General features: G+C 52.9%; 1 protein-coding gene across 1 annotated transcript; it reads left to right on the top strand.

Moving 5' to 3' along the window:
- Positions 1-54,706: 54,706 nt before the first annotated feature.
- On the top strand, positions 54,707-127,180 carry NECTIN1 (nectin cell adhesion molecule 1). Its single transcript, XM_061440597.1, has 6 exons — positions 54,707-55,576; positions 108,857-109,207; positions 109,722-110,024; positions 110,499-110,616; positions 112,195-112,346; positions 122,911-127,180. Exons 1-6 carry the CDS (start codon positions 55,498-55,500, stop codon positions 123,453-123,455), a joined length of 1,548 nt encoding a protein of 515 aa, XP_061296581.1. The 5' UTR covers positions 54,707-55,497; the 3' UTR covers positions 123,456-127,180.
- The last annotated feature ends 15,142 nt before the right edge of the window (positions 127,181-142,322 follow it).

Below are 142,322 nucleotides of genomic sequence, written 5' to 3'. Positions count from 1 at the left end.
GAATTGCCGCAGTGTGCACTCTTCTGTCCCGGCTTCCTTGACCCCGGGTAACGGCGGTGTTGGATCCACCTCCATTGCTCCATGTGTCAATCACTAATACATTCTTTTCCTCGTTCTGTAGTAGTCCATTGTATGGATACACCATTTGTTTATCTGTCCACCAGTTAACGGGTGTCTGAGTTGTTTCAGTTTAGAGGCTATTTATGAATAAAGCTTCTATGAGTATTGCCTACAGGTCTTTTCGTGTATATGTATTTTTATTTCTTTTGGGTAAACACAGAAATTGAAATAGAAACACTAGATACGGTAAGTATGCCTTTAATGCTACAAGAAACCGCCACTAGCCCTTAGGACAAATTCTGAGATTCTTTAGCCTGAACAAGGCCCTACATGCCCTGGTCCTCCTTTCTTTTCAGTCCCATCTCTCCTCCCTCCTTCGCTTGTTTATTGCATATCAACCACTCTCTTTCTTGCTGTTCTATCAAAACACCAGGCTTCTTTTGACCACAGGATCTTTGTATGTGCTGGTTCTGCTCCCTGAGATGCTTTTTCCACTCTTCTGTTCTTCAGGTCTCATCTTAATATCCATTTCTCACGGGGAGAGGGGGGCCTTCCTAACCACTCCTTACTTCAGCTTCCTGTGGTGATCCTCATGCCTGCTCAAAGCTTCCTGTGCTTTTTCCCTTATAACACACATCATCGTGTTTATTACATATGATTATGTGTAGGATGTGTAATTTCATGTTTAAAGTTCCTCCCTTCCAGTCACCTCTAGGTCCTGTGAGTGCAGAAATCATGCACATTCCCTGTGGGTCTAGCACAGGACCTGACATATACGAGTGACTCAAAAGATATTCCAGGGAATTCAGTTAAGAAGCCTGAATCCCACAGGCCTAGGATGGAGCTTCCCTGCCCTACTGAGGAGACTGGAAGCCCACCCCTTACAGAGAGGCCCAGGCAGCCAGGCTGGGCAGTCATATCACCCCGGATCCAATGATCCAATGACTGGTGGGGAAAGGAGGGAGGGAGCAGAGGAGAGCAGGAGGGGGAAAGAGAATGACTCATCTACAGAGACACATGGCATGGGGAGAGGAAAGTGCAATTCAGCAGCTTCTTGACCTTCCCTTTGTGAGGGACAAATGCTCCAGCCCCAGTGAGAGGGGGATGGCAATCGGGTACTCCCAGGGCTGGGAGAACATTTGCCTTGGCCCACGAGCTGTAACAAGAGAGATTTCTCAGGCTCTGAGAGAAGTCTCCCCATCCTCAGGTTCTGCCGCTGCGTCCTTGTCTCCAAGCTCCCCAAAGGTGGCTGTCCCCACCTCACCCCAGAGGCTGTGTGTGGCTCTGAGACCGGGAAAGAGAGAATGGCTTCCTCCCAGGACCACTTAAATGCAAAGAAACCTTTTTTCCCAAAAGGCAAAAGGGATATGAATGGCTGGCCCCAGCACAAGGCACCAGGATGAGGTTGCAGGCAAGAATACCTTGGACGTGAGCAAGGCAGGCCTGGGGGAAAGTCTCAGAAATCATCTGCTGTACATGGAGAAGTCAGGCCCACAAAGGGGAGAGAGGGTGGACGCAGGAGCAGGTATAGAGGCAGCGCCTCTCCGTAAGGCAGAAGGCCTCTTGGCTCCGATTGTGTGGCCTGACTCACTGAAGCAATTCCCCTGTCCCTAAACAAGAAATCTAGATGGGAAGGGCAGGCTCTCACCCAGTGGGGAAATGGTCTGCAGGCTTTGCAGGGCCACAAGTGCTAATGGACGAGGACCTCCCTATGGGGTCATCACCCAGAGCTCAACAGAAGCAAATCAGGCTTTTAGCTTCTCACCGACCAGATCTCCCTCGGCAGTTCTCTAACCTTTTCTCCTTCATGTAGGGCTTGGTTTATCATTCCTGAGGTGGTCAGAGTGAGTCACCCCCATCCCCCAGCCCAGACCCCTTGCTCCCATTCCTTCCTAGGACATACTCAAGATAAAGCCTGTTAGCCTGGCTTATGCCGCAAAGGAAGCAGTCAGGATCTTGACTGTTGGAGCTGCTGGAGCCTTGGAAGGGTTGTTAGCAGATGAATGGGGCAGCAAGAGAAACTCAGCGAGAGCCTGGGGCTATTCATGAAGGTCAGAAATTCTCTGGATTCTTGGGGTATAAGTGGGGACAGCGTGAATGTGAGAGCATGGACTTCTGGGTGAACCTTCATTCCCTAATCCCAAAATGGGGACAGAAGCACGAACCTAACTAACACTTGTCAGGATTAAAGAAAGTAAATACTCCAAAGAATGATAGTTCATATGATGAATGTACATTAAATTCTATCACAGTCCATGTTTAATCTTGACATTTTAATCCTCATATGTACAAAGAGTTTCATTATTTATGAAACACTTTCACATTTATGATCTCATTTCATCCTTGTAACAATCCCAGAAGCACATGGGACAAACACTCTTAGCCCCATTCTATAGACAAGACAACAGTGACCTAAAAGCATAAACAAATTGGGCAAATTCCACAGGAACTCGTGAGTATACAAAACCAGAATGAAAACCTCCTGACTTCTGGTCTCGATTTTCTTCCCCAGGAGACTTCCACTTTGCCATGCACATCCCTAGCAGAAATTTGAAAGAGAATTAAAATCCTTTCCCACAAAATGTCAAATGCTTGAGGAAGACAATAGATACAGGAGCATATTCATTAACATTCCTTAACTATTGCGGTGTAACAAATAATCCCAAAACTTAAACAAAAAAAATATTTATCATCTCATAGTTTGTGGGGGTCAGAAATTTGAGAGAAGCTTGGTGGGCTGGTTCCAGCTCAAGCTCTCTCATGAGTTTACAGTCAAGATGCTAGCTGGTGCTTGAGTATCTGAAAGCTTTACTGGGGCTGAAGACTCACTTCCGAGGTAGCTCATTCAGATGGGTGTGGGCAGGTGGCCTCAGCTCATCCCTGCATCAGCTCCCTAAAGGGCTGCTTGAGTGCCGTGACATGGTAGCTGCTTCCCCAGAGTCAGAAGAGCCACAGTACTTTTTATGACCTAGTCACAGGAGTCACATACCATCACTTCTGCCTTATGCTATTTGTTAGAAGCAAATCTCAAAGTGCAGCCCACACTCAGGAGAGGAGAATTGGGCTCCCCCCTTTAAAGGGAGCATCTGAAAATGTGTGGACATATTTTAAACCACCATAAAGGATTAACCACTCTCAGATAGGCAGAGTGTGCTCGGAGCAGGTGCAGGAGACAACCTGCAGGTTGGGACCAATAGGCTGGAGGCCCTCCCAGCAGCACCAGGAGGACCCCCCCACCCAGCCAGAGCACCCGACTCCTGTCCTCATTGCCACACAACTTGGGCTACCCTGGATCAAGGGGACCAGGAGCCCCAGGGCAGTTGCTGAGATGGAGGAGGACAGAGTTTCCAGGATCTGGTGGAGGCCACCTCCACTCAAGCCTGAGCACGTAAGGGGAGGAGAGACTGGGTACTTCACGATCCTGGCCCCAGGCTACCCTGCCTGAAGCTGAGACGGGGGAGGGCTCCATCTCTACTCTGCCTGGGTAACAGGAACATTTCTAAGGACACCCTTGACAATGCTCACCAGTATGGAAAGGAATCTGCCTTCCACTGGATCCTGGCTGGCTTAGAGGAAAAACTTAGGGTCCCCAACTCCCCCTTCTAACAAACCTGCCCACTTAAAATCCTGAGAAGCCAGCATCTTATACCACCTACCCACTGCCTGCTGGCCTCATACTATTGGATGAAAAGTAGACACCTGACCCAGCAAGAGACAAGTCATTGGCTGACCAGCAGCCAATCAGATAACCTCTCTTATGATATTTGGCACTACGGGCCCAGAGTCTAGGAGCTAGTCTGGGGCAAGGCCTGGAGCTGGAGGTCAGGCAATTAGGGCAGGCTGTGGGGGGAGGCTGGAGCAGCTATTTTAGGAACATGTGTTGATGAGCAAGCGAAGAAAGCTGATCTGCAAAGTAAGGCAGGAAAACGGAGCACGGAGAGCATCAGGGCTGATTCACTGTTTGGCATCAGAGGGGAGAGCAGGCAGGAAGGGCAGTTCACTCGGTGCCCAGGTGCTTCTCAGCTCTCCTGAGACCTGGGTGTTCTGGCTGTGGGTCCCATGAGGCACACTTGCATCCTTGTGCTAAATCCCTTGCTACTGAAGCAAGCTTGAGTGGTTTCTTTTTAGGCAAACAATCCTGTCTAAGACCTGAAGGAGGGGGAAGAAATAGAAGGACTGTGGCCTGGTTGCAACACCACCACGAAGGACTTTTGGGTAAGAGTGTAACATTCATACACACACACACACTCTTGAAGCCCAGGGAATCCAGAGAAACAAAGCATGGCACCTCTCAGCTCTCACGCTGATGTTTTTTTCCAATACCACCACCTCTCTGTGTTCCTCCTTACTCTTCCCATGGCTGGTTCCCAGCAGCAATGAGAAATAAAATCTGACAGATGATTCCCCTCCAAGTTCCTTCTGGGCTGAGGTGAACAGAAAAGACAATATGGTCCTAAGCAGCAGGTGTTGGAAAGACAGTATGGCCCTTGTTACAGACAAGGTGGCCCTACGTAGATGGTGTTGGTGTTGTCCTGGGCAGTGATGCCAACAGCCAGTGGGAAGGAGAGCGGAAACAGAGGGACCGGTAGAGTGCCTTAGAAAGCTACTTCCTTCATTATTCATGTTTCCTCTTTCCCTGAGATTGCATCATTCAGCCTTCAGTTCAGTTCAGTTGAGTTCAGTTGCTCAGTGGTGTCCGACTCTTTGAGACCCCATGAATTGCAGCACGCCAGGCCCCCTGTCCATCACCAACTCCTGGAGTTCACTCAAACTCATGTCCATCGAGTCAGTGATGCCATCCAGCCATCTCATCCTCTGTCGTCCCCTTCTCCTGCCCCCAATCCCTCCCAGCATCAGAGTCTTTTCCAATGAGTCAGCTCTTCGCATGAGGTGGCCAAAGTACTGGAGTTTCAGCTTTAGCATCATTCCTTCCACAGAAATCCCAGGGCTGATCTCCTTCAGAATGGACTGGTTGGATCTCCTTGCAGTCCAAGGGACTCTCAAGAGTCTTCTCCAATACCACAGTTCAAAAGCATCAATTCTTCGGCACTCAGCTTTCTTCACAGTCCAACTCTCACATCCATACATGACTACTGGAAAAACCATAGCCTTGACTAGACGGACCTTTGTTGGCAAAGTAATGTCTCTGCTTTTGAATATGCTATCTAGGTTGGTCATAACTTTTCTTCCAAGAAGTAAGCGTCTTAATTTCATGGCTGCAATCACCATCTGCAGTGATTTTGGAGCCCCCAAAATAAAGTCTGACACTGTTTCCACTGTTTCCCATTTATTTCCCATGAAGTGATGGGACCAGATGCCATGATCTTTGTTTTCTGAATGTTGAGCTTTAGGCCAACTTTTTCACTCTCCTCTTTCACTTTCATCAAGAGGCTCTTTAGTTCCTCCTCACTTTCTACCATAAGGATGGTGTCATCTGCGTATCTGAGGTTATTGATATTTCTCCCAGCAATCTTGATACCAGCTTGTGCTTCTTCCAGCCCAAGAAGCTTCTTCCATTTCTCATGATGTACTCTGCATATAAGTTAAATAAGCAGGGTGACAATACACAGCCTTAAAGCAACGTGAATTTCTGCAACAATAACCACACCCATCTTCAAATGAGAGTTAAGTGGAAGACACTTTTGAATTATTCATCGCCTCATTCAGCAAACACTTATTGAGCCCTTTCTATTTGTCAGGCCCTGAACTAGGTACTGAAATCTTGGGCTGCAAAATCACTGCAGATGGTGATCAGCCATGAAATTAAAAGATGCTTGTTCCATGGAAGGAAAGCTATGACAAACCTAGACAGCATAATTTAAAAACAGAGACATCACTTTGCTGACAAAGGTCTGTCTAGTCAAAGCTATGGTTTTTCCAGTAGTCATGTATGGATGTGAGAGTTGGACTATAAAGAAAGCTGAGTGCCAAAGAATTGATGCTTTTGAACTGTGGTGTTAGAGAAGACTCTTGAGAGTCTCTTGGACTGTAAGAAGATCCAACCAGTCCATCCTAAAGGAAATCAGTCCTGAATATTCATTGGAAGGACTGATCTTGAAGCTGAAGCTCCAATACTTTGGCCACCTGATGAGAAGAACTGACTCACTGGAAAGGACCCTGATGCTGGAAAAGATTGAAGCAGGAGGAGAAGGGGATGACAGAGGATGAGATGCTTGGATGGCAGCACCAACTCGATGGACATGAGTTTCAGCAAGCTCCAGGAGTTGGTGATGGACAGGGAGGCCTGGCGTGCTGCAGTCCATGGGGTTGCAAAGAGTCAGACACAACTGAGCGACCAAACTGAGCTGAACTAGGTGCAAACTCTTTTTTGTCTGTGCTGCTGGGTCTTCCTTGTGGCACACAGGCTCAGTTGTTGCAGAGCACATGTTACTTTATTTGTGGCACATGGGCTTAGTTGCCCTGAGGCATGCAAGATCTTAGTTCCCCAACCAGGGATCAAACCCATGTCTCTTGCATTGGAAGTGGATTAATCACTAAAGCACCAGGGAAGTCCCTGAACCAGATACAAACTTGAAACCAAGCCAATCCCTGACCTCAGGGAGCTCACAGCCCAGGAGGAGTGATGAGAGGTAGAGAGCACTCATAACTGACACTCATGACAGAGCTTTCAGAGCTCGTGGGAAAGGGTCAGGCCGTGAAGAATGGGCAGGATCTGTCATGGGAAAGACATCATCATGAATGAGGCACTGGAGGGGCGAGCAGGATGCAGTGAGGAGAAATCTGTGGCAAGGATGCAGGGGGCCTGGGGTGTAGTTCTGATTCTGTCATTAACCGAGAAAACCCCTTCCCCTCTCTGGGCCTCAGTTTCCCATCTGTCGACAAGGGAGCTTGACTTAGCAGCGCTGGCATTGGAGAGTCTACGGTGGCAGATGCTGGGGGGTGAGGGGAAGTTGGGAGGAAAGTTTCTACAGTTTGATTTTGTTCAGTGGTTTTCTAGGCAGCTTGCCTGAGCCAGATGGGCAACTGCCCCTAGTCCAGGCCAGGGGAGCCCCATCTGGTAAGACTCCGCCTCATCCTTCTTTCTGTGAACACATTGTTAATTCAACAGGGGGTGGATTCTGGGTGCTAGCCCCTCCTGTGAGGGTCCAGGAGTGAAGTGCTCTGTGGCCAAGAACCTCTGATAGCTTGGCAAGGTTCAGTTGCCCTCAGGGAGGACATCCTTGTGTTCACCCTGTGTGGTAAGGTCATTCACATGGGTTTGAGAGCAAAAAAGACACCAGTAGGTTGCTCAACCACATTCTCACTGGATGACCAGGCTCCCAGAACATCTATAACTGCTCTGTTCCAAAGCCCACTCCTCAGCAAAGGGGACAATACACTTTGTGATTATGTTAATCTGCAATTTCCCTGAAATGGTTGGAGAAATGGTGGTGCCCTGACCACCTTAGGGGAACACGGGCAGCATGACCCTGGGACTTATACCAGGAACACAGAATAGCCCAGCGTGACTGCTGCTGATGGTGCCTTGGAGGGAAGTTAGACCAGAGCAATCGATCAAGGTCAAATCATGGAAGGTCTTACATGCTGGGTTGAGGAGTTGGGTTTCAGAGTGTGGGGGTGGCTGATGGGAGATGAGCTTAGGAAAATATGCTGACAGCAGTGAGTGACACAGACTCAGAGGCCCCAGTGTCAGAGGGCAAGAGGGGGCCCCAGCAGCTGGGAGAGGGTCTTCCCCAGGCAGAGGGAGAGGGGATGGAAAGGGGCAGGAGTGGGCAGATGGGTGAGATTCTACAGGAGGAGGAACCCACAGGACTTAGCCACTGTCTAGAAGGGGGAAGCCATGGACAGGGAGAAAAGGGAGGTAGCCTGGGAAAGTTCCAGCTTTCCTCCCAGCGTGGATCCAGCAAATCATACCTCTCAAATCACAGAACAGCATAAGGCTGTCTACATAGCACAAAATACGGACGACTCAAAACAGTCAGAAAGCCCCTGGCTGCTATCTGGTCCCCAAATATCCGGAAAGCCATTCTGCTTTTCATCTAAATGCTTGCAAAGGGCAGGGGAGTAATTTGGCTTCTCTGCCTTTAGCCCCCACGGTCCCCCACAAAGCATTCTGCAGGAAGGCAGCAGAGAGCCAAGGTGCTGGGCAAAGGGGGAGCCAAGCCCCTGCTCTCATCAGAAACCACGCCGGTATTTTTAGCACTGCAATCAACAACAGGGCCCGCCTCTGGATCGGCTCAGGCAGCCTGGGCCGAGCACGGCTGTTAAAAATGGAACGGCACACGCTGCAATCAGTTGCGGCGGGCGAGGGGCACCCGGCAGGGCAGCAGCTGTGACATCTGAAGCTATTGGCCCTCGAGCTGGCGAGGGGGAATAGGGGAACAGCCTCCCAGATCAGGCTGGGGTTCTGAGGTCACACGTCCCATACCTTCATGTCCCAGACCCACCTGTGATGCTCCTGAAGCATCCAGGAGTTAGACCTCTGCCCCAAAGCACTGCTTTCACTCCGGCTGTTTATTGTGCCAGAAACCCCACGGTTAGCATCAGTACCTGCCCTCTCCCAGCAGGCTTGTCTGTCACGCCAAGGGCAGGTGCCTGGGGAGCCGAGGGTGAAAGGGGGAGGGGATACAGACCAGGGATGCTCAGGCCTGAGGATGGAGGAACCCCGAGGAAGCTGGACAGCGCAGGACACAGGGGGTCTATCGTGTCCACTAAAACAGGGGGGACCAACTCTTGCTGCCTCTGCTGCCACTCACTTCTCTGTTCTGATAGGAAAGGGAACTGCACAGGGAGCCCCAGCCAAGACAGTGTCCCTTCCAGGGCGGGGTGTTGTAGTAAGCAGCTGGGAGAGTGTGTTCATCACACTGAGACCCAGGAGGCCTGGGTTTGGAGCCACTTCTCTCTGTCTGTGACAGCTTTCGGGACTCAAGCAAGAGCCTCCTCTCTCTGGCCACCATGGCTTTATCTGTAAAATGACTAAGTGGGAGTAAGACATAGACACCCCATATTCTGAGTTGGCAACAGGCTGGGTGCAGAGCGATGGATTCTTCAGGGGTTCTGATCACACCTCCTCCCCCATCTCAGAGCAGAGGACTCCTGGCCAGGATAGAGATGGGCCCCACAAGACACCGGGACTCTCGGTGCCTCCTCCCAGAGCCCAAGGGACCAGTCATACTGGGATACTTTTGGCATCATGATCTTGCCCCAGTGGGAGCTGAGAGGGCTCTGTGGGGGTGCAGAGAGAACAGGAAACGAAGCGGGAACCCAGAGTTATCAGAGCAGAAGGGACTCCAAAGGTCAGGCAGCCCCGTACCCTCGTTGTGCAAACCCTGGAGCTGAAGTGAGCTGACAGACAAAGGGCACCAGTGACCCAGGCAGACATGTGCCTGCATGAAGGCGGGCATGGGACAGCTGGAGCCAGGTCAGCCCTCTCTATCCTTCCCCTGGACACTGGGTCCTTCAAGTGCTCCTTCCCTTGGGGTATTTAGAACCCCCATTTGCCCCCAACTGAGCCCTCAGCCTCACAGACAGGCTGTGGGGGCTTTGCAGTCATCTGCCAGCCAGCGTGTGGGTGGGCGGGTGGGATGGTGGTATTTATTGAATCCATGGAGGAGCATAAATCTGCATCAACCTGCCTCAGAAGTGTTCAGCTGGCAGGCATGCTGTCTCGGAAGACACTTCACTGCCTGTCCTAGAACCCTTTACCCCTCGCCCCCCCCCCGCCCGCCCCCCCCACCCCGTGCTTCCTTCAGTGGGACGGATTCAGGCCTGACAAGCCAGGCACCTCACATGAAGAGGCACCTTGACAGGTCACTCCTTCCATCCCCCTGCCTCACTCCCCTGGTGGCAGCCATGCCCCGTCAGCATCTTCTTCGCGGAATGCCCTAGACAAATGTGCTCCAGGGCTGATGGGCCCTGCAGATGTTCGGCAGCTGGATGAGCCCCCCTTCAGGCACAGGAAGCCCCCCGGCTGCCTTCTCTGCAGGGACCTGTGCTCCCGGAGTCAGTGGCAGGAGGAAACACCCCAGTGCTCCCCACCTGTCTCTGACTGCCCTACAGGCATCATGTCCTCCCACCTGGAAGGTGGATACCCAACCCCCCCGGGCATGCAGACTCAAGCACCCAAGGCTGGCATATGGCAGAGCCATGTACGTCACTATGGAGTGGGTTGATGGTGCATCTCGTGTTTCCTCAACACCTCAGAAGGCGGGATGAGAATCTGCTGTCTGACAGCCTCAGGCCCCACAGCCTGCAGAAGGTTCAGTCACATACCTACCGCTGCAGATGGCTGGGCGAAGTCGGGGGAGGGGGCGACTGGCTCTCTTGCTGCCACTGCTGTTCAGCCTGGGAGATGGGTGATGCCCGCCCACCCAGCAGCAAGGGAAGAGCCGAGTGCCGCTCCGCCATCCTGGGGCTGTCCTGCTGGGCAGCAGCAGGCTTGGCCACTGCCCTCTCTGAGTCTTGGGAGGTTCTCTGCTGATGGCTCGAAGTCCCCCCAAAGCAGCTGGCTACGTGGGACCAAGAGAGGGGCCAGCCGAGATGCAGCAGAGGGTGAAAAGAAAGAAACTGCATGAAGAAGATTGGCATCTCTCCAAAAACAGCCAAGGGAACAGCGACTTCTCCCAAGAAGAAAGAGGAGCATCCACCCTCGAAACCATGTAACAGTCAGAGCTGAGAGATAGGAGGTCTCAGGAGGGGCAGTGCAACAGAAAGGGATGAGAAGGAGAGAGTGGGAGATGGGGGTGGGAATGCCTCAGTGTCTTCACCTGCACAAGGTCCCTGAGGTCTCTCCTGGCTCTGACTCCATGATTCTAGAAAGGCAGAGACACTGATCAGCGACTCCATTCTCAACCTCTCCCTCCATCCCTCTCTACTCTTGGTCCATCCTTCGAGCAGCTCTCAGGGTCTGCCTGGGAGACCCTGCATGCCTCTCAGTCTTTCCCATGTCTCCTTGTTTGCATCTGCCTCTCTCTAGTGGCATCACCCCAACTGAAGGTCCTGTGCAGGGACATGCTTCATGGACTTGAGGAAGCAAGCACCCACAGTTCAGAAACACTGGTTTATAACTAAGAATCAGCTCTGTAGAGAGGATAAAGCTGGTCACCAGTGCTGTGCAGAAACAGTAGTGGAGAGAAATGAGAAGGGAACCCACCTGCTGTCCTCTTTAGCACACAGGAGATTCTAGAGCAGCAGGCAGAGGGCTGCCTATCCTGTAGGCACTGGTGGAATCAGTGCCGGGTGATCCAAGGCAGCAGCCCGGAGCATCAGGAAATGTCACGGAGACAGAACACAACTCTGTAGGAGAAAGCTTGGATTCTCCTCACTCACCTCCACTCTGTGCTGTGTCCAGGGCACTCTTGCTCTCTAAACTGTCTGAATCCCTAGAGGACTTATGCCAGCTCCTAAGTTTTCTAGAAATTTCCTATGTATCTGTTTTGTCTCCCCAGCTGAACTGTATATAGTCTTTGAGGCCAGAGACTGTATTTTATGTTTCTTCAGACACCCTACTATCTATTTCCACTCCGAGTACTTGACGGAATCATGGCATCTCAAAGTGGAAAGTGACTCCCTGAAGTTCTCCTGCTCAACTTCTCATCCATGCAGCATTCCCTTTTGCATCAGCCCAGCTGCAAGAATATATTCCCTTGGTCACCTCCAGTAAGGGAGAGCTCAGTACCGCTTAAGTCACCTATTCCAGCATCGGATGGGCAATTCCATTAGAATAAGAGCTTTTCAATATTCTAGAACAGCTTGGGGGTGGGGGTGTGAGAGGAGGGAAAGGTGATGCAAAATAGAATGTAGGGTCATATAGGCTGAAATCTTTTATGCAAAAAGAAATATAGCACCTTCTATTTGTGGGAAACCTGAGAAAGCAAGGTTAGAGCCTTCTGGTGCTATAGAGAGGAAGCAGAAATGATCCCCCACTTTTGCAGGAGCAGGCGACAGAAGCACAGAGGACCAGTCCCCGCTGGTTACAGAGTGAAGAACAGGAGCAATGGAGCCTAAACCCAAGCTTTGGGCTCCCATGGGCTTTCTAGACCCTTGCCACCCAGCAATGAGGCCTGGGGTGGCGTGTATGCCACGTGCACTCAGATGGCCTGTTCTCAGCACTTAGAGCTGTTGAAACGTGCTGCCCACCCCACCTGGGACTACTGAGCACTGGAAATGTAACCAGTGTGAAATGAGATGTGCTCAAGGTATAAAATCTGCCACAGATTTTGAAAAGAAGAGTGTAGAATATCTAATTAATATTTTTAAATATTGAAATGATACTGTTGGGTTACATATATTATTTTAAAAAAAAGAAGAAGAACTGCTTAAGTTGTGGCATGCCAAAATGGAACTAAGACACACACATAGAATATGAACTCCTTGTTAGTGTTAAGGGGTCCAGAGAATCAGTGGCCCAGGAATTTAGGAAAGAGAAAGCTCACTGCAGTGTGAGGAAGGGGTTAGGGAGGGGTGATGAGGTGGCCATGGAAGAATCAGAGGTGGACAGATGTTAAGAGAAAGAGACCCACATGGTGGGGAAGTGGGGTGCACTGGCAGACCAGCATGGTTGGGGAGAGAGGTTCCTTGTGAAGACAGTAGAAAATTCACCAGGGCAAGAATGATAGCTCCCAACAGAAGCCCATCCAAGGTCCTGTCTTTGTGTCAGGATCCCAATCCAAACTTCACTCTCTGTGGCCTCTTTTCTCAAAACTGGGTCAATAAATTAATCACTGAAAAGTATTACCACCTGCCAGGCACTCTGTTGTGTGTTAGGGGCACAGCAGTGAACAAGATCTTCTTCTCCATTCCTGTCTTCAAGGAGTTTACAGTTGGGACATCAAACAGGCAGAGCGTGACCTCTGCAAACCCAGTTCCAGCACCTGTAGTCCTGGAAACATGTCCATGAGTCCCCCCACTGAAGGATCAGCCCAACCCCAGCACTCCATTGCATTTGCTGACCAGTCCTAGGCAGTCAAGCTTTCTGAGAGTCCAATCATGAAAAACCAGTTCACCCAGTATCTTCAGGCCCCAGTTCTGGATCTTCTGGGAGCTCTGAGCATTGGCACCCATAAGCACTCAACTCACAGGCCTGGTGGGGGCACCAAAGGGCATGAAGGGCCGTACTGCCTTCGCAGCCCTGCCATGAGCCCTGTCCAAGGTGCTGAATTTACTGAGCTTCTCCAAAGGGGGAAAACACTGCTTTGACTCTACTATCCAATCAGACATTCCTCAAGAAAATGGGGCATGGACTTTAGCTTATGTTCTCAGATCTGCCAGACTTGAATTCTCAGTCCTGTCTCTCCATCTCTCAGCCAAGTTCACTGAAAGACAAAGTTGCAGAAGGTAGGAAGATCAGGCCCAGGCCCAGCCCTCTCCCAAACCTTCCAGCCTGACCCAGAGGAAGCCAACAGATGCAGGAACAAAGCATTCCTTGGCTTTCCTGAGTTGGATTCTGTCACCCATTAACATGACTCATTGACTCTCCCCTAAACAAGAGGAAGTGAATATCCTAGTGTCATCCCACAGATAAGAAATTGGGCTTAGAGTTCTGCACATATACTGATACAATATGTGCACAATTAGTGTATATTCAATGGCCCTTCCTGACTCCACTCCCCTCCCCCCCCACACACACACATACATGGACACAAAGAAAAGAACTAAGAAAACAGTCCACTGGATGGAGACTGCCTCAGTGTAAAAGGCTCTGTCACATTGCTGGCCCTGTCAGTAGGCTTTTTGGCAGCCCATTCCAGTCATTATGACAAGGGCCATCACTCAAGGAAGGAGCTAGATGAAGCTGCTCAGAGGTGGAAATAGGGAGGAGCCATCCTCATGCCTTAAATCTCCTTCACCAAAGTCCTTGATCCCTCTTTACCCTTTGCCCTGCAGTTCTGAACATCTAGTGACTGTCCCTGCTTCCAGAGAATAAAAGTACAGCAGGAAAAATAGAAGCTAGATAGGAAAGCAGACAGTAGAGCAGGATCCAAGGAAGGTTAGCTTTGTATGACCTTGAATAAGTCATTTTTCCTCTGGGCCTGCATCTCACCCTTTCTAGGAAAGTGAATGATTGCAGAGGTCCCTGACAGCCTCGACATTGAAGGCTCCAGGGTTACATGGGTTTGTCCTCTGGAGCCTGGCATGCTGACAACATGCACATCAGAGCCAACATGAACAACATATGTGCCAAAGGATGGCAATTGTGTCTGTGGGAAATCAGCCTGGCACTGCCCTCTATGGGGACATGGAAAGAACACAGCCCTCCCCTGCATCCCAGGACAGCCCACAGGATCTCTCTATGTACATTGTTAAGTAACAAATGCAAGAGCCTGGCACAGTGCCTGACCCATTGCAGCTACTGCAGAAGGGCCCAATTCCCCTTCCTTCCCCTCTCATGCCTGGAATGTTTATCTATTTTCTTAGAGGATGGTGACGACAGGGGGAAATTGGAAAAAGGAGGGGGGTGAACAAGGTCAGGGAGGCTGGGAGAGTGAGGGGGACAGCAGCTGCCATCATTAATCACCTTTCTTGGCAACCTGCATCTTGTGAATCAGCATCTGTGATACTGATAAAGGCTTCTGGAGGGATGGTGGTGACATAGTCACAGACAGGATGTGATTGCCTGGGGGAGGAGGAGGTAGGAGTGAGTCTTGCTTTCAGGGTTTAATCTCAGTTGGATACACACACACACATTGCCATTCTGCAGGCTGCAGAGCCCCCTCCTCCTGCTGCCACCCCATCTGTGCTCAGGCTGCAGCCCCTCTGTCTACTCCCCTTGGCCAAGCAGGACAAGGAAGGCAACTGCTACTTAGTATTTTACATGTAAGAATTCCAGGAAGCCAGTCCCATCAGAGGGGCAAGGACTGTGCAATGAGGCAACCTGGCATAGTGGAAAGTGCAAGAGATGGCCTAGGACACATGCGTCCCCTCCCAATCCTCACATGGAGCCTGCTGGCTGAATGAGAGGCCTTTGGTTGATTCCCAGTAAACCTTGCCACCAACTAGCTGTGTGACCTCACACAACTCACGTCTCCTCTCTGGGCCTTGGTTCCATCATCTGTGCGATGTTTGGGTTGGATTACAAGATCCCCAATGCCCCCGCTGGCTCCAGCAGCCTGTAATCCTCTGATTCTATAAGCTATGTGTGTGTCCCAGCAGATGGCCAAAGGCAATAGTCATTGGTTGAGCCGGTTCCCACCAATTCCCTGTAAGAAATGAGCACATAGAGCAAATGCTCTTTTTGGTTCCTATCCATGTGGCAGTCACTGTTTATAATTAAAATTTTGAATTATCAACTGTTTTCATTATAAGCAAGAAAGGGGAGCGCAGAGCAGAACAGAATTGCAGGTGGGGTCTGTGCAACCCTTTTGTTCTATACCTACCACTTTTTCCTATCTTTAAATATCCAATTTCTCTCTCTCAGTAAAATATTGTGATAGGCACAATTCTAAGGTAGCCCCAAGATTCCTTCCTCCTCTTGCACACACCCTATGTAATTCTCTTCCCTGCAGTGTGGGTGGGATTCATGAAGATGATGGAGTGAAGTAATTAAGGTCTCAAATCACTTCATTTTGAGTTAATTAAGTGGAAGGTTATCCTGAATGGGCCTGACTTAACCAGTGAAAGCCCTTAAACAGGGACTGGCCCTTCCTGAGCAAGGACAGTCTCCTGGTGACCTTAAAGAATGTAGCTGCCATGTGGTAAGCGAGCCTATGAGACCACTACAGGGCAGCAAACTGGGTGCTTCTAGGCGTCAAGAGAGGTCCCTGGATCGCAGCCAGCAAGAGAATGGGACTCCAGTTCTACAGCTGCAAGGCACTGAATTCTGCCAACAACCACGTGAACTTAGAAGAAGATCTCACTCCACAAAGAGATCCAGGTGAGCCGACACCTAAATTTCATCTTTGTGAGACCCTGAGCGGGGAACTAGTTAAGTTGGCCCCGGACTCCTGACTCACAGAATCTGGGACATGATAAAATGCATGTTGTTTTAAGCTGGTAGTTTAGTGATGATTTGTTACCCAGCAATTGAAAATGAATACAAATATCTAATAAATAAAACTCCACTCACTAACACTACTTAATAGGATTTTGCCTGTATCTGACTCTAATGCCAAGCAAGTGTGGCTCACCTTCTCTGCTATTTGAGAATTGATTAAGACCTTCCCTCTGACCCCAGTCACTGAGACTAGGCTGCAAAGATGGCTGTGCTACCCAGGGAGATGCTGCCTTCTCCCAGATGAAGGCTATGACATCTGTCCAGTGCAGAGCCAGCACAGGATGGCAGAGACCACCCCAGGGGACAAGTGCCCTTCTATTTCTCCCAGCCAATCTGGTGATAGCATGCAAATGACTCTGTTAGCTCCCAGGGCAATTGATTGGCCATGCCATGTGTTATGTAAATTGCCTCTAGGAGGATGTCCACTTCCACCTCCCATAACATAGCACCTTGGCACCTGGTCCTGATGCCTGCCCTCTGTACTTCCTCCTCCTGTGTGCTCCCTCCTGCCCCGTGGGATACCAGTGCTCACTGCCTTTGCCTGGCACTTCTGCCTTACTGCAGCAGATGCCTTATCCAAAGTGACACCAGAGGGCAGAAGGACAGGGAACCCAGCAGAGGGTTTGGAATGTGCCATACCAAGACTCAGGGGATGAGAGTAGAGCAGAGGTTCCACCCCCCTTATCCAAGTGCCCCTCCCACCCTCCTCTTACCCCCACTACAGATGCCTTACTCCTTCCCTGATCTGCACAGGTTGAGGTTGAGCCAGGAGAACTTCTGGAAATGAGTAAGTCCTGTGGTGCAGTCCCAGGGCCCAGAGTCTCTTGATTTTCCCCATGTTTTTGCCTCAACATGCCAAAATGGCAGCTTCCCCCAAGTCACTGAATAGAAGTCCCTGTTGATTAATTCTTTCCCTGAAAAGTGCCCCCCTGAACTTCTCTGTTTCCCTATCTTCCTTCCTTCATGCCCCTGTCCCTACTTCCCCTTGGAGCAGGCAGGAAGTGAGAAATGGGGCCATGGTAGAGTTTCTAAGACTCCTCCCAGAAGAGCTTGAAAGACCCCTACAGTTTGTCATTTTATTAAAAGCAAAGAAATAGTCCCTGTCTATAGAAACTTGAGAAACATAGGAATAGAGAGAAAAGAAACTGGCTCATCAAGAAGCCATTGGCTCTGAAAAAGGACTTGGTGTGTTTGATTTAGTCCTTGGGGCTTGTTGGTACATATCTACAAAGGCCCATCCTCCAAGGCTGAGTTCCTGAACACTCAAAATTCACAACCATTCACTCTAGTGCTTCTGGGTCCATGCTGCTGCTGCTGCTAAGTCGCTTCAGTTGTGTCCAACTCTGTGTAACCCCATAGACGGCAGCCCACCATGCTCCCCCATCCCTGGGATTCTCCAGGCAAGAACACTGGAGTGGGTTGCCATTTCCTTCTCCATTGCATGAAAGTGAAGTCGCTCAGTCGCGTCCGACTCGTAGCGACCCCATGGACTGCAGCCTACCAGGCTCCTCCATCCATGGGATTTTCTAGGCAAGAGTACTGGAGTGGCTTGCCATTAGACCGAGTAACCCCTCCTCTGAACAGAGCAGACCTTTTGCCTCTCCTACCTCTGTATAGGCTGGGTCGGAGCCTCTCCAAGTATGGGGCTTGTCCGAGCTGCAGGTTCTTGGCCTTCAGCTGCATGCCCACTGAAGTTTGAGACCCACTGTCTAGTCTCTTTGCCAGCATTACTCATATCCTGGTACCAGGTGGATACCCAGGGAGAAAACTGTGTAGGAACAAGATTATATCCTGGTTCATTTATTGGATTATGTGGTACGTACTGGGCACTTTGCTTAATCTCTCCAAGACTCAGTTTATGCAGCTATAAAATGGGAACACCCATGTTGCAGTATTCTTACAAAGATTAAAATGACATTTACTTATTCCACCATTACGAATTAAGCCCATATTCTGTACCAAGTACAAAAATAAAATGAGAGTCTCTGTCTTTCTAGAATTTAATCTTGTAGGCAGAGACGGCTTAGATATAATACCAAAATGCATGATCCATAACAAAGGATATTAAAAAATTAGGCTTTAGCAAAATTAATAACTTTTATTCTTTGGAAGACACTAAGAGAATGAAAAGACAAACCAGAGACTGGAAGAAAACATTTGTAAATCACATATATGATAAAGCACTTGTATCTAGAGTTTAAAAAGTACATTGCACTATTCAATAATAAACAACCAATTTGGAAACAACAACCCAATTTTGGAAAATGGATGTAAAATATTTAAACAGACAGTTTACCACAGAAGATCTACAAATGTCAAAGAAGAACAAGAATAATTCCTTAATATTAATTCATCATTGAAAGTGAAAGTGAAGTCGCTCAGTCGTGTCCAGCTCTTTGCGGCCCCATGAACTGCAGCCCACCAGGCTCCTCCGCCCATGGGATTTTCCAGGCAATAGTACTGGAGTGGATTGCCATTAGGGAAATGCAAATTAAAACCACCATGGACAACTACTACATAGCTGTTAAAGTAGCTACAAATAAAAAGATTGACCACACCAATTTTTGTCAAGAATGTAGAAGAACTTAACTGTCATTCACTGTTGGGGATGTGAAATGGTACAACCATTTTGGAAAAGAGCTTGTATAACTTTTTTAAAAGTTAAATATGATCCAGCCCTTTTGTTCTTGGGTATTTACAAAAGAGAAACAACTAGCACATAAATGTTCATGCAGCTGAATTTATAACAGCCAATCCCTGAAAACAACTCAAAAGTCCATCAACAGGTGAACAGATGAACTAATGGTGGCTGCCCTGTACAATGGTGTGTTACTCAGCAGTACAAAGGGATAAACCATTGATTCATGCAACATGGATAATTCTCTAAATCATCATGCTTTGTGAAAAAAGCCAGACTTTCCCCCCAAAAGAGTACATCCTATATGATTCCGTTTATATGAGATTCTTAAAAATGAAAACTAATCCACAGTGACAAAAGGCAGATCAGTGGTTGTCACCGGGTAGGAGAGAAAAGGTTGGGAAGGAGAGGAGGAAGGAATTTCAAAGATACAAGAAACTCTGGGGATGATGGATACATTGACTATCTTGACAATAGTTATGGCTTCACCCATGTTACATATGTCAAAATGTATCCACTGAACATTATATCTCAGTAAAGCTGCTTTTTTAAAAATATAGTGGTAGGATGGAATATCTCATGGCTGCTAGGGACTAGCAATCACAGAAGGCTTCTCTGAGGAGGTGGTATTAAGCTGAAATCGAGTGATGAGAAGCAGCAGCAGAGCAGAGAGGTCTGGGGAAGAGCATTGTAGGCAGATGGACCAGAGCGCACAGAAGCCTTGGGAGGCAGGAAGACTGGCTTGTTTGAGGAGGAGACTGGTCCACTGTTGGGGAGGGGGCAAGTGATGCAAAGTGGGATCAGACAGGCAGGTAGGTCCCAAGTTAGGGAGAGATTCATAGGTCAGGTAGAGAACTGCGGATTTGTATATGAGAAGTCAGATCACAAACAAAAGAGTGACATGACTCCCATTTTTAAAGCTAATCTATTTTGTACTAAGGGCATGTATTACCTAGTAAAGCTAAAATATATACTTAGAACAAAATCATTTTTGCTGTTACCTGGAAGCTGGATTGCAAAAGGGGCCCCATTAAAAGGCAGCTGCAGCTGCCAAATGAGAGGAAGCTTGGACTAGTGTGGTGGCCATGTACATGGGGAGGATGCCTTTGGTCTCTACCCTGGAGCTCTGGTCTAGACCTTATCTGTGGGGGCAGGCGGTGGGTAGATATCAAAGGGAGTCGGTGTGAGCTGTTGGCCCTCGGGGCCCATTAGCTCTCTGATTTCCACAGACCTCCCCCATCGTCTTCTGCCCCCGGGCAGCCCCACAGCATCTGGTACAAACCTTGGTATTGCTCTGGCATGTCTTACAATGGTTGGTATGTGTCTGGCCCAGGAACTCTTCTTCCAACCTCTGCACCCAGTACAGTGCCTGGCACAAGGCGACCACACAGCAAACACTTGTGGAATAAATAAACGAAAGAACAAATGTCTAATCAGCAAATTCGCTCATGAGAGTGGAGCAAGGAAAACACTGCAACCTGCCCTGGCCTTGGTGTCAGACCTTGTCCCCCACCCCCTGCCCCACCCATCCCAGCTTCTACCCCCACCTTCTCCAGCTGCTTCCCCGCTCTCACTCCCCAGGAGCAGCAATCACGTGGCCAGGCCACTGGGCAGTCAGTGCTGGCCAACTCCTGCCAGCCAGCAGCAGGGCCTGACCTAGTTTGGAGCCGGCTGAGGTAGATGAGCCAGCGTGAAGAAGCTCCTCAGGGCTTAGCATGCTGAGCTCAGAGGCTGGAGTCAGCTTTGAATGTCAGATATTTGGACACAGCAGTGTCCAGGGGGCTATCTGAGAATGAGGTGGGGGACCCGTCCAGAGGAGCCTCTTTGGAGATGCTAGTCTTTTCCTGGGACCCCAGTCTTGGGTTTTCAACCCCTTTTAGGGGGTCCAGATTGTGGGCTCCGAGACTTGACTCTCCTTGTCCCATGGGGAGGACTGGGGGACACTGGGAAGGAACAGGGGGTGGAGACAACTCCTTGAGCACTTCTTCCGTGGTCCTTGTCATTGATCAACTGACTAACCCAAGCATGTTCTGAACAGTTTTTAAATGTCAGCAATGTAGGCCAAGCATAGAGCTACTGTTGAGGGTCCCGAGGTGATAAAGACATTGTCCCAGCCCTCAGTCACTCACTGTCAAGAGTCAGGCAGAGACAACAACCAATCCACATGCAGACAGATGCAGTTACAATGGAGATGTGCCCAACTGGGCAGTGTTCCAGGGGGAGCAGAGGCCAGGGGAGGCCTCTCAGTGGAGGTGGGTCTTAAAAAGAGATGCGAAGGATTGGTAGACTCTTTCTAGGTGGTGAGGTCAGTCCTGGCAGGGGTCAGCCTTTGGGATGTTTGCAGCCTGATGGATGCAATGGAGGCATAAAGGTGGTAAGGCTGCAGGCAGAGCATGGGGAAGACTTAAGACGGTGGGGCGGAGTAGTGGGGAGCACATGTGTGATGAAGCTGGAAGGGAAGGCTCAGGCCAGACCTTTAGGGGACAGTCAGGAAGGTCAGGGGAGGAGGGGAGGATGCGGCCAGCCCCAGTGCTCTGGGGCCCAGCTTGTGCCTTTTATCCCCAACTCCTCACTCCTTAGGCTGGACACCTGCAAAGCCACGTGCCCCCCAAGCAGTTCCTTCCTCAGGGATGTGGACCTGTGCCCTCTCTGCTCTCCCTTCACTGCCCATGACCCCCTCCCCATCCTCAACCTACTGCTGGGTACAGAGGGAATGGTTGAGAGTGGCAGACACAAAGCTGAAGATGGGCAAGGCAGAAGGGAAGCAGCACTGGGGGCGAGGGGCTATAGGTCTCCCTGGAAGCTCATCAGGGTACTCTCTTGGGAGAGGTAAGGTCTGAGGATCTCCTGCATCACAGGTTACCGCTGCATCCAAGAGTCTGTAGGGTACCATATCTGGGCCAAGCCCACAGAGAGGGGCTGTGGGGTCCTCAAAGCCTGGATGCTGCCCATCAAACCAGGAGCTAGGAAAAGAGCCTGCCCCTGAGGAAGGTTAGATGGAACTATTGAGGGAACAAGGCTCCCTGTCCCTTGCTGAACACTCAGACCCTAAAATGTGGCATCTCCCAAAGGCTGGGCACCCAGAAGCCCCTAACTGTATCCCAAGGGGTCAGGAATGCCACCAAGCATGGCACCCAGGAGAAGGAAGGGAAAGAGGGCCAGGCAGCTGATCCCTTGGCTGGCAGGAGTAGGTCCTGAGTGCCTGCCTAATGTGGTGTGACACCCAGGACCCCATGGCAGCATAAATATCCATGTCATGGTAACTGAATCTGACATCTGCTCCTTGGCGCTCCTGGTGTGTGCCTTCCCCAGCCAACTCTACCCTCAGACACACCAGGGGCAGGGCCAGGCCAGAGAGGGCCCCAAGCCCCACTGTTATCACAACAGGCTTCCTCTGCAGGGCAAGCCTGCCCCTACACCAGCATGGAGGTGGATAGAAGGGGATGCTCCCTGGCCTGTGAGTCAGCTAGGATGAAACAACAGTTTAGGAGTGGAAGAGGGGCTGGGAGAAGACAGATGCGTTGGTACATCTGATGCAGGTGAATAAAGGCAGTTTGGTGTGACGGAAAGAGCCCTGGAAGTAAGACATCCAGGTCTCATCCTAGCTAGGACACTCACTTGGTCAAGTCTCTTAACCTCCCTGAATCTCAGCACCTTCATTGATAAAAGGGAGAGCAATATTTCTATTACAGAGGGATCTTGCAGAAAACAAAGTGGATACATATGGGGGAGCTCATTGAAAGGAAAATGCTGAGCAAAGATCAATCAAGGTTAAGGAAAGATGAAGCTAGATCCATTGGCAGTGAGTGCAGGGTGGGCCACCAGGCTAGGCAGGAAAGTCAAGTTCTCCCTCTTGGAAACAGAGGTGATCTTCTGCATGGGTCTGGCTCCACCCATTGCCCCAGGAAATCCTCAGGAATCAAGATTCTGAGGGTTCACCCTACCCAAGTCTTAATCAACTACCCCTTCCCACAGTCTGAAGATCAGACTGGGGACCCCCAAGAACACAGATAACCCCATCTGAGCTCACTCACCCTGGGCTTTCTGATGGGCAGCTTTAGAATCCACCTTGACCTTCAAAAACCCATGAGTTACATTGTATCAAGTGGGACAAAGTAAGAAGATATATCCCATAGTAACAGTAGCAATGTGCATGTGTGTGCATGTTCAGTCAGGCAGTTGTGTCCCAGTCTTTGCAACCCCAGGGGCTGTAGCCCATCAGGATGCTTCCTCTGTCCATGGGATTTCCCAGGCAAGAATACTGAAGTGGGTGGGTTTCCACTTCCTCCTCCAGGGGATTTTCCTGACCCATGGATGGAACCCACGTCTCCTGCATCTCCTGCCTTCGCAGGTGGTTTCTTTACCAATGAACCACCAGGGAAGCCCCAAGAGTAGCAATAGCTTCTAGCATTTGAACGGTATGGTGGAATTTACAAAGCAACTCCACTGTAATGACCTGCTTTTTAAACCTTACTGCCACCCTAGGAAGCAGGTGCGAAGTTATTATCCCCATTTGCAAGTGAGGATACTGAGGCTCTAACTCACACAGCTGTGTGGCGACAGAGCCAGGCTCTGAGCTGCTTCTCTCTCCTGACACCACACCACCAGCCAGGTGACATCACCTGAGTACCCACCACTGTGCAGGCGCTGTGAGGGCCACTGGTGATCTAAGTGCCACATGGGACCCTCAAAACCAGAGACAAAAACCATGGAGGACAGAATTCCATGACTTCACATCAGGAAGCTTTGTGGTATCTGACCCAAGCTCCTCACTCCATAGATGGAGAAAGGAAGACAGAAGTTTCTAGAACAAGGGATGGCAGACCTTTTCTATAAAACACAAGGGTAAATATTTTAGGCTCTGCAGCCACAGATGTCTCTGCAGCATATGATTCTTTGAGTTGTTTTTTTTTTTTTAAGCAATTCACCCCTTAAAAAATGTAGAAACTGTTTTTAGCTTGAGGGCTATACAAAATAGCCCAGCTGTAGGCAGGATTGGACCCACAGGCTATAGTTGGCCAGTCCCTGTTCTAAGAGATCCTACAACCAGTTGCTTCCTGAGCTGGGTTTCATTCAACGAAACAATTTTTTGAGCACCTGCTAAGTTCCAAGCCCTATGCCAGGAGCTGGAGGTACAGAGAATGATGTCATATAGTCTGTGCCTTCAGGTTGCCTACAGCTGGTGGGGAGGTAGACAGGTGAGGAAATAAGGTCACCTCAAGGCCTGATGGGAGGCTATACAGGATAAGATGCTCAGAGCAGACTGAAACCCACCACATCTTCCTGGAGTCACCCGGCTGCCACCCCTCACGATGGCAGACATCACAGTGTATTTTAATCTCTATTTACTTCTCTCTGCCCCTCCTCCTAGTCTGTATATTACTTGGGAACAATGACCTGTATCCATCCATGGTGTCCACCCTGCCAGCCCAGCACCCAGGACAATGCCTGGCAGTAGTAAGCACGCACTATGTGCTGAATGAATGAATGAGTAGTAGTAACTACAGAGCTACAGCTCTGGTGCTAGGGTGGGGTGGCTGGCGAGACTGAGGAGCGTTCACCCTGTCCCCCACAATTGTTGAACAAAGCAAGTTGATTGAGCCTAGAAATCCACCCCCGGGCACCAGCAGCCTTCTGTTCTGCTCTATCTGCATCCCCCTGGTCCTGTCTGCAACTCCGGCCCAATGCTGATTCACAGCAGCCGCTAATCACACCCCAGTCAAACATGCTTAATTAAGCCCCAGTTATCCACAGCCTCCTAGCAAGAGGAAAGGATGGGACTCCAGTTGCATGCCAGGCCAGAGGGGGCTGGGCTGGGCGTGGGAGCTGGCGGGGAGAGGCATGCAGGGGACAGTCAGCCGTTTTCTGCGGTTCTGCAGTAGCAATGGTCATGATACTAAAAACGGTGCAGCCCTCCAGACTGTGCTATGTCAGGCATGGCTCTCATACTTCCTGTGTGTTAACTGAAGCCTCCTCAGAGCAATCATGACATCGGTACTATTATCAGCTCCATTATACAGGTGAGCAGATTGAGGCTCAGAGAGGCTCTGTGACTTGTCCAAAGTCATACATACTAGTAAGTAACAGAGTTGCAAGGACTCTCCTTTTCCTGTTTTCCACTGCCCCGGGGTAGGTAGTCTTCAGGAAGAGGAAGGGCAGCCATGTCCAGAGCCCCCACCTCACTGCCCAGTGGCCTGGGCTCCTCTGGATAGTAAGGCTACCCTGACTCACACAAGGAGACGCAATTCCACTTTAAACTCAACCCACATATATCATATACCTACTATGTGCCGGCTCCTGGAGACAGGAGCTGGAGAGTCTGGAGTCTGGAGACAGGAGCTGGAGAGCTGGAGTCTGTCCTGGAGACAGACAGCGTCCCGCCCCCAAAAAGCTTGCAAACCCATTGGGTGGGCAATGTCCAACTGCGGGAGCCAGGCTACATGTACAACAATAAATATACATCCTCGTGCATGAAACTGGTGAAGAAAAGTAGCACCTACTGAATACCTCCTGGTATCAGACCCCAGAGATATCACATCCTTTACTTTTCTATCATAACCTATAATCATATATGTATTGGTGTGATTACTTATTAAATATTATTAGTGCTATTGGTGTGATGGATTATTCCACACTATACCATGTACTCCATGGTACTAGCCAAGTGTCCCAGCATCAGACACAGTGCCTAGTGTAAAGTTGGCACTCAATAAGCATTTTTAAATAAGTGAATGAGTGAAACATAGTTCCTGCCCTCAAGGAACTTGCATTCTAGCCAGGGAAGTGGAGCTGTGAACCCATGGTTGCAGTGCAGTGGGATGGATGCAGGATAGGAATAAGAAGACAAAGGGGTATGGGAGCAGGAAGAACAGACACACTTGGAGCAGGGGAACTAGCAAGGTATCCCACAAAGGGAGATGCGAAAGCCCTGTGTTTTTAAAAAATATTTATTACTTTTATTTTTGGCTGTGCTGGGTCTTCATCACTGCGTGCAGGCTTTCTCTAGCTGCAGCGAACAGGGGCTGCTCTCTAGTTGCAGTGTATGGGCTTCTCATTGCGGGGGCCTCTCTGGTTGTGGAGCACAGGCTCTCGGCGTGCAGACTCAGTAGTTGTGGCACAGGGCCTCAGTTGCCCCTCGGCATGTGGGATCTTCCCAGACCAGAGATCAAACCGGTGTCCCTTGCATTGCAAGGTGGATTCTTAACCACTGTACCACCAGGGAAGCCCCCTGAAGCCTGGTCTTGAAGAAAGAGCCAGAGCTTCCCAGGGAGCTGGAGGAGAGGGAGGCAAGGTGGGGAGGTCCTTAGAGCTGAGAGCACAGCCTGGGAAAGACAGAGGTATGACCCATCAGCTTTGTTAGAGAAACTCCCAGTGGCTTCGTGAGGCTGAATTATGGGTAGGGTGTGAGTGAGAGGGAGACAAGAGACACAGCTGGGGAGGGGAATGGACCAGATCTCAGATGGTTTTGCTGCTGTGCCAAGGAGGTCGGACCTTATTCCTTAAGCAGTAAGGATTCTGGCAGGATTTAAGCAGTGGAATATGTGGTTCAATTCATTTTAGAAAATGGCCCTGGCAGGGTGTGGAGGATGTTCTGGATGGTGAGCTTGGGGGCAGGCAGCCCAGTCTCAGCCCAGAGACTGGAGAAGGACTGTGAGGGTTTAAAGTGACAGAAACAGTGGGTCTGGGCAGGGAGGCGCAAGGCATAAAAGTGAGACCAAATGAACGGACTGAGTGACCATTTGAGGAAAGAGGTCACTTAAGCTCTTAGAGTCTCAGCCTCCTCCTCCATCAAATGAGGATAAGATGATCTACCCAACAGGGTCATTGTGAGCTTTCCCGGAGCAAAGACTAAAGGCTCACACGGGGTCTGGCAGGCGGTAGAAAGCTTTCTCCTCTTTGTACCTCGCTGTTCCTTTGTGCCACGTTTTAGGCTTTTGCAGCAGAGTTCGAGGGAATGCACAATCCTGGGATAGGAGGGAGGCAGCCCTGGGCTCTGGCAGCACCGGGGCACGTGCCCCGGCAGAGGGATGGGGTGGCTTGCCCAGAACAAGGCAGCCATGGCCGTAGGCCTCCAGGTCCCAGGCCAGTCAACCCAATCGGACCTGCTGCTGGTACACAGGGTTTTCTCTGCAGGGAATACTCAGCACAGTCACTCATGTACCCTGTTCAGCTCACAGAAAGCAGCAACCACACCAGGCCTTTTAAGCAGAGGCATTTAAATTAGGGATTTAGTTGTACAGCTGGAGAATAGGTCAAAGTGAAAGTGTTAGTTGCTCAGTTGTGTCCAACTCTTTGCAACCCATGGACTGTAGCCCACCAGGCTCCTCTATCCATGGGATTCTCCAGGCAAGAGTACTGGAGTGGGTTGCCATTTCCTTCTCCAGGGGATCTTCCCAACACAGATATCGAACCTGGGTCTCCTGCATTGCAGGCAGACTCTTTACTGTCTGAGTAGGACAACCCAGAGATCAGCAAGAAACCACCACCTTCCTAGCACTGGATAGAGGGGGCAGTGTTTCAGGAGCCCAGGAGCCAAGGCCTCCAAGCAGAAACTGGACCAGCTGCTGGCCTGCCAGAAGGAGCTGGGCCATGCAAGAAGGGGTTTTTCCACAGGAGCCAAAGAAGAGACACGGATGTCACAGAGATCTGGCTGGAAACAGAGTAAGGGGCAAAATATCCTGGCTTTCCCCCTCCTCCCATGCTCTACCTTACTCCAGCACTTCCGATTGGCTGAACCCATCCAGAAACCAGCAGTTAAAGGTACATGGGAAATGTAGCTCCTTATGCCACAATTTAGGGCAGAGAAAGGCTGGACATGGGTCTGGGAACAACAAGGAAATGACCAGCATGCTCATTCATTTCTTCACTCACTCCACTTCACTTCACTCACCCAGTAGACATTTATTGAGCAGTAGGTGCTGGGGATTGAGGTGCATGCATACTCAGTCGTGTCCTACTCTTTGTGACCCCAGGCACTGTAGCCCGCCAGGCTCCTCTGGCCATGGAATTTTCCAGGCAAGAATGCTAAAGTGAGTTGCCATTTCCTTCTCCAGGGGATATTTCCAACCAAGGGATCGAACCCATGTCTCCTGCATTGGCAGGCAGGTTCTTTAGCACTAGGCCACCTGGGAATCCCTAGGTGCTGGGGAGATAATGATAAACAAGAATTCTGTGTCCTGCAACACCTGGATTGCACCCTTTTACAGCCCATGCCCCACTGGCCATGGGTACCTGCTCAGCTAGGCTGCAGGATGGGGTTGGTGTGGAGTTTCTGGAACCCCTGGGAAGCTTCCAGTGTGCAGAAAAGATGGATCCAGGCTCTGCTTAGGCTCTGGATCTGGAGGAGCAAGAATCTCAGCCGACTCTGCCTCCTCCCCAGCTGAAAGCTCACAGCTCAGAATGCAATGTCTCCAAAAAGGAAAGAAAACCCTTAAATCCCACTGTTTGTCTTTGGAGCCTGGGAAGCAAGGATCTAATGAACATGAAACGTGCAGGCCGCTCAGAAGTTGCCTTTGAAACCTCCCCAGGCCGGCTTTGTCAAGGAGCGGCATTGCCTTTCAAAGCTGCCTGGCTCCAAACTCCTCTCTCCTTCCTCGGTAGCACGCAGTGGCTAATTAGCTGGAGATGTTAAATGCTCCTAAATTCACCGGAGAAGTCCCCATGCATCCGAGGAACTCGTAGCTGGGCTGGCGAGCTGAGTACTTCCACTCCCCCTACTCTCTCCCACAGGCAGTCTCCGCCCCTGCCAGCCTGGGTCCTCCAGGGTCTCCTCCATGCCTGGGCTCGCCCTCCCCACTCATTTGCATTGGCCTGTGTCAAACACGACCTCTGTTTCCTGAAGTCTTATCTTCTGGAATCTGCCTCTTCCAAGAAGCCTCCCCAGATGTACCGCACACACGATGACCAGCCACGCCCTGAGTTTTCACCCTCAGGGGGCCCTTACCTTCACCCTTCTTCATGGGGGCAGGCCAGACTGCACTCACTGCCTACCACTCAGCACAGTGCTCCTGCAGGAAAGAGCTCCAACCCACCCCAGGCAGGGGAGAGGCCACAAGGGAAGCGCATTCAGGGCTTCCCCACATACATGTCCACAGACTGGTCATCTGGCCAAGAGTCAACCTGACCTCATGGTACTTTCTGAGACTTTGAAAAGGATAGGCTCCTCTCTGGGCCTCTGTTCGTCGTCTACAACGAGGGGTTGTACTAGCCCAGTGCTTCTCAAACTGCAGCTGCCATAGAATCATTGGAGGGTTTAAGCGTAAATCGCTGGGCCCACCCCAGATCTCTGACTCAGCAGGATTGGGGTGGGGACTCCTGAGAACCTGCATTGCTAATAAGTCTCCAACTGTTGCTGCTGCTTCTGGTCCAAGGCCCATACTGGAGAAGCAGTGGGCTGGATGGATGGGTTTTAAGCTATATTTATCAAAGCTCCCTGGGGCTTCAGGAAGCTCACTCGCTCAAGAGACAGTAGGAGTGGGAATGGGGGTGGGGGACGCTGAGTAGGCTGGCCCCCAGACCCCAGCCCCAGAAGTCTGACTCTAACCAGTGGTGTTTGTTTGTATGCCCAGGTAAGGTTTAGCCAGAATCAAGTTTTCATGCTTTAAGTGAAATGTTTGGAACTTGCCGACTAGACTAGTGATCAATGTGGCCCCTTCCAGCTGCGATGTTCCAGGCCCCTGTATTCACTCCACACCTCTCCTGGGCTTCTCTCACCTCTTTTTTTCTTGTTTACAGTCAAAGGGATTGGGGAGCACAGTAGGAACGAGACTGTAGATTCAGGTCTTTACTCTTGCGGGGGATGTGGGGATGAGCGGCGAGGCTGGGATCTCGAGGTCATTGTCATGGGGGGGTGCATTTCAACACAGAGATGCACCTCAAAGTGATGTGAGTGTGTGCACATGTGTGCAAGTGTGTGCATGCATGTGCATACATTTATATGCACATTCACAAGCCCACAAGCACACACACACATGCTCCTCTACTTACAACCCCCACCCTGAAAAGGAGCCTGGGGCCAGTTCCTGGAAAACACAGTGGAGCTGCTTTCGGATGGGGTACGGTGGTGCATGCGTGTATCGGCATGTTTGCATGGATGATGCCTGTGCATACAAACGAGCTACAGAGAGAGATGGGAAATGATCAGGGTGTGGACAGATTTTAAACAAAGCAGAGGTCTCCTAGAATCTCAGCCTTCCACAACTACACTGAAGACCATCAGTTCCAAACCCCTTGCATATCCGATAAGGAAACTGAGGTTCTTCTAGAGCTAGAACCAGGGTTTCCTGGCTCCTGGGTCAGTGCTCTGCACCCCACCCCACCCCCACCTACACAGTCTGCAAGGACGTCAAGCCTCTCTCAGGCACCAGGATGATGTCAGCTGAAACCAATGAAACTTCGTGGCAAATGGACAAAAATGTTCACCAAAAGGATTCCAAGGCAAACAAATCCCTTCCCAGCCCTGCCTGCCCCCACCCACATCGCCATCCTTGGCCAGCTGCTCCCAGAGATGCCATTTCCAGGGGGCGACTGCCCAACCCTGCCGTGGGGCTGGGAGAGCCTTCGAGGAGAGCACAGAGGAGGAAAACACGGGAAGAAACCACCCAGGCCTTTGAAAGATTCATGGGGTTCTCTGGAACTCAGAGTTGTGTGTGGATTGGAGAGACATTAAAGATCAGCAGACAAGCAGCTAAGAAGCAGAGGAACAGAAAGAGGGTGTGTAAGTGTGTGTCTGTGTGCATGCGTGTAACGAAGACACACAACAGATTATCAGACTGTGCATATGTGTTTGTGCAAACCCAAGAGAAATCAACAGACAGCAGCACGTTCTGCAGGCTGAGGAGGAACACATATGCAAGCAGGCTCGCACACACACACCCACACACACACATAGACTGGATGTGTGTGGGGCTGGGAACAGGGGAGCTGGGGTGAGGCCAGGAGGTGAAGAGCTGTTGGAGCGAGCCAGCATGCAGGCCGTTTGTGTCCGCAATGAAGTGTGTGACACAGGATGTCAGGGCACGTCTGTACATGTGGACAGGGTGGAGCCCGCCCCAGGGACCCGGAGAGGGAGCGGGGAGGGCGGGCAGCCCACAGCACCCGACGCCCTGCACACACGTGCCCTCATACTTCTGGGGGCCAGGCAGCCCCCACACGGTGTCCCCTTCCCTGGGACCCTGCGACGGCCCCCCTCAGCTGTTGTGAATGTCCTCTCCACCTTCGCCTCCCTTTGCACCCCAGCCCTCGGCGGGGGAGTTCCCTCCTTCCGCCCCAGGAGTTAATGTCCCCGGAAAATGATAGTCTCCAGTCTGGGACAAGTCTCTGCTCTCTGCCAGCAACCATGAAATCCCTGCCCACACCCAACCCACCCCCCACTCCCACCCGCTTCTGTCTCCCAGCAGGGCAGCACAGACCTCCAGTTACACAACCTCGACTTCAGATCTTATCTCTGCCTCTTATACTGTGTGACCTTGAGCAATATTTAGGCCTTTCTAAGTTCTAGTTTCTTCTGTTTAGAAGAGGGGAAAAAAGAATAGTGCTCTTGTGAGGATTACATGAGATAACCCATGTGAAGCCCCTTGCCTTGTGCCAACCACAAAGTACCTTCCCTTTCTAGCTTCTTAATGTATGCTCCCAGGGGTAAGGGTTTTGTTTCAAAGCCACAGGGACTTCCCAAGCAGCCCCAATACCTTGAAACCCTAAACCTGGAAGTGACCTTAGAAGTCATGTGGTCTAAGCACCTCATCCCTTGTTGTAAGTGAAAACACGAGGCTTAAAGACATGTAACTTACATCAATAATGGAACTGAGACCAGAACACAGATCCTCTGCTTGACAACCACCAACTTTCAGCTTCCTCCCTTTAGCCAGAGCCAGAGGATATTCACAGTGATGTTCTTGGAAGGTTTACACCCCCTTGGTTTGGAGGTGAGACTGAGCCCTGAGGTGTGAGCTGGGACAGAGGATGAAGAGGGAGGGCTCTGCAGGACAGAGCCATGTCCCCCTCAAGTCCTTAGCAATTCAGCTCTGGTCCCAAACTTGCAATCCCCATTAGCAAAGCCAAAGCTCTGGAAAGAATTGGATCCCCTCAGCATTTCCCTCACTCCCACTTAGAAGAAGCTTTCATGATCTGTCTCACGTGGTCCCTTGAGGGGTTAACTGCCCCCCATCCATTGTAAGTAATCAAAGGGTTTCTTCTACCTACACCTCCTTGAAAGGTCATGGCAGGCTTCTCCACTTCTTAATATTTCTGTAGCACAGACCCACAATGCCAGGCAGCTGCCTCTCTCTCCAGACCCCTGTTAGGTAAATTAAAGTGGAGAAAGTCTTGTCGGAGAGCAGGCCTCTAACCTGATTCTGACCTGCCTGGACACTCTCTGGATTCCATGCCTGCCTGCAAGTGCAGCGAGTTAGGCAACACTTTAGATAAGAAAGGGAATGCGTGTGTTGTAAGCCACTTCAGTCGTGTCCGACTCTGCTCGACCGCATGGACTGTAGCCCGCCAGGTTCCTCTGTCCATGGGATTCTCCAGGCAAGAATACTGGAGTGAGTTGCCATGCCTTTCTCCAGGGGATCTTCCCAGCCCAGGGGTCAAACCTGTGTCTCTTATGTCTCCTGCACTGGCAGGTGGGAGTGGATCTTAGAACTCTTGAGCCACTGGGGGTCTGGCCAAGCCCATGGGGTCTAATGAAACCCTATGATTCATGAGGTGAAACACACAACATCATTGTAAGAGAAGAGAAGAGAAGTGAAGTCGCTCAGTTGTGTCTGACTTTTTGCGACCCCGTGGACTGTAGCCCACCAGGCTCCTCCATCCATGGGATTCTCCAGGCAAGAGCACTGGAGTGGGTTGCCATTTCCTTCTCCAGGGGCTCTTCCCAACCCAGGGATCAAACCCAGGTCTCCTGCACTGCAGGCAGACACTTTAACCTCTGAGCCACCAGGGAAGCCCAAGAAGCCGTTCATTGTAAGAAGGTTCAAGTAAAACCAGAGCTACATTTTTCACACAAACTGATGATGATGTCACTTTGTAGCCTGAGATTATAAGCAGGGAGCTCCCAAAACTGCAATTTGAAGTCTCACCCGTGGGGTGGACACCCCGCCTGGGACCTCTTCCCAACTGGGACTCCAGATTGCTGTTAATGAGGGGCTTCCCAGGACACTGTTTAAGTCTGGATGTTGGTTGGCCCTATTTGGTAATGTATGTGCTGTTACTTTTCACTACTGTTTCTACATTTTTCTTCTTTTAATGACTGTATGTTGAAGTTAAGTCAATTAATCCTCTATTAAATATTGAAACTGTTTATTGTGTGTGATGAGTGGTTTCTTTTGTTAAGGAATCCTTTGAACCTGAAACGAAAGTAAAACTTTCCACACAACAGCCCCACATCTGTCTCTTTATCTGGCTCTGTGTTCTTATCATTCTTCAGTCATGATAAGGACCCCCAGAGCTGAGGAAGACAGGATGATGCTGAAACACAGCCCCTCCCTGGAGGACAGGAGGCCCAGGGGAGGAGCTGAAGGCTGGTTCCCAAGAGGACAGCAGCAGTCATGCTCCTTGTGTTTGCTCATCACCCAGGACGGGAAGGTTCCTGGGAGAGGCTAGTGCATGGGCAGGAGGTGAGTGCAGCAAGCTGAGGTCTGTCCACAAGAAGAGCAAGGCATGCCGGAAACTAAGCAAGGGGGAAGGGGAATGCTGAAGGAGGTGCGGGGGGGATGGATGTGGCAGAAACCAGGGAAAGGAGTACAGCTGGGGAACCCACGTGGCAGGAACTTGGAACCAAAAAGTAGAAGCACTGCCAGATTCACCTTCCTCACCCCCTTCTGCAGTGACAAAGCAGTCCCCCACCCCTACCCTAACAGCAGGAGGGACACAGGAGCCCTGGGAGGAGGCGGAGGTCAGGACAGGAAATTCAGGTTCCTGAGCCCAGGTCTGTTCTTGCACTTCCTTAATCCTAGAGAGAGGCAGCCAGGAACCAGGGCACGTTAGAGACTCCTGAGTGCACAGTCACTGCCTACCCTTCAGCAGCTGGCTGGGGAGAGGCTGAGCAATGGAAAGGAGATTTCCTCCAAGGAGTCTTTGCAGGCCATTTGTGTCCTACTCATCAGGACCATGTAGCCTAATCTTCAGGGTCACACCACTCACTCCCTTCTCCAAAACTCATTTGTCCAAATGTAGTACACGTGACAAACATCTAACGTGTTTCATTCATTCTTTCCTTTAGAGAAGTAGGTAGTCGTCCTTGGAAGCAAGGACTCTGGAGCCAAACTGCCTGGCTTGATCAGCTGATGGCTGTGTGATCTTGGGCAAGTAACTCAACCCCTTTGTACCTTCATTTCCTCACCTGCAAAATAGGGATAATATTAATAACTACCTTATAGGAACACTGTGAGGTTTAAACAGGTCAATAAATGTCAAGAACTTAGGATAATGGCCAATACATAATAAAAGCTAAATAAGTACTAACTGTACTTATTTAGTACAAGTGTATTTAGTACAAAGTATTATTTATTCAAGCATCAAAAAGTCATTGAGCACTGACTGTGTACTAGATGTTGGTCTGAACTCTGGAATCCTATGATGAGCCATCCAGACGTGGTCCCTACCCTCAGGAGACTACATTTTAGTGGGAAAGACAAACATTCAATAATCACTAATAAAATTTACATATTTACAAATTGTGATAAGAGCTGTTAAAGACAAAGATAGAGAGCTATGAGAGCACATAGGGGACTAACAAATTTGCTATCTGGGGTCTGATGTTCCTCTCATTCTTCCCTGCTCATTCTGACCATCCTGGGTTGGGGGGTGGTGCCATCGCCATTGGCAGGCACCCATTAAGGACAAAGGTCATCTGTGCCCTTCACGGTTCTGGCCACAAGCATGCCCAGCACTCATTCTCTGCGTGAGAAGCCCAGGTAGGCTGAGAACCCATCACCCTGCCTGTCACCACCACTACCCCATTTCTGGACCTGCTTCTGAGCAGAGCCAAAGTCCTGCTCTGGGTGCTCACGGTGTCCAGTCAAGAGCAATTGCTCAGAAGGTCATGACTATCAGTCAGGGGTCCTACCCGCTAGAGAAGACTCTTGAGAGTCCCTTGGACAGCAAGGAGATCAAACCAGTCAATTCTAAAGGAAATAAACGCTGAATATTTATTGGAAGGACTGATGCTGAAGCTGAAGCTCCAGTATTTTGGTCACCTGATGTGAAGAGTCAACTCACAAAAGACCCTGATGCTGGGAAAGATTGAAGACAAAAGGAGAAGAGGGTGACAGATGAGATGGACATGAACTTGGGCAAACTCCGGGAGATAGTGAGGGACAGGAAGGCCTGGCATGCTGCAGTCCATGGGGGTCGCAAAGAGTCAAACATGACTTAGCCACTGAACAACACCTGCTCCCTTAGAAACTGTCCTAAATCTAATATCTAGTCAGGAAGATGAAGCCAAGTATTGTGCTAGGAACATTACAATTCATTTAGCAAATGTATTTCAGTTGTCTCTTTTAATTATCACAACAACTTCATGAAGTTGGTATTATTATTATTAGATCTATTTTACAGAAAAGGAAACTGAGGCTCTGAAAGGTTAAATCACTTTCCCAAGGTCACACAGCTTATTCATTGGAACAGCTAGGACCCTGACCTAAGTCTGCTTGACTCCAGATCTGAAGTCTTAAAAAAGCATAGTATGATTTTTTCAATAGCATGAGTAATAATACAATAGCTAACACTTATATAACATTTTCTATGTGATAGGTACCCTTTTATACACTGAATGTCATTACATCATTTAACCCTCACAATAACCCTATGAGGAAGATGCTATGGTTATTCTCATTTTACAGGCGAGGAAACCAAGGCCCAGAGAGCTTAAGCTGTGTGCCCAGGTCCATTTAGATGAGTCATAAAGTCAAGTCAATCATGATGAGGGTCGCAGAATGGTGGAGTGTAACGAGCTTAGCAGCCTTACGCAGAGCCTGAGGGAGGAAGGGATGAGCTCACGGCTGCGGTGGAGCTGCTGGTACCTGGGCAGAGCCTGTATCTCTGCCCCCTGCAGCCTCTCTCACCCACCTGCCTCCAAGGATGCATGTCTAGGCTTCCCTTGGGACCTGGCTGTCTCCTCCCCTCTCCTTGGTTCACCCGTGTGAGCCAGGACGTGGATACCACCCCATCCAACTCTGTCTCCCTTCTGTGCACAGGACTCACCACCTGGCCCTGGGTCCCCATCACAAGGCTCTATCAGCAACTCAGTCCGGTGAGGCTGCGAGTCCAGGGCCGCTCTGCCCATAGTGATGGAAGAAGCAGAGTAGGTCAGCTGATGGTGGGCTCAGAGGCCTCAGGGCAGGATGGCCCCTCCACACCACTCTGGTCTCTTCCTCCAGAAGGTGACCTCAACCCAGTGCAATGGGCCTATACTAAAAAAACAAACCCCAGGCAGAGCAGGGGCAAAGGGTGCCCCGTGCAATGTCACAGCTCCCAGCCTGAGGAATTTCAGACAACCAGGTTTCCTATTCCTGGGTACCCCTTCCTCCATTCCAGCTAAGTCTCTGTCCTTCTCAGGCCCTTCAGGGCCAGCCCTCCCCCCGGAGAACAGGTTCACCTCCATCCTCATCACAGGATGAGCATGGGGTGATGAACCAGGGAAAGGAGAGGGCATGGATTAAAGGTACCAAGGACCTGGGGAGCTGGAGAATTCTTTTTACTTTTGTCCTTGCATCTGTGGCACCATCCTGCCAGTACCACCAGGGCCACGGGGCCCTCCTTCTTGGCTCTGCATGGCTTCTGGGAGCTCAGCCTCCTGAAGACGGAAGGGCTTGATTGGGGTTACCCCCATGGGAAAAGGGGAGCCCTGTCAGCAGGAGGGCCAGGTGATGTGGGAGCACAGAGGGAGGGGAGCAGGGGCAGGGCGGCAAACTGCCCGCAGCCCCACAAAGCCACTTGCTGCTGTTTCTCCCTCCTCCGGCCCCCAGCTTGAGTCTCCAGAGGTCTTGTGTGGAGGACAGAGCAGAGATGAAGAGGAAGGAGCCGCTGCGTGAGGCAGAGAGGACCCCATGGACTAGCTACTGACTTGAATGGCCCCCATGGACAGGAAAGCAGGGCCTGTGTGGGTTGGGGTGGGAGCTGCAGATCCTATTGAGGACCTGCCCTCCCTCCAAGTGGCTTAGAAACATCTAGATGAAGCCTTGCGCTGAGCTGGCATGTTTCTACCTCCCAGCTGGACCACAAAATAGGAGGAAACATCCATAAAGTACCCGAGCCGCCTCTGAGGCCCCAAGCCCTGCCAAGGGGCTGCTGATTCCCCTCTAATTGATCTTAATTTCCATGATTTGCAGGTCCCAGGCTCACCAAGGGCCCATTCCCCACCGTGATGGATGGCAGGAATTGTCAGCCTGGTGAGCTGGCTCCCAGGGGCTCTGGGCCAGTAGAGCAGAGTCCTTCGGGGTGCAGGACAACCCAGGCCTTCACCTGAGCCCACTCTTGCCGGGTCACTGCCGATCTGCGTGATGCCTCTGCGCAAAGGAGAAAAGAGGTGCCTCTTTCTCCAAATAGACACAGGCCCCACCCCGGTGTATGGCCGTGAGAAGGGCACAGGCTGGATTTCAGCCCCTGTACACCTCTTAACTAAGAATCCTTGCACAGTGTACAACCTGCCCACCCGCACAGAGCTATTAGACTTCAGGGAGTACCCCCACTGAAGGAGCCTAATAGACAAGTCTTAACCTCTCATTTCACAAGTGAGGAAGTACAGACCCAGGAAGGAAGGGTCATTCAGCCAAGGTCACACACCAGGCTGGAGGCAGACCCAAGACCAAAGATCCAGGCATCCCAACTCCCAGTCTAGGGCTTCTCCCTCCCCCTACTCTATCCAGTTCTCACTCTTGAGGACAGATGGCAGAGCCGAAACAGCAGGAAAGCTCCTGAGAGCAGCGCCTGGGGAAGCCTTCTTGCACTAATTAGAGGAGAAGTGATAACCTCATCCCAAACTCTGTCTAGACATAAAATTGAACATAAAACTCTCTGAACCGTGTACCACCTAACCCTTGGCTGGTGTGCAACGTGAATATAGCTCTTCCCCAGTTATTCTCTGTCTACAACCTCATCTATCCTAGGCTACTTCACTGTCTGGATGTCCCTGAATGTCTGTTTAGGCTAGTACATCTGTCTTAGCATGGGAACTCCCAAATGAATTTCTTGCTTCTGGAGAACTCCTATACACATACAAGGTCTCAGAAGATGACTTTTTATTTAGACCAAGGTGAAGGCAGTGGTGATAGAGGAGGAAAGGAGGAAGGGGGTTGGCAGAAGAAGAGAAAGAAAAGGATGAAGAGCAGTCCCTAATGCATTAGTTCCTTGTCCTGGGATTCCAGTTGCCTGTCATATGACTGAGCTGTGCTTCAGGGAAATGGTGGTGAGGATACACACCCCTGTGTGTGCACAGTGCACTCTCTCTCTTGCTCTCTCTCATTCCCTGGGTGCTGCCTGCAGTATAACGTGGTGATTAACCTCAGCTGGAGCCAGACTTCCTGGTTCTGAATCCTGGCTTTGCCACTACCTGGCTATGAAATTTCAGGCAGAGGACTTAACTTTCCTGTGTCTCAGTTTCTTCCTCGGTAAAATGGGCTAACGACAAACATGACCTCAAAGAATTTTCTGAAGATTATAAGGGTGAATTTATGGGCAACGCTTAATGCAGTGCCTGATTGATAGCAGGTATGCAGTAAACATTGACTGTAACATATATATTGGGGTGCTGTTTCTTGACACCTTGTCTTGGCCCTGTTTTCCTACAGTGTTAGGTGGGCAGGGGTGGGAGGAGGAGATTGTCCAGGCTGCCTAGAACAATTCCCAACTCAGTATTCCAATTGTCTAAGCAGAGATGGACTTCCTTAAGAAGTAGTGAGCTCCCTGTCACCAGGAACAATCAAGTGGAATCCAGATGAACATTTGGCATGGATGTGGCAGAAGTAGGGTGGGGGTGGAGGGGTCTCTTCCAAAGTCCCTTCCAAGCTCAAAAGACTATGAATATAAGAATAAATGTGCATCTCCTGGCACCCACATGGGCACAGCCTTGCATACAAATGAGGGCATACATTCAAGGGTGCACTCTCCACACTGACTTTGGGGACCAGAAAGAAGTATCTTACACCAGGCAAGCCAGCGTCCCCAGCCAGCCCCTCCCCTAGCACCTGACCTACTCCTGTGTACACACAGCAGCCAGGTGGCAGGCAGGACCTTTCAGGGAGGCGCTGAGTGGGATTTCAACAAACCTGTTTCCTACCACTCCCAGTTGTCTTTTTACAGGCACCCACTGCCAACCTCCCCGCCCCTACAGCAGGCCAGCTCCAAGGGAGCGCGTGGGAGCAGGTGGCCAGGCGTGGGACAAGGTAACTGGGTGTTGATTTTACCTCTGATGTAGGTGGACTGATTGGGAAGCTAGGGCAGTCCTGGGAACTCTGGCCTCTAAAGCACCAGGGTGTATAGAATTTGGATGCTGCAAGAGGTAGTTCAGTTCAGCTCAGTCGCTCAGTCACGTCCAACTCTTTGGAACCCCGTGGACTGCAGCACGCCAGGCCTCCCTGTCCACCACCAACTCCCGGAGTTTACTCAAACTCATGTCCACTGAGTCGGTGATGCCGTCCAACCATCTCATCCTCTGTTGTCCCCTTCTCCTCCCACTTTCAATCTTTCTCAGCATCAGGGTCTTTTCCAATGAGTCGACTCTTTGCATGAGGTGGCCAAAGTATTGGAGTTTCTGCTTTAGCATCAGTCCTTCCAATGAACACCCAGGACTGATCTCCTTTAGGATGGACTGGTTGGATCTCCTTGCAGTCCAAGGGACTCTCAACAGTTTTCTCCAACACCACAAAATTTGGATGCTACAAGAGGTAAGGACTTCCCTATGGCAGAAGGAATGAAGAGAGAATTTGTAGGAGGGTCAGATTAGAACTGGAAAAGACCCTGATGCTAGGAAAGATTGAGGGCAGGAGGAGAAGGGGGCAACAGAGGATGAAATGGTTGGATGGCATCAGTGAGTTTGAGCAAACTCCAGGAGACAGTAAAGGAGAGGGAAGCTGGTGTGCTGCAGTCCATGGGTCGCAAAGAGTCAGACACGACTGAGTGACTAAACAACAACAGATTAGCAACCCCCCTTCCAGCCAAACCTATTCTTACCCCTGCCTTGTTCTGACTAGCACCCCACCTCACACAGTCCCCCAACACTTCCCCTGGGTGCTGTGTGCCATCCATTAGCCATTCTGTGCAGAGGGCCAAGTGCAGATAAATCAGAGCAGCAGCACATTCAAACCTTCCTATCAGCCCAGGATGCACTGCTGTATATTATTTGTCTGCAGCAGCTGCAACAGTTCTTCCTTCCTAACAATCCTGGCTTCGCCTGGTATTAAAAAGGGCCCCTAAGTGCCAGGAACAGTTTGCTAGGAGAGGAGACCACACACTGGGGGGAATGAGGAACTGGGTCAGCCTGGGATGAACCTTTTGCTCCTGCCCTGGTCCTAAGGTAGATGCAAAAATTAGGTGGGGGAAGGGAGGGAGGAGAAGGCAGAACAGGAGGGGGACAAGGAGCCTCCCAAGGATGCAGAGAGCTTTCCCTGAGGACCAGTGCACCAGTCTCCACTCTCCAGGAGGCGGAGTGGATGTGTGTTTGCACGTGTGTGTGTGTGTCTGCTGCACATCCCTTCCACCTTCCCTGCCACAACCCAGCTACTCTTCCCAATCAACGGCCTCTTTGTGGCTGAGAAGGTATGGGTAGGGTGTGGGTGGGGGGAAGCCACATTATATGCGCCTGGGAGCACACGACCCCAGCTTGCTACCCTCGGGTCCAGGGCTCCCAAGAAGGGTCTCCATACCTCTGGACTTACAAGATAAGGCAGTCAGGGGCAGTGGCTGGAGTTTCCCTGTCTTCCGGAGGCAGTCGTCTGTCCCACAGTCCCGGGAAGACGAGCTCTCCCTGGGCCCACGCCCGCTAGGTGGCGCTGGGCAGTCGTGCTCCTCCCATCCCCCCAGGCCACCCCAGCAACTTTGAAAGCCCCAGGACGCCTGGAGGTGAGCAGGGGTGGCTGGTGCATCAAGGTGGGGCAGGGAGAGAGGAGCCCCATTCCCTCTCTCATTTATTCATGTCCAAGGAATTTATAAGGCCTCAGTCCTCAGGAACTGAGGATGCCCTTCTGTCTCTTTTAAATTGAAGCATAGCTGATTTACAATATGGTGCTAGTTTCAGGTATACAAACAAGTGATTTAGTCATACACATATATATGTCGGAGAAGGCAATGGCACCCCACTCTAGTACTTTTGCCTGGAAAATCCCATGGACGGAGGAGCCTGGTAGGCTGCAGTCCATGGGGTCGCTAGAGTCAGACACGACTGAGCGACTTCACTTTCACTTTTCACTTTCATGCATTGGAGAAGGAAATGGCAACCCACTCCAGTGTTCTTGCCTGGAGAATCCCAGGGACGGGGAAGCCTGGTGGGCTGCCGTCTATGGAGTCGCACAGAGTCAGACACGACTGAAGCAACTTAGCAGCAGCAGCAGCATATATACGTCTGCCTGCTCAGTGGCTCAGTCATGTCTGACTCTCTGTGACCCCCTGGCCTGTAGCCTACCAGGCTCCTCTGTCCATGGGGTTTCCCAGGCAAGAATACTGGAGTGGGTTGCCATTTCCTACTGCAGGGGACTTTCCTGACCCAGGGATCAAACTCAAGTCTCTTGGGCCTTGGCAGGCAGGTTCTCTACCACTGCACCACCTGGGAAGATTCTTTACCACTGCACCAATCTGAATATACTTCAGATTCTTTTCGTTTATAGGTTATTACAAGGTACTGAATATAGTTCCCTGTGCTACACAGTAAGTCCTTGTTTATCTGGCTTATACACTAGTATACAATAGTATGTATCTGTTAACCCCAGCTCCAAATGTATCCCTCCCCACCCTTTCCCTTTTGGTAACTGTAAGTTTGTCCTTACCTCTGTGAGTGAGTTTCTGTTTTGTAAATAAGTTTCCATTGTGTCATTTTTTTTTTTTTTAGATTCCGCATACAAGTGATATTTGTGATATGTGATATTTGTCTTTGATTTATTTCAGACTTAGTATGATAATCTTTAGGTCCATCCATGTTACTGAAAATAATATAATTTCACCATTTTATGACTGAATAATATTCCATTGTATGTGTGCATATATACATATATATATATATATATTTCCACATCTTTGTCCATCATCTTTCGATGGTGCATGTCCTGCTCTTGAAGTTCTAAATGCCCCACTCCTCCAGAAGCCCACAACTTCAGAGAGACAACAGATCCAGGAAATGTGAATCCGAGGTAATCTGTGCCAAAGGCCAAACGGAAGTACAGCCTGTAATCTGAGTTCAGAAACAGCTGTGGGAGGAGACAGAACAGAGCTCTGGCAGGGGTTATCTTGACCATTCTGCTCTGGGCCAATCAGATGGGTGAGAGTCATCCATCCCTTCCAGGGCCAAGCACGGCACTAGACCCTGAGCATCTGACTGTGACCGGGTAACACAGTGCCTGTCCTCAGAAAGTGTGCAGATGTGTGAGGGAAAGAAACTCCAGGCAGATAAGCACACTAATAAGTAACTGCCATACATGGTCAGGTGTGTGCTCCCAGGTGGCACTAGTGGTAAAGAACTTGCCTGCCAATGCAGGAGATGTAAGAGATGCTGGTTTGATCCCTGAGTTGGAAAGATCTCCTGCAGAAGCTCAGGGCAACCCACTCCAGTACTCTTGCCTGGAGAAGCCCCATGGACAGAGGAGCCTGGCGGGCTACAGTCCACAGGATCGCACAGAGTCAGACACAACTGAAGTGACTTGGCACGCACACACCTGTACAAGTGTATAGAGACTTAGGGGGGAAGATTACACTCTTACCCTGGGATGCCTGCTCCAGTCCCAACCAGGGTTGGAAGCAGAAAGTTTACATTATAAAGAACATAAGGCCACTCCCTCTTAGCAGACAGAGGAAGCAGTTGCCTAACATCCAAAGCACAATCAAGGCTAGGGTGACGGTTTTCCTCTGGGTAAACTGGGAGAAAAACCAGTGTTTACTGAGTGCTTAGTTCCAGGTACCAGCCTGGTTGATGGCTCCTCATTTAGTCTTCACTTCACTCTGTGCAGTGGATGTTAAGCCCACTTTACAGAAAAAGAGGCTGAGGCTCAGGAAGGTTAAGGAACTGGCCCAATTTGCCAAGAGCCAGTCTGAGGAGCTAGGATTGAAATCCGTAGCTACCAGGGTCCTAATTCCAGTCTTCTGCTGTAACTCGCTGCCTCTGGGGCCATGTCTGGATGCCCAGCTGGGGGCCAACAAAAAGAGTACAGGGGAGGGGAGAGAGAGAGAAAGAAAGAAAAAGGAGCCTGGCAGGCTAGGACGTCACCAGATCAGGGCTCTTGTCACCACCTCCGGTTCACATAGCCAGCCCTTTCGCAGCATCCTGACCAAACCACCACCCGCTTAACATTCCGCTCAGTCTCCATTCCGTTCCGACTCCAAATGTTTATCAACACATGCTGTAATGTAATCAGCTCCTGGGAAAATACACACCAGGTAATGGATGCTGACAAGAGTGTCAAACAGATGTCCCCTCCCTGTCCCTCCCTCCCTCCCTCCCAGCCAGAGCCGGCACACCCAGGAGGCTGGGGAACGCCTCTTGTCACACTAACCCTCCAGCCCCGGCAAGGGAGGCCCTCCTTCCACAGTGGGGCACGGTGCCGGGGGCTCACACACCTCATCTCATCTCATCCTCATGGCAGCACCTTAAGGGTGGTCTTATGGTGCCCATTTTACAGATGCAAAAACTAAGGCAGGAACTAAGATGATGAGGCCAGAGTGAAGCAACAGCACCATCGGAAGCACAAGAAGGGAGAATCATTCTGTCTGTTCATTCACCAGGAGGCCACCTCCCCTGTGGAGCACGGGCCTTTGAAGAAAGCTGTCTCATCACTTTCAAAGTTCTTGGATCCGAGACCTCAGGGCCTGGCTTCCATGGACTTGACAGGCCAGGTGTCAGGCTGGTGGTTTGTTCTCCGTTTCTGTCCCAGCCAGGTTGGGGAGGATGCTGCACGGGTCCTAAAGGCTTAGGACAGGGCAAAAGAGACAGGCTTGGGCTGCAATGTGGCAGGAGAGAGGGGTCTGAGGGAGGCCAAGGTGGCTGCTTTGTCCTTTTCGTCTCCCTTTCTCCTAGAACCAGAGCTCAAGGACCCAAGGGCCAGCTCAGACAGAGGTGAGAGGAAGTGCGTGGAGCTGGGGACAGCCCCCCCACCCCACCCAGGACCTCTGGGCCCTCCGGGATCAGCTGTCCGTGGCTGGATAATCCTAAAGGAAATCAGCATTTGCTTTTCCCTCCAACACAGCCCTTACAGATGCTCCTTTCATCTGACAGGAGTTGTAAACGAGATTTTATGGGATTTCTAATGAAGACGGTTTCCCTTTATCAGCCTCCAATTCCCACTCCTCAGCATGGGTCATCTCCAGAAAGTGTTCCAACCAGGAATCCAGAATCTAGCACCAGGCCCCCTGCCCTGCCTCCAACCCCCCACCCTGAGTACTGCTTTCCACAGCCACAGCTAGAAGCTGTCAAACAGGCCTCAGAGGCCATGGGAAGCTCAGCTCGACGGAGAAGTCAGAGCTGGGTTCCAGGCTGCCTCCCAGATGGTGTATTTAACCTCTCTAGCTTCTGCTTCTTCAACCGTAAACCTGGGGTAATAATGCCTGTTCCACCCACATCCCTCATCAGGCCGCTGTGAGGATCATATGAGATTATAGCCCTGAAAGGCCTTTGAAAAATATAAAGCAATCACCCAGCCTGGTTTGGCTATTATTATTATTGCTGTTGTGATTGTGTGTAGGTGCAGCTGGGAAAGTCGATTATGGCAACTTGTGTGTCTCTGAGAGAGAGCTTGTTTGTGGGCACAGGGGTGTATGTACTGGGTTCGTGGAAAGATGGAGTTCTTGTGTCAGCATCTGCCTTTAAAGATGCCTACAGGCAAAGTATGTGGCTGTGAGTGTATCGATACATGGGCACTCATTCAAGTGTCTTAGTATAATATCACATCAAATGTAGCAATATAACAATCCTACGTGCCAGGCGTCTCGATGAACACTTGAGGTGGAGGTTGGGCCCATGTAGGTGTACAGGCATTGACGTGAGGCTGGGTATGCAGCAGCTGTGACATCTGCGTGTCAGTGCTGGGCGAGTGTCATGTAATGTGTACCTATTCATTTCATGCACATAGCAGGGAATCTCTCTGTGTGCTCGCCTGAGTTTCAGGGAATCTGAGTGTGTGTACACAAGTATGGGTGTGGACATACATGCTTATGGGTACACAGCCATGCTTGCACACCCAGATACACCTCCCTGTACCTGGGTCGATGGTGTTAACTGTGATTTACCACCTGGGCTGAGGGAGCCCCCCGCATGCCCTGAGCTCATTGTCATGCAGCCATCAAGCCCACACACCCATTGTGGTGACAGCAGTGTGTCTGGGAGGGGGCCACCACACTACTCTCTGGAGACCCGGTCTGTGCCAGGCAGGAGGGCCCCTGCCAGCGGAAGGTACAGATTGACTATACCATGCTTGAAGCCACAGCAGGACTCAGCAGATGGACCAGACTTGGGAGGGATGGAGGAGGAAGACAGCTGGGACTGTAGGCCCAGAAGACATGGCTGTAACAGGCCAGACCCAGTGCCTGGCCCAGAGCAACATCTTGCCATAGTAGGGGTGGGATGCTGAATGGGCTTCCCTGGTGGCTCAGACAGTAAAGACTCTGCCTGCAATGCAGTAGACCCCAGTTCGATTCCTGCGTCAGGAAGATCCCCTGGAGAAGGGATAGGCTACCCACTCCAATATTCTTGGGCTTCCCTGGTGGCTCAGAGAGTAAGAATCCTTCCGCTGCAGGAGACCTGGGTTCGATCCCTGGGTTGGGAAGATCCCCTGGAGGAGGGTATGTCAACCCACTCCAGTATTCTTGCCTGGAGAATCCCCATGGACAGAGGAGCCTAGTGGGCTACAGTCCATGGGGTTGCAAAGAGTCAGACATGGCCGTATGTCTAAGCACAGGTAAGTGGCCAGGTGTGAAACATCCTTGCTTTCTCTATTGCACCCACCATGGCTCCTCACTGACCTCAGGATTAAGTCCAAACTTCAGTGTTCAAGGCCCACACCAGCTGGGCACACACCTCCCAGCCTCACCCCGCCCCAGCCCTCCTCCCCTTGCACTGCACCCACCAGACTGAACTCTCAGTCCTTGGATGCACCCAGCCCCCTGGGCCATCTAACTGCCTTTCCTTCTGTCTGATTTCTCCAGGGTATCTCTGGCTAGCCTGTCCTCACCCCTCGGGGCTCAGCTCACCTCCACAGGAAAGCTTCCCTAACTCTTCCTGACCTCTTAGATTAGGGAAGGGTTCCCATTCACCAGACACTCCCCTGGGGGCCTAGATTTCCTTATCTTCCCACTTCCTAGTAGAGCCATTCTTTCGCATTAGACTTTGGCCCCAGCCTCAATGGGGTGTGAACATGTACGTGGCTTTATTCCAATGCCTAGCATGGTACCTGATCATAGGTGGTGCATAAATACTTAGTGAATGGATTATTGTTAAAAGCCTTTGAGAGAGAGTGCTTGCCTCAGCGCTCCATGTCTATACATCACAATGTGTATATAATGTGTGTATAAACATGCTCCTGGGCTTTCAGATCTCAAGGCCGGGGAGAATCATCCCTTCCCCTACGGCCTCCCCCATCCCACCCCACCAATCAGCATCATCACCATCATCCCCAGTTGGGTTGAAGATGGTAGAGTTTACAAAGTGCTTTTACAAAGGTCTTGGCAGTCATCAGCATCCTTTTACACACGACGAAACTGAGCACAGAGAGATTAAAGTGCCTCATTCACAGGGGACCAGCTCACTCTGGTTTGCCCAGATCTCTCCTAGTTTTAGCACTGACAGTGTCCTGGGGACCCCCTCAGTCGTACGTAGGCAGAACACAACAGCTGGTCACGCTTCTTGTCTAGGATGTAAACCTAGGGCTCCTGACTCCAAATCACATGACTGTTCCCTGACTGCCTCCTGAGGGTCCTTAGAATTCAATGGCCTGCCCTTTGGATGTCCCCTCCAAGCCACTTGGCACTGTCCTGGAGCACCTCTTCTCAGAAGCAGGTGCTCAAGGAGTGCAGGGCATTAATATTAACCTAAATCAAATACAATTGAGAGAGAGGCTTATTTCTGGAGGAAAAGCACTTTATGTAACATAGAAAAAATTAAATCTATTATTAAAATAACTTCATAATGATATTAAAGCAAATTTTTAGAATAAAAAAAACTTCACTAAAAAAGTTTTCATTTCTCCATATTGCCTTTGCATTTTTCTCTCTCTCGGTGTGGATTTTTTACAGAACTGAAAAGTGCAATCATCATGTTTGTTCCTTTCTTCACTTCACATTACAGAACTCGTGTTTAGATTTGCTTCCTTCTGAATCTTCCACGTCACTAACACCCATTAGCCTAGATCACAGGGAGTCTGGGCTCAGGGCTGCCTCCTTCCTGAAAAACCCCTTTCTCAGCAGGGCTTGCTAGCTCAGGGCCCCAGCTGGGCTTCTGCAGGTTGCCATGTAAACACCGTCTTTGTGCACGTGTGCTGTTTGCAGGGCAGAAGGACACAGCGTTCATCTGATCCTGAAAAGATCAGCACCCTTGAGAAGAACACTCAGACTCACATCCACTCCCAGGGCGAGTGTCCACCATGCACTTTCTCTGCAGGGCTTGGGCTGACCCAGGAACTCTGCTCCTCCCTCTGTTCCATTTCTTGGCTTCCATATGGCTCTCAAAAAAAAAACAAAAACAGGTTCCTCTCAATGAGTAGTCCCTCCTGATAATTATCCTGACCCCAGATCTAAAGGGGCCTAGAGAATACTATGAACAGAGGAGCCTGGCAGGCTACAGTCCATGGGGTCGCAAAAGTTGGACATGACTGAGCAACTGAGACTTTCTTTTTTCAGATCTAAAGGCACTGTCGAATGGGAAAAGACTGTGGGTGGGAGGTTGAGTGCCTTCTTCCTTTCCGTAAGTCTTTCTCCCTCTCACGTCTTTCTGTATCAGGAACGCTCCAGGCTGGAGTTCACCCATCCTCTTCCCGTCTCTTGGTCCATGCAGATCCTCACCGAAGCTCTCTTCTCAGCACCACAATTGAGTTTGAAGTATTCCCACCCCAAATCAGGAATGATCCTGCTGTCACATCCAGAATTCCTTAGGATTTTGGATGTGCTGATTCAGAGGAGCACTTGGATTTGCCTTCGGGAGTTCCATCTTTCTAGAGAATTGGGTGGTTCAAGAGGGAACTGGGGCCTTTCAGTCATCACTCAGAGCTCCAGCCCCAGAGCCACGGAGATCTTTGGGAAACCATGGCCCGAGAGGATAGCAGCCTGTTAGCCATCGAGGTACCACTTTGACACAGTAGATCATGGAATCCGGGGGCAGCTGCTTTCAGCTGATCTGTCGTCTTCTAGAGCAATGGCGGCCATGGCAATAGACAGGCTCTGCAGGGATCTCTGTAAGAATAACTATAATTAGATACTGCTAAGCACTGTGGGATACAGAGGCACCATCATAATCACCACAGCTACCAGGGTGATGATAACAGTAATTAAATGCTGTGGTTTTCCCAACCACCCCCCCCCTCCCCGGGAGCACTGCCTGGGGTGAGGCTGGCCTGTCAGGTTAGGGAAGGGGGCACCCATGCCAGAGGCTCCTCTCTGGAGCTGGCTGGGGCTTGAGCCACACACTTCCTCCATGAGATTCCTCCTCCTCCTCTGTCTCCCCCTGCCCTCAGCCTCAAATGACACCAGATTGGGGACCGCAGTCACAGGACAGGGGGACTCCCATTCAGCTTTTCACTGTAATGTAGGTTCATCTCGTCATCTCAACAGATTTCAGGGGGTTGGGGGATCTTGGGGACTTCTTAATGGGACTCCCCTCACATCAAAGTGAGCTTTATTAGCCAATTACTGAAAGATAGAGAGGGGCCTGGGAGATGGATAGGAGGGCAAGTCTTTACTGTATTGACTTTGGGCCTCTCCCAAGCCCCACAGCTGTTTCTCTGCAAGAGTCCATGGAAGCCAAGGGAGGGCGGTAGGGACAGTTTCCTGGGGAGGGCAACTTCCTCTTTTCTCTGTCTAGTCCTCACCCTCAGCCATTGAGAAGGTGGTAAAAGTGAGCCCGAGGGCCAGTTCTTTGAGGTGTTGTCATTCCAGGAGTCACTGAGTCTCAGAGTCAGGACAGAAGGTGGAATTCATCCAATCCCTCCCCACCCAGGGCAACAGTCCCATGCAGGGCACCCCTGATAAATGGACCTGGGGCTTCAGTCTGAGAAGGGATGGGGTGTTGGTTCCGTTGTTCCATTGATGGGGTTCCCTAAATAGTCTTCCTTAGACTGAGTTGAAATCTACTTCCCTGACTGCATGCGCCCACTGGCCATGATCCTTCTCAGTGAACGCACGCAGGATAGGCTGCTCCTTTCCCCTTCGGGGTTTTGGAAGCTTGCTAGTCACACCTCCCTTCCACCTCCTTCTCCTTTATGAGATCCGAGGCCACCTTCCAGCCTCTCTCTCTGGTGAACTCCAACTTCTACTTTACTGCCATGACCTTATTATTAACTTCCCTGCTTTCTACTCCCGAAACTTCCATCTTCACTGCTCTCTTAACCTTCCCTCCAGGGTCAGAGAAAGATGAGTCCTCTCCTTTGCAAGACTGACCCTCCTCCACCTTAGTCCCACCAGACATGCCTCTTGCGGGACCTGCCCACGGAAGCACACCTCCTTTTGCTTCTCACACATGTTTTGCCAATCCTCGCCATCCACTAGCTCTTTCCTCCTGCCTCAAGATGCTCAGGAACTTTTGATTTCCCATCACCAAGGAGGAAACGAGCCCCTCGGTCTCTGTAGTTCTAATCCTCTCCAAGCTTCTAATCCATTTCACTGATTCCATTCACCACCAAACTTGTCAAGAGCAGGGTGGACACAGCAGCCTCTGCTTTTTCACCTTCCACCCCCTTCTCCTCCCACTTTGATATGGGTTCTGCTCTACCCCCCACACCATTCTCCCAAAGGTCACCAGTCTTTTTGCCACTGTATCCAATGACCTCCTCTGATTCCCACCTGCTCTCTGCAGCGTCAGACGCTGTTGGCAACCTCCTCTGTTAAATTCTCTCCTCACTTGGCTTCCATGACAACCCTCTCTCCTTGCTTCCCTCCTCCCTCACTGACCAATCCTCATCTGTCTGTCCTACCCACATTATTGCCAGATTCATCTCCTGGAAGCACAGTTCCGACAGCTCTATGCAACACATAATATACAAGGTAATAATATGTCTAGGGTTCAAACTTTTAAAGCAGCAGAATCCATTAACAAGAAGCTTTCTCAGAAGCCTAATATTTAAAGAGCATGATAACAGTATGCTGGGACTTCCCTGGTGGTCCAGTGGTTAAGAATCTGCCTTCCAATGCAGGGGACATGAGTTCAATCCCTGGTCAAGGAACTAAGATCTCACGTGCTGTGTGGCAACTAAGCCTGAGTGTCACAACTAGAGAGAAGCTTGCAAGCTGCAACCAAATAAGCCTGCATGCCACAACTAAGACCCAATAATAAATAAATAAATGTCATGATGTACAGAAAGAAAGAATGAAATGAAACAGTATGCTCTTTAAACATGGTTCCTATTGAAGCAGGGAATGGAGATTCTGGGAAATTCTAGGGCTTTCAAACCACAGTTGGAAAGCCACTGAAAAAGTTAAATTCCTCAGTCTTCAGAGGAGAAAACAGGCTCAGAGAGGAGAAGTGATTGGTAGAAAGTGGCACAGGATGTTAGTCAATCAACACATTTTCACTTAGTGCCTACTGAGTGCCAGGAGCATTCTAGGTGCCAACAATAAAGCTGGGACAAGACCCAGGTAGTCCTGCCCTGGAGGGGCTGACAGCCCAGTGGGGTGTGAACCACGTATTATAAACTACTGAAGTGATCACAAGTATGCAAAGGAAACTGAGGGAGCATTTAGGAAGGGACTCGCCTGGTCTGAAGGGCAGAGTGAACCACGCTGGGGAAGGGGCACATGTAAACTGAGCCCTAAAGGACACATTAGCAGCTGGTCAAAAGAAGCGGAAGAGCCTTGGAGCAGATGGAGCAGCGCAGGTGAAGGCTGAGGAAGCTAGTCTGGTGGCCAGAATCTCAGCAAAGCCCAGCAGCTCTGACTCAACACCCTGGAGCAGCATGACAGTGTGTGAGAGTGCAGCCCCACCAGCCTCCCGGAGACTTGACACTAATCTCAGAGGCTGACTGGCCAAGGAAGTGTTTTCAGGCATTGGGGCCTAATAATCTGTATTAGAAGACAATTCGATGCTAAATGCAACATAGTATTGCACATTAGTGGAGGAACAAGACATCTGTAGTTGAGTTAATAGTATTATACCAATGCTTATGCCTTAGTTTTGACAAATGTACCACAGTTATGTAAAATGTTTATATTAGAGGAAGCTGGATGAAGGACATATGAGAGCTCTGTACCATTTTTGCAACTCTTCTGTAAATCCAAAACTATTTTAAAATAAAAAAGCCTTAAAAATATATATATCCCTCTGGCACCATGGCAGAGAGCAGCAAAACTGGATGTGGGGAGAGAGGTTATAGTAATAATGATGACTAACACTGAAACTGTCCTTCCTGTTCACTAGGCATTGTTCCAAGCACTTAATGTGTTTAACTCATTTAATCCTCCCAACTCCGTGAGGTAAGTACTTTATTTCCCTTTATTTTACACATGAGGAAGCTGAGAACAGACAGGTTAAGTCAGTGGCCCAAGGACACACGCTGCTGAGTGGCAGAGCTGGGGGTTTAAGGATTCAAATCCAGGCAGTCTAGCTCCAGAGTCCCATGTGTTTGACCATTACATTGTACCCCCTCCCCTCAGTGCGCACTGGCTATACTGCCCGGGGACACTGTAAGGATCAGGGAGAAACCATGAGCATGCAGACTAGGGTGATAACAATAGAAATGGAGCCCAGTCACTAGACTTAAGACAGATATTGGAGACACACTCAGCTTCTGCTTTTGAATTGGAATATGCTAGTTGGAGAGGGGCTTCCCACATGGCGCTAGTGGTAAAGAACCTGCCTGCCAATGTAGGAGATGTAAGAGACATGGGTTCGATCCCTGGGTCAGGAAGATCCCCTGGAAGAGGGCATGGCAACCCATTCCAGCGTTCTTGCCTGGAGAATCCCATGGACTGAGGAGCCTGGTGGGCTACAGTCCATGGGGTCGCAAAGAGCTGGACACAGAGTAAAGTGACTTAGCACGCACACACACCCACACTCACAGTTGGAGAAAAGGGAAGAAGCAAGAATGACTCCTGGGCTTCCTTCCAGCTAAACAATAAGGAACAGAAACTTGGTCCTGCGTTTCTTCCCACCACTGAGGGAAGCACTCCAGACCTTTCACAGTCTGTGTGTAGGGACAACCTACCTGTCACTTTATCTTATCATCTTCAAAATACAAAGCAAACTGGACCACCTGCTGCTCCCAAACAGGCCCCGACCTCCCCCACCTCCATGTTCTTGTACAAGCTGTTTCCTCCAGCAAAATTCTCTCCTCCATCTCCCTGGGTCCAAATCTGATCCACCCTTCAGGGCCACCTCCTCCAGGAAGCCTTCCGTGCTCTCCACAATGAGAAGCATTCAGACTCTCCTCTGGATGCTGACATTTTTTTCCTTTGGTTCTCTTTGGCAGCATGCAACCTCCATCCTATAATATAGTTATTTGGGTAGGGACTTGGCTCTTGCTCACTTTGGTATCCTCACTTCACAGTATAGTAGAAGCTCAAAAAGATATCTCTTCAGTGAATCACCTATCTGAGTAAACAAGCTCTATCTTATTTCCCTTCACCCCTTCCTGGCTCCATTTTCTATCTACTGAAACCTACCACACACACACACACACACACGCACTGCTGTTGGTGCTTTGACTATTTCATATTGGTGCTTTGACTGTTTCAGGGACTGGTTTAATCCACCTCCATCTTCTCCACCCAACCCATCCCTAGGCACCCATTCCAACATCCAGACACACTCTCTCTGGAAGCCCATTTAAGCGCAGGAGAAAAAAAAAAAAAAGCCTCACCCAAGAATGGAGAGATGGAAGAAAACAAGCAGGAAACTAGTGGGCATTGGTCCATCTGGAATTGCCCCTTTAACGTACGGGGTCCAGCTCCTATAACGTGGTCCTGTCCTGGAGGAGCTGACAGTCCAACGGTGAGTGAATCAAGTATTCAGAGGCAGAGTCTGAAAACATTGCAATGAACTCAATCCAGCCCTGTTCCTCAAAGTACTTAGGGCCAGACTGGACTACAACAAGCCAAGTTGATAAGACATTCCTCAGCTAAAACCCTCCTGGTGCCTACCCAGGGTTCACTGCAGGTCTCTCCTTTCCCCAAGTTTGGTCTCAGGCTACAGCTTAATGCCCCTCTCCTCCAGCACATGGCTCTGTCTGATAAATGACTCACTCAGTCCCTGTGTCCCTTCCACAGAGAAGCCTTCCCTGATCCCCACCCCAGGCTGAACAGGGCACTTTCTCTGAGACCCATTAAATCATGTGTGCACATCTCTGGGACACACCGCACACATTAAAAGCTTGTTTATAACATCTGCTTCTGTCTGTATCGCCTCTCTGTCCCCTAACTAGATTGAGTGCTCTTAGGGCAATGACCAAGTCTCTGTATCCCCAAGCCTAATGTGATGTTTGGTACAAGAAAGCCCAATTACATTTGTTCAGTGTAAAAGATGTATTGAGGAGTGTGAATGCTCAGAGGAGCGCTTTAGTCTGCGGACTTCAGCAAGAAACCCAGAGACAGTCCAGGGCCAGATTCCAAACAGCCGGAAAGTGGTGCCCTTATTGCCCATCCTCCTGCCCCTCCTACTCCCAGGAACTAGAATTTACATTTTATCAGGATTGGTCCACTTCCCCTCTGCTTCTGCCTGCTGGGCAAAGGGCAGCAATGGGCAAAGGGAGCATTGTCTGGTCAGGCATCTGGGAAGAAATTTCTTCTCCTTAGTGGGACACTGTCTCCTCCGGGGGTGAGGATGGGGTCCAGAGGGAAGGAGCAGAGGGCAGGCATTGGGCTGCCGAGGACGGGAGGGTTCAGCCGCCTTGGCTGGAAGCCAACCGCACCCGGATGTGGTGGGTGGCCAACGGGATCTGGCGGAGAGTCCCTGCTTCTCGTGTACACTAACTGGATGGGTCCCTTTCTCGGGTACCCTGCAAATCGGTCAAAACAGAGGTTCCCCCCCGCCCCAAGTGGGTACAGGTCGATTTCTTGCTCTATTTAGCGAGGGGAGAGGGTCTCAGTGTTTGGAAAAGGAACTGCTGAAGGGAGAGCGGGTTAGAAAAGATCAGAATCCTCAGGGGCCCCATCTCACCCCGCGAATGCGCCCACCACCGACTCCCGGAAGGTCCCCGCATAGCTGCCTCCCCGTAGAGTGTTCACATGATGCAGAGGCGTGAGAGCTCTGGTTACTGAGTTCGACTCCGAGGCCTGCCACTTTTCTGCTTGTGCCCCTAGGGAAATCGCCCTAGCCTTCCCCGGGCCTTTGTTTCCTCATCTGTAAAACGGGGCCAGGGCTGGAGGAGAGGGCCTGGAGAAGCCCTATTCAGCTCGGACACTGCGGGATCCCGGATTCTCCATACTGCACGCCAGCTCCTCCACAGCCTCCCTCCCCACCACCCCCTTCTCCGCGCACTCCGCCCACCCACCCCGTCTTAACTCCGCCCCCACCGAGCGGCTTCTCCCCCGACGTCGGCCGCTAGGGGTCACTGCCTCCCTTTGTCAGCGACTGAGAAGGGCGGCTAGCCCTCCGGCCCTCTCCCCGGCGGAAAGGCGACCGGGGGGCATCTCCCGAGCCAGTGGGCCTGAGCGCGACCCCCACGGCCCTCGCCGGGGATCCCGCCTCTGCCCTGGGCGGAGGGTGTACGGGGCGGGGCGGGGCGGAGGCCGGGGCCGGGCGCCGGCCGCGCGTGGGCAGCCAGGAGGGGGTTAATGCTAACCCCTCCCCCTCGGGCTGACATCACGGGGAGAGCGGCTGAGAGGCTGGAGCTCGGCGAGTGAGAGAAAGAGAGGGAGAGGAGCGAGCGCGGCTCGACTCGGCGCCCGGGCAGCTCCACATTGTTGCGGATCGCCGGGACGCGGCAGAGCGAGCGGCCGCGGCGCGGCGGGGGACGCGGCGCCCCCCGATCGCTCGCCTGGCGCTTAGCCGCGCCGCCCGATCGCCCCGGCTTGCCGAGTCGCGCGCCCAGCCGCCTGGGCCCCGAGCCCACCGCGCCGCCCGCCCGCCGCCCTCGCTCGTCCCGCCGCCCTCAGAGGACGGCCGGCCATGGACGCCTGCAAGTTGGAGCCGAGCGGGAGGGTGTGAGCGCGCCGGGGGCCGGGAGCCCGCGCCGGGCAGCCGGGCGCGCCGGGGGTGGGTCCCTCTCCCCTGCCCGGCTCTGCGTGGAAGAAGAGGGCGGGGACCGGCACCGGGAGAAGAGCGGAGGAGGAGAAGGGGCATGACTCGTGCAACTTGCGGCGGGCATCTGCCGAGCCTCTGAGCCGGCGGCGGCCCGGGGCCCGGATTGCGGCCGCGCCGATCCCACCCAGCCCTCCCCGCCCCGGCCGACGGCTGAGGCTGACCTGGATCCTCCGAGCGCCCGCCGGCCGGCAGAGATCGCCTTCGTCTTCCGGGCTGCTTTCTGGAGCGCGAGGAGCGCTCTCCTCGCGGCTCCTCTCGCTGGACCCCCGGCCCCCGATGGCTCGGATGGGGCTTGCGGGCGCCGCTGGACGCTGGTGGGGACTCGCTCTCGGCTTGACCGCCTTCTTCCTCCCAGGTAAGCGCGTTCCGCCCCCTGCCTCCCCACCCCCCAAGCCCCCATCCAATGTCTCCCCAGGGCTGGGAGCTGGATGGCGGGCACGTCTGGGTTGTAGGGAGTGAAAGGAGCCAGAAAAGTTGGGTCACGGCTTAGGTAAGGGGGGTGCGGGTGGTTCGGCGGAGAGAGAGGCTGAGGAGCCCAACAGCCTGCCCTGCGGGAAAGCAATCGGATGCACGTTTCTGTGTAGCAAGAAAGCACTTTCTCCGCGCAGTTTTTCACGCAAAAAATAATAATATGTAATAGCGTTCTATTTATTTAATAACCAGCTCTCAGCTCGGGAAGCAGTTTGGAAACACTGAATGTTACATAAATGCAAAATAATCACCGTAATCACCGTCTCGGGGTAGGAGACAACAGCCCCAGGGGGAGGGCGTCAGTCTCGGAGCTGGTGGGCTGTGGGCTTGGCGGATGGAAGTGGGGCTTCGGATTTTTTTCCTCCAGCCCTTTCGCCAAGAGATTTCGGGCGCTCCGGCCCCCTCCCGCCCCACGTCGCCCCCCTACCCGCGCGGGGAGCAGGCTCCTGCGGCAGAGGCGGCTTCTCGCTCACCTGCGGTTCTTTTCCGGGAGGGTGAGGCCCGGCGGCGCGCTATCGCAATCTCCCCGCCTAGCGCGGAGCTAGGCTTTGCCTTGGAACTCCGGTCCCAGTTTGGGGGGCTCTCCCGCAGGAGGCGCCGCGGGCTTCGTGCCAGCCAGGTGGCTGCGTGACCCACTTTCCCGAGGATGCTCGCGTGTCCTTCCTTGAGATGCTGGCGGCCGAGGGGTTAACCCGACGCCCGACCCCCGGGGTGGCCCCCGGTGGCCCCTCTGACGGATGGGGTAGGGGCGGAGGCTGGGACCGGTCCGGGTGTATTGTGCTGGGGAATGAACTGGAAAATGCGTTTAGGAGGCAAATCCGACCGAGTCCCCGCGGCTGGATTTAACCCTTTGTGTCCCTGGGGAAGCTGCCCGGCTCCCACAGTGGCTGGGGACACCGGCGCGGGTGGGGCGGAGATTGGGGGAGTTCCTCCAGCCTTCGTGGAAGAAACCTGAGACGACCTCCCGCCCTAGCTAGGTGGGGGTGGGGGGGAGGAGTTGGGGAGGGCGGGGTAGGGTGGGGGCTCGGTTGAAGCACGTGGCCCTGGCCTTAGGTGGTAAAAGAAGGTGTGAGAGTGCAGAGACCAGCTCTGCGTGGGGCAAGAATGTTGGGTCTGGACTCCGCTCGCTGCTAGCGGAGGAGATATGGAGGAGATATGTTCGATGCCGCAGACACAAACGGCAGTTTGTTGCCTAGACGTGGGGCTGGGGTGCGCTCCTGGAAGGCGGGAGCCTGGCCTCATTCACTTCTATACCCCGTCTGCCGCCAGCTCCCGGCCAGGGCTCAGCAAATGTCTCGGAATGGCCCATGGCTCCAAAGTGGTTTGTGAAAGGCGCACCAGGGTGCCCCAGCCCTGCAGCCTGCAGGTGCTGCCCTGCTAGGTCGGTGGGGGTAAATTCCAGGGCACACAGGTGTCACTGCCCATTTCAAAGGTGCATGATTGAGTCCCTCGCAGCAAGGGTGGTTCCGGTGAGAATGAAAGGTCTTCATCTTACACTGGACCTCCTGGGAAACCAACGGGAGATGCTGGAAGCTCGGGTTCTAACATTTGTCTGACCACCGGGGTTCTGGAACCCTTCAATTCCATATTGCCCACACTCAGAACCCAGCAAAAGGCCAACTTTCCTGGGGCCTGACTAGTCCAGCATACTAGGGGTTAATCTAATCCTGGGTCAGACAAAGAGCAGGAAGATTTGGGGAGGGGGAGTGAACTCACCCCCTTCCTTTTGTCACTCTCTCTCCCAGCTTTGTGATGCTGTCCCTGTAGTTAATTCCATCTTTGGAGGGGTGGAGGCCTGCGCTGCTCCATCCCACTTGGGGAGTGGGGGCAGGGAGGTGATCCTCTTACCTGGTTCAAGTGTAGACACCGGCACCCCCAACCAAAACTCCAGATTGAGGGAGTGGGATGCAGATAAGGAATCACAGCTCAGATGGGCACTTCATAAGCATTCCTTGGTTGATCCTAATTGTCATGGCTGGGTAGCATCAGCGGGGCAGCCAGAGTTCCCTGACCAGCCAGCCTCCTCTACCTGGTGCCCACGCCCCTGGTGCCTCTGTGAAAAGACAGGTGGATGTGGTGGTGCCCACATGACACTTGGACAGAGGCTGGGGGAAGTCACCCTCCAAAACCCATCTACCGTCACCCTCAGGCAATCTCCTTCTCCCTGGGGACCTGCCAGCCTGATTCTCTTTTCTGGGTTCCTCTGGGCTGTGGCAAGGAGTATAGAGGGATGAGGAGAGGAGCCTGATGAGATGGGAGAGGGGACCTCCCACCCCGGGGGTGTGTGTGGTGGCTCCCTGACTTCAAAACACTCCGAATCTGGCTCTTAGTGTGTAAACACAGAAGTGTGTTTTCAACAACACAGACTTTACCAGGCAGGGTGGTGAAGCCCCATCAGCCTCTGAGATGAGTCTGGGGTTTCTGCCTGATCACTCAGAGGAGAGAGCCAGTGGGACCCGGGAGCTGCATCCGAGAGGAATAGGGGGAGCCCAGGAGAGGAGGCAGAGAATCTGCCTTAGAAGCAGGTGTGCTGAGCTGGTGTCCCACCTACACCACACCCTCCCTAATTGGCTTCCCCAAACCTTTTGTCTGGGAAGAGAACACACACCCCAGGTGTCGTGCACACCCTTGGAAGACCTGTCAGGCCACAGCAGCACCCTCTTCTCTGCAGCCTATGCAGAACTCGCTGTCATGATGGTTTTCTTTGAAACCCAGGGAGTCAGAACTGTTGAGTTATCTTCCTGTCTCCCCATCACTCACAGACAGTGGTGTGTCCAGGCTTGCTGGGCAGGACATTATGGCAAAACTGATTCCGCTGGCTTGGGGTTTGCAAGTGAGTATAAGCAAGAATCCCAGTGCCCATGTCAGAGAAGTATCTCCGAATCAGATTCAAGGCCAAATAGTCAAGGCTGGAAGGGAGGAGGAGGAGATATTTCAGTGCCTGGGCCCAGCACCTGGGGCTGAGTGGTCTAGAAGGTGTTTCTGAGCCTGACTCTCTGTGTTTATGGGACAGGCAGCCCCTGGTTGCCTGATGCTGGCCGAAACTATGATGTCCATTCCCTTCTCGGCCGTTCAATTTTGCACAATGAATCCACCTCGTTGGCCTGATCCGGGACCCAGTTGTATGCTGCCAGGATGGTCTCGGGCCAGAACCCTAGTGCTGACGACTGAGCAAGTGGGCCAGGCTGGGGAGGGTGGGGGACCGGGGGGCAGCCCCAGTTGCTGTGCCTCTGGTAACTGCCATTGTTTAGCAGCTGACTAATGTTCATTGTTCAGCACAAACAGAAAATACCCAAGGGAGGTGTAAATTTACCTTCAATTTTCCTGATTGTATCTTTCCTTGTTAACCTGGTAAATCAAATGGCTCCTACCTGCTGTGGGGACAGAAAGGGTATCTATATATATTTACCTGTTTTGCTGATTTTTTTTTTTTTTTTTTAACTTTGAATGTCAGCCTGTGGGCCAGGCTAGAAGGAGTAATAGCCAGCTCTGGGACTTAGGCTATAACGTTTCTGATAATTTGCTTACGGCCTCACCATCAGTATAGAGTGGGTGCACACACATGTGTGCAAGACTGTGTGCTTGTGTTGACCATCTACAATTCACTGTGCACATACAGAGCCACGGGGAGTAGGACAAGGAAGTGTGTGCACTGGGATTGTGGGTCACCGTGGGACAGGGGCATAAATATACATCAAATGCATCATCACCTGCAATTGATTTCTTATGGCTTCTGACTGGGATTTTGTGAGAGGCCTGTGTTTATATCAGAGTGTCAGTGAGGGTAACTTTGGAGGAGACCTAGGATTTGCCCTTAGCCAGCTCCTTCTAAGACTGAGCTACCACATCCTTTGGGGGTAAGAAGCCTGGACACCCCTTTCTTTTTCTGCTCTTCCCTTGACCTCAGGCTGGGCCTCTGCATCCTCAGAGGAAGATGCTCACCTGGAGAGATTTTCCTCTGCTTCTCAGGATTCCCGGGCAGCCAGGAGGGGCCGCAGGAATTAGGTTTTCAGCTACTACTTTGGCGTCTCTGCTTTCTGCATGAATACTTGAGGAAAAGGGTCATCTGGGGAAAGGTGATGTACTCTGGGCATTTAAAAAGGAGCTCTGAGTCCTAGGCTCTGAAAAACCCTGTAGAACCATATGTGTGGCCAGTTCAGCAGCATACATGTGCCTGGAGCACCCCAGTTCACAGAGCAGAAAGCAGTAGCCCCCTTGTTGGAAAGGCAAGTGGGAATGAAGGGCAAGCATTGGGGAAGAGGGCAGTCCTGGGAGCCCAGGTCCCCATGCCCAAGTCAGGCTGGCAAGTGTTTCTGCCCTGTGGTGTCCGCCCCTCTCCATAGAGACCACGTCTGTAGAGCCAGCAGCAGATGTGCTGGCTGGGGCTGGAGGTAACTTAAGATCTGAGCAGGGATCACCTTGCACAGGGAAAGCCCTGAGCTGGAGATAACACTCCTTAGCCCAGTTAACCCTTTAAGCTCTGGATTCTCCTGTGCTGTTTGGAACTGGAAAATAGGGAGAGGGGAAAGATGGGTGAAAACACATCAGACCTAGTATCTGAACCCTGACAAGGAACGATTAACTCACTGCCACAGGAGAAACCTAAGGACACAGAGAAAGCCTTCCTGATCACAGACTGTATGTAGGCTGTTCAGGGCAATAGGTAATCCCAAGGGTTATCCTGAGGTGGGGGAGGGGCAGTAGGTATGTATTCTCAGAGGCTCATGAGATCTGTGCCTTTCACAGTCTTTTAGGGGCAGAGCAGCTGTGGTCCCAGGGCCCAGTTCAGAGGGAGCAGCAGATAGCTCAGTCCCTCTCCCCACAACCTGGAGATCACCCCATCTTGACTGCCCAGCAAAGTGAGACAGCAAAGCGAGACCAGCTGGACTGTTTTTGAATCCCAGCTCTACCAATTGCTAGCTGGGTGGGCCTGGTTAAATTGCTTTGTAGGCCTCAGTTTTCCCATCTGTAAAATGGGTTTCTGCTACTACGCTTTCAAAGGTTTGTGAAAATTAGAGCAACAGTAATGTATGAAAAGTGTTCAGTGCATTGCCCAGCTCGTGGTAAATGTGCAGTAGTGGCAGCTATTCCTGTGTTCTATGCCTTTCCTCTGAGTGGTCCTGGCTCCCTCTGTGTCTGCCAGCTGGGTACTGCCAACTGCACACTCTCCTGAGAAAGAGCCACTCATTTGCCTGCCCACTGCTGACCTCGCTTCCCCACCTGGAAATGATGGCAAGGGCTGCAGCAGCCGTGGGGGACTCAGGTGGCCTGGCTGGGTGCAGACACCTACCTGAGCCCAGCCTGGTCGTGCACTGCACGAGCAGCAGGTGCTGTGTGGCCTCTGTTCTGCAGCCTGTTGCCAAGGGCTCTCCCCAGCACCCGCCTCACTCCCTGGCTACAACCCAGCTGGGCACTGCAGCCCATCTGGAACACTGGCTGGGGTGGCAGCCTGAGGCTGGCATGGAGAACCCGGGACTCAGCCCCTGCAAACTTCTACGGGCCACAGGCCCCTCTCCCAGCAGTCCATGCACCAGCTCTTCAGGCAAGATGGTTAGCCGGAGAGGTAGAGATCCCTCCCGAGGTCATGCCCTTCTCACTGACAGAAAGTCCTTCAGTTTCTCCTGCTGCAGATTGAATGCTTTCACCAATAATAATAAAGATATTTGTGATACTCTTTTCAGCTCATAATTTCAGCTGATCCACTCAATAACCCCACGTAAAGGGTATCAGTAGTTCTCCCATTTTACAGGTGAGAAAAGTGAGGTGTAGATCTAGTACCTTGCTGCCCATCTCAGATTAGACGCCAGGTTTTCTGACTCCAAATCCAGTAGATGAGGAAAGATGAGATGGACTGGGATGGACAGATGCAGAAGAGGCTGAGCCAGATCATGATAGAATGTGTCCAGGGGGGTGGTCATTTGCTTTGCTGGCAACCACCAGCTTGTACTGTCCCCCACCTGGTGAAGCGAGGTATACATGGAGTTAGAGGTTAGAGGGCGGCCCTGCTGGAGCTTCCCACAGTTGACGTTGACACAAAGCACAAGATGCCCAATAACAGAACAGCTAGGGGAATGGGACAAAGGGAGCATATCCTTCCAAATGCTAGAGCATCACTCCCAGGATCTGACCCGAAACGTGGGCATGGCCCCAAGGTGTGAGCACAGAGCTCCAAGACACAGGCAGGCACACTGCCAGTGTGCTGGCAATGCTCAGAAAGCTTTGTGGACTTGACTGGAGCAGTGGAGGACAGGAGGGGCTGAGATTTGGTAGGCAGAGTTGAGTCCCTCTCCTGGGCTACCCCCACCCCTCTCTGGTCCATGCAGATCCCAGTTTCATTCCCAGTTTATGAGGAGTCTCATTACCTAGCCACAGACAATAAAACCCGCCCGGCCACTCTGGCCCGGATCTCATTAGAGGACATTAGTTCCGCTGGCTTGGTGGCCCCACTGGGACACAGCTGCAGGCGTGGCCCAGGCAGCAAAACAGGCCAGTGGCTGTGGGCACAGGAATGTCCCATTGGGAGTTGAGTTTGATCTATGGGCTTGAGTAGGATCCTCCCTCCCCACCGCCATCCGTGCATTCTTGGAATGCATGTTCCCCAAAGCTGGAAACATGGGGTCCCTCCTGCCCACTTGGACGCTCAGTTCTATCCCCCCTCCACTGTCCCCTCCCTTCAGGAGATAAGGACACAGCTCCTTCCAGAACGGGGCAGGGGAGTCCACCTTCTGAGAAACTCAGCAAAACACTGTCATTCCATGGAAGAGGGCCTTTGGGGACAGGGACAACAAGCCCACTCACAGCCACAGGTCTGGGGACACCCTGGAGAGACACGTCTGAATCGTAGCCCACCTTTCTGTCCGAAAAGTGGGGATAGAGACCTCGGGGCCCCATGTCAGAAGCATTTTTCATCCCCTATAGATGCAGTTTCACCATCTGGCGGCCTTGGGGTGGTGGAGGGTGGGAGGGGGAGCTTCCTGGTCCCACTCCTCTCCCCGAGGTAGATTAACTGGCCCACAATGGCTGTGATGGAGCCCTGGTTGCATCTTGGGGTTCTTCCCACCAAAGACAGGATTATTCCTTTCTTAGCAAATTCTGGTGCCTGTTGACAGCCAGCTTCTCTACCCTCCCCTCCCCTTCTGCTTTATCTCCCTTCCCACCTGCAGACCAGCCCTTCACCAAAACATCGCCAGGGCCCAGTGGATGTAGCCATGAAAAACAAGATGAGGGCAAAGAAAACCTTGCCCCGTCTTAGTGCCTCAGTCTTCTAGAGGAAAGAGAGTGCCAGGCCGGAGTAACTGGTTTTTAGTGCTCCATGCAGGGGTCACGCAGGCCAGCCCACACTTCATTCAGGTCAGGAGCCCCCGCCAAATGAGTCAGCAGAGATGGGAGCGCCGATCTGTTTGGGCAAATGTCGGCAAGTCAGCCCTGTTCTGGAGAAAAGGGGGCTGGAGACTTGTACCAGCCCCTGGTGGATGCTCCCCTGTAAGGCCCTTCAGCTTGTTTGGAATTTGAGCCCCAAGTGGGATTGGTCGGCTGCCCCCATGGGGTCCATTCTCTGGCCCCTGAGCAGCACCCCAGGTATCCCCTCCCTTAGTCCTGGTCTCTCTTGGGGAAATGCTCTCAGCTGCTGGGACAAAGCGAGTAGACAAGGTGCCTCAGAGCCAAGCCGGCCTTGCTGCAGCTTGATGAGGGTCCCACTGCAGGAGAGGCTGGAAGCAGTATCCTCACTCAGGGGACCGCTGCAGCAGCCCCTGGCTCACCTCTGTCCCCGACTCCTGACTCTCCAGCTCCAAACTGCCTGTACTGCCTCTTGGATGAATATACTTAATCCGTGCCTGAAAAGGAGGCTCACAAGCATAGAAGCATCTGATGGCTGCCCCCTCCCTGGCTCAGCTCCAGCCACCACTCCCAGCCAGCCACACAGCCTGTGCACTTTCCCACCTCAGTGCCTTTGCACGCGCCATCCCCCCACCCCTCCCCTAGTTCCCATATCCAAGAACTGAAGTTGAGAGTATTTCTATCATGAAGCCCCCCGCTGGAGATGACCTCTTTCACTCAGAGAACCACCCCCTTGTTGCAGCACCTCATCCATGCCACCCATGGCAATAGCCACTCTACATCTTGCTATTAGTTATTTGGGCCTGGGGTTTATCTTCATAAGACTGAGAGCTCCAAACGGACAGGGTCCATTGCTGAGAGGGCTTGGACTCCCCAGGGCATTGCACAGGGTGGGCCACTCTGTGGGCTGATTACACGGTAGGCGGATACTTCATTACATCGTCCAATGTTAGGTGGATACATCATTGTTTGGACAGTGATGATGGTAACAACAGCAAACTGTTATCAAGACTTTTTAGACACTCAGACACTATTACGAACATCTTACCGGTAATAACTTATTCAATCTCCATAACAATACTTACTTCTTGTGGAGGATTATTCTCCTCATTTTTAACATACGAACAAATGAGGCCCGAGCGGAGGTTAGGTAACTGGCCTCTGGTCGCAAAGCTATTTAGTGGCAGAGCCAGGATTTGGATCTGGGAAATCAGGCCCAGTGTCCATGATCCTTACTAAGCCTGGGGTAACATAGGACCTTGCTTCCAGAATGCCTATCACCCCTATGTAGCATCGTAGAGCCTACCCACCTGCTCCCTTTGATGATGCAGGAATGACCTGGGGCCTTCCTGGAGCGTTGGGGGCTTATTAATGCTCATCATCAGAAATTTTCAGCGGTTGTTACTACTTTACCTCCTGGATCCCCTGTAAGTACTAGAAGTGCAGTTGTTACACTCCTGGTGCATCCTGCCAGTCACTGTTGTGTCTTGGGAGTGCTAACGTGCCTCTGCTGGAGGGAGATGTCTTGACATTATTGCTCTTTCATCCCCTGAGCCTTTGAGCATCACTGATGCCATCTGAGGGCCTCCCACCATGTTTCCCTGTGAGACCAGAGGAAGGTATAATAGCGCCCCTTGGAGAATCTGCCTGGAATTGCCCCCAGCAGGTGTTTCCAGGCTGGTTCCACATCCTGGGTGGGTCCACGGCTCAGCAAACTGATCCCATGCCAGCGCCTATCCTAAGCTTCTGGAAGGTCCCCCTCTCTATTGCCCTCACCCAGAGATCCCAAAAGATGGCAAGGGAGGGGCCCCTACCTGGGGAGCGGGGCAGGGAGAGGATTTAGGGTGTTCACCTGTGCCAGCTGCTTTGATCTCCTGGGATGAAAGGGCCTGGTGCTTCCTATGCCCCAGGCAGGTTCAGGATGGGGAACCAGGGGACAGAGGCATTGGCCACCACCTCACAGCTGGGGTAGCGAACTTCCCAGGAAGGACGATCATGGGAGCAGAAAAATCAACACCCTTTCCCAGTGTTGTGGCCGAGGACCAAGAGTGGAGTCCAGATGGCCCACCTGTGGACTGTCCTCTCGAGGGTCACCTGGGGCCAGTGCCCTGCCCCACACCCTGACCCTGCAGGTCACCACGTGCTCTCAGGCCTCACAAACTCCCTTGCTTAATTAGGAAGGTAACTCGGCTGCAAAACAGTCATCTGATACATTTCGACGCCAAAGAGAAATTCCTCCCAGACTCTCTGCTGTTCTAGATTATCCATGCTCCGTTAGCTTGAATTACAGAGTGGCCTCTGTGGCCCAGACCCAGGCCAGAGCTGCGGGATCGGTTCCTGGGACTGGAATCTGCCCCCTACCCTCCCTGGGAAGGACTTGGAAGTGATAGGGGGATGGGGGCCTTAAGACCTGTATGACCTCCATGCAGACCTAAGGATTGACTCATCAGCATGAAGGAGCCAGCTCTGCCCTGCGCCTTCCTTCCCTGGGGCCTGCGATGCCCACGGGTGCTTTTGAGTCAAGCCACTTGGATGCTCCTCTTGTGTCCCCTCTGGGCCAGGCCTCCTTTGAGGGCTTTAAGTCAGTGGCAGAAGCTTCTGCAGTGGCTCCTGAGTGAAAAATTGGAGCAGGGGCAGGGACAGGCTTCTCCTCGAGTGTAAATGAGACCAGAGCAGAGCAGCCACACTGCACTGTAGATTATTTTATGATGATTGCCCACCTCCCCCACCCCCAAACAACCTGATCTCATTGGCCTAGATTGCTGCATCTCTCAGAATGATGGATGGGCCACCTCTCACTTCCCAGGCAGGGTGGTCAGCCCTGCTACCGAGACACCGCCTCCCCAGCCCCTTGCCAGATTTATTCCCTGTGTTTGTGGTGCCCAGAGAGTAATCAGCATCCTGGGCCGGCTGCGCACTCTGATTATCTCTGCTCGGTTGATGGATGAGCCTTTGGGGAACTTAGATGACAGCCCCCGGCCCCTGCTCCCCTGTGCCCACCCCCGCCTGGGCCTCAGCACCCTTCCCAACCCTTGTCACCTCCCAGGAGTCAGATAGTGGGCCTCCAGGTTGGATCTGAAGCGGGGGGCAGGGGGTGGGGGGTGGAGGGGGTGGAGTGGGGGTGGGTGGGTGGTGTTAGTCATGGGAGGAGGGAAGGCAACACCGTTTGGCCCCCACCTCTCAGCACTGCTGTGGGATAACTGGGAAGGGTGTTGGTGGCTCCCCTTCCCTCCTGGGAGCTTGGGACAGGGGACAGACAAGCCACCAGGGAGCTTCTCTGCAGGTCACGCCTCCACACACACATACACCCCAGCTCTGCGTAGAAACACCCTTGCTAGGAAAGAGCTCCATTATCCTCTCCTGTCTCCATCACACCATTACTCCTGCCCCCTCGGCACTTGTGTACACAGTTTGCACGTAATGATAATTTGTGCTGGTTTCTGTGTTTCTTTACAAGTGTTTTTATGTCTTCTGTGTGTGTATGAGAGGTTTATGGCTTGTGTGTGTGCGTGTGCCCGCAATGAGGTCATGTGCTTTGTGTGTGTGTGTGTGTGTGTGTGTGTGTGTGTGTCTGCTCCCGATCAGCCTCTGATAGCCATCTTCTCCCCCGTGGAGGTGGGGGGCTCTCATCTAGCTCCCTGGTGGGAGAAGGGCAGAATCTGGATCCTGAGGGTGAGGGGAAGAAGGGGGGAAGGGCAGGCAATCAAAGATGATGACTGCTGAGGCAGCGTTTTGCACTGCCCCCCAGCCGCCACTTGGAGAATGCAGAAGGTCAATCTTAGATAATTGTTTTGTCTATAGGATCACAAACAACTGGTTGGACTATTTTTTTCCCAGCAAATTGACTGAACCCACTGGTTGTTTTGGAGCCAAGTGGTCTCTGCCTTTTGTTGCTCACACGTGGCCAAGTATATATCTGTGTCTTGTCTTCGCTAAACTTGAGTTTTCTCCACTGGAAAATGGGGGTGCGATCCTGGGAGGTTTAGAAGAGCTAAACAATGCCTGTAACGTGATTAGCACAGTGCCTGGTACAGAGCAAGTCTTTACACCACTTGGCTGTTATTAGCTGCTGCCTGCCCAAGGACCCTGGGTCTGGAGGGAGGTCCCTTCCCCAGGGCTGGAAGCCAGGCCCAGGAGCCTCCCAGCAGTTCATGACCCAGCACGCTGGCAGGGGGAGGGGATCCCTTGCAGCGTTGCTATGACCTCTCTAGGGTGATCAATTCAGGAAGGGTCAAGTATTCAGGCCCCTGGGCTCCTGGAAAACCACCCACATGGTCACCTGGGAAGGTATCTGGTGACCCATGCCATCCTGTGCTCCCTTCTTAAAGGGTTGTTGTTGTTTAAGTCGCTAAGTCATGTCTGACTCTTTGTGACCCGGTGGACTGTTGCCCACCAGGCTCCTCTGTCCATGGGATTTCCCAGGCAAGAATACTGAAGCAGGTTGCCATTGCCTTCTCCAGGGGATCTTCCCAACCCAAAGATCAAACCCACTTCTGCATTGGAAGTCAGGTTCTTTACCACTGAGCCACCAGGAAAGCTCTTCTTAGAGGGTAGTTAGAAGCAACAGTTACATGCTCTCAACCAAGCTACTCCAGGTGCAGGAGTCTAGCTGCCCTGAGAGCCCAGAGCCAGCACTTATGGGGCTCCCACTGCCCTGGGTATACAATGGGAGAGGGGTGGTAGATCTGTTCCTACACCCATTCAACCTCGTGTGCACTCGTGCCTCCTGGAGCTTCTAGTCCAGCATGGGACAGCACCCACCCTCTGACCTCCCAACACAGCAGGTGACACCTCAGGGTGCCACCTCTTCATGCCCATAGGGCAGGCGCCTGACTGGGAGATGGCGGAGGAGCTGGGCCTCATGTGGTTATTACCGAAGCCTGTCCTCTCCCTAAACTCTCCCTCTTGGGACATGAAGGGACAGAGGTGACTAGGCAGGAGGTTGAGTGCTCCTTCACCCTTCAAGCCAGGTTACACATCTGAGCCCACTTGTTCCCTCCCAGCCCCAAGTCTGGAAAGAGCCTTCCAGCCGGACTCTCAGCTGAGGGTACCCACTGCCCTGCAGGGGAAGGGAAGACCAGAAGGGTAGGTCACAGAATACCCAGAGTCTCGGCATTAGAAGGGGAGTCAAATAATATAACACCCAGTCACTTCTTAAAACCCCTCAAACACATCCGACCTGTAGGTTGATCATCCAGCTTCAGCATGGATACCTGCAGTGACAGGGAGCTCACCACCCCACATGGAAGCCAATACAGCTGTGACTACCCCAAATTCTTCCTTATGCTGAGCTGAAATCTGTTTCCCTGAAGCCCCCACCAGTTACTCCTGTTTCTACCCCAGTGGAATTGTGTGGAACACATTTGATTCTGCACAGGGGGTCCTTCAGGCATTTAAAGACAGCCTCTGGCACCCAGGGTCTTCTCTCCCATGAGCTCATCCAGCCAAGTCTGACACCCCCTCCATCTCAGATGCTTTCCTGGGAAGCAAGTTGTCTAGATCCCCAGTAACAGGTGTGATGCTCCAAACACAGGCTTCCTGACCCAGGGATTTCAGCCTAGGAGTCCCCAGCCACAGCCACTGTCCCAGGGCCAAAAGGAGGCAAAGTGGATTGGCTGCCTTCACCCTTCCCCACCTCCTCCAAACGCCTTCCCCACCTCCACACCACCCCTTCCCCACCTCCGCCTCACCCGTTCCCAACCCCTGTTTTCCTTTGGATTAACGATAAATTGCAGTGAGAGATCCGTTTATCTCCTGTGGGAATTAAGGAATTAAGCTGGTGAGGGGCCTGCGAGAGGGACCATATTGCAGAGATTCAGGGAATAAGGAGGACAGTGGGGAGGGCAGGGGACCCTCTGCCTGCGGTCGCTTCACCAGGAGGCAGTGCAGGCAGCCCCCAAATTCTCCCAGCAGCCTGTGTCCTCGTGGGCATGGGTGGGGACCTCTTGGAATGGGTGTGGTCACTGGTGCACAGAAGGATGCCACCAGTGGGATGATCTCCCTGCAGCTTCTTCTGTCGCCTGGCGCTTCATGCCATGGTGCAGCCACTCTATGGCATGTCCCAGGGCTGGGAGAGCAAGCCATGGCATGTGGTAGGGTGTGGCACCTCACCATCTGACCTTGTGATGTACAGTCTGCGATACAGATTCTGCAGCCGCAAGTCCACCACCCCACCCCCAACAGGCAGTCCATCAGTTCCGACCAGGCACTGATCACCCCCTACCGCCCCACCCTACAGACCATTGTGGGTTTCTTAGTGGTGAATTCCCGGGACCAGTGTTGAAATGAGTCTTTGGCCACTGGAGAGTCTGAGCTTCCCTTTATCCTAAGGATAAACCAGAAATCTCCTTCCTGAACCCCCAGAGGAGGTTAATCAGGACCCATTCCCCCAAGACTCCACCCTATTCATCTCCAGTACCCCGTCCCTGGAACCCAGGAGGCATGGCTTGGAGACCCTTCTCCCCCTTCTCACAGGCTTACTGCTCCTTGCCAACTGCCCTACTCCCTCCTGCATGAGACCCTGGTCCCCTCACCAAACCCTGCAGCTCAGCAGGGGGAGATAAGGCGCTGAGCTACCCTTGGAGTGTGGAAGTGAGGAGGTGGGAAGTGAAGAGGGGATGGCTCCTCCCCCCGGCTGCCCCCTAGGTCACCCAGTCATGTCCCCAAATAACAGTTACAATTACTGTCATCCCTCTCTCTCCAGACACCCCACCAGAGCAGGGAGTAGGAGTTGATATTCAATGGCAGCGACCACCAGGAAGGGCAGGGAGAGATAAAAAGCAAGGCTGGGCTGGAGATAGCCTGCGGGGGTGGGGGGGTGGGGCAGCAGGCAGTGTGGAGGTGGGGAGTCCCAGAGGTGCTTGGGATGCAACCCTGGTGAAGGGGGAAAGCCAGAAATTGGGCCCTCCAGTCCAAGAGTCTAGCTGGTTAATAATTAGTAACTTGGGTTAATAAATGATTAGTGTTTTCTTCCCACTTTCAGTTCCCCCACCTCCAACCTGGAGATCCTTCTAGGCTCTTCCCTGGGCCTCTGAAAAGAAGCCCCACCTTCCACACCCCCCACCCCCCGCCCCTGCCTGGTTTCTGGTCTCTTAAGCCAGCATGGTGTTTAATCTCCAAGAGAGCTTAGGGACTGACTGCAGGCCTGCCCCACAGGCCCTTTGGATGCACCTAGATATTTCCTCCTGGGAGGGCAGGCCCTTGGACCACCCCAGAGCATCCCTGTAATCACTCTCCTTGGTGCCCGCTGACTCACTTGGTTGTCCCCGTTCCGCTGGCCAGATGGGGTCCTGGGGTGATCCTGTGGGTAGCTCTTCCCTAATCCTTTAGGTGAGGTCAGTTAGTCAACAGATGCTCTTTGAGCATCTTTTAAGTACCAGGTACCTCTTGGCAAGAAAAAGTACTTTTAGCCATTTAAATGGAGGTTAAAGACTTGATTCAAAGGCTGGTGTGTTGGGGGGTGGAATGGGATGGGGAGAAGGGAGGCGCATGTCCTTGGGGTTTGGCCTTTGGGTGGCATTTTTGATTTGTAATTGCTGGAAAACTTCCCATTGGCAGTTTGTGCAGATTTCCAAGCCTTCTCCTGGACTCTTGGTGCCAGCCCATCCTGGTGGCTCTCAGAACATTTCTTTTGTAAGCTGTGTGGCCAGGGGAGCAGGAGCCAGTGAGGACAGGGCGGGATATGAACAAGGCAATGGGCTGGCGCCAGGGACCTTGGAGCATCCCCTGCCCGTTTCAGTCCTTGGCAAGAGCTGGGGCTAAGCCAAGTCATGAGCTACTGTCTGAAAACAGGTGTTTGCCCGCTCTGAGCATTACTTAAGTAATTAAAGTCCACACAGGGTTGCGAGGAAGACACCTGGGCCCTAACCTAGGGGAGGCTTCCCTGGGGATATGACCTTGATGCTAAGACCTGGAGTCCAAGTGGCAGTGGTGAGGAAACACCAGGATAGAGTGACCAGGGCAGCCTGAGAGGCCACCCGTGACTGGAGCCTTCTGGCATGTCTTCGGGATGGGGGGCCATGGAAGGGGCTGAGAAGGCTGTGGGGAAGATTTGGGGCCTCAGAGAACAGTCTCCTCTACCTGCTGTGTCCACTTTCAGCCTGCCCTGTGCCCCGTGTCAGCTCCTTGGACTGCCGGCTGGACAGTCCCAGCCTTCTATTCCCAGGATGCAGCCCTCACTGGGCTCTCGCCATTTCTGTGCTCGGAACCCCAATTCTGCCTTCACTAGAGCTGGGCCCTTTCTCCTCCGTCCTCTGCGTCTGATTTGTTGTCAGCTCTTACTGGTCCCATTTCTACAGGACCCCCATCCCCACCCCAGTCTCAACACTGCCACCCTCTGAGACATGCGAGTGCGGGGGGCTCTCCCTATTCCCTTGTGGCCTGCACACACAGAGCAAGGAGATACTGGGGCACATCACACTCCTGCTCTGCCTGAAACCCTCGTGCCTGCCCCCTCCCCTGCCAGTGCTGCTTCTTAAGCACACACTCTGTGACCGAGGCCAGGGCTCTCACCCGCAGTTGGCACTGTTGACGTCCTGGGCCAGGTGATTCCATGCATAATAGAATGTTCAGCACCATCTCCGGCTTCCATCCAGGTAGATGCCATTGGCGTCCTCCCACCATCTCCCTCCATGGGACAGTAAAAAATGTCCTCAGATATTGCTAAATGTTCCCTGGGACAAAGATACCCCCAGTTAGGAACCACTGGCCTAGGCTTTTGCTGTAGCCAGAAGATACTTTTTCAAAGCTATCTCCCCCAGCCTGCCATGGGCACATTCAAGGTTCCATGTCTTCAATCTTCCTAACCCAGGGATCGAACCCAAGTCTCCTGCATTGCAGGCAGATGCTTTACCCTCTGAGCCACCAGGGAAGCCCATTCAAGGTTCCAGCAGGAATTAACTGCTCCCTCTCAGCTCCTCCTCCTCCTGCTCCTGCTGCTGGGTCAGTCCAAAGCCCCCCATGTGAAAATTGCTGTGAAATGCTTGGTTGCCAAAGGGCCCCATCCCCTGAGTTCTTTGCCAGCCTGGGACTGCACTGTCTGGAACTTTCTCTCTGCCCCTCACCCTAGACCCTGAGTCTTTGAAGGGGAGGACTGAACCTTACAATGTCTTCAGGCTCCAGCTCAGTGCTTTGAACACAGTAGGTGCTCCATAAATGTGCAGTACACCAATGGGAGCTGCTGGCTTGCCCTCCTTCTCAAGCCCAGTAAGCTCTGAGAATTCCTTCCTCTGTATACCTCTCTGTTTTCCTGGCCCTTCGTCTAACCCTATAACCAAGGCAGGAGAAAAGGGCAACAGAGGACGAGATGGTTAGATAGAATCACTGATTCAATGGACATGAACTTGAGCAAGCTCAGGGAGATGGTGAGAGACAGGGAGGCCTGGCATGCTGCAGTCTATGGAGTTGGAAAGAGTTGGACATGACTTGGTGACTGAACAGCAACAACATAACCAAGATGCTAAAACTTCTGATATTTCCCTCTCTCCTGACACTTCCCATACTCCCCTCGTGCTGTTTGCTGCAAACAAAAGCATCTTTTTCCCACTAAGTCAACATTTACTAAGTACCTTCCGTGCACGGAGCCCTGGGGAGCGGGGACTCTGATTTTCATGTGTGTGTGAAGGTGTTCCTGGCTATGTGGTTTCCCAGCGTGTGAGCTGGTGCATCACTAGGCATGTTTGTGTTTGAGTGCAAGTTTGTAGGGGGTCTGCTTCTCCACTAGCTGCTGCACCCTGGGCTCACCCCCTCTACTCACCATCCCTCACCTTTCATTCCTCCCGGCCTTTGATCACACTGTCTTCTCTATTTAGGGGTCCTACTTCACTGCCTGGCAAAGTCCCACTCATCCTTCAAGGCCCTTTCTTCTCTAAACACCCCTCCCCAAGTTCATCATTTCCTCCCTGTTACTGTCATGGCACTTGTAAACATTCCTGCCATGGCACCTGATCGCAATATTAGTCCATCGTCCCTTGACCCCAGGACCATATCACTCTTTTACTCGTGTGTGTGTGTGTGTGTGTGTGTGTGTGTGTGAAAGAGAGTGTGTATATAATTCCTTCTCTCAGTCACTTGATAGATTCTTAATACATGTTTATTAAGTAAATTGAAATAAATTGCTTATTTCATCTCCTAAAGCATTTTCCTTGTACAGTTCTAAGAATGTGTCTCTGATTAATGACTTTGCTTAACCTTTTTGCGTGTGCCCTATGTGTTTCTGTGCCTGCAAACATGCACAAACACACACGTCTGTATGTATACAGCAATGTTTAATTGCACGTGTGTGCTTGGTCATATACACAGGCAGGCATGTGTTTCGTTTCGGTGTTTCTGTAGCTTTAAATGTGTGTTCCCCCCAATGCAGCCACTCTTCAAGCCGCTCACATTTGGGAACTGAGAGAGTGAGGGTGCAGGAGACCGGGGATGACTCCCTCCAGGTGGGTTTCTCCGCCCCTTCTGAGAGGCTCCTTCCAGAATTCCCTTCTGACCCTGCCCCTGGTCTGCTGAAAGTGACCAGGGACTTCCTGTCCATCCTGTGGCAGCCCAGCATGGGCAGGTGGGGTTGGAGGGCAGAGCCTTCTGTGGCCCAGTCACATCACACCCCCTTTCTGATCCATCTCTGCCCTGTTTAATTGGAATTTGGCTAGTGGAGACCATCTGTTCTATTCCGTCCTGTTTCCATGACAACCAAGTGGCTTGAGACTGAGGTTTGTGGTTAGAGAAGTGGCCTGGGGGATGCTGGGAAAAATCAGCGAGGTCCTCCCCCTCAGACCGGCTCCACCTCGCCTTTTCCTCTCTGCCCTGCCCTCACCCCCAAGCCCAGAGTAAAAATAAAGTGATTGCTTGCCAGGGCATGAAGTCCCCCAGCAATGCTCTGCCTGCCCGGCCGGCCTGCTCTCTCCCAGGCTGCTCTGGGCTCCCCACACACGGCTCCCTCCTGCTTCCATTCATAAGCTCCGGCTAGAGAGATAGCCCTGCCCTTTTACCCACATGTGGGGCTGAAAGGGAAATCTAGGGGCTTGAAAGTCTGCAGCTTTTGCATGTGCTTTTCAGTCTCAGCTACCCTTGCCTCCAAACCGCTGCCTCACCCCATCCAGGCATCCTAAAATGTCCTGCAACCAGGGATCAAACACAGGCACCCCCCCTCCAAATTTACAAGCATCAGAACATTCAACCCCCTTTGATGGCCAGTACATTTCCCCTCCCTGGCCCGTGAGGGAACCTCAGTCCCCATGAACCTTCCAGATGACAGGACTTTGAGAATAGAATCCCTTACTTCCCTCCCAAGGGGATGGGTGCTCCCTCAGCCACCTTAGAAACACTCAGGGCCCCCACACAAAGGACTCTGTTAGAGCCCCTGTGCCCAGGGCTCTCCCATCCCCCCACCCCCCCAACCCTGATGAGTGGGGTGGCCCCAGCAAGTGCATGGCAGACAGAAAATCTCTAAGCCTAGTGCGGATGGGGGTTGGGGGATGGCCCCAGGGTTCCCAGGAGCTCAGACAGGCTCTGACACACGGGGATGGGGGGTGAGGCTTTTTTCTCTCCTATTTCTGGACAGATAGTTCTGTTTTCACGGTGTTATTTTCTGCCCTAATTTCCCCGTCTGCAGCAAAGCTGCTTCCGTGCCTGCTCTATTCCCAGGGGACCCGCCTGTCTTCAAAACTCAGAGGTGTGGCTTGTCAGGTGCCCTGTCTGCCACTCTGGTCCCAGGTGTAACGTGCTGGGCCAGCACAGCTCCTGGATGCGGGGCGGGCACACGGGGTGGGAGCCTGTCCAGAGGTGGAGTCCCAGGGTCTCTAGTGCCCCCCAACCCCAGCACAATCAGCCCAGGGCAGGGAAGGAAGAGACCTCAGCAAGTCGATGCTTAGAGAAGCAGGGCTGAGCCAGGGACCCCCACGTTTGGGGGATGCTGCAGTCCTGCAGAGGTCTAGTTGCCAGCCTTCCTCTATCCAAGTGAGGTCTAGCTCCCTGCCACGCATCATTCCTCATGTGCCTCATCTTTTATTATTGAGATGTAATTCACCTACCATAAAATTCACCCTCTTAAAGTGTATGATGCGGTGGGGTTAGTATATTCACAAAGTTGTGCAGCCATCACCACTCCCTAACACAGAACAATTTTGTCACCCCAAAAAGAAGCCCTGTGCCCATGTGCCATTCCCCATGATCCCAGCCACCCCCCAACCCCTTTAAATCACTGTCTACTTCTGTGTCTGGATTCACCTGTTCACCACAGTTAGTGTAAGCAGAAGCACACTCGGGGTGGCCTTTGTGGTGGCGCCCTGCACTGAGCAGCTCTCATGCCTCTTTCCATGTCACCCCCCGGCTTCAGCAGCACCAGTGGCTCTCAGTTGCGGCTGACTGGAGGGCAGACCCTTGTCTGGAACAGAGCCGTCTATAAACTGGTGTTCACTTCCCTTTCCTGTCACCTCTGCAGCACACAGCCAGCGCCCACAGCCAGGCTTTTAAAGATCCTCTTCCCTCATCCCGTTCCCTCTTCTCTCTCTGAGGGGCTCCTGCTTATCCTGTAAGACCCAGCTAAACAATCTCACTTCTTCCATGATCCTCCACCATCCTCAGAATCGCTCCTCGTATGAGCTCCTGTGGATTTTGGTTCATACTTTAAAAAACAAACAAACAAAACACAGCGCTTATCACTCAGTAATTATTTGTTTTCATGTCTGGTCTCCTGCTTGGCAGAAAGCGAAGGAGAACTAAAGAGCCACCTGATGAAAGTGGAAGAGGAGAGTGAAAAAGTTGGCTTAAAACTCAACATTCAGAAAACGAAGATCATGGCATCTGGTACCATCACTTCATAGCAAATAGATGGGGAAACAATGGAAACAGTGAGAGACTATATTTGGGGGCTCCAAAATCACTGCAGATGGCAACTGCAGCCATTAAATTAAAAGATGCTTGCTCCTTGGAAGAAATGCTATGACCAACCTAGACAGCATATTGAAAAGCAGGGACATTACTTTGCCAACAAAGGTCTGTCTAGTCAAAGCTATGGTTTTTCCAGTGGTCATGTATGGATGTGAGAGTTGGACTATAAAGAAAGCTGAGCACTGAAGAATTGATGCTTTTGAACTGTGGTGTTGGAGAAGACTCTTGAGAGTCACTTGGACTGCAAGGAGATCCAACCAGTCCATCCTAAAGGAAATCAGTCCTGAATATTCATTGGAAGGACTGATGTTGAAGCTGAAATTCCAATACTTTGGCCACCTGATGTGAAGAACTGACTCCTTGGTAAAGACCCTGATGCTGGGAAAGATTGAAGCCAAGAGGAGAATGGGCTGACAGAGGATGAGATGGTTGAATGGCATCACTGACTCGATGGACATGAGTTTGAATAAGCTCCAGGAGTTGGTGATGGACAGGAAAGCCTGGCATGCTGCAGTCCATAGGGTTGCAAAGAGCTGGACACAACTGAGTGACTGAACTGAACTGGTCCCCTGCTAGACTGAACTTGCACAGAAAAAGAAAATGTCTTATTCTCCTCTCTTATCCTTCTACCTTCCTGCCTCTTGCCACTATCACCATGGCAGTGAACTAGCACAGAGCTTGGCACACACGATGTGCTCGGTAACGCTTCACAGGCACATAAGGGCCAGTGCCTAAAATATCCTGGAGGAGAGAACCTGGTGCAGGAAGAGGGAGGGCAGCATGAGGCTTAGGCTGGTGGGGTGAGTAGGAACCCCATTGCCCAGGAATATTTGTGACAAGGTAAGGATGGTAGCCTTTACACCTGTGTCTGATGAAAACCTCCCCATCCTTCAAGGGTCCCTTCAGGATGGAGGAACTCTCCCTGACCACCTCAGACTGCAGGGGTATCAGTGGTCCTATGGTCCTGGTCAGACAGAAACTACTAGATAGAAATTCAGTTCAGTCACTCAGTTGTGTCCAACTCTTTGCAACCCCATGGATTGCAGCGTGCCAAGCTTCCCTGTCCTTCACCAACTCCTGGAGCTTACTCAAACTCATGTCCATTGAGTCGGTGATGCCATCCAGCCATCTCTTCCTCTGTTGTCCCCTTCTCCTCCTGCCCTCAATCTTTCCCAGCATCAGGGTCTTTTGAAATGAGTCAGCTCTTTGCATCAGGTGGCCAAAGTATTGGAGTTTCAGCTTCAACATCAGTCCTTCCAATGAACACCCAGGACTGATTTCCTTTAGGATGGACTGGTTGGATCTCCTTGCAGTCCAAGGGACTCAAGAGTCTTCTCCAACACTATAGTTCAAAAGCATCAATTCTTCAGTGATCAGCTTTCTTTATGGTCCAACTCTCACATCCATACATGACTACTGGAAAAACCATAGCTTTGACTATGCAGACCTTTGTCAGTTAAGGAATGTCTCTGCTTTCTAATATGCTGTCTAGGTTTGTCATAGTAGATGTAAATTACTAGAAGGCAAATGATGATTCTAAAACCTCTCGCTCCTCACCAGTGTCATGGGAAAGAATTGAAAGTCCTCTCCTTTTTTTTTTTGCCAAACCACGGGGCATGGGGAGTCTATAGCTCCCCAGCCAGGGACTGAACCTCTGCCCGATGCAGTGGAAGCACAGGGTCCTAGCCACTGGACTGCCAGGGAAGTCCCTTGAGGGTCCTCTCTGACCTTCTCTCCTCCTATAGATATTATTGGTCAAGTGAGTATAAAAGCGGGATCATAATAGTATGGAACTTCGAGAGTTTAACTGAGGATTAAATGAGAGGGGACAAACAAATGCTCTGAAAGGTCTGGGGTGGGGGAGCGCGTTTATTTATTCTCAAGGGTGCTATCAGCACAGATTAACTGAGAGAAGGAAGTGGAGGCCCAGGGTCTCTGGTTTGAAGGAATCATTAAGGCCCCTTCTCTTTGCTTGTCTTTTATGCCCTTTCCAAGAGATTAGAAACCTTGATGGAGCAGTTCCATGCTGTTTATTATTATTTGAAATAGGCTGGAAAGCAATCAGAATTGGATTTTCTTGAAGGGAGGGTGGTGAAAGAGACAAATTAAGCCTTCACCCCTACTCCGAGGGTTGGGTTTGTAGGAAAAAGAGAATGGGCTGGACTTGGGGGGGGGGTCCCTCCCAGGGGGGATCCCTCCCTCTTCTTGGACGCCAGCAACTGAGGGAAGACGGTCCTTCCTGCTGCTGAGGGAACAATGAGGGGCTGGTAGCCGAGGTGGGCTGGGACCTACCAAGACTCAAAGCCTTCTCCACAGGGAGTCACCAGAGCCGCTGGCCCTCCTCACGGTGGGATCTAGTTCCCAAGGAGGGTGCCAGGCAGACCTTCTGCCCCTGCAAAAACAAAGCTGCCTAATTGCCTTTTAATCTGGGGATGTCGGTCTGCTGGTGTCGGTACTGAATTGTAAGGGGAGATAGTATCTTTCCCTTTGAGTGAGAAGTTATTTGATCTCTGCGTCAGAGGAAGGCCTGTGCCCAGGGAAGAGGTGGGATGGAAGGGAAGGTGGAAGGAGAGAGAAGAGTGAGGGCCTGGCTCCCGGCCGACCTGAGGCTTTATTTCTCCCCATAACAATCATAAATAAAGGGAAACAAGCATCGCTCTTGTCTTGGCTGAAGGCCATTGTTTGGTGCAGGCTTCCTCCTCACCCCTGCCCCTCCTGGCCTCCGTTTCAGGCCCAGGAAGGGGAAGACAGCTTGTCTACAAGAAGAGGGAGTGGGCTGCCAGCTGTCTCACCTGGAGAGGTGGGAGGGGGGCTCCCAACACCTGAGTGCACCCCACCCCGCCCCACACTGCCTCTGGTCTCAGCTCTCCCCATCTTTGCAGAGGCCCCTAAGAGGTCTCAGGTAATTGCAGGAGGCTCCTAACCAGTGCCTCAGCCTGCGCGCCCTACTGAATCAGCAACCTTGCCCTAATTCATGTGTTCCCCCAGCCCCTCCCGCTCACACTCCCCAGCAGCTCCCATCTCGCTTGGAAGGGAGGCCTGGGCCCTCCATCATCCAGCCCCTGCACCTCTCCTCTCCAGACACGCCCGCCAAGCTTACCAGACCCATGCCCACCTCAGGGTCTTTGCAACTCTCCTCCCACCTGAAATGCTCTTCTCCCAGCTGGCCACACGGTCGGTCGGTGGGCTTGCCTCCTTGGTTCTTTCCTCAGCTGCCCCCTGTCTCAGTGAGGCCTTCACTGGCCACCGTTTATCTCAACTTAAGCAGCCGTCGCATACACCCACACAGATACACCCACACTGTCACCTTGAAAGTCCTTTCGCCACAACCTGCTCCAAGAGCTGTCCCTGACCTGTGTATCCCTGCCCCTCTGACAGTGCCCCGCTTCCTGCAGGGTTTTATAGCGTCTACAGAGTGCTTGCGCCTCATTCTCCCAGCATCCTCTGCGGGTCAAGGTGGTGTATCTTTGAGGGTTCTGAGAGGCCCAGGACTCACTGGAGAACCCCACTTGTGAGTGGCAGGCTCTCAGCCAGAGCCATGCACATTCTTCATAGAAGCTTCTGCTGGGCTGCGTGGAAGAAGATCCGAGCCCTCCCCCAGCCTCAGGCCTAACAAGTGGCCTAGGAAGCAGGCTGTCTGTCCTGGGAGCGGCTCAGCGCCTGCTGCCCCAGGACCCAGCTCATCTGGGTTCCCTCCTGCCTCCTCCCCTCACTCTCTGGTGTGCGCACAGGCCCAAATGGTCCTTCTGCCATTTTTCTGCACCTATCTGCCTGGCTGGAGAGACCTTCCTGGGAGGGGACAGCGTGGCCTGTCTCCACCCCAGGGAGGAAAGTCAGGCACCCTCTGAGCCTTCACTGTGCTTAGTACTCGAAGTTATAGATGGAGAGGTGGATGCTGGGAGGGCCCCGGGGGACCTCTTCCTAGGCTCAGGTCAGCTCTCTGCCTCCAGAAGCCCTTCTCTCTCAGCTCTGGGCTCTCTGCATCTCAAGAAACACTGGGGGAGCCCTGGGAAAGACCCAGGAGGAGGAGGGAGGGAGACAGCCAGCCCTGCACAAGCAGGGACATAGGGACACCCTCTGTGTGGCCTTGGGTAAGGCACTCCTCCCACCACAGATCCACATCCCTGGTGCTAAGGTGGGTCCTTGAGCTGGGCGCTTGACAGGCTCTTGGGAGCAGGTTCCTGACGGATCTGAGCCCAGAGGGTTGAAGAGTGGTGACTGGTCCTGGAGAAGAGGCACAGTGGAGTAGAGTGGACAGTCTGGAAGGACCGAGCACGCATTAGATTAAGCTGGCAGCAGGCTACCTTGCATCGTGTGTAATTGATCCTTTGGGAATCTTACTTGGAGCGTTAAAGGCAGGAGTTACTTTGGCAATAATGCAGGGTGACAGGAATCAAATTTGTAAGTCTCACCGGAAGTGGCTTTGTTGACGTGGGCTGTGAACTTTCAGGGAAAGAGCACCAGCCTCTGGTATAAGAGTCCTGCTCAGCCACTTGCTGGCTGAGTCACCCAGGGCACTCTCTGACCTCAGTTTCCCCACCTGTACAAGAGGGTTGAGCTTCCCTAATGGCTCAGCGGTAAAGAACCCATCTGCTAATGCAGGAAATGCAGGTCAATCCCTGGGTCCAGAAGACCCCCAGAGAAGGAAATGGTGACCCACTCCAGTATTCTTGCCTGGAGAATTTTCTGGACAGAGGAGCCTGGTAGGCTACAGTCCATGGGGTCACAAAGGGTCTGACACAACTTAAAGACTAACCCACCACCACCACAGCAAGAGGGTTAGACTAGGTGTCCCTGTGAGTCCCTGCTGGCCCATACTCGGTGGCCAGTGAACCAGTGTGTGCGACCAGTGACTGGACTTCACCACTTGGGGAAGTCCATGGCACTCAGAGACCGAGAAGGGCTTGGGAGGATGTGGTGCTGGGGATACCCAGAGGCCAGCTGGTCCCTGAGCCCTGGAGATGTCCAAATGCCTTTTCTATCAGACGTCTCTCTGTCCCTTTGGCAGCTGGCATGAAGGCCCTTCCTGACTACCGTTGGGCCTCAGAATAGAGCCAGGCAGGACCAGGCCCCCTCTGTCTCTGCCAGAATTTCTCAAACCTGCTGGGTCCCAGACTCTTTCCACTGGGGTGGGGGAAGTTCAGCGCCTTGGCTCCCTCTGTTCATGTCAGGCATCGGTCAACTCTCGATGACCAATCACTGAAGCCCACACGCAGGTCTTGGCAGGTCCAGCCTTGAGCAGTTGGGTGCCATCTGTGTTCTCATGGAGCGTATGGTCTAGTGGGAAACAGACAGTGAACAGGTCACTGTGGATGTGGAAGTGGCCAAATGGGATGGCCCAGCTGGAGCACACAGAAAGGGGGGACCTGAAGGATGAACACCAGAGAAAGGGGAAAAGAGGAGGGAAGAGCACATGTGGGGGCCCTGCATCTAGAGCAGGCGTGGTGCCCTGGGGGACCAGTCGGCATGATGGGCAGCAGCACCGCGCCAGGCTCTACTCTCAGGGCTCTGCTTATAGAAATCCATTTCATCTTCCCAACAACCTATGAGGAAGTCAGTGGCATTTGCTCCTTGTATGATCTGCTGATCATACATGAATGTCTTCTGCTTTGTTAAACACCCACACAGAGGATGACCTCCCTGAGGACACATTACCGTGTTTTTTTGTCCTCACAGTAGCCAAATCCCCTTGTCAGTTGCTGAGTTCCCCCTCCCCAGCCTTTTAACGGCAAGTGTTGTGTCTTTGGGGCTTCCCAGGTAGCTCAGTGGTAAAGAACCCACCTACCAACACAGGAGACGTGAGTTCGATCCCTGGGTGAGGAAGATCCCCTGGAGGAGGAAATGGCAATCCACTCCAGCATTCTTGACTGGAAAATCCCATGGACCAAGGAGCCTGGTGGGCTACAGTCCATCGGGTCGCAGAGAGTCAGACATGAATTAGCGACTGCTAGCAGCAGCTCCATCTTTATAGATGTATACAAGTACAATCCAGAAAGCATGTAATCACACAGCGAGCCAGAGGCAGAGCTGAGATTTGAACCCAGGATCCTGAAGCCAGAGCCTCTCTGCTGTTCAACTCGAGAGAACCTGGGGTCCCCAGCAGATGCCCCTGATGAGGTAGGACAAGAACGGGGGCTGGTGGCAGGCCCAGCCCAGCCAGAATCAAAAGGGAAGACACGTTTTCTCTCAGCACAGAGCTGGCTCTGCAGTCTACAGACAGCCTCTTTTCCCCAACCCAGGACTGGCCTGGATGAGGTCTGGCAGAGGCTGACCCTCTCCCAGGCTCTGTATCAGAAGGCATGGGGAAATGCCCTTGCTGTTTAGTGAAAGGGATCAAGAGGAAACAGCAGGAAGAATTTCCCAGCTGTCATGAGCGTACGCTATGAAAACAGGCAGCTGAGGGAGGTGGAGGCCCCTGGTGGAGAAGGTCAATGTCTTGGTCACTCAGAGCTTCGGAAGAGAGGAGTGGAGGCAGGGGAGGTATGGGATGACCCCTCCCGCTGGGTCTCGGCTCGGCTGGAAGGTGAGATGATGTCAGACAAGTTGCAGGCGCTGTCCCACAGAAAGAGGCTATCCGCCGTCACCAAGCTGGTGCCACCCCCTTTCCGGGGACCCTGTCTGCCCCAGTCCTGCCATTGGACTTCATTAAATTGCATTTTCCCAGAGCAGGGCAGGCCGGTGACAGAATGAGTCAACGCCAGCTTGCTACAACTGTCGCCCCTGGAGCCGGCGGGCACGGAGGGAGATAATTGGGAGTGGTTTGACAGCTTAATGTCTGGGGTTGGCTTCCCGGAGCATTGAAGGGGCGGGGCGGGGTGGGCGCGGGCAGCCCGCCCTGAGGAGGCGGCAGGGTGATGGAGCTGCGTCCATTCAGACTGACCCCACCAGCCAGCACCTTTCCCCTCCATTTCCCTAGCAGCAGCTTGTTGGGCAGGAAAATAAAGCACAGGGAAGGAAATTAGATCTGGAGAATAAATGAGGCTTTCTTTATTAATTTGTCAGAACTAATTAACGTCTCCCCCAGATTCATCTCCTCTCTAGCTGCCCCCCTGAGCAGGAGGGAGGGAGGAGTCTGGGAGAGGCCAGATCTGGGCTTCAGGGTCCTATTCTAGGGGCTTCAGGTTGAAAGGCACCCCATCAAGTTCTCTGGTCCACTTACTTGGGGTGCTGAGTCCTACTGTGGGTGATAAAGCTCAGGGGGTGGAGCCCCAGAAAAACCCCCTGCACCAGGTCTCAGCTACTTCCCCTCTCTGAGCTTCTACCAGTTCATCTGAGAAACTGAGTCAGCGCCTCAGGGCTGTTGGGAGGATATGAAGCAGCCAGTACCTTCCTGGTGCAAAGTCAGCTCTCCGTGTCACTCTGGGAGACGGAACTTAAGTACAGTACTGGAAGGAACTCCCGAGTTCCTTCATTTTCACAAAGTCATTTTTAGTTTGACCCTAACAGCAACCTCAAGAGGTGTTAAGAAACAGTTAATTGGTGTCCCCATGTCACAGATGTCCAAAAGGGAGCACAGAGTGGTTAAGAACTTTATGGAAACCACCCAGTGAATTGCTGCAGACACAGGACTAGAACTCAGCTGGGGACCTGCTCTGCTTGCCGACCTGTGTCATCCCCCCATTCCCACCCCTGACCTCTGCAGAGACCTGACTCACTGCCGGAGTCTCACTTACTAATAGCTGCCTCACTTCCTGGGTTTGAGCTCAAGGTCTTCAGCCCAGGAGCCCCCCACTCCTGCCAGGGAGCTCCTTCAGGCTGGCCCTCGACTTGGGTGAGAGCTGGCATTTGTCTGACAGAGTTGAGTGCCTTCCCTTGCCTCCCGTCCCCATCCCAGAACTGGGCCCAGCCCTGCCGTTTCAGAGAATAACCAGCTCTGAGAAATGCCTCTCCACAACCAGGCAGAGGAGAAGCCCTTGAGTACCAGCCACGCCTGGGTTGCAAAATCCAGTCTGTTCTCTCGCCTGCCATGCTGTGGTCGCGTCCTAGACATTCCGTTTCTGCCAATCGGCAGCTCCCTGGGGCCTGGGAACATGTGGAGTGAATGCCTCCCACCCCGTAGCATCTCCCCTGCGGCCCCGGAGCTTGCTGCCTTCTGCACATGGAACGGGGTGGGAGCTGGCTATGGAGCAGAGACTCCCTGACTGGCCGGGCCAGGGTGAGGGTCGGCGTGGGGGCGTGTCGGGCGGTGGGTACCTGAAGGAAGCATGGAATGTCCAGCTCCTGTGTTTGAACTGAGGAAACTGAGGCCTCGAAAAGAAAGTCACAAGTTTCACAGGCTCATGGCAGCACCAGGGTCCGCCCCTGGGTTTCTCCTGACCCCCAGCCCCGGCTCTTTCAGGAGCTAGGTGTTAGCACTTGGTAAATGGCATCACAAAAAGATGAATGTATTACATCAGGGACCCTCAGAGCCAAGAACAGGCTGAGGGCTGGTGGCAGTGGGACACGGCAGCATGCCTGAGGCTGGGGGGTGAGGGGACATCTGCCCTGTGGGCCAGACCACAAGGCCCAGGTCCGAGGGCAAGGTCACTACCACTACGCCCTCTGGGCCTCCTGGCAGAGCTCTCAGGAGCAGCCTCACCCCTGCAGGGCACACGGCCACGCTCCCTGCCCTTAGATCATGGCCCCACAGTAGCCAGACACCTCTGTCACAGCAGCACCGGTCTCTGCAGAGCTTGTCCATTTGCTGCCCTCAGCTGACCCACAAGTGCCGGCATTGTGGTGGTTGGAATTCCCACTGTACAGACGGGAACAGAGATTCAGAGAGGAGCTGGGTTTCCCCGTCTTCGTGAGCCTGAAAAGCAGTGTCTTCATTCTGCCTTGAGAGGAGGAGATTTCATCCACGCCCCCCTGCCCACCGACTGGTGGTCCGAGCGTCTCTGAGCCTCAGTTTCCCTGCCTATCTCCCAACACCTGCTCTGGAAGGCAGAGCCCAGGCCCCGTGAGTCCACTAATGTCTTTCCAAAGGCCTTACGCCAGGCCCCTGCCACTGTCCCTCACACATATGTGAGTGGCAAGGGAGCCCAGAGAGGTGTCAGAAAGGGCCCTAGCAGCCCTCCCCGTGACTCCAGCCCCGAGGCCCGAGGTGCCAGAGTGCAGGGGTGTGGCGGGCAGCTGGACAGGGGCCTCTGCTCTCCAGGACTTGGGCTGGGCCCTGACCGCGCTGGGTGCGGCCTGCCTGGGGTGGTGGGAGAAGGACGCGGGGAGAGGGCGGGGCTGGCGGAGTTGGCGTTGGCCGGCCGGACCTGGGAAGGAGTCCCAGAGTTCCCGTGAGGACACAGAACTTCCTTAGGCTCCCGGCATGGAGTTTGGGAAAAGCCCCTGAGCCCAAGTCGAACCTCTGGCCCCTCTGGTCCTGCTTTCTTCTGCATCTTGAGAGCCCACGGTGTGAGTACAGGTCCGTGCTGGCACCGCCCCCCCCACCCCGACCTCAGAGGCCCCTTACCCTCTGTGGGAGCATCCTCCAAGCTCTCCTGGGTCCCCAGCCCAGTCACCGTAGGACTCCAAGGCCAAGCTATGCACCAAACTGAAGATGCCAATTTGGAGTGGGGGAAATAACTGAGTCATCTGAGATCTGTCATAGAGCATTAGGACTGCCCATTCTTCTGCAGAAGGGCACGGGGCAGCTTCTAGAATCCAGACGAATGGGAGTAACCTTGGTCTTTGGGGAGGGTCTAGAGTCTACTTTGGGGTGCTAGAAAGAGCCTGCTGCAACCCCAGGGGACAATTTCAGCCTATCGGCTCTGTCTGTGACCCTAAAGTACCTACAGACCAGCGGCTGCCTCCTGAGCAATTACTCTTTGTCACACTATCCACAAACATACATTATTTTATTGAATCCTTGTAGCCCATTTTGTGATAAGATATTAATCATTTTACAGATAAGGAAACTGAGGCTCATGAGGACTCACCACCAGTGAGTGGAAGAGCTCAAGCCAGGTCTGTCTGCTTCCTGCATCCCCTCCCTACCTCTCATGTTCTCTCCTTAAGAGGAGGACCTGCCTGATCTCCAGCTCTGGTCCCAGATCCAGCAGGCCCCAGCCACCAAGGGACAGAGTATACTTCCTCCGTAGTAAGAGGGATTAAGGACAGACTTCACAAAGAACTTCCCTGTCAACAAAGTGTCGAGTACATTTTAGCAGTTTCCCAGGGAAAATGTAGGACCTCCTCGAATGAAGACCTTGAAAGAATGGGAAGAAATTTATTGGGTCACCTGGGCAGAGTTTTGGCGGGGGTCAAGGTTTGTCAGTGCAGAGGGTAGTTGACCTCTGACCTCTGGTTGGGCAGTTCAGAAGTTCAGGCTTCCGCCTCTGTCTGCTGACTGCCCTCTGCTGCTGCCACCTGGCCCAGAGGGTCAGGCATGGATGTCACCTTTCCCAGGACATGCTTTCTTGCCCAAGTCCACTTGGAGCCCTTGCCAACCGGCGCCTGAGGCGGCAGGCGGGGATGGGCAGGGTAGGGCCTGGGTAGGTGCGGCACTCAGCTATCTGTCCAGGCACCGTTTAGTTCCATGGGGAGAGCTCAGCCACTCCAAAACGCCGGTCTCTGCTCCTTTTCCCTCCCCTGCTCCCAGAACTGGGCTGGCAGGGGCCATGGACTGGGCACGTTACCAAAGGCTTCAGCCTCCGATGCCCGCCCTGTCCTTTGGGAAAGTCCATTGTATTAATTTCAGCAAATCTGCAGAAAACCTCTGCATGTCAGCCAGTGAGTTGAGCACTGCCCTCCTAGAAAGCTGAAATCTAGTCTTGGGAGAGGTTCTAATTGAACAGATAGAAAAACAGAGGGCGGTCTCATTCTGAAAGTGCACAGAAACCAGCAGACAGCAGCTCAGTTCTGGACCCGCCACTTTTTGGCAATGCAACTTGGCAAATTTCTCAACCACTGGACCTCAGTTTCCTCCTCTGTAAAATGGGTATGTCAATACTTGCTCCAAAGGACAAAAGTGAGAATGATATGAGATCCTAGGTGGAAAATACTTCCCAGTACAAAGGAGGGGTTCAGTCAGTATTGGAGGAAATAACTTGCTGCAAGAATCCTGGGAGGCAGGAAGCAAATACCAGTATTTATTTTCAGGTGTGAGGGAGTCTGCAAAGGAGGGGGACTGGGCCTCATGAAAACTTAGGGACACATGCAATCTGTCTAATCACTTGGAGAATGAAAAGTTGCTGGGAAATGCCAACCATTCTGATGGGACGAGGGCTGAAGCAAAGATGAAGAGACACAGCAAGGCAGGTCATGTAAAATAAAATGCATATTTTTAATTGCTTAAGTTCACATCTCATAAAAGAAAAAAAAAAGCACAAGCCCTGGCCATCCCCTGCTTTCTCTGCTGTGAGTCAAGAACCAGTTCCCACCAGTCTGTCCTGGGTTCAAAGCGTCTCCCCGCCCTAATTCTCACCCCAACTTCCAACCCCCTACGACTACTGTGGGTGACGAGGCCCTTCCCCTGAGCAGCGTGGGCACTGCCCCTCCCCAGGCCACCCCCTGCCCGCTGCGGACGGCAGCACCCAGTTGTCAGGCCTGATGGGAGAATGGGCGGGGGTAGGGGGCGGTAGAGATGGAAGATAGGAGATAAAGGCAGCTTCCCCCACCTCTGCCTGCTAGCCTCCTGTTGATTGTAGCTCACTGTCAAAGTGAAGTGGCACAGCTATCTCACTATCAGGCCTCACCAGATTCTTCCCCAGACAATGGCGGCTAGATGTTGCTTCCTACCTGGCCCTCCAGCCAGCAGTCCTGCTCCCCGGGCCTGTCCGAGCCTGTAACGGGGAAGCAGGCACCTTGGGCCAAACCCCACTGAGCCAGCTCTGTTTCCTTCCCACCCTAGAAACCCACCCTTCCCCTGGTTCCTGCCAGTTCCTAGTCCAGGTGTCTTCCGAGATGGGACAGACCTCCCAGCCCCCTGCCTGTCCCTCTGTTTTTCCCTTGGTTCTGCCCTCCTCCCTGTCTCCTCCCCCTTCCCCTCACCCTGACTCACTGCCTCACTTCCCACTCAAGCTGTTCTCTGGGACGTGTTGGGACAGGGCACCTGGGTTCTGGTCCTACAGGCTCCAACTCTGCCTGCTCTCAGTGGGGGTGGGGCACGTGGGGAGGATCTGCTTTGACCTGCTTCTTCAGGCTTCCTCCCCGCTCCATCCCCACCCTGAGGGGGCAGGCTGGGGGTGAACTCCAGAACACCTCCCGACTGCAGCCTTAAGGGGCCCAGCCTAGAGCCACCGAGGGGAATAGGGGGGACGCCCACCTTCACCTTGATCTGGGCCAGCCTAGGTCTCTGAAAACAGGTCATGGGATTCCAGCCTGCCCACCAATGACTCCTACCCAGACGCCTTCACTCAGCCAGGCACTGTGTCTATGCCATTTCTCTTCCTCATCCCTTTGGGACCCAGATAATAAAAGGAACATCAAGAGACTTGGATTCACTCTCTGCTCTCAGTTAATTTATTGTACGCATGCATGCATGTGCATGCTAAGTCGCTTCAGTCATGTCTGACTCTTTGCGACACTATGGACTATAGCCCACCAGGCTCCTCTGTCCATGTTATTCTCCAGGCAAGAATACTAGAGTGGGTTGCTGTGCCCTCCTCCAGGGGATCTTCCTGACCCAGGGATCGAACTCAAGTCTCTTACATCTCCTGCATTGGCAGGCAGGTTCTTTACCACTAGCACCACCTGGGAAGCCCAATTTATTGTATAGCCTCAAGGAATCACCTCACCCTTCTGGGTCTCAATTTCAACATCTACTAAATGGGCAGCACCTTCCTCTGGATCATTCCAGAATCTAGGATCATCAGGGGTCTGGAATGGGTCTGAATGGGTCTGAAAGCAAAGTGATAGGATTAGCCCTGGCAGGCTGAACTGGATTGCAAAGGAAGGGTGGGGGGCAGGGGGGCCAGTTATACAGTTTGATGTTGTTTACAGGGCCTCTGAAGAGCTCCAGTACCACAGTCCTTTATGTCTCCGCACAGAAAGAATTCGGTGAGAGGCAAAGTGATAGATAAGGAATGATTCATTAGAATAGGATACTTGTAAGGCTTATAAGCAGGCAGGCAAGATGATGCCTCACTCAAAAACTTAGTGGACTACAGCTTTATAATCAAAGGAAAAGTGGGGAGGGAGAGAAGAACTGTCATTCTTAAGTAGATGTCATGCTTCTAGCATCGGCTCCTCCAAGTTGGGCAGGGGAGTTTTCTTGTCCTTACCTGGTCAAGCTGGGTCCACAGATTGTTGTTGTTTATGTGTGCAGAGAGGATGAGGTGGTTCCATAGCATCATTAACTCAAAGGACACGAATTTGAGCAAACTCCGGGAGAGAGTGGAGGACAGGGAAGCCCGGTGTGCTGCAGACCATGGGGTCGCAAAGAACTGGACATGACTTAGCAGCTGAACAACGACAACAATGTATGCAGAGAGCATGTCCTACGGATCATTAATTTACTGAGTTCACTGGCAGCGTGTGGGTCTCGTGTCACCATTGTTTTATTGTTTGGAGGGCAGGTCTTGTGCGTCTGTTGCATGTTTTTTTCCTAAGCAAGGCTGCCTTGTTTTGCGGTTAAGCAAACCTGCTCTCTCGAGTAATCATTAACTTTCAGGGGTCTTCCACACTTTTTCTATTTACAGTCCCCTAGTGGGATGAACTATTTAATCACCTACTTTGTCCTTTAACTCTGTCCCTACCAGGGGGCCTCCCACCCTCCCACTGGGGCCTGGATTTCGGTGCATCTCTCACATACAGGGCCTCTCGGCCTTTCTCTTAAAGAGAATTCTTCCTTTTTATACATAATCATGGCATTCTCCAGGGGTTCTGCTCCTCCTTTGATCGTGAGCTCCCTAAGAATTCTTGATTAAAAGATCTTGGTGACCAGAGCAGTCAGCAGAGCACCCTGTCCCAGAGTCTGTTGTCTGAGATTTGATGCTAGCCGGGCTCACAGCTCATGAAGCAAATGCAGATGGGGGTCCTGCTTTATGCGGGTGCAGGGGCTTCAGAGTGACTCAGAGATAACCAGTACTGCCTCCCCCTCCCCAGGGAAAGCAGGTGCTATGGGCCCTGGGGCACCGGGGACCTGACTGTTGCGGAGGGTGGGGACACTGGAGAGCTGGAGAAGGAGCTGGGAATACAGGCAGGGATAGATTGTGGAGGCTGATAAGCAGCTCAGATTTGCTCTAGATTTCCCCCGAGGCAGTGGAGGATAGGGGGAGACCAGCGTGCCGAGATCTGCTTTGTGTTCAGATCCACTTGTGGATTAGACAGACCACTTCACCAGCCTGAGCCTGTTTCCCAGTGTGAATGGGAAGACTTTGGGAGGAATTTTGTGAGGATGAGATGAGATTCACCGCCTAACAATACCTCTTAGGTAGTGAGCAGTCACTAAAGGCGGGCTGTTTTTAGTGTAATCTGTGCCAGGACTCCAAATTAGAAATGCCAGAGGCCTAAATTCCCAACGGAGCTGCAATAAGCATCACAAGGGCTCCCCAAGTGGCGCTGGTGGTAAAGAACGCACCTGCCAAAGCAGGAGACATAAGAGACAGGTTTGATCCCTGAGTCAGAAAGATCCCCTGGAGGAGGGCATGGCAACCCACTCCAGTAGTCTTGCCTGGGAAATCCCATAGACAGAGGAGCCTGGTGGGCCACAGTCCATGGGGTCACACAGAGTTGGACATGACTGAGCGACTGAGCACGAGGATCAGAAGGTCAAGGGCTCTACTCTAGGAAATCAGAGGAAAGTATAATGAGGTGACTGATGTGGCGGGGGGGCCTGGGAAGGGCAGAGCAGCTGGAGAGAAGGGTTCAGCTGGCAGGTGGATGCTGGGGGCCCTCTACACAGAGGCATCACCAAGGCTACAGAGGCGCGTGGGCCCACATAGAATGGACCGAACAACCACTGCCAGGCAGCTGGCCTCTCCCCTCCCATCACCTCATGCTCCTTCCTCCAGCCTTCTCCCTCCCCAGAAACAAAACATCCAGGTCACCGTGAGGTTCCGGGGGCAAGTGTCTTATCCACCTCACCATTCTCCCAACACATCCAGATGAGGCTGGTGAGTGTGAGCCAAGTAGGAAAGACACAGGAGATGCCTTAAGAGGTGGCTGGGGAGATGCCCACCCAGCCCTTTCCATATGAACCAGAGGGGAGAGAGAACCCAGCTAGAGGAGATGCGGAGGTGGCAGCCTTCCACTGACGCCCACCACTCTTTCTACACCTGACTGCCTCCTGGCTTGATGAGCTGTTTGCTTATCTAAGGACCCAGAGGCAGGGCCCTTGTAACCACAACAAGAGAAACACCCACAGTACATCGCTATGGGCTGGTGTCTGGCTGATAACCGTCCCCAGGTGCTCTCACGGCCATTGTCACAGTATTGAGCTCAGGCTGCTAAAGTCACACCTTCCCACTGCTCTTCCAGGGCCCAGCTTTGTCAATTCCTCCTTCCCCCAGTCCCACCAACTTCTTGGCCACTTCAGATAAGTTGCTCTTCTCCATACCTCTCTTTCCTCACCTATAACTGGGGAGGTTAGGCCAGATGGTCCCCAGCGAAGGGACCCACCACAGCTGAAGGACTCTCAGACTGGTCCTTCCTCCCTGTGTCTGTCTGAATTCTCTGTCCCTTTGACTTTCTTTCTATTTATACACAAAATTCACCCACAACATTTCAGTTTTCCAATAGCATCATTAATTACCCCAGTAATTAAACTCAATTAGCTAGTGTAGGGGCCTTTCTGAGTGAGGAGCCATTAGCCAGGGTAAAAATGCATGGGAATGAGAGAGAAAGAAAATCCACCCTTTCCCAGCATTAAAAATGAAAGCCTGAGACGGCACAGCAGAGCAGAGGGCCCCAATTAAAACTGGGGCCTCACTCATTAAGCTAATTTGACCTGCCATCCCACCCAGCAGCCTCTGATGGGAAGCCCGCAGGAGGAGCTGGCTGAGAGATGTGTCCAAGCTTCTTGCTCATCTTGGGGACTGAGCTGGGCCCCCCAGTACCCCCTCCAGCTGCCTGCTTGGGAAAGGACATGAAGAGTCTGCCCATTTTTCATTAGCACCTGCTGCCCACTTCTTGGGCTTCAGGGCAGAGAATAACCCAGAGTGGGTAGGGCTCAGCTGGGGGGTGGTGCAGGACGCATGGGAGGAGCAGAGATGAAAAACGGGAAGGAAAAGAAAAACTCTGCATTTCTGGGGCCTTGGGAAAAGCACAAGTTAGCAGTCACTCTCCTCTCTGGGCCCAACGCTGGGGAGACCCCACCGCCACCCCAGGATGGCTGTGAAGACTGAGATTATATATGTCAATGCCTGACACATCACAGGTGCTTAATTAATGGTGACCAGCATTAGCTCTTTGCAGGCCTGGTCCTCCCGGCCCCACAGCTGCAGAGGCAATGGAGGAAGAGGTGGCCACCAGCCTTTCACAGGTAGGGAGTCCCAGGGACAGAAAGAGGAAGATCCACAGCCAGAGATCAGACTGGAAGTCAAGTATCTTAGCTCCTGGACTGGGAGGAAAAGAGTGCAGGGGAAGAATGTGTTTGAAGTGCCTGGAATTATCCCTTTGGCCAGAGCTGCCCTGGGCCTAGCCGGCCCTGTGGTCCGGACAGCAGTGGGATTGGGGGTTCAGCCTCACCCAGAGCCTGGAGGAGAGGAGATGGCGTCTGCCCTCCCAGCCCCATCACCGTGGCTGCCAGCAGGCAAGGGCCCCATGTGTCATGTGTGCCCTTGCCCATTATTCTGGGCCTCGGTATCTGTGTGCTGGCCGCTGGTCTCTTCATGCAGCGGGGAGGAGGAGGCCACGAGCAGCCGGTGTAGTGGCGAGGAGCCTCTGGAACCAGACTGCCACACCAAACAGGCTTCACCCACCGTATGACCTTGGGCAGGTTACTTGACCTCCCTCTTTCCTCATCTCTAAGAGATAACAATTGTATGGAGCTACCGGAGTTGTGAGGATTAAGTGAGTTAATATCTGTAAACATTCAGACCTGGGCCTGGCACAGACAGGTAATATACATGTGTTACCTGCTCTTGCTCTTGGCAGGACCCTGGCGGGGAACGTCGTGCTTTTGTCCTTTCGGTCCTCGGGAGGTGGGGAGCACACGGGACCCCAGGCTTCAGCTGCTAAGGGAGGGGCTCAGTCTTGGAGAGGCAGCAGGTCGGAGCAACACCCTTCCCAGACTTAGCAGAATGTGGGGGCCGGCCCCTTCCCCATGCGCATACCTGCTCCCTCCGGGGGCCCCTGCTGGGCTTTCAGGGGCCACGCCTGGCAGAGCTGTGGGCAGGGCAAGGAGGGCATGGGAATGGGAAGGAGAGGGAGGGAGGGGAAGGGAAGGGAGGCAGGTGGCCGCAGAGGCTGGGCTGCATCCTCGCAGCTGGGCACCGTGCCCTGCCGCCTACGTGCTCGCTTTCTCCACAAGGCAGGACGAGAAGCAGGTCCCGGCATGCCAGCCCCTACCCAGCGACTCCTGAAACCCCAACAAGTCTGAGCTGGAAGTGGGACTGGGCGAGGTTCCTGATAGATTCATGTTGGGCAGAGGGATGGCAGGGAAGACAGGTGGGGAGAATGGGAAGGAAGACCCCACACAGACACTCAAAACTCTGGCATTGCCAATAGCAGGGGAGAGTGCACAGGGCTGGGGTGGGGGGGCAATGACCAGGGCTTGGTGCTTTCTCCTCCTTCCTCTCAAGTCCCCTCGCACCCCACCTGCCTGCTAGGGTGGAGAGAGGATGGGCTATGACAGTGGCAGGGACCTGTCCTCTCAGCGTTTTGCCAAGAAGAGGGAGATGACTTCAGTGCGGCCAGGAAAAGGAGCTAAAGAGAAGGGCAAGGGAAGGCAGATGGCAGCCCAGTGCTGGGAGCACTGCAGGGCAAGCAGGAGGAATCCCAAGACCCTGGGACCACGGAGGTCATTTTACACAGAGGCCCTCACTCCATCCTTACTCCAGCCGAAGGGGTGTATGTGCTTAAGCCCATTTTACGGGTAAAAGATGCTGGGCTTCGGGAAGGTTGTAGGACACGATCGTAGGTCCCTCTGCTGGTGACCGCTGATGCTAAAATTGCAGCAGGAAAAATTGGGTAGCATGTATCACTCCTTTCAGCCTCCTGGGTGCTGGGGAAAGGACCAACCCAGGGACTGGGTGTATCCACAAGGTCCTGGGCCATGGGGTGGCGTGGGGAGAAAACAGAATGAGCCACCAGTCAGACACAGACCCACCCCACAGGGAGGCCTTCAAGCTCAGCTGGCCTCCCCCTGAAACTCAATTGTCAGTTTAGAAGACCCCCCTTTCTTTGGCCACCCCAAGGGGGAACTATTGGGTAGGAAGAAAACCATGAGCCGTGACTGCCTGCCTTCCTGGACACCACAGAACTGAGACTGAGTTCAGACCTGAGGTTAGAATCACATGTAGGATTCTGCTTCATTCTGTGGTTAAAACCAGGAAGAGGTTAGCACACGTGTTAGGGTTGTGACCCAGGTCTTGTGGTCTAGGTTGGCACCGACATGGAGACTTGGCTGGGGCTGGTATTGGGGTTCACGTTGGTGGTTGAGGAGGATGCTATTCTGGGTTAACCCTGAGGTGGGTACGATAAATTTGGGGTTTCACAGCTAAGGGGTATTATCAGAGAGGATGAGGATCCAGCACCAACGGCTTACATTTGGAGGAGAAATGGTCGCTTTCACCTGAGCCTTGGACTGGGGAGAGGAGCAGTGTTGAGGGTGGTAGCTGAACCAGATCAGGTTGAGTGTAGGGATATGAAAAAGGGAGGGTGTCTGAATGTAATGGAAGGACCATTAAAAGACTCTCCCTTCCCTTTGCCCGAAGCTCTGCTCACCTGTCCCATCCTGTGACCCAGGCCATCTCAGGTGTCATTCAGCATGCTACCCAGACCTCAGCCTGAATTCCTGCAGTATCAAGAAGTCTCTCCTCTGTGGGGATTGGGTTCTCCCATGAAACAAGGGAGCACAAGGACTGGGCTTCTCCTTCTCCTCTCTACCCCAGCAGGTCCTTAGATGCTTCCTGGCCCGCCTCGAGCCACCCTCTCTTCCGCTCCCCCGCTGGAGACCCTTTGGGGAAGCTCCTGAGACAACACTACCTGCAGGTCAATCAGAGAGAAACTGCAACCCGGGCATACGCTGGTTCCCTGCTTCCTGCCTCCCTGTCTTGTCTGCACACTAGACCCTGCCCAGTAAGGAAGTTTAAGGCTGCCCAGAGTGGGTCAGGTCAAGTCTTCTCCCTGCCCGCCTGGAGCCTGGGAGCAGATCTCATAGGCTGGCAGGAAAGTCTCTTGGGGGGATGAAGGCAATTCTGAACCAGGAGGTGTGGAAAGAGAGGCTGACCTGCTGGAGTCTGGGGCCAGGTTGCGGCAACCAGACATCCAGGAGTGATTATTCAGGGAGGGGCCCTCCTGCTGCACCCAAGACCCTTTCCCTGAACCCAAGGCCAGGTTCAGGGGAGGCCCCATCAGAACACCCTATTCCCATCCCCTGCCCCCATGATCTGCAGAAAGTGTCCCAGGAGACCCCCCTCCCAAGACCTGCTTCCGTCCTTGTACCCATGAGTACAGTGAGGGGGCCCCTCGTGCCCTACCTGGAAACGTTACATCTGAGCTAAACCTCGGACTGCAATGTGGCTATAGTATCATTCATTTGGTCTGAACCACTACTTCCTGCCCAGAGATGAAATAGCAGGTTTGGTGGTGCCTGCAGCAGCCACCCTTCCCTTCTCAGGCCCCTTTTCCTTTTAAGGCTCATCAGAAGCAGGTGGAGGGGAAGAAGTTGCCCTGGGCCCTGATTTCTGACCCTCACACCTTGTCCATGAGTCCAGGGTCGCCACTGTGTCTTGGCCACAAAGCGTCTTCCTAGGGGCTACTGCATTTCAGCGCTAGATGGTTGAGATCCAGGACTTCCTGCGGGGCAGGGTCAAGAGCCCATCTTCCCCTGCCCCCACCCCAGCATGCTTCCCAGGACCCTCACCACTGCACAGGCAGGGCGAGTCCAGAACAGTCCTGCCCCCTTGTTGGGCGTGTAGCCCTGGAATAAGTGGACATGGCCTCCTGAGTGGCAGGGCCACCGCCTCCTCACTGTCCCGTGAGCAGCAGTGCCCCAGCCCCCACCCTGCAGCCTGAATGGGTGAACCCTCTCACTCCAGCCCTAGAGTCCCTCCCGGCAGGAAGAATTCTGACCCTAAAGCCTTTCCTAAGAGGAGCCCCCGGAGACGGGGGCTGGGAGGTGGGGTAGGACTCAGAGCTGCCCGCCCACGTGGAGGAGCCTGGGGTGTGGACAGAGATGCTGGGAGCCACAAATGCCAGCCCAGGGTGGGACGGGCACAAGGGCTGGTGCTGGAGGGTCTAAATGCCACAGGGAGGGGTGGTGAGTGTGTGTGTATGTGTGTGTGTGTGTGTACGTAAGTGTGTATGTGCGTGTGTACATGTGTGTATGTGTACATAAGCGTGTGTGTGTACGTAAGTGTGTGTGCGTGTGTACATGTGTGCGTGCGTACGTAAGCGTGTGTGTGTATACGTAAGCGTGTGTGTATACGTAAGCGTGTGTGTGTACATGTGTGTGCGTGTGTACATGTGTGCATGTGTGTGTGTGTATACGTAAGTGTGTACATGAGCTCATCTCCTGAGCCCTGGAGGCTGAACAACCTGCATGGCAGCACTCAGGCTGCCTGCGTTAAAAGGAGAGACAGAGGCGAGCCAGGCCTGGGGTGAGAAGAGCAAACAGCAAAATGTAATGACTTTAATATGAAAGAATTTGCCACTAATTAAGCACAAACACTCCACTAATGCAGAGAACACATGTTGTGGATTTCACTTAAGCAGGAATCAAATGAGGTGAAAATCCTTCCGAAATGATAGCAGTTTACCCGCCGAAGGAGGATGCTGCCGACCACGTTCCTGCTCTTAGAAACACAGCCCTCTTGTCTCCGTGGCCTCTCTGCGCATGTCCCCCTGTCTGCATCTCTTTCCCCGACTCTCCCTTCTCCATGCTTTCCTGTCCTCTTAGGACCGCGTGCCGCTCTGTCACCCACGTTCTGACAGCAAACAGCAGTCGGATCCAAACTCCCTGGGCCTCTGGTTCTCTCCACCTATGCCCCCAAACATGTACCTCCTCTCCAGACTGGAGCCTAAAGTTCTCTGCCCCGGACAGATGCGGACACATCCCCTCCAGAGTGCCCCCAGCCCTGTCCCCCTGCCCCTGCTCGCCCAGCAGGCTCTGCCCTGGACATCCATCCCACACTCCAGCACCCCTGCCTGAGCTCCATGCCCCTTCCCCTAAGCGAGTGGTCTTAACTGGAGGCAGGTTTGCCCCTCAGGGAACACTTGGCAATGTCTTGGGATGTTTTTGGCTGTCACACCTGAGGGCAGCTGCTACTGCATGGAGCAGATAGAGGCTAGTGATGCTGCTAAATGCCCTAACGGTGCACAGAACAGCCAGCACCACCAGGTGTTATCAGCCCCCAAGTGTCAGCAGTGTCGACGCTGAGGGCCCAGGCTCTGGGACAATGGTCTTGCCACGACAGGGACCCACTCAGGGATGGGCTGGTAGAGCTGGGATGGAACCAGCCACCCGACTGCTCCGCAGCTCCTCTCCCCAAGACCACAATACTGACAATAATACAACCGTTTGTGTAGTCACACACTGTGCTAAGAGCTGATGTAAACTCTTTAATTTTCAAATCCACCCCAGGAGACAGTCCTATATGCTTCCCCCTCCTTTTTTTATTTTTATTTTATTTATTTATGGTTTATTTATTTTTTTGCTGCACTGGGTCTTCTTAGTTGCCCTGCGACATGTGGGATCTTAGTTCCTCAACCAGGAATCGAACCCACAGCCCCTGCAATGGAAGGCAGATTCTTAACCACTGGACCCCCAAAGAAGTCCTGAGTTTATGTGTGAGAAAACTGAAGCACAGAGTGGTTGATGCAACTTGCTCGGTCACCCAGCAAATAAGGAGCAGACAGAAGCCTGGGTCTATCTGAGTCCAAAGTCAGTGCTCATGGACGAGTGAACTACTTGTATACTCCACCCCCATATCCCCTTAACCCCTCCCCTATCAGTCTCCCTAACCCTGCCCTTTTAGAATGAACCTTCCCTGAAGCTAGCAGTATAAACCCACCTGACTGCCTTCCCTCCCCGCACAGGCCCAGCCCCCAGCCACTGGGGCAGGCAGCTGCCTAGAGCTAGACAGGGCTTGTGCAGAGCTTGGCAGAGCTGGGCCCTGGGGTGGTCCGAAAGGCCCTTCCCGGTAAGAGGCAGACCAAGAGACCTCTACTTCTATTCAGGTGGTGACCATTGGCATGGAAGCCAAGGGCTGGCCCAATGCATCTGTCACCCCTTAGCTTTTAGAAGGTTCTCCTTGGGAGGCCTGGGGATTCTCCCTGTGTTTTATCGCAGCCCCCAGCCTCTCCCACCCCCACACTAGCCTTCCAAGGAGGCTGCTGCCTACACTTCCCAAGATGTGTCATTAAAAACACACTTGCTGAGGGGAATCCAGGCTGCCATGTGTCTGCTGGGAGACGTGTCGTCTGCAGCAACTGGGGTGGAGAGGGCTGGTGTCAGCCGCAGAGAAGGGACCTGTCCGAATGCCGGCCTGAGAGCCAGGTGGTTCCAGGTCCTTGGAGCCTGAAAAAGCCTGGCCAGGTGGGGAGAAATCCAGGCTGTAGAGGAAGTGGTGTGGAGCTGGGGAGCATGCCGGCTTAGCAGGGCTGAGACCTGGGGAGCAGGCCCTTGGGGCCTCAGGGCCATAGGTCACTGGGGTGAGAAGAACATTTTTCACCTTATGGTCTGGAGTGAGGAAGGAAGTGGGACTGGGTGCTAGGAACTGGGGCTGAGGACAGAGGGAAGAATCTGGAAGTGGCAAGCAGGGAGCAAGCAGAGGACGTGGGGTTGAGGGACCTATGAGAGGTCAGACAGACCTGCACTCTTTATGGTGTGGCTTCCTGGTTGCCTCTAGAAGGAGGAGATTCACACCCTCACCTGCGTCCCTTCTGGGCAGATGCAAGGCCTCACCTTCTGCCTCTGTCCTCCGCCCCTACCTGGCCACACCATACTGTGTCTTCCCATACAGGCCCCGCCCCTCAGCTAAAGTAGAATTTGCAGGAAGCCGCAGTCAGACCTGAGAAATGGCGAAGCCTGGCCCGGGACCCTAGCTGGCTCACAGTCTTCTCCAGCAACCCCTTGAGGCCCCTTATGCTTTCTAGACCCCAGGCACAGGGCTGAAGTCCTGGTCTTTCCACTCAGTAGGGGAAATACCATGACCGGTGAAAGCTGAGATTCTAGGGCCCTCAGGGTGCAGGAACACCTCACTCGTGGGATCTGGGGGAGAAGGCTTCCCCAGAAGTCATGGCTAAGGGCTTTCAGGAAGGATGAAGAGGTGTGGGCAGGTAGTAGGGCATGTGTTCTGTTTGTTTTTTATTTATTTGACTGCATCAAGTCTTAGTTGCACATTACATTATCTTTAGTTGTGGCATCAAAACTCTTGGGTTTCCCTGATAGCTCAGTTGGTAAAGGATCCGTCTGCAATGGCTCACTTTCCAGGAAGATTCACTGGAGAAGGGATAGACTACTCACTTCAGTATTCTTGGGCTTCCCTTGTGGCTCAGCTGGTAAAGAATCCGCCCGCAATGCAGGAGACCTGGGTTCGATCTCTGGGTTGGAAAGATCCCCTGGAAAAGGGAAAGGCCACCCACTCCAGTATTCTGGCCTGGAGAATTCCATGGACTGTATAGTCCACGGGGTTACAAAGAGTTGGACACTACTGAATGACTTCCACTTTCACTTTTGAAAACTCTTAGTTGAGGCATGTGGGATCTAGTTCCCTGACCAGGGATTAAACCCGGGCCCCCTGCCTTGGGAGCGGGGAGACTTAGCCACTGGACTACCAGGGAAGTCCCTAGGGCATGTGTTTAACAGAGGGAAGAACATGGCAGGGAACTGGTGCTCTTGTCCCACGTGGTGGGAGAGAAAGAGCAGGAGGAGGCTGCTGGAGGCTGGAATGCCCAGGATGAGACCCAGAGCCCAAAAGGACTTTGGACTTGATCTTCAGGGCTGCAGGAAGCCATGGAAGGATTTTAAACCATGATTTTATGTTTTAAAGAGCGGAAAATGGGTTAAACGGGCAAGCCTGGAGGCAGGTATGTATCTGTGTCACAACAGTACAGTAGGCAGTGTGGGAGGTGACTGTGGCCTGCCCCAGGGGCAAGGCCTGGGGAGAAGGGGTCAAGGCAACCGGATGAGATAGCAGGTGCTGGGTTCAAAGGAAAGGGGTTGGGGCTTACTTACCTGGGATTTCCCAGCCCAGGAATGTTGAGAAAATAAGGAAGTGAGACTCTGCTGGAGGTAGAGAGGCAGGGAAGGGGCTGAACTGGGGTGAGGAGATTTAGGAGAAGTCTGGATTGGGGCCAGAGGGGATGGAGAACAAAGATGAAATCAAAGGCATTTAGGAACTAGTATCAACTGAGCTTGGTGATTATGTGTCCCTGGAAGAGCCCTGTGTACCCCAGCTCTGCTGTTGTGCAGCATGGATGTTCCTGGCTTGCCACTTAATCAGTCTTCCTGGAGGAGCTGGGCAGTATACAGAGGTAGAGCAGCTGCTGGGTAGAGAAGTTCCAGAGGCTGATCCAAGGCCAAGTGCAGAGCTGGGGCAGAGAGAGCTGGACAGGTGACATCCAAAGTCGAGTCCTCCAGGGTCAGGGGGTCCAACTCTTATTTTACAGAAAAGGAAACTGAGGTCAGAAAAGTAAACCGCCCTACCTAAGGCCATACAGAATAAAGGTGCCAAGCAATGGGGACCAGAGCCTGCCTCTCCCAACATCCAGTTAGGAACCCTCTCTTCCCACCACCTGGTCAGAGAAGAGGTGGCAGGTACACGATGAGCAGAAGAGAGAGGACCGAGAGGTGGACCCTGGAGGCTGGCGATGGAAGGAAGGGACAGAACTGAGAGAGGCTCCTGTTCCCGGGAGGCTGAGGGGAGTCAGGAGCCGCTTGGGACCAGGCTGCCCTGGGCTTTGGGGATGGGCAGCTAGCATGAATCAGGCCTGTAGGAGAGCCGTCCAGGCGTCCCTGGGCACTTGCTCCTCAGAGGGAGAAGGCAAAGCTTCGCTCCCAGGTTCATCCCTGTCCCCCAACCTGTCCTGCTGGGTTTCAGGGAGAGATAGGACTTGCTGGAGCAGCCCCCACCACCACCACTCCCCGGGGGCTTCCACACTGCCAGAGAGCAGGGCTGGCCCGGCCTGCCTGGAAGATCCTGGGCTCCCACTCCAGCTCCTTCTGGGGCTTTTCCCAGGCTGCCGCGCCCCCTCCTCTCCCACACACTGTGCTGACCTCGGCAGTTTCTGTGACCCCAAATGAGGGTGGAGGCGCCTGGATTCGGACAGTAGCAATTAGCCACCGACTGTGGGATCATGGGATGTTATCACCTCTGCTGGCAAGGTGGATGTGGAGGGGACTCAAGGACCCAGGACAGCCTGAGGCCACCCCAGGAGGCACCGCTCCCAGAGAGAAGCCCACCAGACAAAGGCCACGTGCTGCAGGAGGCAAGGGAAGCCTTCGTGCTGAGCTAACAGGGGCGTGGGGCAGACTCGGGCCCTCACGCCCCCAGACCAGGTGAGGGGTGCTAGGGGTTGCAGGCACAAGAGCTGGGCCAGCTGCTGTTCATTTTCCTCGCCAAGCCCTCTGCCCTCGTCACCCTGGGCCCCATCCTAGATGTAGCAGGGAGACTGGAGGCTGGAGGTGTAGCCTGGGCTCTTGGAAAGTTCCTGAACCAACAGGGAAACATGCCCAGGGTGTAGATGCGAGATAGGACAAGTTCAAAGGACTTCAGTGAGAGCCTTGCTCATGCGGGTTCCTGCTGACAGAACGACTGCGTCCAGGTGACACTGATTGGCAAGACTTTCCCAGAGAAGATGACCCCAGAATGGGGCTTGCTTTCACATCTCCCCCTCTGCCTCACCAGCCTGTCCTCCAGGAGGCCAGGTTGTGACACGAGAAAGAGAAGAGCCAGCCAGCCAGCCAGCCCTGGGAGCTGACATTTGGAAAATGTAGCAGGGCTGGGAGGAGGGCACCTATAACCTTTAGGTCACTGTGCTGACTCAGCAAGGTTTCATCTGGCGGCCCTTCCCCACCCCCCACAGTGGGTGAGTCATTCCCACTTACCACTTAGCTGGTTTCTCACCGGATGTCCTGTTCCTTTCTGCCAGTTCCAGGGCAGGGAGCAGGGGAGCATCCCTGGAAAGCCCTAGAGATGGATCCCAAAGGATGCTGGTTTCAGAGAGGCCTTGTTGGGAAGCCCAGCGTCTCCACCCAGGCCTGCCACTTCTGCCCACCCGACTGAGGGCACCAGGGCAGAGTCTCTGGAAAAGAGTGGGGAACAGAAGAAGAGGCAGTCCATGTCTGAATGCTCTGAATGCCCCTCCCCGGCCTTCACCCACCACACGGGCCCAGTCCCACCTGCTAAGCTAGGGAGAAGAGGGGTCTGAGGTTTCAAAGCTTAGGAGGAGAAACTGGTCCAGGTGGTATGGGTAGGAAAGCGCCGCTCCCCGCTCCCTCTACCTGTCCGCGCGCACACGCACACACACACACTCTGAGACACACCCAACTGCGTGGGAACCTGTGGCCCCAGCCTTGGATTAGCTCAATGGCAGGCAGGGCAGGGCCTTGGGGAGCAGGTTTGTCGGCCACAACTGAAGAGCCTTTGTGTTTTGTTGCTGAGCTGGGGCTTTTGCAGGTCCATGACGTCTCGGAGGCCGGCCCGACGCCTGCCTTGTTGGCTCAGCACTTCTGAGAAGCCATGAAGGAGGCCCAACCTGCCCAATCTCAGCACCAGTGGGGAAACTGAGGCACAGGTGCAGACCTGGATCCCAGACCCTAGACTCATATGATGACCAGGGACAAAATAAGCAGTGCTCAAGGTCAGGAAAAGCAACGGACTCATTCTTTGACATCCCCTGGATGCAAGAACCCCTCTGCCGAGGACACGGGCACTCTCCCCCCTCACTCCCCACCTCCCTGGCTTTTCCCTGCTCTGCACATAGCAGCCCCCTGCAGGTGCCCCCAACCTGGGTTCCTGAAAGTCCCTGTTCCTAACCTAGCACCTGACACCCAGTCACTGGACTCCAACAGGGCCTCCATCCCTGCCCCCAGTCCCTTGACCTACCTGCCCACCAAGCCCAGTGTAGACTAGCCCACAGGCCCTGTGATCGCAGCACTGTAACTGGTGTTTGTGTGCCAGTGGAGACGCTGAGGTTACACTACAGGAGGGACACCACCGAGAAAGTTAGCTGAGAACCTGGGTTTATTTTTACGGCAGAGTGCCAAGGCACTGGGGCGGGTGCTACTGTCTGTATCCCTGCGTGAGTGACCCAGCCACTCTGGACCTTCATCTCCTATGTAAAACGATGCGTTGCATGGTCCTTTGAGCTCCACCGTGGTACCTTTTTGGTGGTCCTGATTCCCACATCTGGGGCAGCCTCTACTTCTCATGTACACACTACTGTCTTTAAAATGGATAACCAACAGGGACCTACTGTATAGCACAGGGAACGTTGTTCGATGTTAGGTGGCAGGCTGGATGGGCAGGGAATCAGGGGAAGAATGGATACCTGTATACGTATGGCTGAATCCCTCCGCTGTTCACCAGGAACTATCACAACATTGTTAATCGGCTGCATCCCAACACAAAATAAAAAGTTCATAGAAGAAAAGAGGGAGCCTGTGGGGAAGAAGGGATAGTGCCTTCTGCCCACCAGACAGCTGAAGAACCTGCCCTAGCTGTTCAGGGAACCAGACAGAGTCTGTAGGGTATTCTGCCAGCATCAGCCACGACATGATCAGCTCAACCCAAGGCCAAACCCGGCTCCTTCCCTCTCCCACAAGGACTGTGGTCTGTTTAGAGACAGTGGGGATACAATAGAAAACATGCTAAACACACATGTCAGGAAACAGAAAAGGGTGCAGACTCAAGTAATATGCAGTTGGGCAGTAGAATAGAGGTGTCGGCTGAGTGAGAGGTGATGAGAGTCCAGAAGGGCTTCCTGGAAGAGGGGAACTAGGGGCACCCCAGATGATGCCTAATACTCGGTAGGGGTCCAATAAGCATTTGTTGAGTGAAGTTCCAGGAAGGGAGGCCTCCTTCTTCATAAATGAGAAATGATGATGATGGTGATGGTGATGAAACCCAGAGAAGGCTTCCGACCCACCTCTTCTGCACAGAAACGGGCCCTGTTCCTAGGCCCCACCCCCATCTAGCCCTTTCTTCTCCCTTTTGGTGGTGCCTGCAGCTATCAGAGTCGCTGGGGTGGGGTGTGCCCCCTCTCTGAAAACCTCCCAATCCACCCAATCTAAAGAACAAGGGATATTCTACCCCACCTGCATCCCGCGGATGGGGTGGGGGAGCAGATTGGGTTCTGAGTCCCTGAGTCTAGTGTGGGGGGAAGGTAAGGGAGGGTCTTCAACCCTTATCAGTCTTCCCAGCCCCTCCCAATTTCACACCTCTGGGATGCTTGTCCTCAGTGGCCCCAAACCCCGAACTCCAAGGGTTCCCCTTATGCCCTACCTGACCCTGCTAACAATAGCAGTTCTAGGTACTTTCACTGAAAGCATTTTTACTGCAAACATTTGGCCACATGACGAATTGGCTATGAGGCAATTTTGCCGTGAAAGATGAAATAACTGGTTGACAGTTTGGTTTCATCTGGTTGAGATGCTTTTCTTCCAGTTAGTGATATTACTGGTGGCTTTATTGAGCTGACAGAAGATAACAGTTTGCCCTAAGAGTTGGTTTTATGTTTTTAAACACACTACATTGGAAAAGAAAGAGGCCAAGGAGAAAGAGGCCAAGAGCCTCCAAGGCACAGAGTTGAGCCTGTATTTCCCATAAAACTTTTCTGAGTCTATCAGCAGACATGAGATGATGTGCTAAGAACAGTGTGGAGGCTTTCCCAATGCGACTCAAGGGTCAGTTACAAACACGTACCCTAATGTTTGGAAACTGATGCCTCTCTCAATGAAGGAAGAAACTTCAGTAAAAAAAGAAAAAGTCCAATGCCAGATGAGGAGATGAATCAACAAGCAAAAAAAAAGTATAAAATACTATGAATGAAAGACTTGGTAGGCAAGTGCTTACTGCTTACACAAGGACAACCCACAAAACAAAATCAGTTCTCAGTACAGTATTGCCATGCATTCACACACACCTTCTCCGGTGGCTCAGTGGTAAAGAACCCACCTGCCAATGCAGGAGACGCGGGTTCGAGCCCTAGAGAAGGAAATGGCAACCCACTCCAATATTCTTGCCTGGGAAATCCCATGGACGGAGGAGCCTGTCCATGAGGTCGCAAAAGAGTCAGACGCAACTTAGCGACTAAACAACAATTTTCTTTCTCCTTTCTCCTGTTTCACTATGTCCTTTTTCATGTCCCTCTTATTTTTTTATTATTTTATCTTTTTCGGCAAAATTGCCTTAAGGACAATTAGTTACTCAGCAAAAATGTGGCAAAGATGGTTAAGGTGGAAATAGCGGACAAAGTTAACAGTGGGCCGTGGGCAGAGAGGCCCAAGTCAGGATGCCCCTGCCGGCTCCTTGGAAGTCCTCCCACCTGCCTGTCTGCTCATCACCGAGTAGAGGGGCAAGGGCCCAGGCCACCCACTTAGTGTCCAGTGAGCGGGCACTCAGGCACCTTCCTCACTGCCCCACCTGCTGTGGGGTTGCTTCTGGGGGAGTCACACAGGACAGGAGGCAGCAGCCTCATCCCGAAACCTCAGCCTAGTGAGGCGATAATGGGTGAGAGGCAGCACCCCTGGGGCACCTGAGCCCCTTGCAGCAGCCTCCGCTCCCCATGCCCAGGCCGCTGTCCGCCTTCTCCCCTCCTGGCACTCTGCAGGTCGCTGCTGAAAATGTGATAAATGAATGTCAGTCTGTGTCCAGGCGCTGAACACCACGTGGCCCCTCACCCCAGACGGTGGAAGGAGCGGGGTTGCTGCGGGCTTGGCAGGCTGTGTCCTACTCTAGGCCCCACCATGCCCTGGCACCAATCCCAGGATGGATCCTGGTGTCTACACGCCTCCTGCCCCCACCATCCCCACCCTGCCTACCCGCCTCCCCCAGTGGCCAGAGCCCTCCCAACTGGCTTTTCCTGTTCCCAGCTTTGTGTGGTGAAAGTTCCCCAATTATACCCACATTATCTCAGCTGCTGGGCAGCCTCCAGCAGGCTTGGGGAGTGGAGGCTGGGCGTTGGGGGAGGGAGCACCCACTTACTCTGCTGGGAGGGCCTAGGGCTTAGGTCCTTGCCAACTGGCCAGTCAGCAGGAGTACCGGGCTGACTGGCCCACTGACCTCACTGTGGGACGGTGTCTGGGGTGGGGCACAGCTGGGCTGGGCTGTGGCTCAGAGAATCATAGACAGTGGAGGCCAGAAGGGACCAAGGAGATGGTGAAGTCCAGTCTGCTCCCTCCGGTGGGGGGAGAATAGGGCTCAGAAAGGGGAAGTGACCTGCCAAGGTGCCAAGGCAAGCTCTAGACGGAGGTGGACTAGAAGCCAGCACCCCCAGCCCGCTGCTCAGTGTCACCTCCACAATTCCCCACCAACCCACAGCGTTCTCTGCCGGGGACACATCAGAACCCCACAGACTGGCCAAGGGGACAGCTGGAGAGATGGCATGATGGCATCCCAGGTGGACCTTGAAGGGCTGTGTGGATGTGAGCGGATGCAGAGGAGGGGAGCATAGGGAAGCTTTCAGTATGTGGCAACGGCCTGGCTTTGAGGGCCAAAGATATGTTTACTCAGCAGGCATGTCCTGAGTGCCGGCTGTGTGCCAAACATGGGAATACCGCTCTGACCTAGAGAGACCAGGCTGGTACCTTCTTAGGGGAGGTGTGAAGGGCAGCATCCTTCACTGACCATAGTCTTAGGAGCCTTCAGAGGAATATGCTCTGCTCCCATCTCCATCATGCAGAGGCGAGTGTACCCCAAGTTCCCACTCTGGAAAGCAGACTCCCTTGGGGGCCCATTTAGGCCCTCCCCTGCCTCGGGGTCAGTCCAGGGCCTGATGTTGATCTTAACTGATGGTGCTCAATAAAGTAACTGAGTGAAATAAGAAAGCAAGGATGGCTGATGACAGAACTCAGGAGTGAGCCCACTGGAGGGCATGGCAGGCCCAGGTAGATTAGGGGACTGAGCCAAGTTCAGAGTTAAGGAAAAGCTCAGACAAAAGCCATTCGAGAGGGAACAAAGCAAAATCGGCAGGGAGACTAGAGGGCGTTCATTCATCCACTCAATGCCACTGATCACTCCTGCCTGCAAGTCTCTCCTCTCCATCTTCCACTGCCATTTGTCTGGCCACAAATGTTTACTGAGCACCTACTATGACCAGAGGCTGGGCCCGGCAGGGGGGATACAGGGATGGAAAAGACTCAGAGGCTGCTCTGGGAAGGTCATCATCTGGCAGAGGAGAAGCCAGAGGTGTAAACAACCACATTCCCAGGCAGCAAAGAGCCACAATAGGGTTGAGAGGATTGGGGAAGGTTCCCGAAGGAGGTGGCCTGAGTGGGACAGCTATAGGTGGAAAAGGGCCTGGGCCTTCTGGGGAACTGCAGGAACAGGAGTCTAGACGTGTAGCATCAGGCACTCCCTGGGGGCCCAGTGGTTAGGACTCTGTGTTCTTACTGCCAAGGGCCCCAATTTGATCTCACACGTCTCACTGTGTGGCCCCCCTCCCCCCCAAAATTAGATGTGTAGTTTCTATAGCTCTGTGCTCCTTGGAGGCTGGGACTGAATCCCTCATTGATGTGACTCCAGTGCTGATAGCAGATTCAAAAAGTGGCACAAAAACGGGAGGAGGGGGGAAGGAAACTCAGAAACATGGCATATTCCGTGGAACGGTCCGGTCGGATGTGGTTGGAAAGCCTCATGTACAGAGGGATGTGGACAGAATGGCAGGGCCCAGATGATGAGGACGCCAAATGCCAAGTTATGACAGCCAGACGTGACTGAGAAGGCGAACGTGAGCCAGAGAGGCTGAGCCTCATGCAGTGCCTGCCTCTCTCAGCCTGGTTGGGTAGGGGGGCCAAGCCAGTGCACTCCAGGGCCCAGGCACTCAGCCCTTTGGGGGGAGAAGACAGTGGGGGTGGCCTTACTGATGGGGCCCCTGGGGCTCCCCTAGTGCTTCCTGCCTCCTGACATGTACTCATCCATCGTAGCATTTGGTTCTCTTAGCAATCTGTGAGCTAGAGAGGACTGGATTATCCACCCCGTTTATCAGACGAGGGAGCTGAGGCCCAGAAAGGTGAAGAAGCTGGTGGCTCCTCAGCTGGTCCTCTGCCCAAAAAGCAGCACATTCAACCCTCATCAAAAATAAGGGTGCGGAGGGATATTTACTGCCATGGAGCAACATTGATAATATATCACTCAGTGAAAATACAGCTTAAGGAATAGTATGTACAGTATGACTCTGATTTTGTTTAAAAAAAAAACATGGTTACCAAGATATATGGAGAAGAATGTAAAAGAGGTTGTGCGTGCATGCTAAGTCACTTTAGTCGTGTCTGACTCTGCAGCACTATGGACTATAGCCCGCCAGGCTTCTCTGTCTATGGGATTCTCCAGGCAAGCATACTGGAGTGTGTTGCCATTATCTTCTCCAGGGGATCTTCCCAACCCAGGATCTAACCCGCATCTCTTCTGTGTCCTGCAGTGACCAGCGGGTTCTTTCACCACTAGCGCCGCCTGAAAAGCCCGAACAAGAGGTTACTTCCCGTCAGGTGATCAGTGATACGTCCAAGTGGTGAAATCATCGGTTGTCATTTTCTTCTCAGGATTTTTCAATATCCCCCACAGTTCTTCTAAAAACAGATAATTATTATTTTTATAGTCAGAATTTGTAAAATAATGACTGCTGGAAAATAAAAGACCAGCACACAGGGAGTCAGGGTAGGGGCTCTGGCTGACCCTGACCACCCTCCGCCCTCTCTCTCGACCAGGCGCCCAGGCCCAGATGGTCCAGGTGAACGACTCCATGTACGGTTTCATCGGCACGGACGTGGTGCTTCACTGCAGCTTCGCCAACCCGCTGCCGGGTGTGAAGATCACCCAGGTCACATGGCAGAAAGCCACCAATGGCTCCAAGCAGAACGTGGCCATCTACAACCCAGCCATGGGCGTCTCGGTGCTGGCCCCATACCGCGAGCGCGTGGAGTTCCTGCGGCCCTCCTTCACAGATGGTACCATCCGCCTCTCCCGCCTGGAGCTGGAGGACGAGGGCGTCTACATCTGCGAGTTTGCCACCTTCCCTGCGGGCAACAGAGAGAGCCAGCTCAATCTCACTGTGATGGGTAAGCTGACCTGACCGTGCCTCTCTGCTTGGGCACGTCCTGGGGGCTGGGCCATCTTCAGTGGATGCAGAGGTTCTCCTTGGGTTGGCATGCTCCCAAGCTCTGGACGTGGTACTTTCAGTCCCTTCTCGCCACGCTGTCCCCATTCACTAGGGATGGGGGCTGGCCTTAGCTGTGGGCAGAGTTGAGGATCAGTATTCAGGTTGAAGCCCCACTGTGGGGCACTTTCCGGGTGGCCAGCAGGAAGACACCATGGTAGGAGAGCATGCCAAGACTCCAGGAAGACTTGTGCTTGACAAAAGCTCATACAAAGAACAGAGCAGGAAGGCCATGGGTGAGACCCAAGGAGGTCCCTGTGAGAAGTGCTGGGAGGGGCCTTGGTGAAGCACAGCTGAGAGGCAAGCATGCCCAGGGTGACCTTGAAGCAAGGCCTGGCAGGCGCCTGCCCTCCCAGCCTGTGCGTCCTTGATAAGGCAGCAGAGCCAGACCCATGGCGCTCTCTTGTTCCCGGCAGCCAAACCCACCAACTGGATAGAGGGCACCCATGCAGTGCTTCGAGCCAGGAAGGGGCAGGATGAAAAGGTCCTGGTGGCCACCTGCACGTCAGCCAATGGGAAGCCTCCCAGTGTGGTGTCCTGGGAAACGCGGCTGAAGGGCGAGGCGGAGTACCAGGAGATCCGGAACCCCAACGGCACGGTGACCGTCATCAGCCGCTACCGCCTGGTGCCCAGCCGAGAAGCCCACCGGCAGTCCCTGGCCTGCATAGTCAACTACCACATGGACCGCTTCTGGGAAAGCCTCACCCTCAACGTGCAGTGTGAGTGCGGCAGGGCGTTGGGGGCGGGGCCTCCGGGCGGGGGCGGAGCGCGTACTGTTCCCTCCCACCACCCACCCACCCCCGCCCCTCCCCCACCAGCCCTCCCTGCTTTTCTTCCTACCTCCTGCCGCTCTCCTCGCCCCTTCTTCCCTCACCGGTTTATTCCTCCTTCCTCTTTCCTCTTTTCCTTCCACCTCCCTTTCTGGGGGCACTTTGTCTTCCCGTCCTCTCTTGCCCTGTCTTCTCGCTTTGCCCGTCCTCTCCCCGCTGCCTTGTTCCCCTGCTGCTTCTACTCTGAGGGTCTGTGACCTCCCAACCCCTGTCACTCTTCCCCCGTCTTCTGGCTTTTTCCTTGTCTTTTCCCCTTCTGAGGCTCATCACCCTCTGAGGCTCCCCACCCCCCCACCTCCAGGACCGCCCCAAGTCCTGTTCTCCTGACCTCACCCTTTACAAACATCACCCCTTGTCTCACAGACGAGCCCGAGGTGACCATCGAGGGGTTTGATGGCAACTGGTACCTGCAGCGGATGGATGTGAAGCTCACGTGCAAAGCCGATGCCAACCCCCCAGCCACTGAGTACCACTGGACCACGTAAGTGCTGCGGGGCTGGCTGGTCGCCTTGCAAGGAACCTTGCTGCACCCACTCCACCTCCAGAAACCTTGGGCAGGGAGGAAATGAAGGTCTAGATTCAGGTTTCTCCGTGAAAAGGAGAGAGGCCGTGAGAGACACACACACACACACATACACCCTCCCATGTTTGACTGCATCAGGGTCAGCAGGACATACCGTTCTGCCAGGGGTCTTCCCTCGTGATCTGCCTCCTTTCTGCTCCCTAATCAAGAACGTTGTCATTCTCCTTTGGTGATTCAGTCTGAGTCACTCCCATCCCAGCCCCCAGTATTTATTTTTATCGAGGTATCCCCAGGGAGGCTGGCTTTCTGGAGCATCTCAGATCTCTCTTTGTTCCTTTTCCTTTTCTCCAGCACCCCCAGATTCTCAGGGAGAGGCAGCAGTCAGCCCAGAATGCCTGTGTTCATGGAGTGCTTGCCCCAAGGCCAATCCCATTCTTGGCTTTGTGGTTTTGGGGCTTAAACCTTTCAGGGTTTAGTCTCCCCCTCCAGCCAGCTGTGACAGCCCGAGCCAAGGTTCTTCCCAGAGAACAGCTGGATGGAACACACAGAAGGAGAAGGGCATGGGGAAGCCAAGAAGTAGGTTGGCTTGAGTGGCCAGAGGATGGCTGCCCAGACTGTGTCTGCGTTCTTTTTCCAGGAAGTACAGGGCACTGGCACACCCTAGCTGTTTGTTACCATCCACTTCCTGGGACCAGGAGTGGCTCTGAAGGTGTGAGTGGGCAGGGCCTCCCTGCCAGTTTCAGTTCTGGGTCCAAAAGTTTTGTGGCACTGAGGATCAAGAGGAAGAAAAAGGGTCTTCTGGGTACAGGAAACTTCTGGAACTCTCTCGGCATAAAAAAGACTTGTGACATGCCCAGCAAGGAAAGGAGATGGTGAAATGGAACACAGTTCCTAAACACGGGTCACGTCTCATTACCCGAGTAGCCTGTTAAAATTCTAGGCCAGGACCCCAGCCTTAGTAGATTTGAGGTTGTTGTTTAGTCGCTAAGTCATGTCCAACTCCCCACAACTCCATGAACTGTAGCCCACCAGGTTCCTCTGTCCATGGGATTTCCTAGGCAAAAGTACTGGAGTGGGTTGCCATTTCCTAACCCAGATTCGGGGTTAGGACTTTAAATTACTAACCAACTGCCTAGGAAACCAAGAACTAACTACCAAGAACCAGTGTAGTAAAAAGAGCACTGTGCTGAGAGTCCAAAGATCTGGTGAGATCCCCAGTTGTCACTTTCTAGTTATGCTTCCTTGGCCTTGAACCTTGTTTCTCTTACATAGTATCTCTTGGATGCTGTGGGGCCAGTATCTACCTGTGCCATCTACATTTCAGTGCTGTGATGAGCAAATTTGAGACACCGAATAATGTAAAACTGCCACATGCAAGAGATTATTGTTGCTTTTATTGTTTTTACTCCTTCCAAGACAGATGCTGCTTATTAACGCAGCCAAAGGGCTGAGGTCTTGGAGTCAGGTGGGTGACACAGGGGTAGCTTCGTGGGGCTGGAGAATCATAACCCTCTGCCTGTCTCCCAACCCCTGCAGGCTGAATGGCTCCCTCCCCAAGGGCGTGGAGGCCCAGAACAGAACTCTCTTCTTCAGGGGACCCATCAACTACAGCCTGGCAGGAACCTATGTCTGTGAGGCCACCAACCCCATCGGCACCCGCTCAGCCCAGGTGGAGGTCAATATCACAGGTAGGAAGTTGCATTCTTCCCTGCCTCTCCCCACCCACTGCTTCCTCTGCTGCCAGCGTCCCCTTCCTTACGGCTGGGTCACGGGAGGAAGTTTGCTTCTCTTGTTCCTACTTCTCTGCTTCTCCTTTGAGCTCTGGCCGTTGGCCTCACTTTACTTTTCTCTTTCCTCTATGAAGGCTGTGTGTGAAACAGGGTGACCCCGCTCAGCCAGAATGGGCAGGACAGAGTCTTCAGGAGGGAGGGAGGAGGGAGGAAGTGCTGTTTACAGCAGTGCTGGGGGTGGTGGGGGCTGGTAGAGCCTTCTCCTGGATCTGTGACAACACACCTGTGATGCTAGCTTGGTGGGGTGGGCTGGAGGGAGGACCTTATCTCCTCTGAGTTCTGCTCCTGCAGTTCAGAAAATCGTCATGGACTGGAGGGTGGGGCTTACCTCAAGCAGGGATACAGAGGGGAAGGCCAGGAGGGAGCCCAAAGTCACGGTGGGCTGTGTGTGCTGTGAGTGGATTGCTGTTTTCCCTGCATTTTTCTCTGTCAGGGCAGATGGGAGGGAGATTCAGCCTCCTGACCTCTTAGGGCAAAGAGAACACATGGGTTGGGATGTTCTGGGGGACATATCACATGAGACGTGAAAAGAGTGTGGGCTTCAGTGTCAGACAGCTGCACACAAGCCCTCATCTGTAAAATGGGCATAATATGACGCGCCTGGAAGACTTGTTGTCAGAATTTATATATGTAGGCCAAGCACCTAGCACAGACCAGTCTGTCAATAAATGGCCCACGTTCTATGGTTATTATCTTGACTCTGTCATTATCGTTATTAATGGAAGAATCAAAACAAGCTGATAGAGGGGTAAATTGCCATCACAACTTTCCAACCAGGGTGTCTTTAACCTGTACCTGAGCTAGCTTCAGGGTGAGAAAGTGACAGGAAGAAACTCTTAGGACGGGAAGTGACCTGTGAGGGTGTCATGCTGCTACAGAGCTGGACAGGAAGTGACCTCATGGAGACCTGAGCGAGGCTCAGGGGTACAGGAAGTTGTGTGGTGGTTACTGGGCTCCAGGAGCAGAGCTTGGGCAAGTCCTGAGGATTCATTGGCTCTGAACCTGTTTCTCAGAAGTGGGAGACCTCATCTAGGGGTACATACAAGGCTCAGCTGATGATTGAACATCCCAAAGCTGTCCAGGGGCTGTACCTACCTGTCTTCGGGGCTGTTCTGTCACCTCTCTAGCCAGGGGTCAGGGGAGGGTGGAGTCACTTGTCACTTGCTTTTTTCTTCAACTCCCTGCCTTTGGCTCTCGGACTGGTTAAGGTGGTAGAAGTGTCAGAGGGACACAGAATTTTTAAGGGCATGAGCCCGCTGTGTCCTCCTTTGCCTGGCAAAGTAATAAACCTATTCTTTTCGACTTTACCCCCTCCCCCAAAAAAGAGGTATCAGAGGTGGAGCCTGGGGAAGGCTGAGACAATCTAGGATTTGGGGGGTTCCCATAAGTTGGCAAGGATGGAAAGGCCAGAGTAACACACTTCTTACCCCCTGGAGAAAGTCTGAGCAAAGGAAAGCTCAGGAAGAGCCTCCTGGGGGCATGAGCTCTGGCCCTGGGGCCATGTGGCACAGAAGGGAGAACACTGGTCGTAAGGGAACATGCTCCTCTGGGGGGAGGCAGGTCGTGTGAGGGACAGCACAGACATGGCCTGACTGTGTTTGCATGCGGGCTCTTCCCGGGTCTGTGTGCCCTTCACCTTGTAGAGCCTCAGCTTCATATGGAGATCAGCATTTTATCTCAGTCTTCTCCTACTCATGCCAAGTCCACTTTCCACATCCCAGCACACAGCGTGGGTGCCCTGCATGGGGATAGCTTCCCCCAGCAGAGGACCACTGACACAGTCACTGCATCCCCCTCAAGCAGGCAGGCTTTCTGGGGAAACTGCTGACTGGGAAATCAGGGGCAGAGGCCAAGAAACCCCAGAGCAATGACATCCCATTGATCCTATTCCCCAGCATGAGCGGACTGACCAGAGGCCTCAGGGCCAAATGGTGTGCCCTACCCCAGAGGCACGGCCAGGACAGGAAAGTCAGGGCCTCCCTTCTCCCAAAGTCCAGGGAGATGCAGGACCACCGTGAAGGCAGGACTGCTCATCAGAGTCATCAGATCCAGGAGCAAGGGGGTAGGAAAGAGGGCAACTTCCCAGATCCAGGCTGGGAACAGAGAGGAAGGAAGGGAAACCAGCGTGAAGGGGAACCATCTCCTAGGGCATGATCGCACCAGTGGCGCCCTCCGTGGGGTCTGTGGTCAGGCCGAGGTGGTCTTTAGGGAAAAAATGGACGGGGCGGGGGGTCACACAGGGCTCTAGCTGGAAGAGGCGCACAGCGTGTCCTCTCCTACTCCCTGAGTGCAGAGCAGGATGGGGGCGGCCACCAAAGATTCACACATCGGGGGTGAGAAGGGCCTTGTATAAGGGGACTCTGTTGTTGATAGCCCAGTTAAGCAGGAGCCAGGGAGGTGTGATGCTCGCAGAATCATTAATGGGCCCAGGAGCTGTGTAGCTAGCCGTCCCCGAGGGAAGGTCTCTCAGCCCCTCAGGAAGACTCAACCAGGCAGCCTGAGCCTTTTCAGAGCTGTTTGTTCTCATACTCAAGGGCAATATCCACGCAGCCGCAAACCCCACCCGCCTTCATCCCTGTCGACTGGTCTCTGCGGGGAACACAGCCTTGCCCTGTGCTCCAAGCCCTGCTGATCTGGAGGGAATGCATGAACTAGATGGATAAGTGGAAATTTAATTTTTCATTCTGGCCATCCGTCCAGGTAATAGTTCTGCCCTGGGCTCATCTGGAGAGGGAGAGACGAAGAGCAGGGTGGGGAAAGACGTGCAGTAGAGTGTGTGCCGGAGACACGTGTGTGCAGGGTCGCCACATCGCCTTTACAGACCCACTTTTTCCCTGACTTCTTGGGGGAGTCCCGGATCCTGGGAAAGGTTGTCTCTGAGTCGTTCCTCCAAGGATGAGTGGTGGGCGGTGATGGGGAAAGTAGGGGTTCCCCGGCAGGGGGAGCATGTGGAAAGACAATGGCTGAGCAAGTAGGCAGGAACAGAGGAGCGGGGCTTCCTCTCTCTTGGCCACAGGGAGCCTCTGAAGGGTGCTCAGCAGAGAAGCAGCGAGATGAGGAGGGTGACTAAGACCGAGCGCCTGGGGGGCTGTGTGGATGGCACTTGGGAACTAGTTAGGGGTTGTGTGCACAATGAGGGTTTTTCTAGAGGGAAACCACAGGCCAGGCTGTGGCCGTGCAGCTGAGAGCAGAGGAGACAGACCCACCAGAGTTTGCAGGTATGCTTCATGGGGCCCTCAGGGAAGCCCATTTCCCAAGAGCAATTTCATGGGTCTGGCCCCATAGCCATAAAACAAAGCTGTGAGTTCTCCTTCCTCCACCCTCTAGGGGCAATGCTGGGGGCAGAAAAGGAGCCCAGGGTATGGCCTTGACCAAACTAAAGAGGCCAAAGGAGGCGACGTCAGTCCTGTCCATGGAACAGGGGTGCCCTGAGAAGAGTGTCCAGAGCCCTCCCAGGAGCCGGCAGGGAAGCCCCTGGAGTGCAGGGGTCCCCAATTTCCAATTCCGGTGCAGAGCTCGCTCAGCCATCAGGGTGGGGAGAGGGGGTGAGGCAACAGGGTCTGTACCTTAGGCTGGGAGTCCTTCCGACCAAGGGTTGTGGGGCTTGGAGGTCCCTCTGCAGGAGAGGGCTGTGTGAGCCTGTGAGTAGGCGTGTGCCTTTGAGCATGTAAACGTGCACGGGCAAGCAGGAGAGCGCTGTCTGAGTGCTGAGAGTGCAGAGGGCTGAGGACCTTCATACCCTGCTCCGGGCCACGCATGGCAGCCCGTTGGGGAGCCTGTAGGGTGGGCAGCTGCGTCCGCACCCCTGGGAGGATTCAGTTCTCCTCCAGCGCCGCCGTGATGAGGCCCTGCCCGCTGCTCTGCTCGGTGCACAGCTGCTGCAGCTGCAGAAGGGCTTCCCAGAGCTTGACCTCAGGCCTCCCCACCCCCGCCCCCGGGCCTGCAGCGCTGCGTGCTGGGAGGTGTAGTTCTCGCAGCCTCCCTGGCCCAGGCTTCTGGAGCCCGCGCTCTGCCTGCCTGCCTGCCTGACTGAAGAAGCAGCGGGCGTTGAGAAGCCCAGACATTGATCCCAAACCTCCTCTGGATCCCAGAACCAGACTGTAAACCCTAACTAACCCTCACTCCACCTCCGAGCCATCCAAGGCCCCCAGATACCAGCCCACCCACCTCAGTCGGGAAACCCCTAGCCCCAAGGGAATGTGGAGTCCCCACTGCCCCGGGGTCCCAGCCAGCCTGTGATCCCAGAGGGGAGGCTGCCGACCTTCAGCAACAGGGCCCGGCTGCCCCTTTGTTAGCGGAAGTGAGGGGAGCCGGCGGGGGCCCCCACCAGGAAGCGCACAAGACCCCCACGGCCCAACTCCTCTCCCCCGCCAGCTGCGGCCTTTGAGGCTCTGCTCCTGGCACGAAGACAGGAGCTACTGGCTGAATGTGACAGCTGAAGGGGTGGAAGGGGAGGGCGCTCCATTCCACGCCAGGCAGCCACCTCTGCTTACAAATGAGTTAGGTCCCCACATCCACTCCTTCCACACCCTCACTCGGCATCTTCACATCGAAGTTTGCGAGGCTGGAAGGTCATCCTAACCAGTCCTCTGCCTCTAGGCAGGCTGACCCTCAAATTGGCAAAATAACCAAGGTTCCCTTTGGTCCCAAAAATCTCCAGGGAAGAATAAGCTGGCTTAGGACCTAGGGCATGCTTGCATGCATGCACTCATGCTGCTAAGTCGCCTCAGTCGTGTCTGACTTTCTGTGACTCTATGGACTGTAGCCCACCAGGCTCCTCTGTCCATGGAATTCTCTAGGCAAGGAGTAGGACTTAGGGCAGGGGGGATTATATGAAGGCTCTAGAAGGGAAAGAGGCCTACAGACTCACCTCTAAGGCATGACCTTGCCTTTGTAGTATTCACTCACCAAATGTTCTTGAACCCTGACCATGTGCCAAGCAGCCTATGTGCCTCGGGGTACGTCAGTGAGCCAAAGCCGCCGTCCCCATGGAGCTTATGCTTTAGCTTAAGGAGGACTGACAACAAATAACAGATAAAATACATTTGAAAAATTATGTGGTCATTTTGAAGGTGATATGGAAAAAAGAAAAAAACAGGGTAAGGGATTCACAGTGCTAAGGGCATGCTGTGATTTGCAATAAGCTAGTCAAGGAAGGTCTCTGTGAGAAGGTGACCTCAATGAGAAGGAGGCAGGGGAGCAAGGCTAGGACCCCTGGGGCAGGAGCCTTCCAGGGTACAGAGCTGCCAGTGCAAAGGCCCTGAGGAAGCTGGGAGCAGAGCGAGCTGGGAGGAAAGCAAGAGATGAAGACAGAGGCACAGATCATAGAGAGTGTCTTCAGCTCTCAGAGTTCATGGCCTCTCTGTGGCTGCCGTGTTGAGAATAGTCTATAGAGGAAAGGGAATTGGGGAAGCCAGTTAAGCAGCAATTGCAATAATCCAGGTGAAAGATGACAGTGGCTGGGATCAGGGTAGTAGTGATGAAGAAGGTGAGAAGAGGTCAGGTTCAAGATTTACTTTGAATTTGGATTTACAGCTAGTTTGGGACACCAGCTACTCATGAAATGGGTAATACAGTTAACCTTACCAGACCATAATGAGTAGGCCCTCCAAAATTCAATGTAGTCAAGTGAAAAGTAGGAGGGATTTGCTTTTCTTGGGTTTCTGTTTCTACAGAGAGCATAAAAGTAAATACAGTGGAACTAATGTTGTACACGACTGTAACACATTGAATTGTCAGTCCCCAATTATCATGATGCTGCCACCTCCTCCACCCCTTTCCCTGTTCCTGCAGAAGAGAATTTTAGCCTCTTGAAAACTGGCAGAAGGATCAGAGCCAATCATGGTAGATCCTAATTTGCATTTATTGCAAGTTGTTCTATCAGGCTTACTGTAATATGTTGCTGCTGCTGCCAAGTCACCTCAGTCGTGTCCGACTCTGTGCAACCCCATAGATGGCAGCCCACCAGGCCTCTCCGTCCCTGGGATTCTCCAGGCAAGAACACTGGAGTGGGTTGCCATTTCCTTCTCCAATGCATGAAAGTGAAAAGTGAAAGTGAAGTCGCTCAGTCGTGTCCGACTCTTAGCGACCCCATGGACTGCAGCCTACCAGGCTCCTCCGTCCATGGGATTTTCCAGGCAAGAGTACTGGAGTGGGGTGCCATTGCCTTTTCCGAATATGTTAGTATATGATTAACAAAATAGAATGCTGCTACTGCTACTGCTAAGTCGCTTCAGTCGTGTCCGACTCTGTGCGACCCCATAGACAGAAGCCCACCAGGCTCCCCCGTCCCTGGGACTCTCCAGGCAAGAACACTGGAGTGGGTTTCCATTTCCTTCTCTAATGCATGAAAGTGAAAAGTGAAAGTGAAGTTGCTCAGTCGTGTCCGACTCTTAGCGACCCCATGGACTACAGCCTACCAAGCTCCTCCATCCATGGGATTTTCCAGGCAAGAGTACTGGAGTGGGGTGCCATTGCCTTCTCTGAACAAAATAGAATGAACTATTGTTTATACAAGAATGAGAGCTACAGACCACTGGTACGTAACAATTCTGAAGAAAAAAAGAGAAGTGTGAGCTGGAGATGAAAAAGCAAAACAAGAGACAGAAGCACTAAAATAGGCAGAAGGGGATGAGGTAGGGCAGTTCCTGGCAGGGGAATTAGCAAGAACAAAGATCTGCAGTAAAGAATGACCTTGGACAGCAAGTTGGCCAGACCCAAGAGGAAGTTTTGAAAACCAGACTGGCGTGGTCCAACAGGCAATGGGGACGTCATTGTGAGTCTTTGAGAAAGGGAGTGATAGTGTCTACACAGTGAAAATTAGCCTGGTGACTGTGGATGGAGTGACTAAAGCGGGGCAGAGACCAAATGAAGGTGGGAGATTCAGGGATCCACTGTAACAGTAAAACATGGTGTCAGGAGAGAAGCTGCTCAGTAGGAAGAGTCAACAAGATTTGATGGCAGATTTTGACCCAAGAGATGAAGAAGGAATAGTCAAAGATCAATGAAATTCCAAGCCAGAAGAGTAGACAAATGGTGGAGGAGTTGTGGTGTTGAATGGAGGGGGTTTGAGGGAAGATGGTGGACACGTTGTGGGAGGATAGGGGTGGAGAGGATTCCAAAGGAGGATGTGCTAAACAGAAGAACGTTCAAAGCATGTCCCCAAATACTTGTCCCGTGAATGCTCCTTGAGTCACAAAGGGTGGGGTTTGTGTTCCAATAGGCTAGGAAGCACTGCGTGTTCCTTACAGTTCACAGTGTGCGTGAGAAGATGGGCTCTGATGCTTTGTCTGCAGTACATTTCCCAAAGCATTTGACCCCAGTATTTTTGCCTACCCTCTGAGCCGATGGCTCAAGGTTCCATAGCCACACCTGGGAAATGGTGGTCTGTGAGGCCTTTGGAGTTAAAGCCTCAGAGTTGCAGGCAGAGCTAGCTACCCAAGATGGTTTGGAGAGCCAGCAGGATCGAGGTAACTCATAACCCTGAGGCCAGGTCTTCCCCAAGGACAGAGAGCAGAGAGTAAGGTCCAAGGATAGAGCCTCCAGCCAGGCTTCTGGAGCAGAGAGAAGGCCCCGCAGTGCAGTCTGCACACACAACTCTCCAAAAAGAAAGCCGAGGGTCAAGGACTCCTTGTATTTTTCAGAAGGCAAAGGAAGCAAGTCAGAAAGGAAGGGTAGGTCTCTCTACCTGATGCCTTCCTTATTCTTCTGGCCTTTCCCAGTCCTCATCATCTTTCAAGGCTTGGCCTCAGTCTTCTCTCCTCCAAAAAAGCCTTTCCAAGCACCAGGCCACAATGCTCTCTTGCTCTGCATTCCTGAAACCCCTAACCACCAGCACTCTTGATGTCTGCATGCTGCTTTGCCTAAGAGTGTCATTTGGTTCCTCAGCTGGGTCCTGAGTTATTGGTATCCTGTGACTAGTGAAATAAATAGATGGTCAGTACGTGTTTGTTGAGTGGATGGGTGAGTCGGTGGGTGGGTGGAGCGATGATGACGCAGGTGGCAAGAGGCAAGAGCATGCAGGTATGGGATGAGAACTGAAGAGGGAGCTGGCAGGTTGAAAGTACAGAGGTGGTCAGGTTCCTGCCAGCTGCCTCTTGGGCATTTCTTGTGGCGGCAGCTCCCACCTCACAGGCAGCAGGTGTGCAGCCCTTTTCAAGGCGGTAGACAGATGGGACCTGGTGAACCAGGAGAAGACGCTTGAGCTTCAGGGACATTGTTCTGGAAGTGGGCGGTGAGGACAAATATTCCATAAACATTTATTGGGCAGCCACTCGGTGACCCGTGGAAGGTCACGGTGACAAGTGGGAAGCTGAGTCTTCAGGGGGTGCACTTCTTTCTACCAACTCCCCCCTGCGAGAGGCCAGGAGCAGGAGCCTCTGGGTGGCTCTGAAACCATCGAGTGGCATTTCGAGGGCTCTGAAGAGCTCTGGTACCATAGGTCTCAGCGCAGCAACAAATCGGCGAGAAGCAAAATGATAGATTAGAAGTGATTGATTAGAATAGGATGCTTGTGAGGCTTATAGGCAGGTGGGCAAGGGGGTGCCACACCCCAAGAACTTACTGGGCTACAGTTTTATGATTAAAAAAAAAAAAAAAAAAAGTGGGAAGGGAGAGAAGACATCTTTGTCATTCTTAAGTAGACATCATGCTTCCATCATCAGCTCCTCCTCCAGGTTGAGCAGGGAAGTTTCCGTGTCCCTACATGGCCAAGCTAGGTTCACAAGTTGCTGTTTTTTATGTGTGCAGAGACCATGTCCTAGGGATCATTAATTTACTGAGTTCACTGGTCAGGATGTGGGTCTCCTGTCACCATTGTTTTATTGCCTGGGGGCAGGTCTTGTGCTTCTGTCGCAGGGATTTTTTGCTAAGCAAGCCTGCTTGGTTTTGTGGTTAAGCAAACTTGCTTTCTTGAGTAATCATTAGCTTACAGGGGTCTCCCACATTTTTTCTACTTACGATCCCCTCGTGGGATTAACTACTTAATCACCCACTTTGCTTTGTCTTTACACAAACGGACCCCTTCACTTGGTCCCCATGTTTTCACTAGCCCTTCTAGCATGAGCTCCTGGACAGCCCTTCATCTTCTCTTCTAGAATCCCTGCCCTGCTCCCGCCGCCGCAGACAGCACAGCACACACTCACACACCCCAGACCAGCTCCACTTCTGGGAGGAGGGACTGGCCTCATAGGAACAGGATTCCCACGGAGTGAGTGATGCTGAATCAGGGAGTGAGCTGGCAGAAACCGATTCCCAGAGGCCAAAACATAGGCCCACATCGACCCTCTCCCTTGGCCCGAAGAGAGGAGGGCTGAGAGCAGCCAAGGTCAGCCGCCCAGGCCTGCCCCAGACCTGCCCACCGGCTCCTCCTGTCCAAGGCCAGCCGCGGTCTCCAGTGCCACCCTGTGGCGGTGCTGGGCACCGCCTCCCTCAGCCTCACCTGGGGACCCCTTCGGCCTCTGGCCTGGCCCCAGGGGCACCCACCCGGCCTTTCTTCCCCACCCACCCTCTTCCTTTCTCGTTTCACTTTTTCTGCCTTCTAGTTTCTCCTCCATCCTTAGCGTGCACATATTTGTATACACACATTCATCACAGCAACACAGGTATGTGGGCTGGTGTGACAGCAAGGGCGTGTGCCCGCACACATGCTCTCCTGTGTATACTTGTCATCTTTGCTACTCACGTGCTCTCACGCCCCCTTTCTGCACGGTCATGCTGTGTCTTCTGCTCGTAGCCCACGTTGGCTGCACCCCCGGCCCCCACCTTGCCCTGAAGGGCCAGACCGCAGCCAAGAACCACAGCCCAGGTTTCTGGCACACACAGGGCATCTACAGGGCCAGCACTGGGGCTCCCATCCTCCTCTCTGTACCCTGGGAGCAGACGAAGTCAGGCGTGGGGCACCCAGTCTGCTCTAGGCTCGGCGTCTCAGAAGCCAAGGTGTGGTGCTAGGGCACAGTGACCGGCAGGTGTCAGGCAGAGGGGCAGTGGTGACCTCCGCACAGGCTTTCCGTACAAGAGAACCAACAATGTGTCATTGGCTGGTGGCCTCAGGAAAATTACTTAATCTCTGTAATCCCTGTCTCGTCGTATGCCGGATGGAAATGAATAGCATACCACTGTATGGGGTGTCAGGGACACTGAGTGTCATGCGACTGGCATGGACACCGGGTCGTGGCTGGACTGGCTCCACCTTCAAGGAGAAAGTCAGTGTGGAGGCTCTGGGGCCACGGGACTGTCTCTTCCTCTGTCTTCTCCGGCTCCAGCTACCAGCGCCGCTTGCTGGTCTCCTGGATTTGGGGGAGGGGGTTGCCAGGGGCACCTCTAGAACAAGAGCTGGCCTTGGGCTCACTTCCTGCCTTCGCCTCCCTGTCTCCCTCTCGTCTTCCTTCCCTGCCACCCCTGCTGACTCAGCCACCGGAGCAGACACTGACACTGTCCCCCTCCTTCTCTTTTCCTCACCCAGAGTTCCCCTATACCCCGTCTCCTCCCGAACACGGGCGGCGCGCAGGGCCAGTGCCCACGGCCATCATTGGGGGCGTGGTGGGGAGCATCCTGCTGGTGCTGATTGTGGTCGGCGGGATCGTGGTGGCCCTGCGCCGGCGCCGGCACACCTTCAAGGGCGACTACAGCACCAAGAAGCATGTGTACGGCAACGGCTACAGCAAGGCGGGCATCCCCCAGCACCACCCGCCCATGGCCCAGAACCTGCAGTACCCGGAGGACTCGGACGACGACAAGAAAGCCGGCCCCCTGGGTGGGAGCAGCTACGAGGAGGAAGAGGACGAGGAGGGTGGAGGGGGCGAGCGCAAGGTGGGCGGCCCCCACTCCAAGTACGACGAGGACGCCAAGCGGCCCTACTTCACTGTGGACGAGGCCGAGGCCCGTCAGGACGGCTACGGGGACCGGACTCTGGGCTACCAGTACGACCCTGAGCAGCTGGACTTGGCCGAGAACATGGTCTCTCAGAACGACGGGTCTTTCATTTCCAAGAAGGAGTGGTACGTGTAGACCCCTGTCCAGAGCCTCCGTCCCAGCCCCCACCCGCACGCCCCCTGCCCGGCCCCACCGCCCACTGCTCCAGGAGCTCGCCAGAGACTCACGCAGCTGCCCGGGGAACCTGGGAGCCCAGGGCACACGACCTGGCTTTGTTTTGATTTCCTCCCTGCCCCCTGCCCTGCCCCATGGTGTTGTGTTCACTGTGGCTTCGGTGTTGCTGTACCTTTCCTTCCCAAACCACCCCCTTCCTGCCGCCCTCTGCAGGGAGCCCTGCTCTTGTCTTGTGTACCTGGGCATCCCTCCAGGGTTTGGGGAGCCAGCCCTCCCCTGCCCCCAACACTGGAATTTGTTCGTGTCCTTCCCCTTGCTGGTGGACGGCTGAAGGGGCTCCAAGAGGAACAGCCCCCTCCCTGGACCCCAGATGCTGCTCGTTTTTCCCTGGGAGAGGGAACCCAGCAACCTCCCCATCCCACCATGAGCTGACACAGTGGGAGTTTGGACCCCTGGTCTAGGCAGCAATGGCACGCAAGAGGTAGGGGGTGGGGACGGCTTTTCCAAAGCACCCAGGGTTGTCTTTGTTCATTAAGTGAATCAAGTTGAGGTCCCCACCTGGAGCCTTGGGCAGTGTGTTTTCTTGAAGGCTGGTTTTACTTTTTTTTTTCCCTCATCAGCCTCCCAAGAGTTAAGTTGGCACAGTTCTGGTGGTTCCTGTTCGCCTGTCTGCACCCCACATAGCAGGACTCCAGGTCACTCTGGCCCACACTTCCCATCACCTCTACCAACACATACCCACACCTACATGCACACACAGGTCATTCGTGTCTACCCCTGTATTCCCCCTGGGGTCACATGCCTTACCCAGGCTGGACACTGCCCAAGGCCCGCCTCTCTGCTCCATCTTGCCCCTCCTTCCAGTGGAGAATGGGACAGGGGCGGGGGTCGGCCTTCAGAAGCTTCCAGGGAGAGCTGAGGCAAGCCCCCTAGGTGCCTCCACCCTAGCATCTCAGGCCGGCCCTTAACCACTTCCTTCAGCATGGAAGTTTCTTGAGTTTCTCCCTACCTATCATATGCTAGCAACTCTTGATTCTCTTGGGGAGTCAGAGCTGGGATCCCAGAAAAGAGTGACCTCCGGGAGTGGAGGAGGATCCACGCAGAGGGCACTGGAGAAGTCAGCAAGCACAGTTGGAGCTCCGCCATCACGGGCTGATGAGACTCTAGAGTGCAGGGAGCTCCTCGCCCACCCAAGAGAAGGACAGCATGAGGGGAGGCGGGGTCAAGGATCCTGAGTCAGCCGTTCCTGCAAACCACCCGCCCCGTCCTGCTCAGTTCTCCCTGGTCATCATTCTGGATGGGGTGGCGGGGGAACCCTGGAGATGCTTTCCCTTTGAGTTGTAGATTCCCTTCTTGAATGGGGCTCTGGGTTCCTGTCAATCACCCAAGACCGATGGTCTTCCCATGGACACCCTGGAGGAAGGCCCCTCCCGGGCCCCCTCTTCGTTCCCCCGGCTCAAAGTGCCTCAGTCCCTCCATCTGCCCAGCCCGTCCCCCTCAGCACTCTGGATGGGAGAGACCCTGGGATGGGAGAGGCAGGTTCGTGTCTGCCCGCGAGGATTCTGGTGAACTCAGCCCAGGGTGCAGAGGCTCTGTGGGATGGCAAGTGTTGAGGGGAGGGAGGCAGACCACTCTGTGCCCCACGGGCACCAACCTACCCTTGCCATAGGCTTCCCAAGGGAGCCTCCAACCCCCTCTCCTACTCCTCCCCTCCTGGGTGCTGCTATTGAACCCCTAGCCAGCTCCATCTCTGCCCTGGCAACCCTGGACCCACCAGCTGGGTCACCCTTCTCACCCAGCCCCTGCTGCCCTAGCCCTAGTCCAGTCCACCCAGTAGCCACGTAGCAGAAGTCTGAAGCCATGCCAGCCCTGGGGCGGCGCTCCCCTCTCTTGGCATTGGGGGTACTGGATGGGGTGGAGTTGGGAGAAAATTCTGGGGTCTTTCTAGCCACAGGGCAGAGAGGGTGGAGGAGCTGGGCTGCATTTCCCAGCAGTGTTATGTCCCCTCACCCCAGGGCAGAGGAGCTTTTCCATGTTACATCACTGCCCCATCCCACCTCATACCACTCTGGGCCCTCTGCTTGGCCCCTGTGCCCCCTAGCAGGAGGAAATCCCAGGGGCCTGCCAGATAGAGGCATTCTCCACCCCCTTGAAATCACAAGACTGAAAGGACTCCTCTTGTGTCTCCCTTATCCTGCAGTGCCACCCTCTCTTCCTCTTTCTGTGATGGACTTAGGAGGCCCCCAGGCCTAGCCAAAGCACTGAGTCCCCCTTAAGGCAACTCCCAGCCCTCCCCTCCAGCAAAGCACAAATTTGGGGGTCCGTGCCACATGTGTGGGCCACGTGGGAGGCTCCAGATTTGCCAGAGGCCCATCAGCAGCGTGCCCAGCTGGGGTGCTGCTACCTGGGGCCAAGAGCGGGTGTGAGGCCGGGGTCAGCACTTGGGCCTGCAGAGATGGGGTTTTGTGTGCCCTGCAAGTTTGTGGGGAGGTGGCTACTACTGCTGGACCCACAGGCAGCTGGCATGGGGAGTGGGGGAGGGGGTCTGGCCCAACAGAGACCAGGACGTCTTGCTTCTCCTCCATGCCCCCAGCATGAACTGAGCTTCTGCCTTTTGCTGGAAATGAAATAAACTTGGTCTGCATTGTGCCAAGGCCTCCCCACTTGTCATCCTGCCTCTGTGACCCTCACGGTCCTTGCCCGCCCTCTCCCCTACTCCACCAATACCCCTCCTTTCCTTAAGATTTTGATATTGTTCTAATGTGTAACAACCCTCCGAGTCCCCTTTGATCAGAAGGATCTGAAGAGCAGCAGCACAGAATCGGGGAACGCAGGCACGTGCAGCCACGTCAGGCCCAGTCCATGCGTGCACGAGTTTGCACAGGTGCCCGGCACATACACGGGCGCTCACCAGGGGGCTGGCCTGGACCTGCTGAAAGCCCTTCAGGAAAAATGGATGTCCCAGCACTCGGGCCATAAGAAAGACTCACCCGGGCCCTGTCTCCCAGGCACGTGCCCCCCGCCCTCCCCCCGCACCCGCCAACCCCTGCCATGTGCCCGAGTCACTGGTGCAATAAATCTTCTGCCATCCTCCCGAGCAGAGGAATTGGGGATCGAGTGAGGTGATATGGGCAGCTCGCCTGGAAGGAGGGGAGGGCTGCCAGGCCTCCCGGAGGCCACACAGAGACCTCCTAGGCCTGACTGCCCCCAGGAGCCTGCAGGTGGGCCCCCCAGGCCCCAGGCCCACGGGGAGATGTGCCAGGGGTCTCTGGCATAAGGCAGTTCTGGGACCTCGCTGCTGCTGCTGCCGCCCCCCAAGTGTGAGGCCAGAGGAGCCCCCATCCCACCGGTGCTGCTGCTCTTTCGACTCCTGCTGTGAGGAATGGGATTCTTGGCCAGGAAAACAAAAGTGGTTTTCTTTTTTTTTTTTTTGTATAAATGGAAAGAAAATCCAGGAGAAGCTGCCCCCCCCCCCCAAAGTGTGATGCACTACCGTTGCTTCAGTTTCTTAGTCACTGTTTTCGTCTTTGGTCCAGGGACCACCCCGCAGATTCTCCTGGTTCTAACCCAGGGGGTGTTTGCGTCACCCCCTTTTACTTGTATAAGAAAAAAAAAAAAATGATGGGTTGAAAAATGTACTGAGGAAAAAAAAATGTACTTTTTTATAAATAAAGTCTTTAAAACAACTCTGGTTCCCTGGTTGCCTTACATCACTCAGGAGCTGGGCCCTTCCCCACGGCTGTTGGGGCGGGGCAGGGTACAGCTGGATTGAGGCCGGAGCCCCAGAGCAAGGAAGGCAGACCCCACCCCATGCCCCAGGTCCTGTGGTTCTGGGACAGTGACTCATACCCCAAAGGACCCCCTGCACCAGGCAGAGGAGCCCCCTCCCCTACCCTCTTGCAGGAGCCCCAAAAGCGAACGTGCAAGTCCCACCTGGGTCCTCACCACCGCTCACAGGCCGCTTCTGAACCATCTTCCACACAAGGGGGGCAACCATGGCCTGTACCCTCGGGATGGCTTGGCTGTTCAGGCACAAGCAGTGAGGACCTGCAGGTTGAAATACTGGGGAGACCAATCGTGCAGAGGGAGGGGCCTGTGCTGGCTGGATCCCCTGTCCTCCTGCCCCAGAGCTCCCACTCAGGCTCCTTCAACACTCCTCCTCACCCCACCTCCCCACTGTCCTGCTCCTTCCTTCCGAGTCCCCTCCTGTGGCTGTTAGGAGAAACAAACCAGCAGTGTCACACCTGTCGTGTAAGACAGATCCCCAGGGACAGGACAGAGACAAGAGCTTTATCCTTTCATCTTTGGGGAGGATCCTGCCGGCTGCATCCCCTGCAAGCTCTGAGACCCCATCGCACCGCCCCCCTCCCCCCAACCAGGAGGTTGGTTGGAAGAAGGTCTCCTGCTTCCTTGGTTACCTCCCCCTCCCCATCCAGTACCATCTGCTTCCCATCTCCTGGGCTGGAATGCAGGACAAATCGATCCTGGGGTGGGAGTGGCAGGGGCTTCAGTGACTGCCCCCCTGCCAGCCACACCAGCGGCATCTCCTTTCAGTGAAATCCACACCATACCCACCCTGAGAAAAGCGTGTGGGGACTCTGGAAGCCTACACGGAGGCCCAGCAGCAAGCCCTCCAGCTCCTCTGGGGCAAGACCACGCCCTCCACACCTAGGAATGGGGCTGGAAGAGTTAGAGGCGGGAGTAGGAGAAGCCAGCAGCTGCTGGCAGCTGGCTGGGCCCCTCACTCAAAGGCCAAACCCAGCACCCCAGACTCTGTTTGGATATTGATACTTGAATGAGATGCAAATTGGTCGCTTAAGCGGTCACTTCCTCAGTTTTCCAGGCTGTCCATTTAAGTTAATTTTTAATTTGTGCAGGCAATAAATGCTTAATTACATTATTAATACATTGGAAGAGAGCAATGGACAGGATGTCCTAATTGGCATTTAACTAGAACGTTCCGGCAAATTAGCCAAGACTTTCTCCGGCAGTGGAAGGAGGGCAAGCCGATTAGTCCCAGGCACAGCCTCTCCAGGTTGGAGAAGCCAGACCCAGCCCCATCCCCCAGGGTACCAGAAGGCTGGAACATACCTAGCTTTCTAGTCGAGCTAGGCTTTGGAAGAATATCCAGCTAGTTAGGGTACTTCCGCCCAAACCTCAACCCTTGCCCTCATTCCCTACCCCATCCCCACCTTCAGCAGAGCAGAGGACCAGACCCTGGATGGCTTGGAGACAGGATTCATCTGAGAGGCTAAGGTCCCCCTGGGGTGTGCCCATTGGTGCTCTACCTCAACTATGGGACTAGAGCTTAGATAGCTGGGTGGCCAGAGCTCTTCTCTGGAAATCATGGCAGCCCCTCTCCCATCCTCCTTACCTTACCCTCTGCAGATGGTTAAGGGAAAGAACTTGATGAACTGAAGGATTCATTTACCCTCTCATGAAATCCATTCATTTGGCCACCCTGAGCCAGGCAGTGTTCCAGACTATGATAGTCCCACCCAGAATCCCTGTTTTCAAAGACTTCAGATCCTCCAGGGTCTTAAACCCCCAAACAGTGCCATGCTAGCCACGGACTGAAGCAAAGCTATGTGCAAAGTGCCATGGTTGCACTGAACAGGAAAGTCTAATTTTGTCTGGGAAGGTCTGAAAGGCTTGTAGATGATGGTCACATGTCCCCTGGGCCTTGAAGGATGTATAGGAGTTCTCCAGACCAGAGGTATACTAAGAGTATTCCAGGCCAACTTGGGATTTAGCATCTTATATTCAGTTCAGTTCAGTTCAGTTCAGTCGCTCAGTCGTGTCCGACTCTTTAGACCCCATGAATCGCAGCATGCCAGGCCTCCCTGTCCATCACCAACTCCCGGAGTTCACTCAAACTCATGTCCATCAAGTCGGTGATGCCATCCAGCCATCTCATCCTCTGTCGTCCCCTTCTCCTCCTGCCCCCAATCCCTCCCAGCATCAGGGTCTTTTCCAATGAGTCAACTCTTCACATGAGGTGGCCAAAGTATTGGAGTTTCAGCCTTAGCATCAGTCCTTCCAATGAACACCCAGGACTGACCTCCTTGAGAATGGACTGGTTGGATCTCCGTGCAGTCCAAAGGACTCTCAAGAGTCTTCTCCAACACCACAGTTCAAAAGCATCAATTCTTTGGCACTCAGCCTTCTTCACAGTCCAACTCTCACATCCATACATGACCACTGGAAAAACCATAGCCTTGACTATACGGACCTTTGTTGGCAAAGTAATGTCTCTGCTTTTGAATATGCTATCTAGGTTGGTCATAACTTTCCTTTCAAGGAGCAAGTGTCTTTTAATTTCATGGCTGCAATCACCATCTGCAGTGATCTTATATTAATTGTTCTAAAAGAGATCGTTCTAGTTCAATAAGCTCATTTGGCACATGGAGAACTGAAGCCTAGAAAGGAAACTAAAGTTTGGCAACCAGACCGTCAGAAAGCATGTGCTGAATATGCTAAAGGGCAAGACCATGTCCAGTAGGAGCAGGAGGAGTCCAGGGGAAGGAGTAACACCAGGCGCTAGTGTCTCAGTTCCCTGCCGCCGGTGTAGTGTGAACAACCACGGGGCATAAACAGGGCTTTCAGAAGCCACGCTTGGTGTCGAGTGGAGCCGCCAAAGCCCAATAGAGCCCATGGGGACGACTTCCTAGAAGAGGCAAAGTGACTCTGGTCCCAATTCTGATGTAGTTTTTTTTTCCGACACCACCAAGCAAGCAACTTGACTCTAACAGAACCTACCCAGAGGCAGTATCAGATCTCACAAGCTGAGGGCTCAGCCTCAGAAGACTTCTCCTGCTTCAGGTGCCAATCACAAGTCCAGATGGTTTCCCTGTGCTTTTGACCTACTGGCTGAGAAATCAGAGGTTCCCATGATTCCCTCCCTACCTTTGATTAATTTGCTAGAGCAGCTCATAGAATTTAGGAAACCGGTTTATTCGCTAGATGACTGGTTTAGTGTAAAAGGATCCAAACCAGGAACAGCCAGACGGAAGAGATGCAGTGGGCAAGGTATACAGGAAGGGACATGGGTCTTCCATGCCCTCTCCAGGAAGTACCCTCTCCCTGTACAAAAAGTCCCTCCAAACCTGTCCTTTTGCGGTTTTATGGAGGCTTCATCACATAGGCATGATCAATTAACTTATTAGCCATTGGTGACTGAACTCAATTTTCAGCCCCTCTCCCCTCCCCAGAGGTCAGGGATGGGGCTGAAAAATCCCAGCCTCTAATCACGTGGTTGGTTCACCTGGCAATCAATCCAGATCCTAGGTGCTTTCCCAAAGTCAACTCATTAACACAGACTCAAGTGTGGTTGAAAGGGGTGTCTTAAGAAAATCAAGACACTTTTATCACTCCTATTCCTTAGGGAATTCCAAAAGTTTTAGGATTTGTACCAGGAACAGGATGGAGGTCAAATATATACTCCCTGTTATAAGTTATAATATCACAGGTGGTGTCTGTGGTGGTTTTGTGGGAAGAGAGGCACACGGGTGGGTGGGAAAGTGGAGGAGAAAAGGGCTCTGGGAAAGCTTGAGGAGACCATTCCCAGCCAGACTCCTCAACAACCCCCTCTGCCCTGTCCCCATAGCCAGAGTCTTCTGGGGAGCAGCTCTTGGGCTCCACCTTGGTCCTGGCTTATAGGATCCCCAAACCTTACCTTCTCTGTTGATTGACAGTCCTGATGTCAGACCCTTGGTCAAATCCCACTCCCCCCAACCCCCACCATCAACTCCCAGATGAGAAACTGCAGGCACCACCCTCTCCCTCCCCTCCTCTCTGCCAGCCACTCCTTCCCCAGCTGGAAGGTGCCCTCCCTTCATTCCCTGGGGCCTCATCTACGCTGGCCCCACTGGCCCTGCTGTATCCAAGCTCCTCTTGAGCTGGGAAACATCTCGGAATGGACTTGCTTGGCTCAAGAATCAACTCCAGGGCATCATCAACACACAAAATACAGGCTCCATTGAGCCAGAGAACTCAAATTTCCAGGCCCCACCCCAGGCCAGTAGGATCAGAGCTCTGGAGTGGGGCCCAGACAGGTATATTTTCAACAAACACCCAGGAGGTCCAATGGACAGCCGGATTCAGAGCCCCTAGTGTAGAAGCAGAGGTCATCTGAGGTGTCAATCATGAGGAAGAGGCAAATCTTAAGAAACTGGGACTGAAGGGTGGGGAGGTGGGTACATTGGTGCGTTAAGGCACAGAAGAGTTTGGGTACCAAATATGCTATGTACCATCATCATCATCAATCATCATCATCCTCATCCCACCTGAGATGGGATCCAGGTGACAGTGACTGCAATAGAGGCCAGTCCCTGGAGGAAACTGAGAAGCCAGGATGGAGCTGTGCTTGTAATGCTAACAAAGCAGATTTTCTGGTTTTAGAGCATTTCTGAGCCCTTGGCCTCTGGGCACCTGTCAGAAAGAAAAGTGGCATCCTGAAAGCCCAGGCCGGCAGTCCTGCGGGTCCATCCCAAATGGAGACCATGCTCCATAGTGTTACCACCTTAGAAGAAGTGAATGAAGTTTATGAAGAAAAGTGACAGTCCCCTTAGGGCCCTGTGAACAGATGAGGGAGGGCCCTCCGGGAGAGATGGGAGGGAGGTGGCACACCTGTACCCCAGGAGCCCTTTCCTCTCTGCCCAAGGCCTGGCTGGAGGACCGCCCCCCCTCCAGAGCCTGCTCTGAGCAAGGTGTTCTATTCCACAAGGAACACAGACCTTGGGGGGATGACTGACTCAGAGCCCTACAGGCTGGGGTGCCCTCAGCCTGAACTCCTCACACACACTGTCCCCTCAGTTAGTGGCCAGCTCATCTCCATGGGACCTTCAGCTGCAAGAGAGCCTCCATGGATGAGAAAAGAGTCAGCAAGTGATGGAACCACACCAGCTGCCTCCCCACCAGGCTGCACACCCTTGGGGGCAGGCATCCTGACTTATCCATCCCTAGCACCCATCCCAGGGAGGGCAGAGCAGGTGGTCCATAAACATTCAACAGACTGAACTCATCCAAGTGAGAGTCAAGAGACTGCAGGGGGCGGGGCCCAAACTCTGAGGCAGGGCCGTCCCCAAGCAACCCTGATGGCTCTAAAGATGGGCAGCTCACTACCTCTGGAGCTAAGCCCCACCATCAGAGGGCAACTTCTCTATTCAGACGAAATTTCCCTCCCCAAAGTTTCACCCATTAGTCTAGGTATTTCCCGGAGAAGGTATACGGCCTAGCCTTCCTAGGACAGTCCTTCACTTCTCAGTTGGCTCAGAGGTAAACAACTCACCTGCCGATGCAGGAGACCCAGGTTCAATCCCTGGGTTGGGAAGATCCCCTGGAGGAGGGCATGGCAACCCACTCCAATATTCTTGCCAGAGAAATCCCTTGGACAGAGGAACTTGGCGGGCTATAGTCCATGGGGTTGCAAAGATTTGCACACGACTGAGTGACTAACCTCAGATATGCAGATGACACCACCCTTAAAGAAAGTGAAGAGGAACTAAAAAGCCTCTTGATGAAAGTGAAAGAGGAGAGTGAAAAAGTTGGCTTAAAGCTCAACATTCAGAAAACAAAGATCACGGAATCCGGTCCCATCGCTTCATGGGAAATAGATGGGGAAACAGTGGAAACAGTGTCAGACTTTATTTTTTTGGGCTCCAAAATCACTGCAGATGGTGACTGCAGCCATGAAATTAAAAGACGCTTACTCCTTGGAATGAAAGTTATGACCAACCTAGATAGCATATTCAAAAGCAGAGACATTACTTTGCCAACAAAGGTCCGTCTAGTCAAGGCTATGGTTTTTCCAGTGGTCATGTATGGATGTGAGAGTGGGACTGTGAAGAAGGCTGAGCACCAAAGAATTGATGCTATTGAACTCTTGAGAGTCCCTTGGACTGCAAGGTGATCCAACCAGTCCATTCTGAAGGAGATCAGCCCTGGGATTTCTTTGGAAGGAATGATGCTAAAGCTGAAACTCCAGTACTTTGGCCACCTCATGTGAAGAGTTGACTCATTGGAAAAGACTCTGATGCTGGGAGGGATTGGGGGCAGGAGGAGAAGGGGACGACAGAGGATGAGATGGCTGGATGGCATCACTGACTCGATGGACATGAGTCTGAGTGAACTCTGGGAGTTGGTGATGGACAGGAAGGCCTGGTGTGCTGCAATTCACGGGGTCGCAAAGAGTTGGACATGACTGAGCGACTGAACTGAACTGAACTGAGCGACTAAACAACAACTCCTGGCCAAACCTCTCTTTCGTAGGTTTCTTCCCCTGCTCTAGTCATCAGGCCACTTCGAAACAGATCTGTTAGGAACCCGGACTCAGGAGTCAGGCAAACCTGGGTTCAAGTCTTGGCTGAGTTGACCAACAGCTATGGGAAAGCATTATCTCAACGCCCAGCACAGAGAAAGTCTCAAACCTGCATCAAAAATGCCTGTGATCTTTGAACCTTGGGTGGTCATAGCATATCTATCTATAAAAGTTCATTGATTGTAACAAATACACAACTCTGGTGTGGGATTTAGGTAGTAGTGGCTGTGAATATTTGAGGGGCAGGGGGATATATGGGAAGTTTCTGTATCTTTCACTCAATTTTGCCAGAAACCTAAAACTGCTCTAAAAAAATAGCCTTTAAAAAAAAAAATCCCAGTGACTCCAGCTGTTCCTAAAAAAAAAAAAAAAAAAAAAAAAACCCATTACGGGCTCCCTCCCATTCTGAGGGCCAGGGAATAAATACGGTTTCCTGGAACTGATCTGACCAGCAGGGGATGGGGGTGGAGGAGTAGGGGATTATCTGCATGTCTTCCCTGAACCTGGTCTACTCTCTCTTGCTCTGTGGGCACAGCCAACCCAGCTGACCTCATGGTGGTGGCATGGACCACAGAGGGGCTGCATTCTGGTGGTTAAATCTCTGGATGGATGGTGGGTAGAAGGATGAGTAAACCTGTGAGTCTTTTTTGGTGTGCTGCCTCTAAGCAGATCTCTCTCCCCCTGTGCTTGGGCTGTGTATTTTGTTTCCCCTAAATGTGGTGATTTTCATGTATCTCTGCTGTGTTTTATCTTAATGACAGAGGCAGCATTTCAGTCTGTTGTGATCCTTTCAGATGCTGGCCTATCATCAGTTTAGTTCACAGCAGACATTTATTGAAAGCCTGGTGAAAGGAAAGAGGCAGGGCTTTAAGGTCCGCTGACCTCAATTCAATCCCTAGTTCTACCGCTCGTGGGCTGTGTGGGCCTTGGGCAAGTCGCTTGCCTTCCCTGGGCTTTATTTCTCAATCCAGGTGAACAGAATTCTGTGATGAATAAAGATAGCTGTATATAGAGAAAGTTCATTGTAAAGTAGATAACAGTGGCACCCACCAGAGAGGGCTGCTGTAGGGATTAAAGGAGAATCATCCTGTGGGTTTCCCTGGTGGCTCAGATGGTGAAGTATCTGCCTACAGTGCAGGAGACCCAGGTTTGATCCCTGGATCGGGAAGATCCCCTGGAGAAGGTCCTGACAAGTATTCTTGCCTGGATAATTCCATGGACAGAGGAGCCTTGCAGTGTGATCTATGGGGTCGCAAAGAGTCAGACACAGCTAAGCAATTAACACTTTCACATCCTTTGTAAAGTACTTAACAAAATGCCAGGAACAGAGTGAGTGCTCAGTTAAGCTGCTGCTGCTAAGTCACTTCAGTTGTGTCTGACTCTGTGCGACCCCATAGACGGAAGCCCACCAGGCTCCCCGGTCCCTGGGATTCTCCAGGCAAGAATACTGGAGTGGGTTGCCATTTCCTTCTCCAATGCGTGAAAGTGAAGTGAAAGGGAAGTCGCTCACTTGTGTCCGACTCTTAGCGACCCCATGGACTGCAGCCTATCAGGCTCCGCCGTCCATGGGATTTTCCAGGCAAAAGTACTGGAGTAGGGTGCCATCACCTTCTCTGTCAGTTAAGCTAAGATAATATTAGCTCTTACTATTATTTTTACCACTGAGCGTCTTCCCTAAGCAGCAGCAAACTGCAGCAGGGGAACAGAACCTGTCATGGAAACTTCAGGCATTAGGATTCTCACCAAATCCAAGTAGAATCCCAGCTATACGCCTTCCTGGCTATGGGGTGACCACCATCCACTGAGTTCTTCCTCCCTGATTTGCATCATCTGACATGACTAGCCGCTAGCTGGTGGGAGGGGCACAGGCATGGAGGGACTGTGATGTGTCCCTCACAACCACGGCCTTGGTGGGGACCCCTGTGCTAAGACATCTCTTGGTGGTGGGGAACTGGGGCCAGCTGTGGGAACAGGAGGCCACATTTTCTCCAGAGCAGGCTCTTTGATCCCTGGGTCAGGAAGACTCCCCTAGAGGAGGACATGGCAACCAACCCACTCCAGTGCTCTTGCCTGGGAAATCCCGTGAACAGAGGGGCCTGGCAGGGTGTAGTCCATGGGGTTGCAAAAGACCGGGAACAACTTAGTGATCAAACAACAACAAATTCTTAGCTTTAAAAAATGTTTATTGAAGATTACAAGCAGTATACTGTCAAATCTTTTTTTTTTTTTTTAAGCCTGGTCTGGAAGGCACCAGCAAGGTGGTGTCTGGGGTTGAGCCTGGGGTGTACCCTATTTTCTTTGAGCTCTTCATATTATTTTATGTATTTATTTATTTTTGGACACAAACCCTGCAGTGGAAGCATGGAGTCCTAACCACTGGAACTCCCACCAGGGAGTTCCCAAAGTGTCAAATATTAAGGAAACAGCTTTATATGTATACATTCATGTCATATATGGGCTTGCCTGGTGGCTCAGAAGGTAAAGCATCTGCCTGCAATGCGGGAGGCCTGGGTTTGATTCCCATGTTGAGAAGATTCCCTGGAGGAGGGCATGGCAACCCACTCCAGTATTCTTGCCTGGAAGAATCTCATGGACAGAGGAGCCTGGCAGGCAGCAGTCCATAGGGTTGCAAAGAGACAGACATGACTGAGTGACTAAGCACACATATCATATCTAAACACCCTTGTCATCAGCCCCAGATCAAGTCACAGAGGCTTGCTCAAACTCCCTCCCAGGCAGCACCCCTGTTCTGGAACTTGACATAAATGGAATCATACAGAGTGTGTACTTACTTGTGTGTCTGGGTTCCTTCACTCAGTCCAATGTCTGTGAGATGTGTCTGTGTGGTGTGTCTTTCCTGGCTGTGTAATATTCCATTGTGTGAATGTGCCACAAGGCAGCCCTCTATTCTGACATTAGTGGGTATACATGTGGTTTCCAGTTTGGGGCAATTAGGAGTAAAATTACTGCAAAGAATCTTGTATGTAACTTTGGGGCACTTACTCATTTCTCTTTTGTGTGTATGCAAGGGCGGAATTAGGATTAGTACGTGCACGTGTGCCAAGTCACGTCAGTTGTGTCTGACTCTTTCCAACCCAAAGGTCTGTAGCCCATGGATCCTCTGTCCATGGGATTCTCCAGGCAAGAATACTGGAGTGGGTTGCCATGCCCTCCTCCAGGGGATCTTCCCAACCCAAGGATTTAATCTGTGTCTCCTGAGGCTCCTGCATTGCAGGCAGTGTCTTTCCCCCTGAGCCACCGGGGAAGCCCACTAGGATTAGTGGATATAGCCAGCTTTCCAAAATGGTTGTGCCAATGTATGCTCCAGTGTAAGAGGGTTCTGATGTCCCCACCTTCTTGCCCACACTTGATATCATCTTGTCCTTCTAGATTTAGCTATCTGCCAAGGGCATAGTGGTATCTCATTGTGATTTGAATTTTAATTTCCCTGAAGACTAAGGATGTCGACACTTCCATATGACTATCAACGATTTGGAGTTTTGTAAGGAACCTTGACTTAAAAAAAATTGTTTTAATAAATTGTCATGCATTCTCTGGAGGGTCCATCCAGCCACACTGTGGTCCTCTGAGGTCAAGTCCCTGTTTTGGGTTCCTAGGAGGCATTGGGGAGTGAGGACAGGATGAGTAGAACCAGAGGAGGAGGAAGAAAGGAGAAGTCCCAGAGCAGCCCGGGAAAGGGCCAAGAATCAGGAATTCTGACACAAGACACAAAGCAACGCCCTGTGACTGAAATGAGCTGTTGAAGGGTCGTGATGATGATGCCAGGTGGAATGAGTTGAGAGGCCTTCCTTTGCTCCACACAATCGATTCATAAGCAATGCAGATTTCCTGGAGTTTCACCAAAAAGGAGGCAGGGGACCGTGAGCCACACCCAGATGGGCTTTTCACTGATGACTATAATGGGTTGGCAGGGAAGTGCAGGTGGTCAGGGGTGGACCACAAGCAGGAGGCAGGGAACCTGCTAGAAAGATGCCTGGACTAGGAGCCAGGAGGCTGAGTTCTGCTTCCTCTTTCTGCTGCTTCTCACAGAGTGACCTTGAGCAACACCCTTCACCTCTCTGACTCCATGACTTTATACACATGGAACAAGGAGCCGGGGAGATGGGAGCTTGGTGGCCTCTCCTGGGCAATCCCTGCAGATAAAGCCAGGCTGGGGTGATAGGTCCCCAGCAGCCCCAACAGTGGTGAATCACCGTGCTCCATTCCATAGCCTCTATCCACTGTAACTGATCCTGAGGCCAGGTGTCTGGGGTGGTATTGGGCAGGGGCAGCTTCCAAAGGAGTCTGGCTCACTGTGGCAGGGGGAACGTGGAGGAGTGTAGGCACTAGCCCCCTCACTGGTGAGAATAACCCCTGCCACCCTCTTCTGCAGAGAAGTGACAGATCTGCTCTGCTAGTAGAGCAGAGATCCAAGCCTCCACAAGAGCTGAGTAGAGAAGGGGTCCCCACTGGGAATACCACGGTGGGAGTGGGCTCCCCGTGTCTCCTCTGACAGCACACTTAGGGAGTACCAGCTGCTATCTCTATCTCCAGGGTTTTCCTACGAAGTTCACCCTAGGAAGATTTGGAGTTTTGATCAATGATAAGTGTGAGTCCCTTATATTCAGATCTTTCAGGAGACACCGCAGGATTGCAAGGGAACTGCAGTCCAAGGCTGGTTGGGACTGTTCCTCCTGCAGGCGCTGGGGAACAGTGGCGCACAGGGCCTCCCTGCCTGGGAAGACTCAACACCCGCTGCCTCCAACACCCGCTGCCTCCAACACCCGCTGCCTCCTCTTGCACGTTTCCTGCCATCACATCCCAGGGATCAGCCTCTCCCTTCCTGAGCCTGGGTCCCGGAGTGCCCCGCCATGTGCCTATCCCTCTGCCCCTACAGCACAACATGTGCTGATTCCAAGCAAGACATCTATCTACCTACCTACCTGCTTGAGAATTACAGACCATGAGAACCAGAGCGACCTCAAAGATTATTTGCCCCAACCCACAAATGGCTATACTAAGTCCCAGAAAGTTAACAACAGTAAGAATTCCTTACATTTATATAATCTTTGGAAATTACAAAGTGAATGGAGATCTTTTAATAATAGCTAAGACTTATCACTCAGTGAGTGCCAGGCACTATTTAAATTACTTTATGGTATTAAATCCTTACCTCAGATTTAGAATTACTATTACAATTATTACCAGGGAAATGAAGAGAGTTACTGAAAGTCATAGAACTTGCTGGTGGGGAGCTGGGCTTCACATCCAGTCAGTCTGGCCTCACAGGCCACTGAACTATCCTGCCCACAGTCTCTCCTAAAGGGCAGCGCCATGTCCTGACCACAGAGCACAGAAGGGGTCCACAAGACTAACTTCTGGGGGGATTGTGGGCCTGACACAGGTTTCAGTACACAAAGCAGCAAGAGTCCCAAGTGGGGTCCACCAAGCTTGCAGGAACCATGCTTGGTAGCAGATGGAGTCATCAGAGGCAGGCAGGGCTCATGTGAAAAGATTTCCTAGAAAAGATGATATCAAAGACAACATTGTAAAATGGAAGTGACCTGGCAAAGTTGTAGAATATCCAGCATAGGGAGGATCTCCAGATAAATGTTTATAGCAAGAATCAACTAGACTAGACCAAGAGCCTTGGGCAGCTAGAAGGAAGTTGGCATCTCAGGATCCTTGCAGCCAGCTGGGGAGATAAGCAAGTGGCTTCATTTAGCTAATGATTAACCAGACGCCCAGAGAGGCCAAATGTCTGCCCCACAGTCACACAGGTGGTAGGTAGTGGACTCATAACTTGGACCTAAGCCTTCTGACTCCAAGTCAAGTGCTGTTTGCTCTATACTGAACCTCCCCTTAATAAGAAACAAAATCAGGATTTCCCTGGTGGTCCAGTGGTTAAGAATCCGCCTTGCAAAGCAGGGACACGGGTTCCATCCCTGGTCAGGGAGCCACGATCCCATCTGCCTCAGGGCAACCAAGCCCATGAGGCACAACTAGAGAGAAGCCTGCGTGACACAGCTACTGAGCCTGCAGGCCACAACTAGAGAGTCACAGCCGCAGAGTCCACGTGCCGCAGTGAAAGATTCCACATGCTACAACTAAGACCTGACCCAGCCGAATAAATACATAAAGAGAGAGAGGAGACAAAACGCCACCAGGGTCATAGTTTTACACCGGCTTATGATTTACAAAATGCTGGAACATACATGATCCTCTTTGAGGTTATTTTGGATTCCTGAAACCCAGCCTAGGTCATGCAAACATAGGTGGATGGGCCCAGTTTGGGAGTCATGTAGGCCCAGGTTCAGTCACCAAGCCTGTCTCAAGAGCTTGGTGATTTGGGGCAAGTGGAATGAAAGGGGGACAATAAGACCTACCATGAGGGCAGGTGCTGGGATGCCTGTGGCCCATGCACAGGAAATCCCATGCCCCCAACCCACGCCCCCCATGCCCCCACCCAGATGCCCACGCCCCATCCAAGTCTGACTTCTTCCAATATTTCACCCAAGAAGGACCCAGAGTGCCGGTGTAACCATTTTTTTTTTTCTCGAGATTGTTTTCCACTCAACTTGAGAGATGTGAACAAATTAAATCTTCTCTCTGAGTCTTCCCATAGTGCCACTCAGAGAACTTGCCAGAACTAAGCTACCCCATTGCTTCTCTGGCTTTCCAGGTGGTGCTAGTACTAAAGAACCCACCTGCCAAAGCAGGAGACATATAGGTTCAGTCTCTGAGTTGAGTAGATCCCCTGGAGGAGGGCATGGCAACCCACTCCAGTATTCTTGCCTGGAGAATCCCCATGGACAGAGGAGCCTGGTGGGCTACAGTTTATAAGGTCAAACAGAGTCACACGAAAAGCAACTTTGCACGCACCCACTCACTCCTTCGACCCTCTGCAGAGGTGTCCAGATCCCAACATCCTCCAGATTTCCGAAGCCTTCAACACCACGACTCCCAAACCCAGGGCACTGGAGCTCATCCTCTCCCCTGCCCAATGCACACCCTCTGAGCTGCAGGTGCAATTGTGCCTTCCACCTTGAGGAGACCCAGAGAAGCACCACTGAATTTCATGGCATTTTAGCATAAGAATTTCCATATCTAAATCCCCTGACTTCAATGACTGCAGACAGCGCTGGGATTACTGTCAATACACACTTGATTTTGGGGATTTGCCACAAGGAGAGGGCCCCTGCCCGGGATGGACAAACAGCTAGACCATCAATACTCCTGACTCCCAGGGAGACAGAGATAGCCCCTTAGCTTCTGGTTCTTTTGCTTCCAGAATTCTAGCCTTTTCAGGTCCCCTTCCCCTTGCAGCCCCACCTGGCAGCTGCCAGCACCCCCAGTCTATCTGGCTAAGGTGTCCCTGTAGAGATGCTTCTGCTTGCCCTGCTGAGTCCCCATGAACTCCAGAATCACCTCCAGCTATCTCCTATGTACCCTGCAAATGTGGTCCTACCTAGAGGGAGATGCAGGTGGGCGGGATAGAAACCTCTGAGAGGCTAAATCAGGAAGGAACCACAGGCAGATCAGCTCTGCCCCGGTGGCTCAAAACGTGGATCCCAGCAAATGTGGTCACCACCTCCCTGTGACTTTGGGAAAAGCCACTTCTCTCCAGCCTCTCAGTTTTCTCATCTATAAAGCTGTGATGTCCATCCTTGCTCTATTTCCTAAGACTACATGAAAGACACGAAAATGCAAGCGAAAGCCCTTTTGTAAACCATGAAGTTCTGGGCCGAAGTGAAGGATCACCATTATGTATTGAGCTTTCAAGGTCATTCCCCATGGAGGAGGCATCAGGGCCCTGCTAGAATACCTCCAGTGACAGACCTCACTTCCTCCCAGGGCAGCCCAAGTCTCCTGCTAGCAGCGCTGACCCTCAGAGATTTCTGGCAGATCTGTGGCTAGATTGTAAATTACACTAGGAAAAGAAGTAGGTCCTCCATGATTTGACCATCCTGTGTTTTTATATTTCCTGTTCTTCTAATTTTCCTAGTAGCACTCCTTTTGAAAATTGCTCATCTTGTCCCAGATGAAATAGAGTGGAAGGAGTCTTTCTTCATAGGTAGTGACTGTTGTGGCGGGAAATTTAGGCTTTGGGGAGGGGGTTTAGGCTGTGAGGACCCCTCCCCCAAAAAGAGTCAGAGCATGTTGAGAGGGAGACCAGGAGGGGAAGAACTTGAAAGGGTTGGAGGGGCAAGCCCTTCCCCAGCCAACCCTCAAATCATGCAGGCGAAGTCCTGAGCTTTGTAGGCAGGTAAGGGTCCTTTTCCCTGGAGAAGGGCATGGCAGCCCACACCAGTATTCTTGCCTGGAGAATCTCACGGACAGAGGAGCCTGGTGGGCTACAGCCCATGGTGTGGCAAAGAATTGACCATGACTGAAGAGACTTAGCATGCACGTATGCAAGTGTCCCTTTGGGCACCCACCAAGACTGGGAGGAGAGATGGGTCCCCATAACAGAGCAAGGGCTTGGACAAGAGGCTGTCTCTGAGACCTGG

This window comes from Bos javanicus, chromosome 15 (genome assembly GCF_032452875.1).
Source record: "Bos javanicus breed banteng chromosome 15, ARS-OSU_banteng_1.0, whole genome shotgun sequence".
Classification (NCBI taxonomy): domain Eukaryota; kingdom Metazoa; phylum Chordata; class Mammalia; order Artiodactyla; family Bovidae; genus Bos; species Bos javanicus.
Note: the sequence above shows the minus strand (reverse complement) of the source record. Positions and strands in the feature narration are given on the sequence as shown.

Coding starts and splice junctions, on each gene's coding strand:
- NECTIN1 (XM_061440597.1), top strand. CDS start 55,498: ATGGCTCGGATGGGGCTTGCGGGCGCCGCTGGACGCTGGTGGGGACTC. Junction 55,577..108,856: donor GACCGCCTTCTTCCTCCCAG/GTAAGCGCGTTC, acceptor TCTCTCGACCAG/GCGCCCAGGCCCAGATGGTC. Junction 110,025..110,498: donor CCTCACCCTCAACGTGCAGT/GTGAGTGCGGCA, acceptor CTTGTCTCACAG/ACGAGCCCGAGGTGACCATC.